Raw genomic sequence first — 127,407 nt, 5'->3', positions numbered from 1 at the left:
TGGAAACAGACTGTGTCCCAGTAATCTTCAGCAAATGGCTGGACCAGGAAGGAAGGGCCTTGAAAGGACATAGCAGAGGGGGACATCAAATTTGAAAGTATTTATTTGTGGCCTTCACATTCCCTGAAAAATTCCTTTGCCCAGGATTTGTCTCCTGGGAAGCTGAGAGGCCTCAGAGAAAAGGAAAACTATTCTTATCTCATTTGCTTCTCCTGTGTTGTGCTCATGTGTGGAATATGTTTGGAGATTGTTTACCCAGAGGTGATTGCCTGATTGGATTCTGGTGTGAGTTGTTTTGACTCATTGGCCAGTTGGGAAACAAACTGTGTTGGGAAAGAGTAATGAGTTTTCATTTTTATCTTTTTAGCATTGAGTAAGTATCTTTTCTGTATTCTTTAGTATAGTGTAGTATAGTATTTTTTAATATAATATAATATAATATAATATTATATAATAAAGTAATAAATTAGCCTTCTGAGAACATGGAGTCAGATGCATCATTCCTGCCTTCATCGGGGCTCCCTGCAAATACAATATTTATTTAATCCATCTCATGCAGCACATGATCTGCAAGAGAGCTGAAGAACCTTCCCTGGAGGGTCTATGTACCCCAAGCCTATACAAACTGGGCAATTTTAACATCTCTAAACCTACAAGCTGACTCTTTGCTATAAAAATATGGGATGGAGAGTTTAGGACAGACAAAAAAGAACACAAGGAAGGACTGGGAAAAGCGTAAAGGTGGTGATGTGGAAAGTCAGATGGTCTGAAAACCTTGGGAAGAAGTTTAGGGATGGCGGCCAGCAAGGCTGGCATGGTGAAATAGAACGGATGAGGAAAAGAAACTTTCACCAAATAAGCAGACAAGCTACTTCCATTGGAAATAGAATTTGACTGGACTGTTTGGGGGTGAGAGCTGTAAAGAAAGGAGCAACATGGGTCTGACTGGGCAAGGGATGACAAGCCTGAGGAGGAAGGATTCCTCTAAAAATTGTCGGCAAAGAATTGGCCCTGGAGGACCTTCCTGTACTAGTGTAGACTACTGAAAGGGACTGGCCTGAGATGCCTCAAATCCCCTAAAACTACAGAGCCATCTGATGCTCACAGTCACCACTGTCTTGGATGCAATTCTAGTCCAGACTTTAGGAACTAAGCCTACATGTAGGTCGGATAACGGGTTTCCAGTGCCTTCCTTGCTTTGCAACAGGCATTTTTCTCTAACATTTGGGAGATGGAAGACCACCTTTGCCTGATGCTCTTGTTTCATGACATTAGTTTCCAAATCTAGCATAAACCTCTGCTAAGCCAGTACTTGCTGTTACCAGTGTATGTTAAACACTCTTCAGTAGGAATCTTTTCCTTATTCCCTTGCTTCTCTTCCATATGGGCAGCATACCTCAGCCTTTTCCTCATTGTCATAACTCTTCAATGGTCTCTTTTACCCTTAAGGAGGTGATCTCATGTTTTTCACCAAGGCTCACTGTTAGGCTGGGCTGACAGAGGGGAAGCTACCACAGCTCCAGGCTCCCTGGCCCAGCTGGCAGTGAGAATGAGAATGTCTCCCCAGTATTTATACCAATAAATACCAAGCATACATACATCTCTACACAGGTGAACACATGGTTCTGGCTGGGGTTCACAGTGGGAAATCAGGGTTCTAGACCAGTTCCAGTTCCTAGTTACATCTTGGACCTCTGAGTCCCTTAGAGCTGCAGTCCAGTTGCCATTATGTCCACACACACACCTCTCACACAGCTTCCTCTCCAAAAAATGTCTGTGACTCCCCTGCTTCCTCTTGTTGCCACCTCTCACTGTTCTGGTCATTAGAGACACACACTTGGAGCCCAGGTCACCTCACTTACCTGCCAGGTAGTCTGGCTTCACGTTCACTAGTGATCACACACTTGCACACCCTTCCTGTCCCCAGCTGCCAGCACAGGGAACACATGGCCCCTCTAGCCTGTGGCCCTTCTCCAGTGTCTGCTGCTTAAGTTCACCTAGTCTGCTCTCTCCAGCTGCTGCTGCCTGTGGTCTGACTCCAGTTCCTAGCCCGTAGATGTCCAGACACAAAACACATGCACATAGAATAGACAGTTCTTCCCTCAGGTAAATACTTAGAAATGGAATTTAGTAAGACAGGGCTTAGTAAGACTGAGCTAAGCCAGAACAAAGCATAGGCAGACAAGCATACTCACTAGCATCGTGCTTACCTGTGAATGGCCCATTTTATAACTGTATTCCTCCACTTTTCTGCATCTATTCTTCCCTGAGTGCAGTAGTTCAGGGTCTTACTTGGGAAGACTGATCATATCTGCCTTTATCTTGGTGCTTTTTTGTTTCCCCTTGTCTTATCTTTAATCTTAGAAGAAAACAGACTGAAAGAATTAGACATTTTGAACTGAAAAATGAAAGGTCTGTCAATTTAGCTACTCTTCAAAAGGCAGTAACATATTAAGCAATTCCCAAGAGACACACTAGAGGTCCTGAGTTACATCTTCCAGTTGCTTCCTTCCTTTGGAAAGTCTGCAATCATCTTTTGTTTCCTGAGACAGGAAAGCTCATCTGAATAAAATTTCTTCATCCTGGAATGAGTAATAAATTCTAACATAAGTGATTAAAGAAGAAGGTGTAGCCCAACTGCATTGAAATGTTTTTTTCCTTGTCTCAGACTTCTTACACAGAACAATCTTAGAATTACTTCCCACAGCTCCACAATCTGTTTAATTTCCCATCAAGTCTCTGAAACAGTTTCTCCCTCCAGGATTTAAGGTCTGATTACTACTGGGAAAAAAAGGCTTTTAACAGGTTTGGCATGACAGACAATAATCAAACTAAAAATCCTTACTGTCTTCATGCAAAAGGCATGCATTTTGGGACATTGATCAAAGCAGCAGTGTCCTATGGAACTGTCTCAGCAGGCTCCATGGAAGTGTCTAAAAGTGTCCCATCCTAGCAGTAAGGTGAAAGGGCAAAATGTCAATAAAATAAAATGAAGAACAAGTAAAATCAAAATAAACCTTCCATAAAAAGAAGAAAAGCCTGTGAGGAGTAAAAGCTAAAAGTATGCATCAAAGAATAATCAGTATTGAAACATAAAAGGATATGGAATTATATTAAATTTGTTCAAATTTATTGCTAACTGATCTATTGACTTTGAAAACAGCATAAAAATTCAAAGAAAAATTTAAAAGTTATGGAAGGTAATTAAAAAGGTCCATATCACCTGTAATTCCTTGACAAGTCATTGAAACTGTAATATCTCCAGCACAGGGTTCAACCTCATGGCAGCACAGGTATGGAATAATTTCTCCTGAGAAAACCCAAGAACTGGCCAAACGCCTATTTCTTAGATGCAAAGTGTTCCTGACACTAGAAATCATACAAAACTTTTATACATCATATAAAATGCATTTTTATTCCTGATCAGGAAGAAGCTATAACTACTCAGGCAATTTCTGTCAACTCCCTTAAAAAGACGGATTTAAAAAGTGACACAGGGAACATTCACTGCCAGATTTTTGAGATTTCCACTGCTCTGAATCCTGGAGGATTCAGGAACTAGGCCTCAGGCTCTAAGCACAATATTGCCAGGCTTATAGAAAGAACATGCCTTTTATACAAATGTCTAGAGGCCTAGGGAAGATATAAATCTCTCTAGAGCATCTGGAAAATATGGGAGAGGGGATAACAACAAAATATGAAGAAAAAGAAAAAACCACAGAAGTATCTCAGAGTTTTTGAAGGTGCAATATCAGGATTACTGTAGGTGATTGGCAGTAATTATGTGTATTTCATTAAAAGTGCTAGGGAGAAAAGAAGCAGTTGCAATAATAATTTTGAATCATATATTCAGAAAAGAATGGAGAGTGGGATAAGTTCTATATATAGAACTGTATATAACAGAATAGAATATATTACATATACAGAATAGGATATCCACTGACCCTACGTTCCTGTCTGGCCTCCAACACCCAGATCCTCTCAATCATGGAATGACAGCTCAGCATTCAGCCAGCAATATACTGGTCTGTGAGAAATTACACATTTGTGTCAGCAGCTAAGAACACCGACTTGTGGAAAAGCTAAAACAGACCTTGGAGCCACATGAAGATTTAGCTGTGCTTTTACTGGCTCACCAAAGAAAGCATCCCAGCTGGACAGTCCCTTCTCTCTTCCCTGCCCAAACCTGACAGACAAATCAGGGCAAGGGGAGGGGCATGGGTCTCTTAACTCTTGTCTAACAGTGAGCAGGAGCACACTGTCCTGGGAGAGCTGGAGGGCCATGCTGGCTGTTGTGCTTGCTCTTTTACCTGGTGAGAGACAACAGATCCATCTGCAGCAGGGCTCTCATCCAGGCCATGCAGGGCTACTGTAAGGTAGAGGACCCCTTTGATCATCATCTGTACCCCCTCTCCTCACTCTCTCTTGTTATCTCCTATTAATGCAGGTGTTGGGATTGGAGCCTACATTGCTCAGTGGCCTGAAAAAATCATTCTGAGACCTGGAGGCTCTCTGACCATCGCCTGCTATCAGAATTACAGTAACCTTGCCTATATGTTCTGGTACCAGCAGCCTCCAAGAAATGGTTTGAAGTTAATAGTCAGCAGTACTTCCTGGAGGTATAACTCTTATGAGGATGGTTACTCTGAGGCCAAGTTTGAAGTAACCAGACAGAATACTAATTACTCTCTGATGACAATCAAAAATGTGACAGCCCAGGATGGAGCCACGTATTTCTGTGCTGCGAGCGGTCACACAGTGTAGCGACAGGGTTGAACACCAAGATAAAATCCCCACCTTCTCTGAGTGAGAGATGGAGTCTTTGAAAAATGTGAGACAGTTAGGAGAGGGGAAGAGGAAGAGCAGAAATAAGACTTCATAGAGGTTGGGGCAATAGACCCAGGATATTTTGAATGGGAGTGAGATAGAGCAGTGCAGCAGTCTCTGTCTTTGAAGGCAAAGACAGAAATACAAACCCATAGATCAGCATAGAGAACTGAGGCACAGCTCGTATGGTTAGATAAGGCAGCAGATATTTCTGCTGATTGGTACTCCAGAAGCACAGTCATGTCCCAGGGCACTAGTTCTCCACAGATACTCCCACAGCACCGGTAAAATAATACAGAGCTGCCAGAGAATTCAAAGTTCTTCCCCATAGTCATGATCTACACAGAACTGAGGTGCCCAATGAGAAACTGATTGGTGTGTGAGAAGAGCTGAGCCCCTGATTATGGACTTAGGAGGATTGGGCCAGTAACAGTGGAGGAAAACATACCCAGGGGACCAGGCATACCTGCCCATTGTGGAAGGAACTGTCCCTTGGCATCTTTATGAGCAACAGTGTGCACTGCATCATTTTATTCACCTGCTCCACACACTACTTAATTGCAGGATCCCTTTCTTCCCTGCTACAGGAATGCATACAGTTCTGAGCTGGACCCAGGCATCCCTTCAGGGCAGAACTTCATAGGCAGAGAAAAGAAACCACAAAGAGCTGCTGTTACTTGTGAGAAACAGCTGAAGGCAGAAATTTCCTCCCATTGTGCCTCTGTCTCCATTGCTTGCAGAGCTGAACTTTTGATGAACTATTTGTTCTTCCATGATAGACCTGGAATGCTGAGGGTAGGGTATTATTAGGGTTCCCTCACCTGCCATTGCCTGTCCATGCTCCTGCTTTTATTGCACAACGTAGGACTTACCTTTTCTCCAAAGGAAGGCAAACAGCCCATAAAAGAGCAAAAGGTATTTTTTAAAAAGTGTGGCTATACCCTGTGTATTTTGGATTCTGTTTTTATGCTGTGGCCCTGACAGTCTGCATACCTACCGCTGAGCATGAACCAATTGATTGTTTCATGTGCTCATGTGGAGGGCATGGCATATGAAGCACTTGGCTATCACAGGTAGCGAATGTGCTGCTCCATGATGTGGACAAAGCTGGATATGGGTATGCTGAAGTGACACATGCTGTGTGATCACAGCAAGAAAAGGAGTGGGAGGTGGTAAGAATAGCTGGTGAGAGCAAGGGGCAGGAATCAGCTGGGAGCAGGTCCTGTAAAAGATCCTCACGCTCCATATCTCCAGCATTGCTGGAAGACTCCTGCAGTGCCAAGATGGATCACTCAGTTTCATGGCAGCATCCAAGTCTCCTGAGAAACCACACTACATAAACCTACCTGTGCTCTGAAAGAAAGTAAAGTGTTGTGGGCTAGGGAAATCCAGACAAGTGACACCCTTGGAGCCAATATTCTCCTGACTTCAAGAACTGCTCAGCAGCAAACGTAACACACAACTTCTTGCTCTCAAGGAGTGCTCCTCTGCTCCTCAGAACACTCTCAGGTCCATGATCTCCTCCCTGTTCATGTCAGGCTACAGACAAACAGCAGGGAAGCACTGGAAAGTGTTGTTTCTCACATACCAGAGACATACTGAGTTCCTTTTTTCTTCAGCCTCTGATCTTTTTGAAGACATCATCTTTGTAAAACATGTTCACACTGATGCTGTCTGGAATTATTGAATTATTACTGCTGATCCAAATTCCCTGTGAAAGTTTCATAAAACTAGTTCATAGTGGAATTATGAAGAAATATAAACACTTTGATGGAGGCTTTGGGGTGATTTTTTGTTTTGGTTTGGGTTTTTTTGTTGGGTTTTTGGTTTTGTTTTTTTGGTTTTTTTTTTGTTGTTGTTGTTTGTTTTTTGGTTTTTTTTTTTTCAGCTCTGGTAATACAACAGAGGAAGGATCCTTTTTACTTCTCACCTCCACAGCACGTTTAGTTTTGAGTGGCAAAGGCAATTTTTAGGCCTTGTGATAACAAACTTATCAGTCACCTTGAACATACAGCAATTTAATGAAATGGCTCTTGAGTGCTCACAGCTGTGCAATTTCCAAGTGGCAATAGCAAACCACAGAGCTCTCTAGGTTTATTGCCATTGTGAATTCTTTGATTACAGTTCCCTCTTCCAGCTCTAAGGGACATTTTTCTCCCATGCAGTACTTCTTTAGCCAGCCTGAATTGCACCTGCACAAAAAGCCACTATTCTAAGTTTCTCATGAAACAGCTACTCTCCTTGTCTAATTGCTTGTCCTCAGATTTGTTCAGATCATTAACCAGATTTCTCCTTCAAATGTCTTATTTTTCAGTGCACAGATAGGCCCTTAAAAAGAAAAATGGAGAAAAAGAGAAAAAAGAGAGAAAGATAGAACCCCAGAAGTATCCCAATTGTGTGCAAGATGCAATATCAGGATTACTGAAGGTCATTGAAATTAAATGTATTTTATAAAAGTACTAGGGAGAAAAGAAGCAGTTGCAATAATAATTTTGAATCTTATATGTTCAGAAAATAATGGAGAATGGCATAGGTTCTATATATAGAGTTGTATAGAATAGAACAGAATATATTCTATATATAGAATAGGATATCTAGGATGTATCTGGCAGGCTAGAAACAAACAGAGGGTTCATGAGGTTTATGTTTAACTGTGGTTTTTGTTGTGAGAAAAAATGGCTGGTGGAGATGTCTTGATTTCTGTAAAAGTGAATTACAGATCCCAGGAAGATTACCCAGCAGGGAATGTGCATGCCTGTCTGGAAAAGTGAAGAAAACTAAGATATGATTAAACACAATTTTTGTGCCTTTGCTATCTTGATCTATCATCCTGCTTCTGACTAACAAGATCCGAGTTGTGAAATACTGTGCTCCAGATATTAAGAACAACTCTTCAGAATGAAACAGAACAGGTGTACTTCTGCTGGAAATCCTTCTGCAAAGATGGTCCAAGTTATAGCCACTGATATAAATGGGTCCAGAAAATCATTTACGAATCCACTGATCCTTGGTTTCTGTCTGGCCTCCAACACCCAGACCCTCTCAATCATGGAATGACAGCTCAGCATTCAGCCAGCAATATACTGGTCTGTGAGAAATTACACATTTGTGTCAGCAGCTAAGAACACCGACTTGTGGAAGAGCAAAAGCAGACCTTGGAGCCACATGAAGATTTAGCTGTGCTTTTACTGGCTCACCAAAGAAAGCATCCCAGCTGGACAGTCCCTTCTCTCTTCCCTGCCCAAACCTGACAGACAAATCAGGGCAAGGGGAGGGGCATGGGTCTCTTAACTCTTGTCTAACAGTGAGCAGGAGCACACTGTCCTGGGAGAGCTGGAGGGCCATGCTGGCTGTTGTGTTTGCTCTTTTACCTGGTGAGAGACAACAGATCCATCTGCAGCAGGGCTCTCATCCAGGCCATGCAGGGCTACTGTAAGGTAGAGGACCCCTTTGATCATCATCTGTACCCCCTCTCCTCACTCTCTCTTGTTATCTCCTATTAATGCAGGTGTTGGGATTGGAGCCTACATTGCTCAGTGGCCTGAAAAAATCATTCTGAGACCTGGAGGCTCTCTGACCATCGCCTGCTATCAGAATTACAGTAACCTTGCCTATATGTTCTGGTACCAGCAGCCTCCAAGAAATGGTTTGAAGTTAATAGTCAGCAGTAGTACATGGAGTCATAATTCTTATGAGGATGGTTACTCTGAGGCCAAGTTTGAAGTAACCAGACAGAATACTGATTACTCTCTGATGACAATCAAGAATGTGACAGCCCAGGATGCAGCCACGTATTTCTGTGCTGCGAATGATCGCACAGTGTAGCGACAGGGTTGAACACCAAGATAAAATCCCCACCTTGTCTGAGTGAGAGATGGAGTCTTTGAAAAATGCGAGACAGTGAGGAGAGGGGAAGAGGAAGAGCAGAAATAAGACTTCATAGAGGTTGGGGCAATAGACCCAGGATGTTTTGAATTGGAGAGCAACAGAGCAGGGCAGCAGCCTCTGTCTTCGAAGCTGAATTATTAATCAGATCCCTCCTTCCACCGTCATATCTTTTCAGTGCACAGATATGGCCTGAAGAAGGGCTGTTTCCTAACTTTATCGGGTTTTGGTCAAAAGCATTGGATATTTATGAAAAGCATCCTAGTGTCTCTAAAACAAGTCTGTAAAGCTCAGGGAGTCTCTGTAGACTGGCCTGCTTCTTTGCAGCTGCTTCTTCTGTAAACTCCAAAGAATGGAGGACAGGTATGACTAATGCAATCTCTAGTTTCCTGTAAAATTCTCCCACCAAAATAATATAATTGTTAGAATATATATAATTAAAAGTTTATTCCTTACATATTGTTGTTTTTTCTTGTCTGAAGTCTTAGGCAGCATAGCCTCCAAAGCTCAAAAACCCTCCTATGAAAGACTTGGAAATAAAAATCAAGGATCTCCCTCCCCTTTGTTTTGTCACTCACATTAATTTGAATTCATGTCCTTCAAGTACTTTCCTTTTGACAGGTTACAAAGAAACGTTAAGGTGCAACAAGACTGGTCTCTGCTGGCATGTCTTGGAAATTGCCTTTTGAACATGACCTGAGGAGCTGCTAGCACCACATATTCCTTCAAAACTAATAGAGAGGTGACTTCCTTCTTTTTAAATGAAAGACACCTCATGAAAGAGAGTCTGCAAGTGACAGTAAGTACACTAATGGAGCTCTAGATTGGAGATGCAGACAGAATAGTCTTAAATGAATTTTAGTCCAATGGATTAAGTCCCTGGATAAATAGTGTTAAGGTCACAGATATACTAAGACCAAGGCAGGAAAATAATATTCCACTATTGGTTGTATGATTTAGGCAGCGACAGCCAAAAAAAAAATCCTAAATGTATTTTTTGGAAGAATTCAATATATACAAACAAAAGTTCTGTATAAACAGACCTAATTGGTGCTTGATTAATTGATTAAGTACTCTGTTCACTGTTGTAGAAGAGAGAACAACCCAGAAGCATGCCGAGATGACCAGCCCGATACCTCACGTTCTGTAGTCCTCTCTCGTGGTCCTACATGTTACATCTTAGTCTATGTTTTTCATTCCTTTCTCTAGAAAACTAACACCTCTTCCTAGCTAAACAGGCTGTATCAGAAATTGTGGCTTCTTCTCTGATATCTGAAAATAATAGAAAAAATATTTTGTGATTTTCCTGGTACAATGACTTTGTTTTGAGGGATTTTCTCCTGTGCTTTACAGTCTCTTTTTCATATCCAGACAGACTCAAAGGAAGCCATTAAAGAGCAATATGAAAAACAGGTTTACTACAGATACTTGGTCAGGTTGCTAACTGTGTGTTGAAACTTTGTGAGACAAGACTGTGTCACTTACGTATAAGGGAGGGAGATAAATATTACCTCTCCCCATCAGTTCCCGTCCCTTCAGACAGTCTGCAAAATGAAAGCTTGCGTTTATTCCTAGATGAAGCCTTTTCATAGGCAGAGGCACAAGCCCTGGGAGGATTCTTTCAAGCAACACCAAGCTACAGAGACAAACATCAGCCCAGAGTAAGCAAATGACTCTCATAGCAAACCAAAAATTGCAAACTGTGAGCTGGAGGTTTGCTTGTCATCCTGGGGACAGAAGAGAGATCATGTAGAAAGGAAAGCAGCATAAACATGGCCATGATCATTGCCAAGTGAAAAATTACTGCATTTACAGCCAACCAATAAAAGAATAAAAAAGTGTTTCCATTTTATGTATAAGAAAAAAATCTTGAGATTATAAATTGAGCAATAATGGATACGCTGAGAGGTGATTGGACTATCACATAGAAACATCAATGGCAAAGGAAGGATGTGGTCTGTGGTTGTGTCATGGTTTAGCCCCAGCCAGCATCAAGCCCCACAGCTGCTTGCTCACTCCCAACCAGCAGGACTGGAGAGAGAATTGGAAAAGCACAAGTGAAACACTCGTGGCTTGAGATAAAGACAGTTTGAGAGGTAAAGCAAAAACCGTGCACATGAGCAAATGACAACAAGGAATTCATTCTCCTTTTGCCATGGACGAGCAGGTGTTCAGCCATTCCCAGGAAGGCAGTGCCCCCTCACACATAACGGTGCTTGGGAAGACAAACACCATCTCTCCAAACACCCTTCTCTTCCTTCTTCTTCCCCCTACTTGCCTCTTTCACATACTGAACGTGACACCATGGGATATGGAATATTCCTTGGATTGCTTGGGATCAGCTCTCCCTGCTGTCCCTCCTCCCAGGTTCCCATGCACCACCAGCCTCCTTGCCAGCATGGGGGTATGAGAAGCAGAAAAGTCCTTGAATGTCATGTAAGCACTGCTCAGCAATAACAAAAACATTTCTCTCTTGCCAACAGTATTTGCAGGACAAGCCCAAAGCACAACCCCACTGTAGCTACTGTGAGGGAAATTAACTGTACAGCAGTCCAAACCAGAATAAGTAATCATGGCAATCATTCCTAGTTAACAAAAACAGGGGGTGGAGTCATGGGTGGGATTGTTTTTGTAGGAGACTATATCATTGTGGGGACAGGGGGATCCACGATGATACATTCCCCAGGAAGCCTTTACAAAAACCCAAGGGTGCATGAGCCTTGTGGCAGAGCGTGTGAAGGCAGCTGCACAGAATCCTGCAGCAGAGCAGGCATGTTCTGCCTTGGTTTCTCTTAACAGACCTTCTGTGCTGGGACTTACTTTCATCATCTGAGAACTGAGCCTGCCCTCCGTGGCAAGCCAGCTAGGAAATTCTGAGATATCGACATTCATTTTCACCAAACCAAACTGTGACTAGAGATGCACCTAAAGCCTATCAACCATGCAAAGCTGGAATTATTATTTTTTTCCAGATTAACCAATGTTTGCAATAGATGACAAAATGGTTCTTTCTTAAAGTGATACAAGTATTACGGAAAGAATTCTGACATATAGCAGGTATCTCCCAGAGGCACTGCATAAAATGTGTTGGGCTTTTTTCTCTGAAATAATCCTCCAAGATCTGCTGACTGCCTCATGCCTATGAGAGCAAAGGTTGCCTGTAATCCCCATCCCCACTGTCTCACTGCAGTTCTTCCTAATGGCTATGAAGCGTTTGTGTGGGACCAGTCAATAGATTCTTCTGGGCTCTCCTTGTGTGGATTTTTTTAACCTATCAGAAAAGTGAAGGGGATCCTGAAAGACTATCCAAGACAGCTGGCCTGCCATGGAAGGGGAAACAAAGGGATTTGTTTTAGTTCCCTGCCAAAGCTGAACCACGTGCATTTGACTATGAAAACCACAAAGCACATATAATTTGATTATTAACTTCACAAGTTACAGAAAAGAAGGCGTCACAATGCTTGGAATATAAGACTGACAGTGAGGAAGTTCTAGGTGTAGAAATGTTCTGTTCCTAGATAGTGACAACCTTTGGGTGTATCTGCTTGTTTTTGAGATATGCCAAATGAGAATGGCAGATAAAATCAGTGATGTAACATGGAGATTGGAGAAAGGTTGCAAAAACAACTTGGGGTGAAATGTAGACAAAGTATCAAACAAATCTGGGAAATGCTTTTATGAATTCTACACACTATACAACTGATTCCAAGCTGGTTTTCTGCCATATCCCAGAGACTGATGCTTGGAATTTCAAATGCCAAAAATTATCTCTTGGGCTTCGCTTATTGTAAGGCAGCTGCACTGCATCTCTTCTCTTAGCTTATGATACATCACTTTGTCGCTGTGTACACCTCTGGGCTCTCTTTCGGCAGTGGCACAAAACTTACAGTAATAGGTAAGAACTTTTTGTTTCCTCTTTTAATTCACTTCCAATGCCATGTCTTCTCTTTAGAAAATTTCATTATTATGCTCCCTATCATTATTAAACTGGTGTGTTTTAGTAACCCTGTCTACTTCAGGGAATAGTATAAGTTGGGTCCTCTAGGTAGGGACTCCTTTTCATTTTGGAGAACAGAATAATGTGTTTTCGGTAAAGAAAAAGTTAAAAGCTGTCCCTAGAAAGAATGAGGATAAGGAATGGGACAAATAAGGTGTGCATGACATTAAAAAAAGTTGTCCTAATGAATCAACATGTACAAAAAATTCCCCAAAAGTATAGCTACTCTCTAAAATGCTGGTTCTGCTGGGGCTAGAGATGATTAAGGACAAGTGAGGGAAAAGCTGTCTATCTCTCTGAATAGAACTGACTTACAGTTACACTTTGAAGGGGTCTAGGAAATTAAATCAAGCTGATACAAGCTTAAATTACCTTGGATCTTCCCAGGGTGAATTAAACAATGTGTTGTCTCAGAAAACCAGGAAAAACACATGTGCTAGCATTTTTGGTTGATAAAACAGAAGGCAAAAATAAATGCTTAACTTTATAATAAGCAATCCTAAAATCTCACTGCAGATTTTTAAGTCTTTGTTGTTATGGAAAGCAGCTCTCCACTGCACAGCTAGTTTCTTTCCACTGTACAGGCTTGCCAGGATGGTCATAAAAACATCATTAAGGACAACTGCCTTACTATTTCAGAATACATGATAAACAGCCACTGAAAACCACAGAAGAATATATGATTCATTTCAAGGGGAAGGAGCTCTCAGAGAATGTTTCTTTCAGAGCCACATTTATGGATTTGGATTGTCCAAATCTGGGGAAAAGACGGCTGATGCTCAGATGCTGAGAAATTATGGAAGAATTGATTCCTCAGATATTTGTGCCACGTTGTGCCACTACAGAATAAATTGATAACAAACAGTGAAATTCAATCTCCATAGGAAAAAATGATCAGCACATTTTTTGAAATTCAAAGTTTATCTGAGATGCCTGAGCTGGTAAAAATGAATATGCTGACCCCTCATTGACCATAGCATTTATGCAGCAAATGTGAATAATCATCACCAGGGGAGGACAAAGAATAAAAGCAGAGACTTCCTTTCAAGGAAAGCCTTCCAGAGAAAGGGAAAGGGAAATGGAAAGGGAAAGGGGGCATGTTTAGGAACTTCTATGAATGGCAGAGTGGACCAAGACACTGTACTATATATTAGAAATTATTTTGTATGTTATAAAAAGGCATTTATCTTATAAATTAACAATAGCCAAACGTTGAACAAATTTTAAAGGAAATGTGGTTATTTATCTGAGAAAAAGAAATTACTTAGTCTGCATAGGGAAAATATTTTCTAATATTCTAATATGACCCCTAGATAAATAGATAAATGTTCTCTAAAGACATGGTGGAACCTCCAACAAATGATTCACCTACGTCTAAAGCAAAAGGGCTCTGGACAGGGTATATCTGATGTTGACCTCAGCTGTTTAGACACACAGATTTTGGTGGTGTTCCCTTACAGACCTGTTTTTTTTAGAAGACCTGAGTACTTTGTGTTTCTTCTTTTGCTGGTACCACATGAGGGAGGGTTAGTCCACAGGCTTGGTTCAGAGGTCTGGGAGTAGAGAAGAGGTTTTTCTGCAGCTGCAAAATGGTGTGAATAATGAGCAATTGTTCTTTGGCAGTGGGACAAAACTTACGGTCATAGGTAAGTAAGAAGGCAGATCTCTTTGATCTATGTGATACTGGTTAGGGGACAAGAACACTCTTAATTAAAAGTTTATAATTGATAATTTTTCATGCAGTCATGAGAACAGGAGAAATGCTTTATAGCTTCCTTATTAAAATGAGATGTGCTGCAATGAAACTGTAGAATTTGAAAGCAAAGATTTTGAGATCTCTGTGTCTGCAGCGTTTATCTTTCATATCGGGGAAATTCATGAAGGGAGAAGGGGATAAACAATTTTGTTTCTTCTTAATCTCCCAGGAAATATTATAGAGATTGGGAATGAAAACGACCAGTATAGAAGACTAAATTGATCAGACTGATAGACTAGACTGACTGACAGGGCAGCTGATCAGACACTTCTTCCAGTTTTGACTTTTAGCAGTCTCCTTTTCCCATTTCTAACCTGCTCATTCTCTTACTCTTCCTAGTAGTATTATTATTCTTTCTGTCTCCCTTTTTACCTGTCTTTTTTTTTTTTTTTTTAATGGGGCAATGTTATTTTGTAGGTTTTATACTTTTCTTTTGTGCCCTCCTATCTGTTTCCATCTCTTCACTCATTAGCCTTTAGGACTATGACCTGAAGAATTTGTCAGAGATACTTCTAGGATAGGAAAAAAAGTCATAACACCAAGTGTTGGCAGGGAGAAGTAGGAGCGATCAAGCTCTCTTCATACCCACGAAAAGGAAAGCAGAGCAGTGCTAAACCCTCTAGGGAGTTACCTCTATTTAATATCCAGGTCATCTAAAGTCTGTACAAGCTCATACAGAAGCAGCCTGAGAATCTTTGCAGAGCAAGCTCTGGTGGTCACAATTAAGGCATCATTTGAATGCAAACACCAGGGCTTAGGGGACAAGATCTCTGCAGGATATTAATTTCTGCTCATTCTGCTACCTCTCTCCCTCTGCAAAGGACAGAGTGCTCAGGAAGAACGTCCACAATTCATTGTGCCTTCATACAAAAAAACCAACCCAGAGTAATAATTTTCTCTTTGGCTCCATTGTTTTGCCTACATTCCTTTTTCCTGCAGCACTCACAGACCTCATGGGTTTCTCATGCTAGATGGGTCAAAAAGGCATTTTGATTTAGTATATGGAAACCCCTCCTGTCTTTTAGGGTCACTGCATGGCTTCTGAGTAACTTCTCATGTCTGCCTTGAACATCCTTCTGACTGAACTCTGTTCTCAGTTATCATACAAGTAGGTATTAAACACTTTAGGACAGGGAAACACATTTGATTTGCAAGTCTATGGAATCTTGCAATATTCTCGTAAGGTGTGTAGCCTAGGATCAGAGCTTCTCATACCTACAATAACCAAAAAATTAAATGACATAAAATCATGTTTAATGTTCTTAAAAATGGATTGGTTAAGACTCAAGGCAAGACCCGTCCCTGGCAGATTCATGTTACCTGCCTCAATTGTTTTTCACTTCAGACAGTGAGAAGGATCAACTCCTTCCTTGATTCCTTCCTTCCTTCCTTCTAGCTCATCTCATAGATAGGGGGCCAAGTAGGGTATCCAATGCCAGTACAATTCTGAACACTGCAATGACCACCATGTCTTAACTCCCTCTCCAGGAATGCAACCCAGTTGGCTAAACATGTTTGTGCCTTAAAACAGACTTTCATAACTTTTAAGACAATACTACAAATACAGGCCTTACTTACAGCAAAACTGGGGACTTTTCTGCCCATCTGTTTGCTCAGTTTCTTTGCAGATTTGTATTCTTCTGGCAAGAGGCCATAAAAGAATTTCATGCGCTTGTGCATTTCTGTGGCCAGACCCTTGAAAATTGTGTGTGATGAGTGAAAAGAAATCCTTCCACTGTCCTGGTGTGTCATATCCAGTAGACATAAATTATCCAATAGACAGCAGTTAAAAGGCCAGGTATTTCAGGAGGAACATGGCACAAACTCAGGATAATTTCCAGGGGATTCTGATTGAACAGAGGGGTGGAGGCTCTGGACCATGTTGCTTTGTGTTTCAGGCAAGAATGATGAAATCATACCTCCAGCCGTGGCCATCTTTTCCCCATCAAAGCAGGAGATCCAGCAGAAGAGCAAGGCCACGCTGGTGTGCCTGGCCTCTGGTTTCTACCCTGACCACCTGACTCTGGTCTGGAGGGTGAATGGTGTGAAAAGGACCGAAGGGGTGGGGACAGACGAGTACTCCACAAAGAATGGGAGCACCTACTCGCTGACCAGCCGACTGAGGATGCCAGCCTGGGAGTGGTTCAACCCTCTGAATCGCTTTGAGTGTGTTGCCAATTTTTTTCAGAATGGAACAACAGCATCAATAAACAAATTTATCCATGGTGATGCTGGTGAGTAAAAAAACATCTCTTACCATGCTGTATCAGATAGAAATCACAAATCAAAAGAGCAAGTGTTGTGATATGAGCCACATCTATAGATAGCTTCCATACAAGGTGTTCTTCTGGCACAATTACAGACCTAAAGATCTAGGTATTAGCATATGTCTCTTCCCATTCCTGGGCCTTTGTCCCTGGGTTACCATTCTACATCTAGAGTTTCTTCAGGCTTTCCACTGAGAAATCTCTGTAGTAGAGTAAATTGCACAGTATCATAAAACACCTACTTTCAGTAGGAAGAATGAGGCACTGTTTGATAAACTGAGACTTCTAAAATCTGTATTCTGTTTGCTCTGAAGAGAAACGTGACTTTCAGCTCCTTTTTGTGTCTTTCAGGTTGTGCACTCACAGAAGGTACGTGTGGCTTCTCACGTAAAGGGAATTTTGCCTCTTCTCTCAGGCTGTTATCAGTGTGTATTTTAATGCCAGTTTTACTGACATTATGTACAACGTGTGGGAGATATCTGCTGTATGAATAGCTTCTACTTTCTCCTGTAAGTGATTTGCATGTGATATTAAAAAAACAAAAACAAAAGAAAAGGAACAAGAGTTTTTTGGAGGGCTGTTTATGCATATTATATGTAACTCAGCTTTGGGGTTTCACTCTCCCCTATGATTCGATTTTGAAAATTGTTGGAGTCATGGTGCCTTCCTGTAGATTGTAATTTACTCTTTGTCATCACCTCCAGTCCTTGAAACTGGCTTCCATTGAATATTTTGCTCAGCCAGGAAAGTAATGATCCATACTTACCCAAGTGATTCTGACATCAAGATTCAGGATGTAATATTCTGACTATTTCTCAGTATCAAACTCAGAACAATTCCCATGACGAGTCACATTCTGCTCCTCATGTCTGTCATGTATGGAGGATATCCATACTACAAACTACATTTCTTTCCACTTTATGTACAAATTTGCACACTCCTGTTTTTCAAGAACTTCCTGAATGCTTCAGGAATCTTAAGGATGAACTAAGACAGATCTTGTATCTCAATTCTATGGCAACCCCTTAAGAGTGAAAATCTTCAAGAATAAAACCTCTAGAAGGCATGTTATTCTGGTCTTTTTAAATCTTCCTGATACATCACCAGCACTCATAATGCCACTGACAATAATGAGACAAAATAAAACATTGGTATCTTTTGATTCAGCCTCCTTTGCGTTCCTGACTGGGATGTCAGATGAGCAGCCCAGTTCCTCAGTAGGTGTGGAACTCAGTACTATCCCAGCATAAAGCCAATCTCTGTCTTTCCTAGACTTGCTTTCTCTTTTGGTTCTTTGAGTCACTGTGGTCTGTCCCTTCCCAGGTTCTCTGGTGCCAACAGAGCCACTCATTTGCCTCTACTTCCTTTATGTTGCTTAGCTAAAGATTTCAAGGGTTCTCATTTGATGAAAGCTCCATTAGAGCCAGCATCATGTAATGATGATGATGAAAATGGAATACACAAATACAAATGGTGTTTGACTTGCAGAGTCGTACTTGCGGTATGGAAATTCCCTGAAGCTCACTTACCTCATCCTCTGTGGCAAAGCCTTGGTCTATGCAGTTTTGGTGAGTGGTCTGGTGTGGACAGCCAAGGTAAGTCAGAGTGGCCCAGGAAGGCTGGGCTTTTACTCACTAGTCAAGCATCAGTGGATGCAGACTAAACCTGTTCTCAGAGGTGTGGCTGTTCTGCAGGTGCTCTGCCAGGCTTTGTGCAGTTCAGCCTGAAAAATCACAAATGATGAGTTTTCTCTTTCTGTTTTTCCAGAACTCAAATAAAATCAATGCTGTCTAGCAGAGGAATTCCTTCTCACAATCCTCTTTAAATTCATGAAAAAGATGAGAATTAAGGACAAGTTGCCCGGAAAGTAAATGAGGGAAAGATCAGATATATCATGCAGTTGTGTAACCATTGTAAACGGGGCTTACAGCTCCAGTGAAAATAACAGGCAGTTTTTGAAGTGATGCAGGGCATAAAATGTGGTCAAATATTTACAAAGATTTATAAAGAATAGTGGGATCAGTCTGAAGAAATGGGATAAATTAAACAAACTACCAGGAAATGTTTTTTATTAGTAAGTTTTTCCTACGGCAGAAACATCCATGCAGTGAGAGCAGCAGAAGTCTCTGCACTTGACCCTTTAAAAGCAGAAGAGGGAGATGTATTTGAAACGTGACCTGGTAGAGTTGAGGGCAAGGAGGCCAATCATCTCAGTTATCCTTTTTTTGGTCCTTTTGCCAGGATATACTGGAGGGGGTAGATTTGTCCATTTCTGGATCATAATCCTAGAATCACAGAATGGCTTATGCTAGAAAGAACATTTAGAGATTATGTACTTCCCTCCGCACTCTGAAATGGGCAGGGATATCCTTCATTGGACCAGGTTGCTCAAAGCCCCATGCAACCAGGCCTCAAACACTTCCAGGGGTGGGACGTCCACAGCTTCTCTGGGAAACCTGTTCCACTGTCTCGGCACCCTCAGCAGAACAAATGTCTTCCTTTAATCTGAGCTACCCTGTATCAGTTTAAATCCAGGGCTCTTCATCCTGTCACTGCAGGCCTTGGTAAAACATCTCTGTTTTTATAGAAGTCCCCCACTGCCCTATCTGAGCAGGCCCCAGGCCGGCCTGTCCAGAGGCTTTTCTGCTCCAGTCTCTAGAGGGGTTGTTCTCTCAGCCTGTCTCCATACCCTGAGCCCCTGTGACTGGCTTTTGTGGGCCTCCTCGGGACCTGCTCTGTCATGGCCATGAGTTTCCTGTGCTGGGGCCTCCAGAGCTGGACACAGAACTGCAGGTGGGATTGGTGGGGGCTCACATGGGCCCGCTCTCTGAGTCTGCCCAGGTCCCTGTGGTTGGCATCCCTTCCCTCAAACACACCAAGGGCCACACAGCTCCGTGTCAGCTGTGAACTTGTTGAGGGTGCCCTTGCTCCCTGTGTCAATGAGACACCGATGAAAGTTGAAAAAATGCTTTTAGCTCCAGTACAGACCTCTGAGGGATACGGTTTGTGACTGACTGACACTTGAACACTCAGCCATGGATGGTAACTCTTTGGGCAAGGTCATGCAGCCAATTTCTCTATTTGTTTCCGTTGGTTGGTGTATGTTGTTGTCTTCTCTGCTGTTTTACAGTTCTTCTAATTTTATCCCATTTTGTTTTCAATTAGACCGGTGTCAAGTTATCTAGAGAATAAATGAAGAACCCTTGTCATCACGTCAGCAGGAACATGACAAGTTTGCTACCTTTCCATAGCAAAATATCTAAGCTTCTACGAACTTCTGAATATAATTTCTTGTAATTGTCTGTTGCCATCCTGTTCTTCACTATTTTGTAATCACTACTGAGCTTTCCCTGTACTTCCATATCATAATGTATCATATTTTCTTGTAACATATCTTTAAAAGTAGCACCTTCTTAATGCTCAGAGGCTGGGAACTCATCTCCTTGATTTAGGAATAAAGGTTTTGCTTCTTTTCCCTTGAAAAGCCTGAGTCGTTGCTTTTAAATTTGGTCTTCTGTAGTAATAGTGTCCTACCACACAACTTACAATGATGAATAGTGCCATAAGCAACTCTCATTAAAGATCATTCACTGACAATCCCTGTAGAAATAACTTATCTGTTAGGGGAACAGCAGAGACTCATCCACTACTCACACTGTGTACCAACAAGTGGAGCAGGGCTGTGGGCTTTGGAGGCTTGCCCTCACCAGGGGCTGCTTTGGAGCCAGAAGAGCTGCATAATTCAAAGGTGGTAGAGAAGAAAACAGCACTCCAGCCAGATGAGAAGTGACATTCTCTTGGGAGAGGCATGGGAGCTGCTTTTTCTCTCTCTTAGTTCTTTTGTGAGATTAGCTTGGTGAAGACACCAGACTCACTGTGGCAGTGAAGAAAAATTTGGTGAAGAGATGAAAATTCACCTGACACTTAATGTGTTTGTTTCAAAAGGATCTGATGACAGACCTGAGAGGAATCTGTCATAACTCTTTTCATGTCATTAAAGAAAAAAGCTGCATCTTAGTGCCAGAGGGCAGATGGGTATAATGCTGTAAAATGCAGTTGTTTTTCCTGCTCTGTGTTTGACACTCCTTTAATCTCCTCAAAACACTTCAGAAGAGGAGAAAATATCCTACTGAACCAAGGGATTTATTTGGTGTTCTGTTTATATGGAGAACAGAAATAACTTAAGTAGTCTCATGGCTGCTTGAAACAAAACAGAGAACTGTTTCCTGAAAAAAACTTTTCACAAAAATGCTTCAAGGGGTCTTACATTCACAAGATGTGAACTACCTGGTCTAGGGAAAGGTGTCCCCTTTGGAGAAGAAAGGAAAGGAACAGTTCTCAGCAAGTGGGAATCGCGAGAAGGTTGTACAAAGGGGCACGTTTCAGGGGATACAACAAAGATAAGCAAACAGAGACATCTTTTGATTCTGATGATGGGTTCTTTTCCCAGGAAACCCCGTTGTTCATGCCCTATGAAGTTAGATTAGATTGGAGCACAGCAGAATGGAGTATCAGAAAATAATTCCAGCTCAGCCTGAAACACATTAAGATGAATATAATTTATTAGGACATTTGGTAAAAATGGCTGCATTTATCAGGGCTGTCAGAAGAATCCCCAGATCAATCTTGTCCTCACACACACAGACTTTCAGAATGGTCATGGCAGAACTTGCTCAAAGTGAACACAGGACAAACTTGGGCATAGGCATTTTTGGAGCAGACAAGCTATGGTGTGAAGCAGGAACTAACTAAGAGGTTCTATGTAAGGAAAGAATTTGTCAAATGACAGAGACTTCCCTTTAGACTCTGGAATAAGAAGAATGTTCCCACACTGAATTCATATCTGTCATTCTCTGGAAATGGAGACCAAGGTCAGCAATCCAATCCTGTTCTTTTCCAAGCTTGCTACAAGCCTTGAAATTCTCATTCCCACACACTTCTGCTATTATACAGGTGATTGTGCAGAGAGAGCACTTTAAAAGAGAGACACATACATATCTGGGCTCATATAATGTCTCCTTTTTCTTTTCTTTCATTTGAATTGAAGTATGTTTAAAGGAAAGCTTTTGTCCATCAAGCTCTTTTTCAAGATTGTTTTCTACGGAGGATATTTGTGATGGGGTTGATGCTTAGGTCCAAGGAGAGAAGCAGAATTCTGCTCTGCACCCATTTGTTATCAGTCCTTCTAGCCACACAGGAGACCACTTTGGAGAAAGTGATGTCTTCAGGGTGATATTTATGTAAGTCCACTTCTCTACAATTACACTGTGTCTCTTACAATTTTCAAGAGAACCAGCTAGTGAGAATGAAGAGGAGAATTTTAGGCAAAAAGAGGGACAGAATGCCAGGTGCACTGGGCAATAGATGTAGCATGATAAACTTGTGTAGACTGTTTGATGAAAGGAGTAAAAAAGGAAAATAGGAGGTGTAAGAAAATAAAAACTAGGAAAATCACACCAAATATGAAAATAAATAAACATTAAACTCAGAGACAGGGCAAATGAGTACAATTGAGAGATAGCCAAAAGAATTGAACCTGTAGTAGACGAGAAGCAAAGGGAACCAGAATGTGTTTCTGTAAAACTGTGTTTGTTGGGACCTTTTCTGTGCTCCATAAACTATAAACCCAAGGGCTTACTAAATGTGGAGAGACTTTCTGGAGATCTTTCATCCACTTTGCACCTCATTATTTTCTCACACCTCGAGTAAAACCATTGGTAGTTCAGTGAAAGTTCACACAGGACTAAATGAAGAACACAGTCATACATTTCATGTATAAATGTTTCCTGCACAGATGTAGGAAAATGCAGGCTAAAGTAGAGGAGCAATACTTTAAGTTTGGATGCAGAAGAACTGGGATACCTGAAAATAATAAAAAAAAAATTTTGTGGTTTTCCTAGTAGAAAGACTTTGTTCTGAAGCATTTTGTTCTGTGCTTTGTAGTCTATTTTTCATATCAAGAAAGATTCAAGTGAAGCTGTTCAAGAGCAATATGAAAAACAGGTTTAGGTTATGTTGCTAACTATGTGTTGAAACTTTGTGAGACAAGACCATGTCACTTACATATAAAGGAGGGAGATAAATGTAGCCTGTTAATTGTCCCCGTCGGTTCCTGTCCCTTCTGACAGTCTGCAAAATGAAAGCTTGCTTTTACTCCTAGATGAAGCCTTTTCATAGGCAGAGGCACAAGCCCTGGGAGAATGCTCTCAAGCAATGCCAAGCTACAGAGACAAACACCAGCCCATAGTAAGCAAATGAGTCTCATTGCAAACCAAAAATTGCAAACTGTGAGCTGGAGGTTTGCTTGTCATCCTGGGGACAGAAGAGAGAAAGAGTAGAAAAGAAAGCAGCATGAACATGGCCGTGACACTACCAAGTGAAAAATTACTGCATTTAAAGTCAATCGATAAATGTGTTACCTTTTTGAGTATAAGAAAAAAATCTTGAGATTATAAATTGAGCAATAATGGATACGCTGAGAGGTGATTGGACTATCACATAGAAACATCAATGGCAAAGGAAGGATGTGGTCTGTGGTTGTGTCATGGTTTAGCCCCAGCCAGCATCAAGCCCCACAGCTGCTTGCTCACTCCCAACCAGCAGGACTGGAGAGAGAATCGGAGAAGCACAAATGAAACACTCGTGGCTTGAGATAAAGACAGTTTAAGAGGTAAAGCAAAAACTGTGCACACGAGCAAATGACAACAAGGAATTCATTCTCCTTTTGCCATGGACGAGCAGGTGTTCAGCCATTCCCAGGAAGGCAGCGCCCCCTCACACATAACGGTGCTTGGGAAGACAAACACCATCTCTCCAAACACCCTTCTCTTCCTTCTTCTTCCCCCTACTTGCCTCTTTCACATACTGAACGTGACACCATGGGATATGGAATATTCCTTGGATTGCTTGGGATCAGCTCTCCCTGCTGTCCCTCCTCCCAGGTTCCCATGCACCACCAGCCTCCTTGCCAGCATGGGGGTATGAGAAGCAGAAAAGTCCTTGAATGTCATGTAAGCACTGCTCAGCAATAACAAAAACATTTCTCTCTTGCCAACAGTATTTGCAGAACAAGCCCAAACTCTACTCCACAGTAACCTCTTTCAAGGAAATTAACTTGAACCACTGTCCAACAGTACCATGGTCCAAACCAGCACAGGTAATCATGGCAATCATTCCTAGTTAACAAAATGAAGGGGTGGAGTCATGGGTGGGATTGTTTTTGTACCAGGTTATAGCATCGTGGCACAGTGGGGGGGGGACCACGATGATACATTCCCCAGGAAGCCTTTACAAAAACCCAAGGGTGCATGAGCCTTGTGGCAGAGCGTGTGAAGGCAGCTGCACAGAATCCTGCAGCAGAGCAGGCATGTTCTGCCTTGGTTTCTCTTAACAGACCTTCTGTGCTGGGACTTACTTTCATCATCTGAGAACTGAGCCTGCCCTCCGTGGCAAGCCAGCTAGGAAATTCTGAGATATCGACATTCATTTTCACCAAACCAAACTGTGACTAGAGATGCACCTAAAGCCTATCAACCATGCAAAGCTGGAATTATTATTTTTTTCCAGATTAACCAATGTTTGCAATAGATGACAAAATGGTTCTTTCTTAAAGTGATACAAGTATTACGGAAAGAATTCTGACATATAGCAGGTATCTCCCAGAGGCACTGCATAAAATGTGTTGGGCTTTTTTCTCTGAAATAATCCTCCAAGATCTGCTGACTGCCTCATGCCTATGAGAGCAAAGGTTGCCTGTAATCCCCATCCCCACTGTCTCACTGCAGTTCTTCCTAATGGCTATGAAGGGTTTGTGTGGGACCAGTCAACAGATTCTTCTGGGCCCTCCTTGTGTGGATTATTTTAACCTATCAGAAAACTGAAGGGATCCAAGACAGCTGGCCTGCCATGGAAGGGGAAACAAAGGGATTTATTTTAGTTCCCTGCCAAAGGTGAACCAGCTCAAATAAAGAATGGGTGATGTTTGGGATTCCAAGAACAGTAACAGTTTCCAAAGCTTGTGCTTATAGAAAGGCAGGTGCAGTGCATCCCTTCTCTTAGCTTATGATACATCACTTTGTCGCTGTGAGCAGTGCTGATATGCGTTTTGGCAGCGGCACAAAACTTACAGTAATAGGTAAGAACTTTTTGTTTCCTCTTTTAAATCACGTCAAATGCCATGTCTTCTCTTTAGAGAACATCATCATAAACCTCCCTAACATTATTAAACTGGTGTGTTTTAGTAACCCTGTCTACTTCAGGGAATAGTATAAGTTGGGTCTTCTAGGTAGGGACTCCTTTTCATTTTGGAGAATGGAATGAATGTGTTTTTAGTAAAGAAAATACTGTCCCTAAAAAGAATGAGGATAAGGAATGAGAGAAATAATGTATGCATGACACAAAAACATTGTCCTAATGAATCAACACATACAAAAATTTTCCACCAAAAGTATGGCTACTCTCTATAATGCTGGTTCTGCTGGGGCTAGAGATAATTAAGGACAAGTGAGTGAAAAGCTGTCCATCTGTCTGGAAAGAACTGACTTACAGTTACACTTTGAAGGGGTCTAGGAAACAAAGTCAAGACGATACAAGCCTCAATTACCTTGGATCTTCCCAGGGTGAATTAAAGAATGTGTTGTCTTAGATAACCATGGAAAACAAGTGTGCTAGCATTTTTAATTTATAAAAAAGAAGGCACTAGTATATACTGTACTATATAATAAGCAATACTAAATCTCTCTGCAGCTTGTAAAGTCCTTATTGTTATAGAAAATAGCTCTCCACAGCACAGCCAGTTTCTTTCCACTATACAGGCTTGCCCGGATGGGGATACAAAGATCATAGAGGACAATGATCTTGCAGTTTCAGAATAGATGTTAAACAGCCACTGAAAACCACAGAAAACTAATATATGGTTCATTTCAAAGAGGAAGAGATCTTAGGGAATGTTGACATATGGGAAATATTTTCTAATATTTTAATATGACACCTAGATAAATAGAGAAATATCATCCAAAGAAATGGTGGAACCTCCAACAACTGATTGAGCCTGAAGCAGAAGGGCTCTGGACAGGGTATTTCTGATCTTGATATCAGCTGTTTAGGCACAGATTTGGTGGTTTTCCTTACGGACCTGTTTTCTAGGAGATCTGAGATAAATGTACTCCGTATTTCTTCTTTTGCTGGTTCCACATGAGGGGAGGGTTAGTCCACAGGCTTGCCTTAGAGATCTGAGAGTAGAGGAGAGGTTTTTCTGCAGCTGCAAAATGGTGTGAATAATAATAGACTGTTCTTTGGCAGTGGGACAAAACTTACGGTCATAGGTAAGTCCGATCTCTGTGATCTATGTGATACTGCTTTAGGGGACGAGAACATTCTTAATTAAAAGCTTACTAATGATAATTTTTCATGCAGCCATGAGAACAAGATTAATGCTTTATTAGTTGCTTATTAAAATGAGATGTGCCATTATGGAAACATAGGATTTACAGGCACCAATGCTGAGGTCCTTGTGTCTGCAGCCTTTGTCTTTCATTTCTGGGAACTTCATGCAGGGAGAAGGGAATAAATAATTTAATTTTCACCCATCTTTCAAGGAAATATTATAGAGGTTAGGAATGAAAAATGTTCCTGCAGGTCCTCAGGTTTTTTCAGTTTATCTGTATAATGATCCAAAGCAGCATTTTGGAGGTAGAATCTGGATTCTCTTGTGGGCTGAACCATGGAGGGAAGGAGTAATCTTGCTGGCACTTTACTTGCCTCTCCACAGATGGTTTGCAGGCTGTCTATAGTTGCTCTGGGATGCTGGGTTCTGCAAACAATCCTTCTCACAACTTCTACAACTCAGCAAGGACAGTATTATTTTCTCTCAGCATACTTTTTTTCCTCTATTCTTTTTCTTTTTCCCAATTTTCTTTCTCTATTATCTCCCATTCCAGAAAGGATTTAACATCACCTATATTGGGGCATGTTGGAATCACAGGGCAAATTAATTTTTCCATCTGCTGCTTCCCCATCTGATAGCAAACTGTAGAAATCCTCCCTGGTGCCTGCTCCTTTAAACAGTACCATTTTAAGGAGCTATGTGTCTGGCAGGAAGAGAATAATGACACTGGGGGTTACAGCCTGACTTTGTACAGCTGTGCAAACCAGCAGCTTCACTTTGGAGTCGGCACTGTGCTCAGAGTCATAGGTAAGGAGCTGTTGTTAACCCAAGTGCTCAGTGTGGAGGACACTTGAAAATTGCCCTTGTGTTCATGGTATGTAGCATTTACACAGATGATTTTAAAATGAGAGAAGGAGTGACAGATAAGAAGAAATTATAAAATTGACCTTGCGGTGATGGGAATGGAAGAACTGTGATAGTTTTTGTCTGGGGTGGGTGAAATCTGTGTGACAGGGAATGAGTTTTATGCATGGAAGTTATCAAATGTTCGGTCAGTGTCGCCTATGAGCAGAAAGGAAGACCAGAACACAAGGGGCTGCTGATCAGACTTTTTTTTTCTAGTTCTTGCTCTAATGCCTTTATTCCATTTCAAGCATGCAAACTTTCTCATTTTCTTTGTATTTCCAGTAGTTTCAATACTTCTTTCTTTCTTTCTTTCTTTCTTTCTTTCTTTCTTTCTTTCTTTCTTTCTTTCTTTCTTTCTTTCTTTCTTTCTTTCTTCTTTCTTTCTTTCTTTCTTTCTTTCTTTCTTTCTTTCTTTCTTTCTTTCTTTCTTTCTTTCTTTCTTTCTTTCTTTCTTCTCTTTCTTTCTTTCTTTCTTTCTTTCTTTCTTTCTTTCTTTCTTTCTTTCTTTCTTTCTTTCTTTCTTTCTTTCTTTCTTTCTTTCTTTCTTTCTTTCTTTCTTTCTTTCTTTCTTTCTTTCTTTCTTTCTTTCTTTCTTTCTTTCTTTCTTTCTTTCTTTCTTTCTTTCTCTCTTTTCCACCTACCTTCAATTTTTAGTTGTTCCTTTCTTTCTTTCTTTAGCCTATTAAATTTCTCCTTTTTCTTTTTCCGTCCTATCTGTTTCCATCTCTTCACTCATTAGCCTTTAGGACTATGACCTGAAGAATTTGTCAGAGATACTTCTAGGATAGGAAAAAAAGTCATAACACCAAGTGTTGGCAGGGAGAAGTAGGAGCGATCAAGCTCTCTTCATACCCACGAAAAGGAAAGCAGAGCAGTGCTAAACCCTCTAGGGAGTTACCTCTATTTAATATCCAGGTCATCTAAAGTCTGTACAAGCTCATACAGAAGCAGCCTGAGAATCTTTGCAGAGCAAGCTCTGGTGGTCACAATTAAGGCATCATTTGAATGCAAACACCAGGGCTTAGGGGACAAGATCTCTGCAGGATATTAATTTCTGCTCATTCTGCTACCTCTCTCCCTCTGCAAAGGACAGAGTGCTCAGGAAGAACGTCCACAATTCATTGTGCCTTCATACAAAAAAACCAACCCAGAGTAATAATTTTCTCTTTGGCTCCATTGTTTTGCCTACATTCCTTTTTCCTGCAGCACTCACAGACCTCATGGGTTTCTCATGCTAGATGGGTCAAAAAGGCATTTTGATTTAGTATATGGAAACCCCTCCTGTCTTTTAGGGTCACTGCATGGCTTCTGAGTAACTTCTCATGTCTGCCTTGAACATCCTTCTGACTGAACTCTGTTCTCAGTTATCATACAAGTAGGTATTAAACACTTTAGGACAGGGAAACACATTTGATTTGCAAGTCTATGGAATCTTGCAATATTCTCGTAAGTTGTGTAGCCTAGGATCAGAGCTTCTCATACCTACAATAACCAAAAAATTAAATGACATAAAATCATGTTTAATGTTCTTAAAAATGGATTGGTTAAGACTCAAGGCAAGACCCGTCCCTGGCAGATTCATGTTACCTGCCTCAATTGTTTTTCACTTCAGACAGTAAGAAGGATCAACTCCTGCCTTGATTCCTTCCTTCCTTCCTTCCAGCTCATCTCATAGATAGGGGGCCAAGTAGGGTATCCAATGCCAGTACAATTCTGAACACTGCAATGACCACCATGTCTTAACTCCCTCTCCAGGAATGCAACCCAGTTGGCTAAACATGTTTGTGTCTTATAAGAGACTCCCTTAACTTTAAATACAATATTACAAATACAGACCTTACTTACAGCAAAACTGGGGACTTTTCTGCCCATCTGTTTGCTCAGTTTCTTTGCAGATTTGTATTCTTCTGGCAAGAGGCCATAAAAGAATTTCATGCGCTTGTGCATTTCTGTGGCCAGACCCTTGAAAATTGTGTGTGATGAGTGAAAAGAAATCCTTCCACTGTCCTGGTGTGTCATATCCAGTAGACATAAATTGTCCAATAGACAGCAGTTAAAGGGCCAGGTATTTCAGGAGGAACATGGCACAAACTCAGGATCATTTCCAGGGGATTCTGATTGAACAGAGGGGTGGAGGCTCTGGACCATGTTGCTTTGTGTTTCAGGCAAGAATGATGAAATCATACCTCCAGCCGTGGCCATCTTTTCCCCATCAAAGCAGGAGATCCAGCAGAAGAGCAAGGCCACGCTGGTGTGCCTGGCCTCTGGTTTCTACCCTGACCACCTGACTCTGGTCTGGAGGGTGAATGGTGTGAAAAGGACCGAAGGGGTGGGGACAGACGAGTACTCCACAAAGAATGGGAGCACCTACTCGCTGACCAGCCGACTGAGGATGCCAGCCTGGGAGTGGTTCAACCCTCTGAATCGCTTTGAGTGTGTTGCCAATTTTTTTCAGAATGGAACAACAGCATCAATAAACAAATTTATCCATGGTGATGCTGGTGAGTAAAAAAACATCTCTTACCATGCTGTATCAGATAGAAATCACAAATCAAAAGAGCAAGTGTTGTGATATGAGCCACATCTATAGATAGCTTCCATACAAGGTGTTCTTCTGGCACAATTACAGACCTAAAGATCTAGGTATTAGCATATGTCTCTTCCCATTCCTGGGCCTTTGTCCCTGGGTTACCATTCTACATCTAGAGTTTCTTCAGGCTTTCCACTGAGAAATCTCTGTAGTAGAGTAAATTGCACAGTATCATAAAACACCTACTTTCAGTAGGAAGAATGAGGCACTGTTTGATAAACTGAGACTTCTAAAATCTGTATTCTGTTTGCTCTGAAGAGAAACGTGACTTTCAGCTCCTTTTTGTGTCTTTCAGGTTGTGCACTCACAGAAGGTACGTGTGGCTTCTCACGTAAAGGGAATTTTGCCTCTTCTCTCAGGCTGTTATCAGTGTGTATTTTAATGCCAGTTTTACTGACATTATGTACAACGTGTGGGAGATATCTGCTGTATGAATAGCTTCTACTTTCTCCTGTAAGTGATTTGCATGTGATATTAAAAAAACAAAAACAAAAGAAAAGGAACAAGAGTTTTTTGGAGGGCTGTTTATGCATATTATATGTAACTCAGCTTTGGGGTTTCACTCTCCCCTATGATTCGATTTTGAAAATTGTTGGAGTCATGGTGCCTTCCTGTAGATTGTAATTTACTCTTTGTCATCACCTCCAGTCCTTGAAACTGGCTTCCATTGAATATTTTGCTCAGCCAGGAAAGTAATGATCCATACTTACCCAAGTGATTCTGACATCAAGATTCAGGATGTAATATTCTGACTATTTCTCAGTATCAAACTCAGAACAATTCCCATGACGAGTCACATTCTGCTCCTCATGTCTGTCATGTATGGAGGATATCCATACTACAAACTACATTTCTTTCCACTTTATGTACAAATTTGCACACTCCTGTTTTTCAAGAACTTCCTGAATGCTTCAGGAATCTTAAGGATGAACTAAGACAGATCTTGTATCTCAATTCTATGGCAACCCCTTAAGAGTGAAAATCTTCAAGAATAAAACCTCTAGAAGGCATGTTATTCTGGTCTTTTTAAATCTTCCTGATACATCACCAGCACTCATAATGCCACTGACAATAATGAGACAAAATAAAACATTGGTATCTTTTGATTCAGCCTCCTTTGCGTTCCTGACTGGGATGTCAGATGAGCAGCCCAGTTCCTCAGTAGGTGTGGAACTCAGTACTATCCCAGCATAAAGCCAATCTCTGTCTTTCCTAGACTTGCTTTCTCTTTTGGTTCTTTGAGTCACTGTGGTCTGTCCCTTCCCAGGTTCTCTGGTGCCAACAGAGCCACTCATTTGCCTCTACTTCCTTTATGTTGCTTAGCTAAAGATTTCAAGGGTTCTCATTTGATGAAAGCTCCATTAGAGCCAGCATCATGTAATGATGATGATGAAAATGGAATACACAAATACAAATGGTGTTTGACTTGCAGAGTCGTACTTGCGGTATGGAAATTCCCTGAAGCTCACTTACCTCATCCTCTGTGGCAAAGCCTTGGTCTATGCAGTTTTGGTGAGTGGTCTGGTGTGGACAGCCAAGGTAAGTCAGAGTGGCCCAGGAAGGCTGGGCTTTTACTCACTAGTCAAGCATCAGTGGATGCAGACTAAACCTGTTCTCAGAGGTGTGGCTGTTCTGCAGGTGCTCTGCCAGGCTTTGTGCAGTTCAGCCTGAAAAATCACAAATGATGAGTTTTCTCTTTCTGTTTTTCCAGAACTCAAATAAAATCAATGCTGTCTAGCAGAGGAATTCCTTCTCACAATCCTCTTTAAATTCATGAAAAAGATGAGAATTAAGGACAAGTTGCCCGGAAAGTAAATGAGGGAAAGATCAGATATATCATGCAGTTGTGTAACCATTGTAAACGGGGCTTACAGCTCCAGTGAAAATAACAGGCAGTTTTTGAAGTGATGCAGGGCATAAAATGTGGTCAAATATTTACAAAGATTTATAAAGAATAGTGGGATCAGTCTGAAGAAATGGGATAAATTAAACAAACTACCAGGAAATGTTTTTTATTAGTAAGTTTTTCCTACGGCAGAAACATCCATGCAGTGAGAGCAGCAGAAGTCTCTGCACTTGACCCTTTAAAAGCAGAAGAGGGAGATGTATTTGAAACGTGACCTGGTAGAGTTGAGGGCAAGGAGGCCAATCATCTCAGTTATCCTTTTTTTGGTCCTTTTGCCAGGATATACTGGAGGGGGTAGATTTGTCCATTTCTGGATCATAATCCTAGAATCACAGAATGGCTTATGCTAGAAAGAACATTTAGAGATTATGTACTTCCCTCCGCACTCTGAAATGGGCAGGGATATCCTTCATTGGACCAGGTTGCTCAAAGCCCCATGCAACCAGGCCTCAAACACTTCCAGGGGTGGGACGTCCACAGCTTCTCTGGGAAACCTGTTCCACTGTCTCGGCACCCTCAGCAGAACAAATGTCTTCCTTTAATCTGAGCTACCCTGTATCAGTTTAAATCCAGGGCTCTTCATCCTGTCACTGCAGGCCTTGGTAAAACATCTCTGTTTTTATAGAAGTCCCCCACTGCCCTATCTGAGCAGGCCCCAGGCCGGCCTGTCCAGAGGCTTTTCTGCTCCAGTCTCTAGAGGGGTTGTTCTCTCAGCCTGTCTCCATACCCTGAGCCCCTGTGACTGGCTTTTGTGGGCCTCCTCGGGACCTGCTCTGTCATGGCCATGAGTTTCCTGTGCTGGGGCCTCCAGAGCTGGACACAGAACTGCAGGTGGGATTGGTGGGGGCTCACATGGGCCCGCTCTCTGAGTCTGCCCAGGTCCCTGTGGTTGGCATCCCTTCCCTCAAACACACCAAGGGCCACACAGCTCCGTGTCAGCTGTGAACTTGTTGAGGGTGCCCTTGCTCCCTGTGTCAATGAGACACCGATGAAAGTTGAAAAAATGCTTTTAGCTCCAGTACAGACCTCTGAGGGATACGGTTTGTGACTGACTGACACTTGAACACTCAGCCATGGATGGTAACTCTTTGGGCAAGGTCATGCAGCCAATTTCTCTATTTGTTTCCGTTGGTTGGTGTATGTTGTTGTCTTCTCTGCTGTTTTACAGTTCTTCTAATTTTATCCCATTTTGTTTTCAATTAGACCGGTGTCAAGTTATCTAGAGAATAAATGAAGAACCCTTGTCATCACGTCAGCAGGAACATGACAAGTTTGCTACCTTTCCATAGCAAAATATCTAAGCTTCTACGAACTTCTGAATATAATTTCTTGTAATTGTCTGTTGCCATCCTGTTCTTCACTATTTTGTAATCACTACTGAGCTTTCCCTGTACTTCCATATCATAATGTATCATATTTTCTTGTAACATATCTTTAAAAGTAGCACCTTCTTAATGCTCAGAGGCTGGGAACTCATCTCCTTGATTTAGGAATAAAGGTTTTGCTTCTTTTCCCTTGAAAAGCCTGAGTCGTTGCTTTTAAATTTGGTCTTCTGTAGTAATAGTGTCCTACCACACAACTTACAATGATGAATAGTGCCATAAGCAACTCTCATTAAAGATCATTCACTGACAATCCCTGTAGAAATAACTTATCTGTTAGGGGAACAGCAGAGACTCATCCACTACTCACACTGTGTACCAACAAGTGGAGCAGGGCTGTGGGCTTTGGAGGCTTGCCCTCACCAGGGGCTGCTTTGGAGCCAGAAGAGCTGCATAATTCAAAGGTGGTAGAGAAGAAAACAGCACTCCAGCCAGATGAGAAGTGACATTCTCTTGGGAGAGGCATGGGAGCTGCTTTTTCTCTCTCTTAGTTCTTTTGTGAGATTAGCTTGGTGAAGACACCAGACTCACTGTGGCAGTGAAGAAAAATTTGGTGAAGAGATGAAAATTCACCTGACACTTAATGTGTTTGTTTCAAAAGGATCTGATGACAGACCTGAGAGGAATCTGTCATAACTCTTTTCATGTCATTAAAGAAAAAAGCTGCATCTTAGTGCCAGAGGGCAGATGGGTATAATGCTGTAAAATGCAGTTGTTTTTCCTGCTCTGTGTTTGACACTCCTTTAATCTCCTCAAAACACTTCAGAAGAGGAGAAAATATCCTACTGAACCAAGGGATTTATTTGGTGTTCTGTTTATATGGAGAACAGAAATAACTTAAGTAGTCTCATGGCTGCTTGAAACAAAACAGAGAACTGTTTCCTGAAAAAAACTTTTCACAAAAATGCTTCAAGGGGTCTTACATTCACAAGATGTGAACTACCTGGTCTAGGGAAAGGTGTCCCCTTTGGAGAAGAAAGGAAAGGAACAGTTCTCAGCAAGTGGGAATCGCGAGAAGGTTGTACAAAGGGGCACGTTTCAGGGGATACAACAAAGATAAGCAAACAGAGACATCTTTTGATTCTGATGATGGGTTCTTTTCCCAGGAAACCCCGTTGTTCATGCCCTATGAAGTTAGATTAGATTGGAGCACAGCAGAATGGAGTATCAGAAAATAATTCCAGCTCAGCCTGAAACACATTAAGATGAATATAATTTATTAGGACATTTGGTAAAAATGGCTGCATTTATCAGGGCTGTCAGAAGAATCCCCAGATCAATCTTGTCCTCACACACACAGACTTTCAGAATGGTCATGGCAGAACTTGCTCAAAGTGAACACAGGACAAACTTGGGCATAGGCATTTTTGGAGCAGACAAGCTATGGTGTGAAGCAGGAACTAACTAAGAGGTTCTATGTAAGGAAAGAATTTGTCAAATGACAGAGACTTCCCTTTAGACTCTGGAATAAGAAGAATGTTCCCACACTGAATTCATATCTGTCATTCTCTGGAAATGGAGACCAAGGTCAGCAATCCAATCCTGTTCTTTTCCAAGCTTGCTACAAGCCTTGAAATTCTCATTCCCACACACTTCTGCTATTATACAGGTGATTGTGCAGAGAGAGCACTTTAAAAGAGAGACACATACATATCTGGGCTCATATAATGTCTCCTTTTTCTTTTCTTTCATTTGAATTGAAGTATGTTTAAAGGAAAGCTTTTGTCCATCAAGCTCTTTTTCAAGATTGTTTTCTACGGAGGATATTTGTGATGGGGTTGATGCTTAGGTCCAAGGAGAGAAGCAGAATTCTGCTCTGCACCCATTTGTTATCAGTCCTTCTAGCCACACAGGAGACCACTTTGGAGAAAGTGATGTCTTCAGGGTGATATTTATGTAAGTCCACTTCTCTACAATTACACTGTGTCTCTTACAATTTTCAAGAGAACCAGCTAGTGAGAATGAAGAGGAGAATTTTAGGCAAAAAGAGGGACAGAATGCCAGGTGCACTGGGCAATAGATGTAGCATGATAAACTTGCGTAGACTGTTTAAAGAAAGGAGTAAAAAGAAAATTAGGAATAGTAAGAAAATAAATACTAAGAAAATCAAACCAAATATGAAAATAAATAAACATTAAACTCAGAGACTGGGCAAATGAGTACAATTGAGAGATAGCCAAAAGAATCGAACCTGTAGTAGACGAGAAGCAAAGGGAACCAGAATGTGTTTCTGTAAAACTGTGTTTGTTGGGACCTTTTCTGTGCTCCATAAACTATAAACCCAAGGGCTTACTAAATGTGGAGAGACTTTCTGGAGATCTTTCATCCGTTTTGCACCTCATTATTTTCTCACACCTCGAGTAAAACCATTGGTAGTTCAGTGGAAGCTCACACAGGACTGTATGTATGAATTATGCAGTCTAAGGTAGAGGAGCACTTGTGAAGCTTTCAAAGCTGAAGACCTCAGAATGTACTAATCAGTCAGAAGAAGTGGGAGGCTTAGAGCAGAGGTCCTAAAGGGAGTTTCTGTCTAACAGAGAGTCAACAGCAGAGGAAACTGTCTCTCAAGGCCTCAGAAGAAAATTGTACCTCAGAATGAGAGCAGGTGATGTGCCAAAATGTGCTGGAAAATATCTCTTTAAGAGAACAGCAGTTAAATTTTACCAAAACAGGATGCGGTTTGACATTTACTCAGAAAACCATTTTGATAACATATCAGCCTCTCTTAGCACAACAGCACCCCAACTTCTCAGGACAATACACAGGATGTGGCTTTCTATTCACCATTTTACAGCTGGGCAGAAAAAGTGACACATAAACGGTCTCATGAAAGCTGTTGGGTTTTTTGCCTCCGGTTATCACACAATCTTCTTGTTGCTCAAGTTGGCAGATGGGTCCTGCATATGCAGCTGCTCTTTCTGTTGTGCAACATACAAAAACAAAAAAAAAGATTTGTGGTTTTGGAGGAGTTGCTGACCTGCTTCTACAAAATAAAAAACCTCTAATGCTTTTTCTACACATCTCAAATCAGCAAATCAATATAACAAAGATCATACACTTGTAGCAAAATTGATGGGAAGGGACTTCTGGAAGTGTCTCAATACAAATTCCTGTCCAAAACAGGGCTAACTCAATGTTGCTCAGAGCTTTGTCCAGGTAATTTCTGAATATCTTCAAGGACAGAGATTTGACAAATTGTCCAATAAACATTTTCCAGTGTGGAAGCACCATCAACAGAAAGTACTTTTTAATAAGCCTAATCAGAGTTTATCTTGCTGCAGCTTGTTCCCACTTGGTTCCACTGTGGCCCTCTAAGACTACAACTCTGGTTAGGCATTTGGAGTCATGCAATTACTAATCTTTTAGTCTTCTTCTCTCCATGATGAACAAAATCAATTCCTTCAACCTCTCTTATTTTCTGCCCCAGTCTCTTGATCGTCTTAGTGACTGACCCTCTGCTGCACTCTACAGTTTTTGATATCTCTGCTGCAGTGAGGCTAGGACATGGCAGGAATGTGTGTAGACTAGAGAGCTGGTATTTCAGATGTAGTCTCAAGGGTGCTGCAATATGTTAACTGCACCCTTGCTAATGCAACCAAAAATGCAACTAGCTCTCATTGCTGAAAGGACTTGCTGCCTATTCATGTTTAATTACTGTTCTGCAAGGTGGTTCTCCTAGCCAGTCAGCTGATATTTAAAGGATTCACATAAAAGTTCTTTTGCCTTTTCTCCAGGGATGTGCCTGTAGTCCAATAATTCCCATTCCAATGAAGAAACTCTGCACAATAATCACAAGTTGAAAATTTCCTTTGAAGATCAGTATGGTTATCCTGCATGCATGGTAATAGTCCTTTGCCCTACAACATTTAAATATAATCTAACATAGTTCAGACTGGGATAAAAATAATATCACACTGTGCATGCTGTGACTAATTATGGAATCTTCCCATTCTACATCCTTTATTTAAAACTTTCCAAAACTGGAAACACATTATTATTATAATTATTACTATTATTCTTTATTTCAGAACTAGCAAATTTTGCAGGTGCCTTTTATACATCACAAGAACCTTGCTTAGTGCTTTTTTTTTTTTGTTTTAGAACAATTTAAGACAATTTGTTACATTATCACCATGAAAGGCTTACACCAATGAGTATCTCAGGCTATGACTAATCCCACTGCATCAATTACACTGTCTGGGAGAATGGTGGTGATGGAAGAACACTGGTAAGTCTTTTTGTGTGGCATGAAAGAGTCTTCATGGCAAACCAGAAATATCCTGTCAGGGAGAGGTTATGCAGTATATAAATTTACATTCACATCCTGTTTTTTCATCCCTCTCTATTTTTTTGTCTTCAAAATATGGATGCTCTGTGAAGCAGTGTTCCTATCAGGACCTTGCTCACACTCAGAAAGATCTATAAGGCCTTGAGAAACATCACAAAGTTGCCTTGGATAAAAAACACCCTCAGAACTCAGCCACAGAGAGAAGGAATCAACCAGATTAATACTGAATATTGCTGCTTATTCAGTTGTGAGACAGAGATATAAAGAGATAGATGGGACACACACAGTGGTATGGGATTCACTATGCAGCCAGAAGTAAGCTCCATAGTCAGAACAATTTCTGAATAAATGAAAATCTACATGTTATGTTTTCTTGAATGTGAATTCATTCCAAGTTGGAATACCTTGACTACCTGCCTTCCCACTTTATACCTTCCATATACATACAGCTTTTCAGGATTTTGTCCATGTACTCGCAAGCCATAGTAATGACTCCTCTTTTGTAATTTTAATCCAGTCTGTTGTATATTAGTTCTGTATAGATTCTATTCCTTCATCATCTTTTGTTCAGACTCCTTTTCATCACCATTGGAAATAGTAATTCTACAGTTTTCTTGTGATTAGGGTAACGTTTCCAAGCACAGTGAAAAACACTGTGGTTCAGAAAGGAATGAGAGTGCACATAGAAGTCACTATCTCTAAAGTATTTCAGACTTGTGTATGTCAGGCAACTGTTTTGTGTCAGGTATGAAAATGTCTTAATGGACAATAACTTGTGGTTGTATCAACTAGAATTTACATTTCCTTTATTTTACATCTGTATTTGCTTAACCATCTTTATTGTTCTGATAAGGTGGAGGATAAATGGCTGATCGGGAAAGAGGAGTTCAGCAATTAGCCTGCACTTCAAATACCTATTTTGCCTATGTCTTATTTCTGCCTACTCTTGTTCCATCTTCTCAGTAACATCTGGTTTGTGAGTAGATGATTGCCTTACACTCCTTTTCCTGTGCTGAGAGCGGCTCCCTTCGGACAGAAGGTGCTGAAAGGGGAGAGGTTTATGTAAAGAAAGCAAGTGACTTTGAAGTGTTGTGTCCAAACTACTGGCACAGAAATAGAGGGCTGAGTGGTTCAACTTCACAGACAAAATATCCAAATAGAATTCAGCAAGGTTTGGCCGGTTAGCTTGGAATCCAGCCTTAATGTCACCCTCTTCCTTTAGAGTTGTACCATAGGAATAATAAACCAATTGCATCGCCTTCCCTGGCTGCTGCAGATACCAGTACATAGAATCGTGATTATCATTTTGACTGCATTTCAGAGTAACTTTCTCATCTTCTCTCACCACAAGACTTGGGGTTTGGGTGATTTCGGCTCCTGTAAAACAGAACAAAATGAAAACACAGTAAAACAAGCAAGCCATATTCTCCCAGCATCAGAACAGATATTATGGCTCTACTGATTCCTTACTTGTTCCAAAGAAGTACATTGCCACACACAGAGCCGTCCACATCCTCACTTCTGCCTCGGGAGTCAGTGACCCTACCCCATATGACTTATATAGATCTGTTTCACCTGCTTCCCCTAAACCAACAGCGGATATCTCTGTAACAGCTACATCCACGCTGAAAAACAAGCTCCTTCCTGCAAGATTTCAAGCAAACATTTTATTTGAAGTGCATGTGTTGAAAACACACAGAAAATTTCAAACTGACTCATCTGGAAGCTTTTCATACTCTACCAATGACAGCTGTGGTTTTATTTATCCTTGTGTGGTTTTTTTACCTTTTGATATTTTGTTTCCAGAATAAACCAGAAAATGTTTAGTACAACCAAATAATGTGGTTTCATTTTGTACTGGTAACTGATGGATCTTTTCTTTCAGGATAAATACACTATCTATGCTTAGACCTTAATTTTTTTTTTCTTCTTTCTCCACCTGTTAGAACAAGCATGCATGATATTATTTTGAGAAGAGCTTTATATGGGACCCTATTGCAGCCTTAGCACAAAGCAAAAATGAAGGAAAACTGGATTATTCCTGAAGTAAATATCTAGCAATTTCTTGGCCAGCAGTACCTGTACTAATTATATTATATATATATATATATATATATATATATATATATATATATATATATATATATCTTGCAGGATCCAAAATGATACTGCTGATTCTGACACAAACTTTTAACCTGTATTAAGAAGATTGATTGCTGCCCCACCATGGTATTTTGGAAGCACAATGGGAGCCATCACACTCATAATTTGCCATTTACAGCTTTGAAGTGTATATATTATAGCCCCAGAGGCCAGTGCTCATATCAAGCAAGACAAGATCTGTGCTACTGAAAATATTCTTTCTTATTTAAGGGAAAGGACACCATCTGGTGGAGTGAGGGGGTGTTTACAGTGATCCTTAGAGGATTATTTTTCACAGAGCTTTATTTTTGCATTTGCAGATATTCGTGGAAAAAGGACTGGAACTAATGTACCAGAGATATATATGTCTATTGTTAAACTGGAGACTGTGAAATGCTGTGTTGAAAATGTTGACTCAGAAGTACACAGGTTCATTATCTGGACAAGAAAAATATCAGAGGTGATATTGAGTGGGATTTCAAAAACATAATGCAGATGAGGAGGGGAACTAGTGTCTGTAGTAGCTGATGAAGTTCCTAACTGGATATGCTGTAAAAACTGTCCTAAGATCCAGGTAAATGGGCTGGGAAGAGAAACCTCTTTTCACTCAGAACACAGTTTTCCTCTGGGTTTTACATGGTACAGCAGCCAGAGGAGGTCTACAGCAATGTTACAGGTAAAACCTTTCAGAACAATATCTAGATTCAAATCCCATGTTGCTGTTTTGAGACAAGATCTGAATCCTGACAAACCAGCTCTCTAGTGCACTGTGCTGTAAGGTATCACAAAGGGATTAATTACTAATTTTTTGCTACTGTATAAAACCCACAAAATTATAACTTAGATTTCAGATTCTATGTTTGATCAATAAATATCTAAGTATTTATTCAATAAATATTTAAGTATTATTTAATTATGTATTCACTTAGTACAAAGTGAAAGAATTTCAAGAGGAAAATATTACTCACAACATCCTGCTGCACACTAGTGGTTAAGTCTAAGTGGGCAGTTGGAGGGAGAGACCTCATCACTCAATCCTGGCAGTGAGTTTGTTGGGTTGTAAAAGTTGTAAAAATAAAGGCATCAAAATATCTTACTGAACATAACATGGCTGATAAACCTATTCACCTAATCATCAGCTCAGTGCTGTGACAGGCTTACTTTCTTCTAAATGGGAATAAACACACCTAACATGGGCTTCACTCTCAACAAATGTCATGATTAACCTTTTAGCCATGTTTTTTAATTTTTGTGTGACACTGAAATTACAAGATGTGGGAAAAGTTATTACTAGCAATGTTAGTAGAATGATCCAGTAAATAGTAATACATCTTTCAGGAAAAAAAAATATTTGTTCAAATGCCCTGACTATTATTCTGTCAGGAATAAAGACACAAGATGACATGTAGAAAAAGTAGAAAACACACTCTTTTTTTTTTCCTCAATTTGTCAAATTTATTTAAAATTTAGTTACATTTGTCACCTTCCAGTCATGAGTATAAGGAACATTTCACGAGAGAAAACTCACTCCTGTCTGTAAGCCAGCTGTTTCAGACTTGTGTTGTGTTGAAAAAGATATGATAATGGTATTTAGAATAATTTGCATGTTCTGTAATATCTTCTGTGGTCAGTTCAATTTCACACAGCACTTTTGGTGAGGATGAGTTACATAGAGAAGGATTTCAGTGTGGGTTTCAGCGTGAATTTCATAATGTCCAGAGATATAAAAATATTTATCTCATAAATCAGGGATCTCTTAGCTCTCTTCATTGTCAGAAATTTGAATTCTGCTATTATTCAGGGCTGAATTACAGGTTTTTTTTCAGGAGAACCCTAACTTCTTGATAGTGTCTCTGTTTCAGAACCCTGTGTGTTGCTCAGTGAGGCTCATGGAAGTTTCAGCACAGCACAAGATTGCTGTCATTCAGTTAAGCCACTGGCAATGGAGGTTTGGTGCTATGGCCCTCCTACTCAGGCCTAGAATTTCAATCCACTATTTTTAGGAGGGCTTCTTTGGTTTTTTTCATTTGAACCAGTTGTAAATTCTTACTGTAAATACAATGGAATTAAGGAATGGACTGTTTATCTCAGGAACATCCATTGGTGAGGGTGGAAGGGAAAGAAACTGGACTACTGACAGAAACTGTCTGTTCAGCTACTCACAGTCAGAGTAAAGGAAATTATTTTGTTGTTGTTGCAGGATCTGCTCGTGCTTGGTCATACTGAATGCTCCTGGCACTGTAATGCACCCCAGTGTTTTGGGATCTCTGTTTTTCTGATAAGGTGTTTTTATACTCAGGCTAAACTTCCACTTGTTTGGCTGCCTGCACTAAAACGCTGTCTCAACTCCCTGAACCGGTTGTTGGAAGCAGTAAATGCAAGATTGTCTCTGTGCTCCTCCTGGTGGAGAACCAGAGAATCCACCTGAAAAAGAAGGAATGTCGTAAGGAGTAAAACAAGCAAAACAAACAAACAAACAAAACCAGAGAAAGGAGAAAGTCTTCTTATGCACAGCAGATCCTTTCTGTTCATGTATTTAGTGAATGTCATGATAAAAAGAAGAAGCAATGGCTACCCAGGTATCTTTCTTTCCTTAAACATCACTGATCTCAGATAATTTTCCTTCCTCCAGACAGATAAAGCGACAGATCAGTTGAATCACATACCATTGCAGACTTTCTATCATCCACTGCCATTTGTCTTAGGCTTATCCCTAATTTGCTCCAGAATTTGCATACAACACTCTTACAGATTATTCCCATTCTCCCCTCTTCCCATCTTCTTGCTTTTCCTCCTCCTCTTCCTCAATTAAAACTCATCATTTCTAAACAGGTTTTCTGTGCCTGTGCCTTTTTGCATCAAGGCCTGCCAAACCTCACTGCTGTGATCAGACTGTACTTTTGTTAGTCTCCAGATAACAAAGCAACCTTTTAAAATTTCCATTACTAGACCTTCAAATGACTACTTTTGGTCATCTTGTAAGTGTTTAAGAACACAAGAAACTCTCAGGCTTCCCCCACCCACTCATCTGGCCTACACAACCTCATCGTGCAAATTCTACCTTCTGTTCTTTCAATCACACAGAGTGAGAGGAATTATACTGAAAGCCTTCCTCTGTTTGGCAATCAACACCAGGATAAAGCACATTCTCACGTTCATCCAGGTCTAGTCTTTCATATCACACTACTTAGCAGCCATGAATATCCTGTCCTGCAGGACTGATGGCTCCTTGGGCGGCTGATCACAACTCATATTAGTCTGCCTCCTATTTTAGCTGCTGGTATCAAGCATGTTGCAGCCATACTGATCTTTTGCTTCTCACTAATAAACCAGCTTGTGAGTGCTTTAGAAAGGAGAGTCAGTGGGAGAAGAGCCAGCATTAGGAGTCAAGTAGTAAAAGAGAAAGTTTGGCATAAAGCTAAGTCCTCTTGTCTCTTAACAATGCAACTACTTAGGTGAGAGGGAAGATAGAACTGGAAATAGCAGACAGCAGACCAACAGGTGTATTACCTCAGCCAGAAGAGAGATAGGTGGAGGCTGAAATAAAGAGAATATAAAGCCAAGGATAGGATGTTTCCTTGCAATGCTGTGCACCGAGATGCAGCAATTACAGCTTTACAGCTGCTTGTCCTTCACCTAAGCAATGCCTAACATTCAAGGTATTGATTTTGTGTATATTTGCTGTCAATGCAGTCAATAAAATACTTTGCAGAGGAAGCAAAAGCTATAGGCCTCTAAATTCTCATGTAAGTAAAGAAGCATGCTTTACAGCACAGCTGCAAATAAAGCCTAAAGGATGCTGGCTGCCACACATTCTTGAGTAGAAGATATTGCTCATTAACTATTCAACAGTTTACTGAAAAACCAAGGAAAGAAGACAAGTCAGCAAAACCTTAAAACCAGCCTGAAACTGTATTTTATCATATGGTGATGAAAGTATTTAATTGCAGAATTTTCTTTCTGGCACATCTGTATAAAATCTCACATATAACCACCAAATAAAAATAATTTCTTTTTTGCCAATCTTATCCATATGATAAAAAAATAAAACCAAAACATTTGACTTTGCAAACATCAAAATAACATATAGCCAGGCAGTGAATAAAGTGAGAGTCTCATACTGCAGGACCAAGAAACACAGCTTGTATTTTATGATGCTAGCAGGACTGTATGGGAGAAGGAAGAAATCCTTCTGGCCGATGATACCACAACACAGAGGTATAACCCTACAGTATTTAAGGTAGCAATAATTCATGATATATGTTTGGTAACAGGATGTGATTGAGAAAGAGTACTACTATTTCTATATCTGTCACAACTATCCTTTTCTTCACTGTTCAGATTATTCCAAAAATATTATTACATACTGGCTAAAATTACCTAAAAGCTGATTCTGTGAACAGTAAAACATGGAGGGGAAGGGGGGCTGAATCTGAGTGACATTGATAACTTTTTTTGTAGTTTCAGGAGCATGATCTATCAGGCCACTTTCACTGTGCAACAATGTACACAAACCCTGTTATATTTCACAACTCATTACATCCTGAGAAAATAACTCATGCAGTTAAGTTATACTTGCTTGAACACACTTCTCTGGGAAATAAGATGGGAATCATAAATAACAGTTAAGTCCCTAAGCACCTTTATTTGTGGTGACATTTGATGTTGTGTTGGTAATCAAAGTACCAAGAAAAAAAAGAAAAAATTTCATAACAGACTCTGCTTGGATTTGTCCTTATCTCAACCCTCCATGCCCCACTTTGGCAAAAAAGAATTGTCATGGGTTTAAACTCAGCTGGAGATGAAACAGCACATGGCCACTCTCCCCCTCCTTTTCCCCCCACACCTCCCCTGGTGTAATGGGGAGGAGAATCAAAGTAAAACTTGTATTTTGAGATAAGAGCAGTTTAAAAATTGAAAATAAAGTAAAATATAATAATAATGAGCATTAATAACAATTAAACAAATGAGTGATGCACTCACCATTGCAACGCAATTGCTCACCACCCTCTGACCAACCCCAGACAGGCTGTGGTGCCATTAACTCCCCCCAGGTTAAATACTGGTCATCACATTCCATGGTGTGGAATATCCCTCAGCTCAGTTTGAGTCCACTGTCCCAGCTATGCTCCCTCCCAGCTTCTTTTGTGTACTTCCTCACTGGCAGAGCATGAGACATGGAAAAAGAAAGAAGTCTTTGACTCGGGATAAAGCAAAAAACCAAAACATTAGTGTGTTAGCAGCATCATTCTCTTCCCAAATCCAAAATGCAGCACTGCAACAGCTAGGAACGAAATTAATTCTACCCCAGCTGAAGCAAGGAGAATAAAGTACAAATAAACTTTACTATTCCATTTGAAAACTTAAGTATCTAGACTTTTTCATAGAGAAAGACAAAGGATTTTCAATAAGCATTGATAAACTTCTATAACGAAGATATATGTGAGCTTCTCCATTTTACACTATTGACTTTAGCAAATATACTTGAATCCACAGAAAAACCCTTATTACATTTTCTTTACAAGCTTTTGAAGCAGTTTAGTGAAGCTGAAAAAGAGTTTGGGGAGCAATGTGATTATAGGAATGAACTTATGCTGATGTACATGCAAAATGTGGTCAAACAATTTTCTCTCAAACTGTGATATAAAGTTGGCATCAAACATATGATAATAAATAAGTATATGCAGACAAATGGGAATATAAAAGACTAGAAATCAATTAATCTCTTATTTCTGCAGTTACATATGATGATTTAAGAAGAACTAGGCCTAATTTCTAATAGCAATGGGGCTAAAGGATATTTTCCTATACATATTATTCACTATAGCTAAACTTGTATTAGGATACTCTAAAAGAAAGCAGAAAACAAAGTTTATTTATGTTAAAAAACTGGTATAATTTTCAGGAAAATCCACTAACGCCAGAGGTTTATGCCCAAAAAGGAGACAGGGGAGTCCTTCAGCTTTGTTTGAATTAAGGGGGGAGTCTGCTGGGGGGCACACCCACAGGGTTTTCTCTCTCAAGGTTTTATAGGGTGCAGCCTCCCTTGATCCTAAACTCCAGGCCACACATTTCCCTCTTCCTTTCCCCATTGCTGAGGCATTGGGAAGGTGAAGCCTTCCCGAACCGCCTACCACACATTGCCCCCTTGAACCTGCTGTTTTACCCCAAAGCTCAGGAGTTCAGGCTTGTGCATCCCTTGTCTGCTTCAGGGGCCAAGGTGCCAGGGCTCTGCAGCAAACCTGCGGTCTAGGTCAGTAGAGACATTAACTCCTGTTGCAAAGATGTTAACATCCACACTTCACCCATCAAACTCTTTGTAAAAACATCAGTTTTTCTCTCATAACACAGCCCAAGAAGATGTTATTTATAGCCTTGTTTATTCTACTTGAAAATTGTCAACATTTTTCTGTCCCTAAAACAAGTTCGTATGTTTCATTTACCCTTTAGTTTTTCTTGACCTGTGGGAAAATGTCAAGCATCTCTAGAAAAGACTGCAGATGGAACAACATTAGGAAATACTCAATGTTGTCAGGTGCTGTCACATTAAATGTCGGGCCATGGTCCATTGGGATAATTCAAATTTACAGGATAAAATATCTGTGGTCTAAATTTCATGTCATAAGCTCATAAAGAAATGCAGCCAGTCTGACAAACAGGAGCTCCACCCCCTTTTACCTAGACTAGTCTATCACAAGAATTAATTTATTCAGCATTCAAATCATACGGCTTCAAATCTTAGAACCCATAATTGTTAATTCATGCCTTTACAAGGAAAAAAAATCAATTAGTCATCTATCCAATGGTGAGAATATTCATCCTTTCTCTTCCATCATGCTTTGGGCATCTCCTGGGAAACACCGGCAACCACGGAAGTCCCAGCAATCCAGCTTCTATTGTGCCTGCTCTAAATGCACTCTGAGTAAGCTGATGGTTTTATATCTTCCATCCTGAAGGTTTGGTCTAAATTATTTCCATAAATTAGCAGATTGTGCAGAGAGTGGCAGACGCAGACGATGGCTGCAGGTGCCAGGGACCTGCAGGTGACAGTGGCTGCATAATGGCCCTTTGCCCCTTTCTGGGCACCTGTCCTGCCTGCTGGCGCTCTCTCTTTGACCCAGTGTCTGCCCCCAGCATTCGTCAGGCCTCAGCACGAGCTGTGCCAGCCAGCTCCTGAGCAGGATCTTAGGGAACAGGCACAATGCCTCAACAAGATTTAAGAACAACCTGTTCCTATTCATTAATAAAATCTCAGTGCAGGGTGAGTCAAAAGAAATTGTCCTTCCCACACATAATTAAACTGATTGTGAGCTGATCCTATTTCCCCTTCCCCTAGGGCATGAACACACTTGAGGGCTCACCTTTCCATGGATTTCTCACTGATGAGCATTCCTTAGACTGAAGTAGATGAACCACATTCCATGCATCCTGAAAATGCAGATTTTAAGAACAGTCCCAAGGAGAAGGCAGTTTTATATTTTCCAGTGAATCTTATTTTTATATGTAAAATAGCAATGAGACAACGTACAAAACTTATCAGAGATATTGAAAATAAATCAGTAAAAAGCCTTTTGATTGACTCAGAATTTTCTTTGAAACTTGGGAGTATTTGTACTTGTGAACTGAAACAAAACCTCTGAAAAGACTTTACTAATGAAAAGTTCCTTTTTCATTCAGCTTCCAGGATTAACAAAAGGTAAACAGTCCATATTTATCAGGAAGCAGCCGGGGCACCTCCCTTGAGAGAGGGTGGGAAGTGCCAGCTGAAATCAGCCCAGCTCTGCTCAGCCCATAAAAAGCTCCGTGCAAGAGCTGTGTTTTCATGTGTGTAATATGTGATGTGAAGTAATTCATGCTTGGGTGGAAACCACGGACAACCCAGAGACAGATTACCACACCGAAATTGGGACACTCCTGGTGGCAGCAGGAAAGAATGCCTCGTTAACAAGTAAAAAGACCTGGCTAGTGTGGAGATGAGATGCCTCTGGAACAACACGGGAACACCCAAGGACGATCAGCACTTGAGAAGTGTCATCAATCAAGATAACAGAAGTCATCAAGAACATACATCTGAATACCCAACTTCTCCTGACATGATCAGCACCTGACACCATCCAAGAAACAGCGATTGTCCAACCCTGCACAGTGAAAGAAACCTCATACACATGCAGGGTGACAAAAGAAATCGAGGCACCTCTGCCTCAGGCACAAAAAATTCTATAAAACAGCCTTGCTGGAGACGGCATTCGTGAACACAGGGAAGTCTGATGCTATAGAGGTCGGATCTTGGTTCACCCAGCGCCGATCCCGGGCTTGACGCTGTCTCTGACTCTGGCTTTCTCTTTGATCATTTATAACAATGTGTTTTCAGCATGAGGCTCCAGGCACCAGTAACACACCTGTGGTGTCACTGCTGATGGAACTCCGTGTGCTCGCTGGCCGCTGCCAGTTCTGCCGAGCAGCCGTGACAGACGCGTTCGGGCAGGATGCTCGCCCTGTCCCAGCGGCACACAGCACCGGCTCTGCAAGAGCTTCAGAGGAACTGTGCCACTCACTACGGCTTTCCAAAACACTGGACTGATCATCCCTGGAGCTGAAAAACTAAATAGGGAGGCTACCAAAAGGTCTGAGAGCACTCACCTGAAAGAAGGAGGAGAGAAAGAGAAGACACACCTTTTGGTCCTGACAGCTCCAGTCAGGAGCTTACCATGTGTCTCTACATTCAGCAGATGTAAAGAGAAGCAACCATGTCATCATTTTCCTGTCCTGCAACTGCACCGATGTCAGCAAGAGATATCAGGCACTTGGAAGCCAGTTATTCTATCTGTTGCCTGGATTTTATTTTTCCCAACAAAACCTCCCTTTTCCCAGTCTACATTAATTCATTAGTCTGGATTTGTTATTTGGTTGTGCCGTGGACTCTCCCTTTATTCCCAGTTCTCCCTCTTTAATTATTTTTTCAATTTCCTGAAAAATCTGAAGTTAATACTTTTTCCTATGATGCTTTGCTCAACATTCCACTTCCACAGAATCATTTTACCAAAGAATTACTGAAAAACTGGTTATGAAACTGGTCCCATTTTCCTGGAGTATTCCTTTATGAGTTATGTTCCATCCTTGAAAGAAGAGATAAATGCACCTTAAACATGATTTTTTTACACTAATTTCTGTTCTTTACATTTATTCACATTAATTTCTGTTTTTTACAATTCTTCACATTAATTTATTTTCTTTGAGGGTAGGATGCTGAACCCTGAACCAACTGCATGAACCTCTTTGCATGTGGCAACTTCCTCTCCTCTTAAATGATTGGCTCAAAACACTTGTTGATTTAGTCTTGCTCAGGCAGAAGCTCAGTCCAGGAAAATGAAGAATTTCCACAGTTCATTAAAAAGCACTTCATTATGAAGGGAATGACAGAAAGTCAGTAGGTAGAAATACCAGACTGCCTGATTAGACTATCACAGACTCATTGTAAGGCAGATTGACACAGGCTGTGTTTTAGGATAAATGTTAATGAAAAAGAAAAATGGACTTGTAGAAAGCAAAAGACAGGTAATTTGGGAGTAAGGTCTGTCCCTAGGACACTGAGGTACAAGCAAGACATTAGGCTAGTTTTATTTATGGAGAAAAAAGCAAAGCCACATTACTGTGGACAAAACAGCTTTACTTTCTTTACAGGCCACAGTTTAGGAACTAATCCTCAAATACAGTCTTGTATTTATCTGAAGTCACAGCATTTTCTTGAAGCTACTTTTTTCTCTGAGCCGGAGAATTCTTAGCCAAGGATGCAAACTTGCAGTTACAGACAGAAAACTTTCAACCACATTCTTGTTCATCTTGTTGCATGTGAAACCAGAAAGCACCTCACTGCAAGCAGCCTTCATTACCTGCTTTAGGAGAGGTGTCCTCTTCCTCACCTGCATTTTGTGCCCAGACAAGCTATTTGCTATGTCCTCTCTGAGCAAACACATAATCAGCTGTAACGAAACAACTGTACCACACATTTTGCGTGCCCACAATTTATTTATTTATTTATTCATTTATTTATTTGGATGACCTGTCCAATCTTGCTGGAAAGCACAGCAAGCAAGATCCCCATTTTTTAAAATTTCTTTTTCCCCTGCAACTTTTTATTGTTCACTTGGCTGTACTTTGTCAAAACTGTTAACTTTTGTTTTATGCAGCAAGCGAGCTGCAGTACAGATGAGATGTAACTACATATGGGTCCTCACGAGCCTGACTCTAATTGATAGACCTTGCAGAAGTAGTTCAATGACACTTTCCATAAAACCTACAGTTTTCTTTGGCATGACATTTCCCTGCTCTTGCCTGTACATGGACTGATTTATTGTCTCAGTAATGCTAATGGGATCTGAGAAAAATGTCTGTATTTTGGCAATGTAACATAGCCACTTGTGTCAGTGGCAAAAACCTTAAGCTGGCCTTTCCTGAATGACACTCTGCCTTTAAAATGCTCCCAAGCATTTATGCATCAATCCAGGGTCACTAAGTAGGAGAGAAAGCCTTTAAATGAGCAGACGACTGCCAACATGAGAACAGGCAATTTGTAAATATGGTCCATAAAAGATCTCTGGAGCTTTTTTCCAATGACAAATGCAAGGCAGGACCTGCAGACCAGTGGTGCATTTCACTCATTTTACCAACAACACCTCTCAACATAACTTAGACAAGGGATGTGGGCTGACATTTGAGTTTAAATACAGCTTTTGGGGCAAGGGACAGAAACGGCATTGTTGGAGAGTGCAGGTGAGCTTGTCTAGAACAATTAAAGCTTATTGGTGCACTCAGGACCCTGACTGTCTTGGCTGAAGGAGTACAGCTTCAACAAGCATCACAGTGGAAAATCATAGACTTTGAAAAAAATATTTACTTAAACCAGACTGTGTCAGTAGGATAATGATGACTTTAAACAGCGAGCACCCGTTGCTTCAAGGTACTTTCTGCAGCAGAGAAAGCCCATCAGGATAGTAGTTAATGATTAGTGATCAGTCACAGTCACTTAGAATTCACGAGTATCCCTGAAACGCTAGAGATTAGGTAGGTAGTTTCAAATTACTTTCCCTACGGAGTTCAGTACCCTGGACTGTGCAGTGCTAGTGGTGACCCAAAAAAGGAAAGGGTTAGTACTGTCCCAGTTCTTGGGGGGGTTTTTTGTGATTTTTTTTTTTTTTTTTTTTTTTTTTTTTAATTTCACGGGATTTCTAACATTTGAATACTCGATGCTTTTACACGCCGGGCTCGGGGAAGCGCGAGGGACGAGGCGGTGCGGGGGGTGCAATGCCAGCTGTGGCCGCCGGGCGGCACTGTTCAGCCGCGGAACCGGCCCAGCCTCCGGCCCGAGCAAGGGCGCCCCGAAATGGCCTCCCCGGGTGTCCGTACGCCCTCAGCCGCCGGAGCGCCGGGCTCGCCTGGACGGGCCTGACAAGTGCCAGGCCCTCCACACAGTGTCTTCACTCTGCGTTCGGACTTCAGCGCGAGGAAGAATTTTTTACTTGTTCGCTATTCTCCTGAGTCTAGTTCAAAATTACACTCTCTATTCATCCCATGGTTTTCTTAAATTCTTTTTTGTACCTCTTTCACAAATCTTAGTCCGCTCTCTTCACAGCCTGGACTCTAATACATCCAGACTGGGGGATGAGAGGCTGGAGAGCCCTGTGGAAAGGGATATGGGGGTTTGGGTTGATGCAAGTGGAGCATAAGTCAGCAGTGCCCTGGCAGCCAAAAGGGCTCACTGGGTCCAGGGGTGCATCAGGCACAGCCAGCCAAGGGAGGGGATTGTCCTGTTCTGCTCTGCTTTGATGTGACCTCACCTCGAGTTCTATGTGCAGTTTTGGGCACCACAATGTAACAGGAACATCAGATTATTAGAGTGTGTCCAGAGAAAGGCAACCAAGATGATAAAAGGTTTCCAGAGACAGAGGTCACTTGGTTTGTTCAGCCTAAAGAAGGCTGAGGAGTGACCTACAGCTTCCTCATGGGGTAAATTGAGTGGGAGGTGCTGATCGTCTCTCTCTGGTGACCAAAGATAGGACACAAGGAAATGTAGAATCATTAAGGTTGAAAAAGTCCTTTAAGACCATAAACCAAACACTGCCAAGTCTGTGCCTAAGACATGTCCCTAACTGCCACATTTGCACATCTTTTAAATGCCTCCAGGGATGGTGACTCATCCACTTTCCTGGACAGCCTGTTCTAGTGTTTGATAAACCTTTTGGTGAACAAATCTTCCTTATTTTCCAATCTAAACCTGCCCTGGCACAACTTGAGATTGTTTCCTCTTGTCCTGTTGCTTGCTACATAGAAAAATAGACTCACCCCCACCTGGTTACACCTCCTTTCAGGCACATGTGGAGTGTGTTAAGGTACCCCTGAGCCTCCTTTTCTCCAGGCCAAACACCCCCAGCTGCTTCAGCAGCTCCTCACAGGACTTGTGCTGCAGACCCTTCAGCAGCTCTGTTGCCCTTCTCTGGACACGCTCCAGCACCTCAAGGTTTCTCTTGTAGTGAGAGGCCCAGCACTGAATACAGGATTCGAGGTGTGGCATCACCAGTGACAAGGAGATAGGGGATGATCACTGCTCTGGCCCTGCTGGCCACAGTATTGATCATACACGTGCCATTGGCCTTCTTGGCCACCTGGGCACACTGCTAGTTCCTGTTCAGCCACACCCTCAGGTCCTTTTACACTGGGCCACATTCCTTTCACTCTGTTCCAAGCCTGTAACTCTGCATGTTGTGACCCAAGTGCAGGACTCTGCACTCAAGCTTAGTGAACCTCACGCAATTGGCCTCAGCCCATGGATCCTGCCTGTCCAGATCCCTCTGCAGAGCCTCCCTGCCCTCCTGCAGGTCAACACTCCCACCCAGCCTATCTCCTGCAAACTGACTGAGGATGCCTTTGACCCCTTTGTTCAGATCATCAGTAAAGATATTAAACAGGACTGGCCCCAGTACTGAGTTCTGAGGAACCCCACTGGTGACCAACTGCCAATTGGACACAACTCCTTTCACCACCACTTCCTGGGCCCAGCCATCCAGCCAGTTTTTAACCCAGTGAAAAGTACACCTGTCCAAGTGATAAGCAGCCAGTTTATGCAAAAAAAAATGTTGTGGGAAATGGCGTCAAAGGCTTTATTGAAGTCCAGGTAGAAGAAAACATCCACAGCCTTTCCCTCATCCACTAAGCACCCTGTCATGGGAGGAGATCAGGTTGATCAAGCAGGACCTGCCTTTCCTAAATCCATGCTGGCTGGGCTTGAATCCCTGGTTGCCTTGCATATGCTGTGTGATGGCACTCAGGATGAGCTGTTCCTTGACCTTCCCTGACACTGAGCTCAGCCTGACAGGTCTGTAGCTCCCTGGATCTTCCCTTCCATCTGGATCCAAAGCCCTGTGTGTCATGCAGCAGGTCACTGAGCATTTCCATTGGATTATGGGGGTGCATTCTGCTCCCTGTCTTCCATCTCAGAGAGCTCGGTACCTGAAGAACGACTGGTCTTGCTAATAAGGACTGAGGCAAGGAAGGTCTATTATGTAGCTTTTCCTCATCCCCTTGCAGCATCCAGTAAAGGATGGATATTCTCCTAAGCCCTCCATTTGTTGCTGATGTATTTATAAAGACATCTTTATTGTCTTTTTATTCCACTGAAATTATATGAAGCTGTGTTAAGGGAAGTTTACATTGGACATTAGGAAGAATTCCTTCACTGAGAGCACTGCTGGTCACTGGAACATGCTCCCCAGGGAAGCGGTTTCAGCCCCAAGCTTGTTGGAGTTCAAGGAGCATTTAAGTCATATGGTTTAGATTTAGGCAGTCCTGTGAGGAACAAGGGGTTGTACTCAGTGATCCTTATGGGTCCCTTCCAACTCAAGATATCCTGTGATTCTATAATTCTTTGATTCTATAATTCTATGATGCAGGGTGAAAAGCAAGACAGCTGATGTGATTGTAATATATTACTCCCAACATGATGAAGATAAGCAGTTGTTCATTGCTTTTGTTACCTTCAAGGTGCTTACTCACCTTCTGCAGCTGTGCTGCCTAATGCATAGGGGGTTTACTCTTTGCATGTTACCCTGTGGCTAAACCTGTGTGACTTCACACCTGCACACCCTCAGTGTTTTCCAGATTTACTCAACAAGGGCATTTCAGCAATTTCTAGAGGCATTTTCAGGTTTAGCTTTATTTTCTTGCATAGTTTCTTGGCGATTTTCTTTCTTTTTTGCAGCTTTATTTTTGGTGGGAAGAGAACAGTTTCATACACAGACTGCAACAGCAAGGGGTACTGAAAACACATCCCTGTTATGGGATACTCAGTTTCAAAGGCCTCATACTCTGGGGATTGGCGTATGGCCACTTAAAACAAACATCAGCTCTCTTGACTGTCCCTCCCCAACCTGCCCACCCTTTGCCTTCCCACCCATCTTCTAGCTGTAGCATTTATTCAATTCCATAAAGTCTCCTCCATGTACACCACAATTGTGCATTTAATTTTTCATGAATTAGTTTTCAGACAGATCAGGTCCCTGATCCAGATCACTGCGCAAATCTTTGCTGATAGTACTAGGAAGGTGATGAGGAAAGGGCAGAGAAAAAAAAGAGTGTAAGCTTATCTGTCTCTGTAGAGGTTCATATTCTTGTGGAGTTGAAATATCTGTGGGACTACAGCCTTAGAAGTAAATTCCCATTTTGCACTACAGTGCTTTTAAGCTGTTTTCTAGAAATATGTTGCCACCTTGGGGTTCCTGAATATGCCAGTCTGTGCATGGGAGATTGAATGAGAAAGTAATTTTTCTGTTGAGATGTTTCCATGTCTTACAAATAATTAAGCATTGCTTGGGGAAGAAACTGGCTCAGACTGAGACTCAGGAGCTGCCAGGATACAGACCAGTTCTGTTCATGAAACACTTTTTCTGCCAGGAGATTTATCCAGCCATTCACTCCCTTCTCTGAAAAACTCCTGAAATAATTACATTAAGTGGAGCTTCATGCTAAACAAAATTGTTTTAACACTTCCCACATTCTTTTTCTCTCTGAAAGAAAATAAATAATTTTATTCTCAACTAAATTTGTAGTTCTCCTTTCCTACTCATTTTTCAGCCAAGAGCTAAATGAGAAAGGCAGTCATTTATGTAACCCCTCGATGCAAGTTTGGGCAGGCTCACAGACCTTTACTGATGGGTCTGGACATAGGGTGGCACCAGTCACCCTCTTTGGCAGCCAAAAAGAAAACTCCTTTGGGTACCTTACATTCTTTCACAGAAGCTCAGCTCCATTCCCTTCAGTTTCCTGAGGGTGTGAAGCCTTCCCCTCTCTGCCTTTCAATGTCAGTAACTTAATGTCCTTATTTTTCTACTGGGCTTCCAAGAATAAGTTGTATGTTATGTGATCTTTTTAGCAGGGTGATTTTGCTTAAATCCCAGGGCACTTAGGAAGTGCAACTTCCCTTTCCATCTACGTAACTGTTGGTACATTTTTTCCACTAGAGCATAAGCATGCAACTGAAAGCAGAGCTTTATGAAATTTTCTGCAACTTTCTAGAGTCATTCTTCAGATGAGCAACAGTCACCCAAATCCAGCACAGATCTCCTTCAAGCATGGAATATTTCCAAACACTCTCATGGAAGCAACAGAACAATAGGATAATTGCAGTTTACTTGAGCCTTTCTTCCTTCCAAGTCAAACAGACATTACTGAAAAAAATACAGTGATTCTTTGTCTGCGCTGTTCCAAACGGAGTTTGTAGTTTCTAGTTTTCACAGGAGAAATTAGAAATTTCTTGCTTGGTCAAAAACTGTGGTTGCAGCACACATCCAAAGGAAGTGAGTGAGGCTTGGATCAACATGGATCAGCAGATAGACAGGGCTGGTCTCAGGTACATTATAGAATATAGAGGAGATTGTAAAACATACAAGTTCACAACTTCAATCCCTTTGCAAAAGATATATCTATACATTCATATTTTCTAAATAATTCATAGGACTTTAATAACAACATATACAAAATAAATAACCATCTCTCTAACTGCACATTTCTGTTCCTCAGCCATGGCTGAAGAGCCCATGAATTTTACTTTTTCTCCCTTTGGCAGCTTCAGAAACCCTGTAGTGTCTCATGTTCCAGTAAGCAAAAAATTAATTTGCAAGGTCTGGGTATTCAGGTGAAACCTAGTAGCAGTATTGAACTTACACAGCTGGATTGCAGGTCTGCACAGAATTGACTAAATAGTGTCCGGTCCCAGCAAGGAACAAGGCTTAGTGTAAAACCAGTCATGGATTCCCAGGCAGACACTTCTCTTTTTAAGGTTCCCCACATCCTAGTCCACAGCAAAAATGGCTGGTTTTCCCTCTGGCTGTTAGCATGATGACCGCTGGCACTCAGTCTGTGTGATGAGTGTGTTAGAACACTCAGGTTGCATAGGTAGGATGCTGGAAAATGGATAGATAAACAGACATTCAGACTGTAGCTCTGGTGAACTGGCACAAGTCTAGCTGTTTCTTCCCCTTTGAGACTGTCATGAAAATTTGCAACTGGCCCGTGCCAACTGAGGAGAGAGGTTAGGATGCAAAGCATAGAATTACAATGGGCAAATGTTAATTCACGTGCACAAGGTGTCCCAGCCAAATTGGGGCAACCCGAATGTGGTTTTACACACAATTCTTATACCCTTAAAATATTCAGGTAATACATGATTGACTAATCACTTACACCCACACTACTGATTATTAATAACAGTAAATCTCTGCAAAGCACCTGCATTTTTGCAGAATTCTTTCTGCTTATCTGTTGATCCAGACATCCCTGGATTCAGTCTTGCCATAATTACTTGCTTTGATGCCAGAAGATGCTGGCAAGATGTGGTCTAAGATGCTGCTATTATCTTGGTTGTCAAAGTCCATATTTCCAGGACTAGGTTACCCTTTAGTTTCTTTTACTTAAGTAGGAACAATACTAACTTCAGTAAAATTTCGCAGCTTTGTGACAATACAGTGTACAATATGAAATAATATTATGTTAACAAAATTAATACACTGTTACACTATAAAGATTGCTTGATATAATAGTCAAGGAAGATAATTTTCATAACAACTGATACACATAATGAAAATAATAATTAAAAATACAGGTGGGTGAATAGTCAGCTAATGTAGATTGTGGTTTTTCTCCTCTCTGGAATTTATTGCCATTAAAGCTCATAAGCAAAGCCCTAAGCAGAAGTGAATGACAAAGAAGGAACAAAGCAGAGAGTAAGCCTGGTCTGTAAGCAGAAGAACACTGCTTGTTTCAAGGGAGAACTGAGACTCAGAAGCCTTCTTGGTGGTAAAAAAAAATCTCATTATTTGTTATAAAGATTAAAAAAATAATTAAAAAGCATACTGTATACTGATGGTTGCCAAGAGCCAGTGTGGAAACTGTAAAAGTGCAGGGTCTGGCCTTCACATTCCATCTTGAGCTGCCCCTCAGTCCTTTGCACTTCTGTGCTTCCCCAAATTATCTTCAGTTATCTCTTATGGATTTTCTGTAGGCTTCTCCTCTTTCTGTGCCAGGCTTTCTTAGGGAGAAAATACCTTTGTACTTCACCAAACACAGCAACAAACAAAACAACAAGGCTTTGGATATAGGGTATCCAGAAGGATATTACAAGGTTTTAGTTTACTGAGCTGTATGATTATTTTCCAGAAATCTGTGAAGGAAAATGTGCTATTTCAGACAGTTGCAGTGATAAAATTGCTCTTGAAAAAATCTTCTTGAAGATTTTATCCACTAAATAGTTCTGCTTCAAAACTGCTTGTCAAACATGTTCTCTCATGTATAAATAGTACCCTTTTTATTCTTTAATCTGCCTGCTATTCTATTTGCTGTTCCCAGCTCCTCCCTTTCTTCTTCACATCCCTTTCTTTCCTTGTGTGTCTTTTATAGTTGCACCGTGTGTATCTTGCTTTCCCTACCTCTGTCTCCCACCTCTCTTATTCTTACCCTCCTTCTTCTCTCCTTTTTCTTTGAAACTCTATTCCCCTTGTCTTAGCCTCACCCCTCCCTTTTATCCTCCTCAGCTATTCTCTCATGGGTGGTTTTCTTCTCTTTGGTTTGTGTGGTCTGCCCTGCACATTCCAATTCTTTTCTCTTCAAGACCTAACACGTTTCACACAGTGAGGAGAGTATTTGATAAATGAATTATGCTTTGCTGCTCTGACCATTGTTTTAATAACTGCAACTTTAAATACTATGAGATCTGTTTGTGTGTCTGGACATTTGAAACTCACTATTGTGTGGAATCATGTCTATAAAATGAATGTCTGTCTGTGTAATTTGGAGTACATGATTGCCTTTGTCAGTGTCTCCAAACTTTCTTGATCACGTATCCCTCTTGGTAAAAGGCTTTAGCATACACCCCCATTATACATATATTTACTTATTTATAAATTACATACTACTGAAGTTCTGTTGCTTTCCTCTTGCACACCAATGTGTTGCCTTGCATACCCCTTTGGGGTGCATGCAGCCCTCTTTGGAGATCACAGCTCTCTATCATGCCAGCCACACTGTTGCATGAGATATGCTGGTTTTGTCACAATTAAGATTCTCCTGAGAATCTGATCCATGCGTGGTAGTTGGGATTGAGAGCTTTTTCTTCTCTCTTTCTGTCATGTCGGCTGTGATTGTTTATATATTGAGAGGGCTGAGGTTTTCTGGTAGGGTGCATTAGTTTGCCTAGCAAAGAGAAGATTTCAGAAACTGGAAATTTTTTTAAACATACACATTCTCCAGCATTGCAAAATGCTGCAACAGTGGAGAAAAAACATTTAAATGCTGATGTAAAAATAAATCCTTCGTAAAAGACTGACTGTCAGCTATCCTTTCACCAGGTGAAGTTTTAAAGAGGGTTGGGATGTTGCATGTGCACGTGTGCACAGGAACTTTTCTCAGACTTCCCCATTCAGTGTAGCAGTTTGCTCATGCTTGGCTTTCATTCCACAAGAAGGAGGAGGAGGAGGTTTTGGGGGGAATATTCTGTTACCATAAAGGGGAGGAAGTGTTTCTGCAGCTATTGAACAAAGCAGCTAGTTAACCTCTTTCCCGACCCCGGTGCAATGGTACAGTCCCACTGCTCCTTTCTAGGGGCCAGATGCTACTCATAGTAGTAAAACGAGGAAGAAAGGAAAACATATGTGCAAAAATTTGCTACCCATCTAGTAAGGACCAGATTCCAGGAGGAGCTGAATACCTGCAATTTCTCCTGAAGTAAATTTCTTTTAGAATCAGATGGGGGGAGGGAGAGGGAGGGAAGTTGGAAGGAAAGAGGTCTGTTGTAATTGGTGTCTAGAAACCCCCACAGAGAGGATTAAGAAAGAAACTATGCTGTCTGGGAAGAAGTAGGTATTTGTGTTCCTCTGCATATATACAGAACTGCTAGAAAAGGCTGTGCTCTGTGGAAACCAGCCCTAGCTTTTTGAACACTGAGATGTGTCACTGTCTGCTGATGGTACTTCTTTTAAGCAGAACTTTATTGAATGTGCTTTCTCCTTTTGTATGTGTACCAGTGTCTTATGTCGAAGGGAATCGCGGTCACCTTCTATTGTGTGTGTTGTGAAGCTCATACTTCAAACCAAAAGGAGTTACTCTGGGAACAGAAGCCCAAAATTCTGCTCTGTGTTATCACAGAAGCATTTATGAATTGTAAGGCACTGGGTTTTTCATATCTTTTCTGTCCAGTCCTAATCCATGCTGTGTTTAGCTCACTGCACCCTCCCTCATTTTCTGCCACTCGGCTGTATAACTCACTGAATGGTAGGAACGAGCAGAGGGTAATGTTGTGTGCCTCATCCACTGGCATTTCTCTGTGTGCAGCCCAGTGACATTTCCAGAATGAGTAGGTAGACTCTTGTTCTCATACCAGCAAGAAACAGGAGACATCCAGAAAGATTCTTCAAGAAAGATGCTTTCAGTCCTTTCTTTCCACATTGGAAGGTGAGGTCCTCTTTTGGAAGAACTGAGAAACCCTGTTTGATTCACCCACATGATTGAAGTTTGTCAGTACCTAGAATCAAGGAAGCACCTTGCCTCTGTGACATTTCACAGAATCACAGCGTGGGTCAGGTTGGAAGGGATCACAGGAGGGATCATCTGCTCCAACCTTCCTGCTCAAACAGGATGATCCCAGAGCACATGGCACAGGATTATGTCCAGATGGTTCTGGAATATCTCCAGTGAGGGAGTCTCCATAACCTGTCTGGGATATCCATCCCAGTGCTCAGTCACCTGCACAGTGAAGAAATTCTTCCTCATACTCAGGTGGAACTTCCTGTGCATCAGTTTCTGCCCACTGCCCTGTGTCCTAGTGCATGGCACCACAGAGAAGAGCCTGGATCCACCCTCAACACCCTCCCTGCAGACACTTAGAGACATTGATGAGCCCCCTCTCAGACATCTCGTCTAAAGGCTAAACAGGCCCAGCTCTCTCCAGCCTGTTAATGAATCTTTGTAGCCCTCCACTGGACCCGCTCCTGGAACTCTGTGTCTCTCTTGGACTGAGGAGCCCAGAACTGGACACAGCAGTCCAGAGGAGCCTCTTCAAGGCTCCGTAGAGAAGAAGCATTGGAGGTGGAGAACAAGTAAGCACAGATGCACGAACTTGAGCCTGGGTTATCCAGACCAACAGGAGATGGCACACAGTAACAAGGATTTCAACAATGTCAAGAGAGACTGACCAAGGATCAGACTTGTGCAGCCACACTGTCCTTCCTGACCTGAGCCTGGCAGGGGTAGGGGCTGGGCCAGGGGCTCGGCCAGAGGATGGGGCACAGCTGAGGCCGCGCTCGGGATCCGCGGAGAGCAGGCGGTGAGGGAACACTCTTTTGGAAAATCCCCATCTGGAAGAGGCTGGCTGGGGCAAGCGGGAGGGGTTCGGCAGCACAGCCTGGGATCGCGGAGGGAAGCCGGTGCCGCCCAGTGACCCGCCCAGCGGAGCGGCTCCGAGGGGAGGCTGCCGGCGGCCGGGGGAGCCAGCGGAGCGTGCGGAACACAGGATGGCGATGGCCGCGGAAGTGACAGGAGTGGCTGCAGCCGCCTCAGAGTGCGGGATCTCGCAGCGCCCCCACCCCCATTTGCCGTCGCTGGGCTTCTGCGAAGGAAAGCAGGTCGGGGGGGCGGAGAGAGAATGGAGGAGGGGCACGGCGAGGAAGGGAGGGAGGGAAGGGGGAGAGAAAGCGAGAGAGCGAGAGGAGCCTGGAGAAAGGGATAAGGCAGATCCTGGGAAGCGAGAGAAAGAGAGACTCCTGCAGGAGGGGGACCTGAGCGGGGAGAGGACATTGCCGGTGAAGGGCCTGGAGGGGAGCGCAAAGATCGGGACTGCTCACAAGCATTCGACTTGTTGAAAGACGTCGAGCGAGGCCAGAGGCTGTGCCCGGGGCCGGGGGACAAAGCGGCGTTGGGCGCGGAGCGAGAGGGAGCTGGCGCTGGCCCGCCGGGATGGTGCAACTCGAGCGGTGAAAATGGTCTTTGTCCAACTTTTCTGATGCCGGGAGGCCGGGCGGCACGGCTCTAGCGGGAAGGGCTCCTGCGAACACTGCTCGAGTAATGCTGGGAAGTGGCGGGGGTGTTGCTGGAGTCCTGCACAAGGTACCGTGGCGGGCGGGCGAGGACGGGCATTGTGAGTCCGGCCGGAGCGCTCGGAGCGAGCGGGACGTGGTGGCGGGTACCCGCGGGTCTCTGCCGTCCGGGGGAGGGGGCACAGAACAAACGGGGACTACTTCGAAAGGGGTTAAAACTCCTCAGGCGATGTTCTTTTGCCTCCTTTCCCGGTGTGTGCTGTTCAAAGGCGGCGTTACCGGGACCCTCCCCCGAGTGCACGCCTGCTGTCAGGTGCCGGCCGTGGGCACGGAGAGGACAGATGTGGGGAATCGGGTCACGGCCTCTCCGCTAACGGAGGCTGCCATCAGCCCCAGTGCCCTTCCACACGGCCGTGCTGCCTTTGGTCTGCTCCACGAGCCGTGTTTCCCCTCTCTCCAGCCCTGGAGAACCGTAAGGAAATGCTGCCTTTGAAGTCTCTGAAGTGGGGCTTGATGGATGCTGGTGTGGGTTCGCGATCCTCGTGGAACGACTCAGGGGAGGCTGTGTGGCCTTGTCTGTTGGTAGGGTTGCTCAGCGCTCTTGTGGGGGACAGATGGCTGTATTAGTGCTTGTGGCAGAGAAAAGCCATGTTAGGCTATTTTTCAAGGAGATGATGCAAGTTACTACTACTCAAGCTAAATAAATCTGTGAATGTGGGAGGGGCTGTTGTGATGGGTAATTTTTATTTTGCCTTTTGTGGGATCCACTAAGATGATTTCACTTACTCTGGAGTTTCTCTTGCTATTACCACACTCATTCGGTTGGGAAGGAGTGTGAGTATCACCTGCCTTTCCTACAACTTCCAGAAATCGGAGAGTGAAGATGGGGAAGCAAATCTCCTCCCAAGGGGCATCCTTCACTAGCAGAGATACCAAGTCATGCAGATTCATGATGAAGGAGAGTGAGGGGGCAAATGGAAACAACAAAGTCAAAGGAGAATTAGCTGCCACCAGACACGTCTGTTAGAGAGACAAATCTGTAGCCTCAGCTGCAATGAAGGAGGAGGCTTCCTTTTTAATTGTTTTATAGGTTCTAATCCAAAACATGGAACTGGGTGTGGGTGCACCTCATGTTTAGTCACAGCTGATCCACCTGCCCTAAGCCATTAATACAATATTTATTGGCTACTTTTAGATATTTCTTCATTCCCAGTTTGAAATAATTCCAATGCTGGTGTTCCATTGGGAGAAGGAAAGGAAAAGATAATCTGCAATTTAATATCCTTCTCACCCCATCTCATTGCAGAAAAAAAATACTGTTTTTCTTTAGAAGTTCATTCCCTAAATTCAACACCTTGCACTACTTCAGTTTACTTTGCTAATGTATTGGCAAGCTTCAGGTAACTGCACATAATTGCATCCTTTCCTTTTCTGCCTTTTTACATGTATGCTCTCTGAGCCAAGTTACACAGGTGCAGTTTTTAATTCCTTGACTTGTGTGCCCCTTTACCCACTAAACATTTTTTCTTGTTTTCTGAGTTCTCTCCTATTTGACATTCTTGCACTGAGCTGCTCAGAATTGTTTGCATGGCCATGTGTTTTGATTTTTGGAAAAAGCATCACTTTGGGGCACTGGATATTGTATGAGGTAGGATTGTATCTCTTTCTAATTTAATCACTGAAACCCCACAGAAAGTCATGTTTTCTTGCATTGTTCTGAAGTTCTCAGCTCTTCCAAGCTGTTATCAGTGGCATGAGCACGTTAGGACTTTTTGGAGGGGGTTGGGGAGGAGATGTCTAATTCTTTTTTCTTTTGCCCAGGGCTGCTACTGTCTTTGCCTCCCGTATTTTTCTTGGAGGCTGACCAATGGCACAGTGTAAATCCTTTTTGGGGGGAAGGCAGCTGATGGCTCCAAGGAGACAGCTGCTTATTCTCCAGCGTGCTCCCATAGGCTGCCAGCAGATGTGTCTGACGAGGGAGCTGATCCCTTAGCCCATTGAGAATTGTCTTCCTTATGCCTGTAGGGATTCACTGTGTGGATCCCTCTTTGTGCCCAGGTGCAGATGGCTTCCCCTTCTCCCCTCTGATATTGCATGTGCCATATGCAGAGAATCATGTAAGAGATTAGTGTATTTCTCCCCCCTCTTATCTCTTGTGCCTCCAATTAAGACAGTTTTGGTTTTTGGCCAACTTTCCTTCCCTGGATTGTCAGAAGATTTATGCATACTTTTCCTCTGGTTCAGGAATGCTCCTGTCTTCAGATCTGCTTTCCCTAAAACCTTAGTTTCCTTGTATTTCATTATCCATCAGCAGTGCCTGTGCAGAGGGTTAACCTGAAGTCCCTACAGATTAGTGCAGAGTGCTTTTGGAGCACACCTAAGGTTGCGCAATATATTTTTATTTTTCATTTCTGTGGCCATATTGCATGTATTTACTGCACACATAAACAACAGAAGGTGGAAGAAGTACAAATTGGTGGTCAAGCTAGAGCTTTATAATGTCATTTAGCCAGCAAACAAGAGGGCAGTGTCTTCTAAAAAGGGTGCTGTCATTAAAAAGTATTTATTAAGAATATTCCAGATTGTCTGGTTTTAGTCATAAACATGTGATGATTTTTTTTCAAAAATCTCAATGACTTATTTCTGTGAAAAGTTGATTAAAGATTTAGGGGGAAACTGATGAGTCCCTGTAATACTGTCATTATTTAGTCTTGTTTGCTGTTGGTTTTTTTCTTAAAATTGATTTAGTATTATATTACAGTTATATCTTGCTGTTGATTTTGATTTTGTTAGCAAGTTTTGTATCATCTTAGAGAAATACAAGTAAGGTATTTCTTCCAGCTGCCGACTGCACACATTCAGCAGTTTTCCAGCTCATTATGACCTTATACTTTAGCTTCTACCTGATAAATCTTGGGTTGGATATCACTCTTCCCTCATGTTTGCTCTTTGGCAACCATGAAGTGTCATGGGCTTCAGGGATGTTCACAAATGTAACACCGGTGTATTTTTTAAATAATTCCGTAGATGTTGTACAACAGCAAACTATCACTTTTTCTCCAGTGCTGCTGTGTAAACAGACCCCCAAAAGGATAAAAGCTCCTTAATTGGTCATGTCAGCCACAGCAGTCAAACATGTGAGCAGCAATTCTGAGTAAGAAAAAGCCATTTCATTTTGGCACTCTTCTCACACTTGATTTATACAAGGAGTTTTAAACTTAACAAATAACTACACCAGTACTTCCTTCTCAGAGGCACTCTGTTGTGCTTTCAAGAAATACTCCTCTGCCACCAGAAATAGAATTTTATCGGAAGGGTACTGTTAATATATGTTGTGTTTTAAAAAATGCAATTAAAATGCATGTACTTTTTGGAGATCTTATCACCTTATTTTATACTGAAGGTGCTGTCTTGCCTCTTAAAAAGTCATCACGGAGCAAGCTGATGCTTCTGTCACAGAGGTCCTACTTGAAGATTGTTCTTGAGACCGCTTCTGACAAAAGCTCTTCTAGTCACTGGTTTCAGTTTTCCGTGCCTCCAGAGGCCCCTGTGCATTCTGCTGCTCAGGCCTGCTTGTCAAGAATATTTTTGTTCAAACGTTTCACATGCACACCCCCACGCCCGCGTGCACGCGCGTGTGCGCATGCCCGTGTGTGCACAGAGCTGCGGGCAAAGAGCAGGAAAAAAGGCTGTCCTGGCAGCAGAGAAGATGCTGGGTACTGTAAGAGCACAGCCTCTCCAGCCTGAAAACTGCAGTCTTACACGTGAAAGCTGAATCCTTAAGCTCTTGATTCACCTTAGGATGGAAATTCTCGCCAGCCCAGACCTGCACATTGAAACATACATGACTTCATTTTCAGACAGGCTTTTTTTTTTTCCCCCTGTCTCCTTAAGCTTGCCAAGTAAATGATTCCTCTGCTGATTCTGCAGTTTCCAAGTACAGTTTTTTGCTCTGTGCCATGTCTCTGGAAAATATCCAACGTGTCTAAATCATGTAATTAAACTCTAGAAGCTAAAGACTGAGAACTACTGGCTCTTTGTAAGATATTTCTGTTTTAGCATACTGATGTTTCTCCAAGTTACTGTAAAGCTTTCAAAGCTCCCTAAATGACCTGATCTCTCTCCCACTTACTGCAAAACACTCACATGATATGAATCTGTTTGGCCCAGCTGACCACTTCAGAGGCAGTGTGTAGGATACAGACGCCTGTGTGGAAGCCTTTAGCATCAGGCTTAACACAGGCTCTCTCAGATCCTGGGGATGTCTGCAAATGGAAGCATGGTTCCTTGGCAGAACTCTCTTATCTTCTTAACTATTCTCTAAGAAGAGAGTGGGATGTCACAAGAGGGACAACATTACAGATCCTTCTGGGCTGGTTTTGAATAATTTCAATTTGGAAATTCAAACTGGGCTGTTTATAAGACTGTTTGAATTTCCAAGTGTTAGGTTTCACTCACAGCTAGGATCAATTTCATTCCAGTACGCAGAATCTGGAATGCTTTCTGCACCAGGAAGATGTTTGAAATTACTCCTTCTTGGGTTTGAGCCGGGAAGAAGCTGCTGGAAGCACAGCTGGATTGGGATGCACGCCTGTAGTTGTCTCCCAGATGGTCCCTTCCCTTCCTAATGTCAGTAGGCTTTCAGATGGTGCCAGCAGCAAGGGGGATGCAAATATGTACTGACATTTTCACTTTTCAGTGAGTTTGCTAATCCCATTTGGTGCATGTGTTGTCCATAAAGGGGCTACCATATCAGCAGTTAGCACTGCCATCACTATGGTGTCAGGAATGGAATAGTGCTGTTGAGGAGTGTTTGTTTCATTGCTAGTGCAGAGAGGATCTTAGTGGTCTTCTCCTCTTCCAGTATCTAACCACGTCAGAAGTACATAAAGATGTTCTCATGTGATGTGAGAACAAATTCTGGTGACTTGAGTGTAAATCATCAGTCTGTTAAAATCTAGGGGATAGGTAGAGGCTTTGACAGAGGGAATTTTCTTACTTTGCACGTGCCTTGTTCTGCTGGGACATGTATGTGGAGTCAGATGCTGAAGAGTAATTAGTCTTCATTTTGAGCCTTGCTGTAGCTACCTTTTTGCTTGGGGCCCCAGGCTGAGCACCAGAAAGACATTTGGTGAAATAACGTAATGGGAATTATGCATGACTTGTGCTCCTTGTTTCAGTCAGAAGTTCTCTTAACTCAGACTGCAAGAATGGTGTTGACGGCTGTGTGTTTCTCATGGATGATTTTACCACTCTTGAGTTAGAAGTGGCTCTGGATGGTCTCAGAGAACTGCAGGTTCTTGGAAGAGCTAAGGACATCTTCGGGCAGAAGATGGAGGGCCATGAAGGGAGGGCCAGAAAAGGCCAGGAAGAGGGGTGAAGCACCTCTTCTGAAGACAAACTGAGAGAGCTGAGATTGTTCAGACTGGGGAAGATTCTGGAGTGACATTATTGTGGCCTTCCAGTACCTAAAGGGGATGTAAGAGAGCACCTAAATGTTCCAGTACCTAAATGTAAGAGAGCTGGAGAGGGACTTTTGGCAAGGACCTGTAAGCAATACAATATCTGAGAAAGACTTCAGACTTGAAGGGTTAGTGTAGAGGAGGAAATTCTTTACTGAGAGAGTAGTGAGGCTCTGGAACAGGTTGCCTGGCGAAGCTGTGGATGCCCCATTCCTGGAGGTGTTCAAGGCCAGGCTGGATGGGGCTTGGAGCGACCTGGTCTAGTGGAAGGTGTCCCTGCCCATGGCAGGGGGTCAGAATTAAATGGTCTTTAAGGTCGCCTCCAACCCAAACCATTCTGTGATTCTGTGAAATCAAAGTCATGGAAGCCTTATTGCTAATGACATACAAAAATATTACTAGGGAAGCCTAAAGAAATGCACCAACAAAAGTCCTGCAGTTGATATGGGACTGTAAGCCAGATGTTGACTCTAAATAAAGGTGCCCATCCCCCTTATTTCATTTCTATTATTATAGTTTTGCCATCAGCTGGGGAGGTACTACCTTCCTGACAGAAAACATATCTTGGATCTGCTCTGTTAAGACCAAGACTGGTTGATATCCAAGGAAAGGAAGTGGTGTATTGTACTCGCTCCATTTTAAATGTAATCCTTTGGTTTTGAGGTTGGATGTGGATGTAACAAGAGCAGTGAGCCCCAGCATCCACACTGAAATATAAATAAGCCTTTGAGACACTGAGGAGGCAGGATGAACTCTGAGAATTATGTGTTGTTGCTTTCATCTCTGGCACAAAAAAAATACAAACATGCATTAGAAAGAGATGCTATGAGCCTGAAATATCCTTCTACCGTAACCTGCTTGGCCTTCCCTTTTCCTCTTAAGACTATATCTGTTCTGCTGAAGTATTAGTGGCACATAATGTCCCCATTTCCTGAGGGTGGAAACATCAAACTGGAAATGCAGGATGGAGGAGGAGGGAAGGACCTGAGAACAAAATTGGCTGTTCTTCAGGCTCTGCCAGTGGCAAGTTCAAATTTTTGGTGGAGCTCTCTAACCCACTTTTGCTACACATGGGCTCTTTCTGATGCTTCACTGAACTCAGGTAATTGTTTCAAGCAGTCATTGCCATTCAGATCATCTCTTCTTTGGAGCATTCATCTGATTTCTTTTCTTCAAGCTACTGTTTCTGCTTCAATTCCCTCTCAGTTTTCTTGTAGATGAGAGCCAATTTTGGGCAACCTGATTCCCAAAATCAAAGTGAAAATCTGACTTTAGCCTTCAATCAACATGAATCATTAGTGTTGTTCTCTAAATAATCATCTAGATGGTGACAAAAGTTGAAAGAAACTTAGTGTGAAAGACCAAGTGAGATGTTTCTGAAGTCCAACAGAACTTCCATAATGTCTGTTCTTGTTGCTCAGTTCAGTCATTTTAACAGTGAGACCAAGGCACTAAGATGAAAGACAACTGAGTCTGAATGAATATTATGGATTTCAAGACTGGAACTGAAGACAGCAAAACTGGAGAAACCATATATTTTCTTGCCTTGGTTCTAGGTCTCATGGTTCTTTTCTCTGTGTTCTCAAGAGCTTGCTGCCAAGGCAGCTCCCTAATTGCCTGTCTGCACAGTGAGGTAACACCTCCTGCAAACAATGGCTGTGTAGTCGTAAGTGTTGGTGTGGTGCACTTCTCAGAGTATGACCAGTGCAGTGCAGGGTTGTTTTGTGATGTTTTAATACCTAACATGAATGTGAGACTCAAACTAGTGGTAGAACAGACAGAATTCCCATCTTGGCAAACAGTGGTCATAAAAAAATGACGGCTGTGTAGTAGAGCTCTTCTCTGGGCCATTTTCTCCCTCCCTCATAGCTTCCTAGTTTTGTGCATATATTTCCACATCAAACGCTCTAATTTACGTGCTGGAGCTAAAGCTTGTATATTGTACAGCCTGTTGGTGCAGTCAGCAAAATGTAAGGGAATCAGCTTGACTGAATATAATTTTTTATTCTCACTCCATTTGGGGAATATGTTATGTTACAGCCCTCTGTTGGGGCAACCTTATGAACTCAAAAACTGGTATTTGTAATTCTTTGGGGTTATAACTAGATGGAAGGTAGCTGGTAATCATTTGCATGGAGTGAAAGTAGGAAAGTAGGTTTGGACAGCAAGGTCAAAGCAGTGAAAAAGTCAGTAAAGTAATCATGCTTCAGTGCTTTTCTGCCTTGTTGTTTTACAAAGAAGCATTCTTGCTTCTCTTAACAGGAATAAAAACAGTGATGATAAATAATACTAGTAATTAACTAGTTTTAAAAGTAGCCTCTATCTGCAAATGCATGAAGCCGACAATTTGTGAACCAAGCTCTATGACAGCCCAAGGCTGTGAAACTGATTAAAATGGAAAAAAGTAGTTTTAATTAACCCTTCAATTATGAAGCACATTCTCTGAAAACCCAAGCTGCCTCATTGAAGCTAGACAGGAGGTTAATAAAAAGAGCTGCGCTTAAATTAAGATGCTTTAATATTATTAGTCCTTTCTGTAATCTGTTTTGAAATGACAGTTTCTCCCATGGAATGAAAGGCAATTTCAAAATGATGGGAATTCCCATAGAAGAGGAACATTATCTTTTAACCGGCTGTCAGAGCTGCCACTATATCCCAACAGGCAACATAACCTTGGATTCTGTGAATACAAATGACATGCATTTTCTGCTTATGCTAAATATTTCTTACTGTAAAACCCTCATGAAGTCAAAAGCAAAATTAGAGATGAGGACAGTAAGCATATTTTTGCAAAATTTGAAGTTCTTTACTGCAGCTGAAGAAAATATTAATCCTTACTAAAGGATTTTGCAAAGTGGTCCACAATGAACAGTTTAAGAAAAGTATTTTCAGCTTGTTCTTTTTTTCCCCTCCATTGTATCTTTTGAGTGTTTGTGCATGGCTCTCGCTTCATATATTTCTAGACATGCCATGTAAGGCTAAAGAGCATTAGTATAAAACATCTCTTTTCTTAGACTTACTAATATCTTAGTGTTGCAAGCCGCTCTCACTTTTGCTCCTGCTCAACCCTTCAGGCCCTTGATTTCTTTTCCAGTGTCCTGAAAATGCCTTTAAGGCTGTTGTGCAGCTCTGTGTTTGGGTTGTCTTTGTAGATTTGCAGTTGCATTTGCACACTTGGTCAGCAAATGTCAAGGTTATTTTTCTGATTTGTGGCATTGCTTGTCTGGCCATTGCCAACACCATGCTTGGCTTCTTTACCACTTTCCACCCATCAGCAAACAGAGCTTGGTATACAATAATTTTAATTTCACTTGAAAAAAAAAGCATGATCAGCGTTGCTGAGTAGATGAGAACATGATTTTAGGGACATTCTCTTTACTTCACTGTCGTGGTTTAACCCCAGCTGGCAGCTGAGCAGCACACAGCTGCTCGCTTAGCCCCTACCCTCCCACCCCTCCCATCCCAGTGGCATGGGAAGGAGAATTGGGAAAAGGTAAAAGACATGGGTTGAGATAACAACAATTCAAGCAGTCTAATAATTGTAGTAAAATAATAATAATAATGGTGATGATGTTGATGATGATGATGGAAAGGAAAGAGGGAGAGAGGCATAACCCCCAAAAACTACAAGTGACTCATGGTACAGTCACTCACCACCCACCGATGGATGCCCAGCACATCCCTGACCCATCATCAACAGATCCTGGCCACATCCCCTCTGTTTATGTAGTGAGCATGACATTCCAGAGTGTGGAATATCTCCTCAGCCTGTTGGGGTCAGCTGTTCCTGGCCATGCTCCCTCCCAGTTTCTTGTCCATCTCCTCACTGGCAGAGCATGGGAAATTGAAAAGTTCTTGATTTAGAGTAAGCTTTACTTAGCAACAACTAAAACATCTGTGTTATTAAGAGTATTCTCATTCCAAAACACAGCTCTGTGCCAGCTCCTAAGAAGAAATTTAACTCTATCCCAGCCAAAACCGGGACTGCAAAACATTCTTTGTTTAATAACCATTTATGAAAATGTGATATTTCCCTTCCCCTTTTAAATGCAGAAATAGGATGCATCTTTTTTCTTGTTTTCAGACGTCTTCTATTACAAAATTTCAGTGAATTTTGAGGTGTTTCTTTAAAATTAAGTTGTATCACAAAAGGAAATTTTCAAAGAACTTTTAGTACCACAGATTACTTTCACCTAGAAGTTAATAATGTGGTGATCTTCAGGGATACTTGAGTCTAGTATTCTAAACTTAAAATTCTGTACTTAGAATTTTGGAAATACAACATTTTACATAGTGCTTAACAAAGGTTTGCAGCTGTGCCCTAGAGTTTGTGAATTGCATATTTTTTTCTTTGCTGAAGCCTTATGACTTCCTTTTGTACAGATGAAGGTATAATTGTTGAAGATAAATTATACTTGAAGTTGATAACATCATGTGTATTTCTACATAGATAAAAGTGCAGGGATCTGTGCACAGTTGTACTGAGAGAGGTATCCTGAGGAATTAGAGTAAAATCAGTAACAGGACAGTGAAGCCATACCCAGTGGGTACAGTTGTCATCTTCTCTTTCCATCAAAGAAGATAAATGTGATGGATAGCTGTTAATTCATTTCCCCCTGTTTGCACAGTCTCCTTTATTTACAGTATGAAAATTCAAAGGGAGTAATTTCTGTATCACTTCAATTCCTGTTATATTTTAGAAGAGTTTCCTGTTATATTTAGAGAAGAGGCAAGTAATGGATAACATAAATAACAATTAATTTCTTCACATTTTTCATTCTATAATGCTGTTAATATTCTGGAGCTGGGATTTTGCTTCCCGGTGTTAATGTTAGAAACTTGACTATAGTTGCCAATGTTTCTTTGAAAACTACACAAATCACTATAAAAATTGTCAGTGAAGTCAAATCTTGTGAGGTGGGAAGAAATTGTTTTCAGGAACTTAATTGTGTTTAATATGTGTGTAATTCAAGTACATAATAGATGGAAGAAAGAATCCGTATCTTTAATCAGAATATTTTTTTAATTGCTGTAGTTTCAAGACATCAGTGTCCATCTTTGTTAGGCATAGCAAAACATGATGTGGAGGCATTGAGAAAGGCTCCAGAAACATTGGGCAGCTGTGAATGAATTTTACTTAGGAAGAAAGACTAGATTTACAAGCCAAGCTGTATAGCTGCTCTAGCCAAGTGTGTCATGGCAGAGAAGAGAGATTTAAGGGAAAGCACTGTAGTTATCTAAAGAGATGCTAACCTGGCCTCCTGTGTGGGTTGGGAGATCACAGAGAGGCTCAGAATCTCCCCGGATACCTTCAGGCCGCACCTGGGGAGTCATCGGGAGGGAGCTGTTCTGCTGTCCATGGCTCCCTTTTTAATTAGTGCAGGTCTTAGTTAGCCTGATGAACATGATTCAGCTCCGTCCACTGACTGTAGAGGTCACTTGAGTCATTATGCTTTCAAGTTGGGCACCCTATTAGAGCCTCAAGGGTTTAATAAAAATTCATGAAAATAAGCATCTCTTTCTTCCCTTTAAGAGCTATGGAAGTTCTTAATTTGGATACCACTAGGAAATGTATAATCAGAGCATGGAAGATCAGCTTCACAACGCCTGGTGTTTCCATGGTAAACAAGGAAATAAATGCCTTTCTTTGGAGAACATTCAGAATCAGCTTTTGGAGTCTCATTGTATACTTAAGGGATCCCAAGAGGAACAGACACAACTCTATCTAGATAATCTTTAGGAAGCAAATGATCAAGCCAGCTATGAAGTATGCTCTTGAGGAAGTATTCCTTTAAACTTAGTTATACATTTCATCTAGAGCGTTTCTCTCAAAATTAAATGAAGCAACTGAACAGACTGTAAAAAATCCACAAGGGTTTTTTCCATAAATCCTACTCTTGTCTCAGATATTTTCAGAGTAGTTTGGCGTCATTAAAAATAATCTCAATTAGTAACAGAGGATAAAAGGATATACAGCAGCTATTGAAATGATCTATTTATTTAGTCAATCATTTTTCTGTGGTACTTTATGTGTCCCAGTAATAGAATTTTTGAAGAAAACACATTAACTTCATGATATTAAAACCCTGAGCGATAAATTATGGGTTGCTCCCCCCCCCCCCCCGCCTTTCACTTCCTGTTTGGGGCGTAGAAAGATTTCTATGAATAGCAGTTATTGTAATTATTGTCTAAGAAAGAAGGTAGGCAATATTATGTCATGCTCAGACTGCTGGACAGGCACTGAGTGACAGCTTTTCATAACAGCATTGTGGATGTTATCCCAGTGAGCGCTGCTGCAAGGGCATCCCAGTGGCAAAGGAGCAATTATAGTAGGACAGAACCGGGGGCAACAAAGGACGGGGGGAGGCCTTTTGCTTGATGTGTAACACTATCATGATTCCCTATTTATCATGAATGAGAGGTATTAATTCCACTTTTTGTACTCTGCCTAAATGTGATGAATCAGTGTGCCGCACAAATTAATTGGAATAGTAGTTTATTGACTCTCCCAGATGTTGTGCTCATTTATCTTTTTAATGGTTCTTGCTGAGAGATAATATTAAGCTGATATGAGTCACAGTGCAAAATGTGCAGGAGGAGGAAAGACTGTGTTTGCAAAGGTACAGCCTTTTCTCTACACTGGAGAGTTCTTGAGGTGTATTTATTTTGCATCTAGGTCCTTTGTGTGAGGAATAAGTATGATAAATACAGGGAAAATTTGTGGAATCAAGTGTAGCAGAGGGAAATTAGACCCATATAATGATTTCTACTATGAAATAGGCCTAGAGGAGTCAGTTAACAATGAATGAGGAAGAAGCATTGTTCCAGTGGGAGGAAACAAGATGATTTGGAAAAGTTCTTGGAACAGATAAGAAGAATTGAAAACATAAAAAATTTGGCACTGTTACGACTTCAGCTTCTATTAGTAGAACAATATCAAATACGTAAAAATACTGTGTTGCACGAGGATAGACATCTTTCCAAATCTGTTAGAAGTTCAAAACGGGGCTTGGATGAATTCCTAAGGAGATACTAAAGTGAATCAATTGGGGGATATTCTCTGGTAATCTTTGTCTTACATTTGTGGATACCGGAGGAAGAGGAGGAAAGTGGGTCACATAGAGGTCAGGCTTGCAAGCCATCTGCACACAGCACCTCTTCCTGGCACTGGAGACACGGAGAAAACTTGGCTTAGGTGGACATTCATCTGCTTTTGCACATTCTTATGTGTTGAAGTGTAGAACTCAAAGAAACAGCTATATTCAGGCCCTCATCTTTTCTCCAGAAGGCTTGTGCAGTACCTGAACAATCCTAGATTTTTTTCTTAATCCGAAATGCATGCTTGAATTCCTCCTGTGGAAGCCAGACAGATGCATGGTTCTGATGAGTGGTTAATGCTATTTGATGTCAGGTTCTGCGGGTGGTGTCTGTCAGAGGGAAATAGGGTCACTGTACTTTACTTTCTGATATGTGACTACATATTGTCTGTGTAGTAAGTTAGAATGTGCTTCAGTGAAGGTCTGTCCAATGTTTTATGGTTGGAGTGAAGAGGTTGAGAAAAGGAGGGGTTTTGTTCAAAGCTTAGGTCCAGAAGAACCTGTGGCCAGCACAGAATTTGCACAGTTTATCTAGCTGTCACTGTTTTTTATCAGTCTCAGAATGCTGTGCAAACCCCAGAAGAATAAAAAAGCAGTCCATTCTAAGGAGATCCCTCTTAGGTTTGTCAGGTGCATGACCACCTCCATCAAGACTCCAGACATATATCATTGGGGTGCTCTCAAATAAGTGACTGCACAAACCTTGGAGCAAACCTGCTTCCTTTCTAAAAAAACCCACATGCACTGATGGAAGGGAATTCTCGATTAATGCTGACCTGTTTGGCAGCACTGGTGCCCTATGGCCCTTCAGGTGTCATCACTGACAATGCTTGAACTTTGAGGGAATCCTTTATTTACATAAAGAAGCTGCTGCAAAGCTACTGGCTGCATGAAATGCTTTGCCACAGCTTGGGTGCAGCATGGACAGACAGAGAGTTCTCTGTGACAGAACTCTCACAAGCATAGAACTGTACCACTGTCAGCTGTTTTAGCACATGTGGGAGCACTATCACTACTGAGCATCATTTGCCTGGAGATAGTTCTGAAGTGTTCCCACATCAAGATTTGAGTTCAGAAAAAGTGAGAAATTACAGCACCGGCCCTATCTGGTGAGAATAAAGAGGACTTAAACAGTGCCAGTCAGGCCAGGCATGCTGTTTCACATTCAAGGCTTTCCAGCTGAAATGGCTTGTGTTTTCAGTCTTGGGTAGAAGAAGCTTTGAGGTGCTTGGCAAGAGCTGACTCTCTTCTGTTGAGATAGAAAGCAAAAGCGATCAAAGGAGATTGTGACTACATATAAGGAAGAAAAAAATCCCCAGTAAAAAAAAGAAATTAGATTTCCCATTTCAATGCTGCTACGGAAGCCCCAAAAAGTTGAGGAATCTCCATCCTTGGTGATGTTCAAAACTCACCTTGACAAGCTTCCCGAGGAACTCTACTCCCTTGCTGGTTGTTCAGCTAAGAAACCAGGATTCTTGGAAATAGTGGTGGTGATTGTATTTATCTCTTTAACTGGGAACTCAAACATAAATTTTGGTAATCGAGGTACCACAGTGATGGTGCCAAAGTAAACAGTCATGATAGCTTTGGTGAGTAATGTCAGGAGACAACAAAGAAACTTCCGTCTCCCATCTCTTGGAGCTTAGATTTACCGTAAAAATAATATGAGTGGTCTTTTCTGACTGCTTGGGATCTTCACAGTTTCATAGGGTTGAATCATTGAAAGACATTTTAATCCTCAGGAACTGTCACTTCTCAGTTTAAAATTTTCAGGACTTCCAAGGAGATAGAAATCATTCTACTAGCTAAGGAAATATATGCCTAAAAATAGGTTATTGTAAGAGGTTTGACAGCTCGTACATGAGTGGCAAGTTCATGTACTTGGAGGAGAGAGAGGAAGAGAAAGGGTATTTAAGGAAGTTCTTCAAAGGATCCTGTCCACAGAGGGTGTATTGCTTTGCAGTTGGATTTGGAGGAGTGTGGGGAATAGTGGATTCCATAGCAAAGAGAAGTAATCTTGCTGAAAGCAGTTTTGGAGCAGGTAACTAGTTGAGGCGGCCATGGAAAGGTGCTTGTGTGGACAAGAGGAGAGGGTGGTTGGAAAGTTGGGATGGTTTGAGGTTTCTGTTTACGTAGTTTGGTGTAGGGTAGAAGTAGTAGGAGAACTAAAGAATGAAAGATGAGCGTCTTTGGGTGTAGTCAGATTCTGTACACATCAAGTGCTTGGGGGAAGGGCAGGGCAGTGGTTAGCAATTTAGGGGCTTGGTACTCTTTAATTCACAGAGGCTAGTGCCTCCCTCCTACTCTCCCTTAAATGCTCCCATAATGTTCTCTCTATCCTTCATTGTGGAGTAAGCATTTTTCATTGAAGTGTGGAAGAGGCAAAAAAAAATTTAAAAACCCAAAACCTAAAAAAAAAAAAAAAAAAAAAAAAAAAAAAAAAAAAAAAAAAAAAGTTACCTTTTCTATCTGCTAAATCACAACCAGCTTTTTGATTTAGCCACAGTTTATTTTGAGAAAAATAATTGCCAGCCTAATCCAGACAAAGGCTGCATGATTCCTCTTGAAGAGCAGTGTAACTTTGGTGGGATACAGAGGAAACCAGGATAAGACAAACATGTTGTAAGAGAGATGTGCAGGTGAGGAGGGCAGCAGAAGAACAATTGATTTCCTTGGAGCCAGAAATTGTTTTGTGTCTGGTTTTGTGTGCAAGGGATATTTTAGTTATATCTGTTTTGTGGTAATTTCAATGCTTTGGTGTGAGATCCAGCAGCCAAAGTGTATTTGGGTTCTGTTTTCTGCTCTGTGACTCCGACATTATGTGACATGAGAATATCTGAATTGCGAGCTGTTTTCAAGCCTTCTGCAGATAAATGAGGTCCCTTGACTGAAATGAAAGTATTCTTCAGTTTGTTTCACCTCTGTTCCTGCATTTGCTTGCCTTCATTATGAATCCTTATAAGTCCCCATCTCTTAGGATTTCACTGGTTCAATAAAAAACTTACAGATATTATAATATTATAGCTTTCCAGTGCAAATGGTGAGTATTTATGTCTCCATGTAGAGGTGTCTTGCAGGCTTGATTTTGGTGTGCCCAGTCTTAGTTTTGGTGGCTCAGGCAGCGTCTTTACTCCTTTTCCAGGAGATTGCTGTTGTGTGCTTGGGTAGTTGTTTCTGTAAAGAAGGACTTTCTGACTTTTCACCCTGAAATTTTCTCCTCTTTGCAGTTGCATCCAGTGGTGTTTTTATTCTGTGATGTGTTGTGTTGTATACATGCTTCGTAAAGTAATAAGCAGTGCCTGTATCCATCCTCACATTTAATCTTAATTTTTTCTCAGTAATAGTTAATGATTTTATTTTTCTCTTTCCTCAGAAGGCATGGACCAAATCTTTTGCCTCTTGCTGAGATTCCTTTAGTTTCCCTACATTTTAGTGATGCCCAGAGTGCCTTTGGTTCATCTGTCTTGGGTGCTCTAGGTTCTCACTGGGAGCAGCAGAAGAGAGAGCTGTTCCATCCTGCCCAAATTTCTCTCCCTCTCCAGTAAAGCAAATCTAATTGCGCTCTGCTTTTTCTCATATTCCCCAGGCTGCTTTTTCCTCTGCTATGCCCAACTTGCTCAAATCCCCCACTGCAAGGTTTTCAGATAATTGCACTGAGGCTGCCCCTTTTAATTACAACTCTTCCCCCTTCTTCCCCTCTTTCAGCCAAGTTATTGAGCCATTTCTGTATATTGCCTGAGACATTTTTCTTTCTCCTTAGCTACGCTTCACTGTCTCACTGAAGACATTGGAGCATTTTCAGTGCTCTGCTCAAAGAGCACCTGAAGAAAAAAAACATACTGGCTTTTTGCATGCAACCTACATATTACTGTGATATTTCTCTGTTGGGCTGAGAATTGGACAGATGGAGCTAGAATTACCTTGCTTAGCAAAATTGTTATGCTGTATTGATCTAATGCAGTGCTGGATTAGGCTACATGCTGCTCCCTTACTGTAAGATAAGCTTTTATGTCAGGTTCTTAATGGTGGTGGTAGAGTTTTATTTTGATTTTTTCCCACTTAAGATAATAAACTTGGACTTGTGTGCTTTTTCTGACTGTAATGCAGGCTCCCTGTTTGACCTGAAATATCACAGTGTTTGCTTCCTCATGTACAACATATCAATGGGAAAAATACTGTCCAACTTAGTAGTGTTGTGCAGTCATATGCTTAAAGGGACAAATGCCTGCATGTGAAATGCAGCACAAGTGTGTCAGCTGTGCAGATTTGTGTTGGCAAAAACTCTCCTGTCATGGCTACTGCCCTGCAGAGTCCTTAAAAGGCAAAGTGTAAACTACAAGAGACAGAATTCGAAAAGCATACAGGGGAAATGGAATAGACGCCTTCCAAGAAACATTGCCAAAGATGCAGAAAGGATCAGGACTTCAGTAATAGTACAGCCTATACTGTGGTAGAGATTAATGTTGATTTGGGAAACACACCGTCCCTGATGCCATGAAAGTGTCAAAATCTGTGTGTTCTGGCAGTGCAAAAAACACCTGTGACTGACTGAAGTCTTGAGGGATGAGTATATGGAAAATACTGGGTCTGTGCTACTCCTTTTTAACCCATATCTTGGAAGTAGTAAATGATGGAATGGGTGTATAAAAACTGTCAGTTTTGTGTTAGAGTGACCTGATTTCTGTTTCTACCTTCTGTTTTCTCCTAAACAGCATTTCTCTGCAAAGACCTCTGTGCTTTAATTTGGAAAGGTATTAAAACACTCCAAGAAATCTCAGACTATTTCAAGAGAGTGGTGTGTGCTTGTTGAAGATGGTGGTATTTACAGAGAATCTTCATGGATTCTAATGCTGGCATCAGTGCAAGAAGAGTGTCGGGAATGGGTTGGCTCTGGATGGTCTTCTTCTTTCATCTAGTCACCTCATTAGAAGGTAAGAACAGATGTTTCACATCATCTTTAAAGTGTTTTCTGTAGAGGTTAAAAAAAAAAAGTGTGCTCTCCAGTATGCTTATATCCTAGTTCAGATGAGCATTGAGCACATGTCTTTCTGTTTGATGGTTGATCACTATCTCTTGGGATTTAAAAAGTTATTAGTATTGTTTCTGGTGGGAGAGGCAAACCCTCTTATGAAGGATCATTAGTGAGCATTACTACTAACTATCTCAGAAGTGACTGCCTCAAAGAATAGATTTTTTTTAATCCAGGAATAAGCTCCTTGTTTATGCTTTGTGTGTATTTGATTCTTGTGTTTCTCTTCTTGCACCATGTTTGCTTTGTGAAACAATCTCTGGACGTTTATACCGTTCAAGAAGACAGCACCCACTGGGCTGAAATCAAGAGTTTTTGTCTCACCTCTGAAAAACTTGCCTCAAATAATAGATAGGAGAGGATGTTTTGCATTAACAAGAAGAGGCAGTTCACATTCAGCTAGCAGAGAGGAGGGAGAAAGCACTGGAGGCAGAGTAGGGAAAAGGTAGGCAGGGGAAAAGAGGTGCCAAGAAAATGGTAGAAGAAAGAATAGATGGTAGAAGGGAGGGCGATGAGAGCAGGAGATAAGATGGGAGCTGTGGAAGAGAGTTAGAGAAGGGCAGAGGTACTGTAAACAGTCCCCTTGTTTGTTCCAAGAATATCCTTGCAGCTACATGTGCTCAGTGAACTGTACTGCTTTGTGATGAATGTTCATCTCTTGCATTTCTGAAAGCCACTGAAAGAGGAGCGGAGGGAGAGATGGAATCAAAGGGAAGCAAGGAAAGACCTAGAGGAAAGGAAAGGAGAATTGTGTGAGATCTAACAAAAAGAGGAACGCTTGTTAAAGCATCCCTTCTCTTAATAGGAGAGGAATACAGTGTGTGTGGGAAGTTCAGAGGCTAAATAATTTATGTAAGATTATAATACAAATTCTTAAATCTCCGAAATTCTGTGAATTGCTGATTTTAAAATTGTATTAAAAATTACTGTGTAATTCCTTGTGTAACTGGTATAGAAATGAGATAGAAATTCTCTCTGCAAATATGAAGTAACTGAGTGATGCCTGTACAAACGAGCATTTTTTGAATTCAGTGCTCAGTCCTGAAAGTTTGTAAAGATAAAAAGAGTTTCAAAAGCACTGTGTGATACAGCTTCACAGATCGCATAGTTGACCTGCCTGGATTAAAATAGGACAGTAAAATTCTGTCTGTGGAGAGGAAACAGTAAAGGTGTCCATGAGCTGAACTTCAGCTCTCAATTCAGGGTCAAGGGAGTCAGCATCTTCATTGTGACTGTACTGCATGGTCCTAAGTTTGCACTTTAAAGCTGATTTGCATCTCAGAGGTAAGTATTTTTGTTGTGGTCAAAAGTCAAATAAAAATTATATGGTAGGGGAGGAAAGTCTGATGATAACTACGTGGAAAACTTTGCTTTAGTGCAGAGTTGTCCATAAGAAAGAAAAAAGGCCCATGGCTTGTTTGTTGACTCATTATATACAGCAGAAACTTGAAATTCAGGTTTCAGATTTAAGTTGAAAAATATAGGGAATATCCAGTGTGGTCTTCAGTTTTTGTAGAGCTTCTTAGAAGTTTTAGATGGTGTTTAAAACACATTTCACCTCCAACTAAAGAGAGTTGACTGAGTGGGAAAATGAATCAATCAATTCTTCCTAGTGTTTCTCGAGCATTTGAGTTAAAGTCTGAATGTAAATCACATTCTGTCTCAAACTAAATGTTGTTCAAACTTTGAAATTTTCTACACCTTAATGTTAATCATTAAGGAAAGAGGGAGAAGCTATAGAGAGGGGAAGTAGTCAAAAGATTCAGACTATCTTCATATGCATTATGAAGAGAGCAAATACTTAGGCAGAACGCCTCTCAGATAGAAAGAAGACAGCATGCTTTTACAGGACCTAATGGGACTTTAAACACCCTCATGACTCAAAAGTGAAGAAGTTCTTGTAAGCAATTGAAATGATTTTGTTGGTATTGGTTTTAATGCATAAAAAGGAGGCATTAGGCTGAATTTATTTAATATAGCTCTAGTATTTGGACACACTGATTTCACCAGGAATGAGCATGTCTGTGCTAAGTTTTCTAGACATGATTTTTACACCAAAAAAAATCCTGAATGGAAACTTGAGGGAAGACTGGTTTGAAAACAGAAAACATTTATATATGGGGGACGGGGGGGAGTTAGCTTTATAAAAGGAAACACAATTGCACAGAAGTTTTCATTAAGATCACATTTCTCAGTGTTTATAGCTCTGCAAGAGTTTTTTGAGGATTTGATTTTGAGAGCATTACTTTTGAACTACATATTGGGTGAAATAATGGATTTTTCCTTTTTCTCAAAGCTACGTAAAGAAATACAGTAATTTTATTTCTTTAAAAATCTACACATGTATGTAATTACAGTTTATCACTGAAAATCTAAGTTAACATTTTAGGTTAACCTTTCTTATTTTAAAAGTTTGTCAAGCATAGAATTTAAGAATGCATGATGGGCTGCAGTCAAGACAGGTGAGAGCAAGTGATAACTTGTTAATGAAATAGCTCTTGCTAGGGCACTGAGATCAATTTTATGTGGAATATTGGTTTTGCTTTGATGGAGTTCTAAATGTCTACAGCTGTAAACACAAGCAGAGTTCATTTTGTAGAACTCATTAAATATGTTCCAGAGGAATGATGTGTTCTGTCTGTAAGTGATTGCATTTATTTTACAACAAGCTCGCAAGCCTGCAGAATCCCTGGACAGTCTTTCTAAGTGTCTTCCAGAAATTCAAGACATAGAGACAATAATTCTTCTGCTTTGGTAAAACCTCTTTGCATTAAGAGTATCTCTTTGGCAAAAGGGAATACGGAAGAAAAAAGGTAGTGAGGTCAGACATTTCATTTTTCCCCTGTTTTTTCTACTAGCTGGTTGTTGTCTTGGGCTGTTGAAAATAATATATTGATTGCTCAAATTGGCTTGCCTTTGAAGTGGAGGAGAATATGCCTTCCTCAGAGGGAATCTTCAGAGCAGAGTGAAAAATACCACTCTCTTTTGGTTTATTATATGCAGTTTAGTATATACAGAAAAAGGTTTAAATTAATGTCATTTTACTTCAGGGGGGGAAAAAAAGTGAAATTAACTTTTTAGTTTGATTGCTTGTGATTCACATGAGTTAAAAATCCTAGCAAGCATTTTCTTCACAGTTCTTTCCTGGTGCTCTCCTGCATGCCAAAAACTTTGCCTACATGCTTGGAAAGCCCAGGGTAGAGGAATATCCTGTTGTAGGCATGCAGAACGTGAATAAGACCTGGCTGGATGTGCAGCCTGTTTGTAAAGGGGGAGCAGACAGGGGTTTATCCTTCTGGTCAGTCTCAGCAGCTCCGTTTGATTCATTTCCTTCCATAATAGATTCCTGTGTAGTTCCTGTGCTAGGGACATCCCTGTTCCCAGGTTTGCACCATGCCCTGTGTTAAACCTGTTCCCAATCTGCTGCTTGGAGGCCAGTAGGACAGGAGAGACTATTCATGCTGCAACCAACACTGTTTATATTCAAAGCTAATTAAAGCTGCAAAGAACAGGAATTGCATTCTTGTAATGCAGGGTCTCTGGGAATTTCAGTGTATGCCTTGGTATAACTTTGGAAAAAATAAGCTCACTTCTTAATGTCTGGGAAGAAAAGCAAGCAGGAGAATGTAGATAAGCATTAAAAGTCACACTGTGCTGCATTGAAAGTAGCTGGTTTGATGGCAGTGGCAGTTAGACCCAAGTTCTAGACTTAATAGTGAGTGTTTGGAGAATAAACTTCTTAAGCTGTGGAAGAGTAGATATTATATTGTATCTCTAGGAAAGTTGTAGATAGTAATTTAACTGGATTTCATATGCAAAGTTGGACCTTTTTTAATTTTAATTTCTTGATGTCTGCATTTTCTGACATCAGTAGTAGTGCAACATGCTAATCGCAGCAGTTTCCTTAGAGCTTTAACAAAAGAAAGGGGCTGGGGAAGAGAAAAATACACAATCATTCATAAAGCTTAAAAACTGTGTTACCTTGCAAAAAGCTGTGTACTTCCATATCCTACAGCATTTGGCTGTCATTTCTCTCTTTCACAGATGGTACATAACTCCTGGTTGGAGTGTGAGAATTCCTCCTTGCAGATGACAACTTTGATATTCTGATAATGTCAGCATTTTGCTCTGACAGAGCAAGCAGTTAAATTACATTATACTTCATGGAACTTACTAAACACATATCCCATTGATTCCAAATAGCTTTTCTAAAATTAATTGCATTTGAGAAGTAACATTACAGAAGTAACACAGGATCATTCATTGAAGGATTGACATTATAGCTTTATACGAGAAAAAATTTGAACTCATTTCTCTCATATAGGTTGGCTTTTTATATATATTCTCTTATATTAGGAGGCATATTCTATAATTCTGTAGCTTGTTTTTTTGTATTAAGTCATTGCAAATCTTTAAGACATTTTCTTTTAAAAAACAACATCAACGTTTGTGTTGGATAGTTATGAACAACTAGGATTTTTTAGGCTATTTTTGGTTGGTTTTTTACTTGTTTCATCAACTCATTTTGTAGAAAGGAGTACTTACTATGGTTGCATATGCCATTAGCTACTGATATATTATTTACTTCACCACAATTGCTGTTTAGTTTTGGAAGACATTCTGTTGTATTTAGGGCTTCCCAAAGGTTTCACCCTGTTTTGTCTCCAAATGATTGACCCAATGAATAAATATATTTGTTTATATGAGTGATAAAAACTTCTTGATAAAAGGGTTCTCTCCCCATGCTTAAAGGAGCACATAGGAACAGTGAAAGGCAGGGGACCCTCAATAACCTAACAGAGAAATAAGTGCCCTGACCCAGCTTCTCCCAGAGCTATCACAGGAGTGTGATCAGTAAATGGGGTGGGAATGAGCCCATTAAGTTAAATCAGTGGAAGTGCTTTCTGGAGCACCTTTCAGACTGAAGCAGATTATTGCCAGCAAGGGGCAGGGTATTTATTATGGGATGTAGGGAAGATAATCTGCAAAATTTATTGTGGGTTGTTTAGGGGAGTAACTGTAGGTGTGGAAAGGGAGGATTAAGTGTGAGAAAGTAGAGAGATAAGGGGCCAGTCACATACACCAACTGCAGGTCAGTATGGCTGTCAGGCATCTGATCACTACAGTCTGTCCTATCTTCTTACTAAATTCCATTTTTCACCAGTTACCTGGGTGAAGGGGCTTTGTTTTTGTGTGTCTGTGTGTGTCTGTGTGTCTGTGTGTGTCTGTGTGTGTGTCTGTGTGTGTGTCTGTGTGTGTGTGTGTGTACATTTATATACCAGCAACTGGAGCTGAACCACAGCTCAGAGTGGCCCATGAGTCAGCGCTACCAGCAGCTGAAGATCATGGAATGGATGAAAAGCAAGTGCTAGGAACTCAAGGTGGACCACGGGTCACAGGATCTGTGATGCAAGCAGCCAGCAACTGGAGTGAGTGAGCTTGAATTAGTGAGTTTGTGATCTCTATAGCAAGCCAGACTAGCTTGCTGGTGGAGTTAGTGGGTTGGGAAGGCAGGGAAAGAGCAGAGTCTGGAGGAAGAGTGAGACACCAGTTTAAATGTGTGTGTCTCTATGAGTGAGACGAGCAGAGGGTTTTATCTATTGAGGGAAGAACTATGAGGAGGTCCATGTCGGGTATTCTGGTCACCATGAATTCCAGGGGTTCTTTGAGAGTACTGTCTATGTGTTGTGTATCTCAGTGTACCCAGAGACAATATGATCCCAGGGCAGCTCCTGGGTAGGCAGAGTGTCAAAGACCACTTCATGGAGAGATCCACAGAATAGCAGCTCTGTGGAGAGCAAGGAGAGCAAGCACCCAGGGCTAGCTGCTGGGTAGGCTGCACCCTTAAAGCCATTTAGCAGGGGATCCATAGCATGCCTCTGTGTGTGTGTGAAGGGGTGTACAGACAGTGAGTGAGCTTGTTTGGCTGCTCACACCAGGAGTGAGCTTCAGCTGAGCTTCAGGTAGCAGCAGATGGAGAGACCACAGATCCAGAGGTCAGGAGGCTAAATCTTTAAGGACAGTTATTGCAGAGATCCACATTGTATACAAATGCATATATATTTCCCACTAGCAGACCTGAATCCTGACCAACCAGAAAGGGGAGCAGGATGAGGCCATTGGTGGTGCTGTTTCTGTTTGCATGACTGGTGTGTGTTTCTGCCTGTGTTGATCTTTGTGGCTGGCCATTCATAGATGTGCAGTGCCTGCATGTGTTTGTGTGTGTGCCTGTTGGGAATACCCACCTAACCCTGCTATTGGTTGTGCCTGGGGCCACGGAGCTGCAGCAGCCTGGCTTGTGTGAGGTTACTGGATTTGACAGCTCCTAACACTATTTTTGCATAAGCCCAGGGAATGCTTTCTCTTCCCAGCCTTCTTAGAGAGCATTCACACACTTCCTACTTTTTCAAGGAATGATCATGGAAGGCAGAATAAGCTCAGAAAGGTTTCAGTTCTTTTCAAATCTGTTAAGCAAGCAAGTTTTGCTGCTTGAGGCATTCACTCCATAGCAAAGCAAACTCTCTGACTGTTACCTTTTACCATAGTGCCCTTTGCCTTCTATCAGTGTACATTTGGATATACTCAGAATTCAATTGGACAAGGTTTGGAGCAGCCTACTGTAATTTAGCCTGGCCTTGAGCGGGGGGAGGTGGTGGTTAAGATGACCTCTGTACCTCCCTTCTAGCTTGTTTCATTCTGTGATTCTACAGTTTTAGTAGCAGATTCTCATCACACAGGTAAAGGGATTCTTTTACTCTCTTCTCAGGATCGACTCACTTGTCCGTGGCTGTAGTTTGCAAGGCTTTGGTTGTATAATTCCCTCTTGCACCGCTGCACTGTTAAGACACCAGGGACAAATATTCTTCAATCCAGAAAGCTGTTAGGCCATCTCTGCCTCCATGAAGGTTGTCTAAGGGTCAGTCATCCTTGGGTGAATTACCATCCTCTTGCATCAAGGGATCATTTTGTCTGTAACACAAGTGCTTAATAGTCTTGCTTGAAAGTACAGGCAGACCAAAATGTAAAAATTATTAACGTGCCTATTCTGAACAGCCTGATCTGTAATAGCTTCCAGCCTCTGTCCAGTTTTTCTGGATGTTGACATTATAGCATAATGTAGCCCAAGAGATTGGTTTGTGATGTAAATACAGAATAGTACGAGCTGAAGTATTTGGGATTTTTATTTCACCTTTCTGGCTGGCAAGAGCTGAGAATACTCAAATGAGAGTTTAGATTTTGCAGAGTGTAATGAACCCATTTGACTCTTCTATAAAAAGTGATGGTTTTTTGGTTGTTTTTTTTTTTAGTTTAGAGAAGAGAAATATAGGAGAATCTCTCATTAGTTGTTTTTATCTTCCTTGAAGTAAAATAACAGTTGTAATATGCAATTGGAATATCATTATTCAAAACTGAGATTAAATCAGGAGTAGAAAAAGAATTGTAGAATTATCATAATTTCACGTGTTTCAAAGCCTCTAGGTTGCTCAGATACCTTGCCTATTCCTCATTTTTAATGCAGAATAGAATATTGCTCCAATGATACCCTGAGATACCTGAATCAGTGTTGCCCCTAGCAGCATCGTGGGCTGGATTGAGACTGAGTCTAACCTGATGTTGCAAGACCCTTGATTTTGAGCAATATTGAAAGGGTATAAGTCATTTTTCTTCCAAGGTGATAAATTCAACTGAACAGATAATTTCTGTTGGCGCTGAAGAGGAGCAGAATACTGGTGTGGCCCAGCCCAGTGAGGATGTGAAGTGCTATTTAGTCATCAGTGCTAATAAAGTGTCAGAGTGAAGGCTTATACCTGTACACATGTAGTCATTCATACTGTTAAATTATGAGCACAGCCATGGGTTTGTTTGGCCCATGCCAAATAATCTTATCACAAACAGGGGTTTGGATGGACTGAGGACCTTTCCTGGGAGGTGGTTTGGATGCAGCTGTGTACTTCTGTGGGGTTGGAATTTTTAGCCATGGGAACATGAACCATACTGTGCCTGTTGTCCTCAGAGCTAGAGAGCTGTTTAACAGCTTGTTAGATTTATGAGTGTGCATGCAGCTAGTGTGACTGGGGATGTGATTCCAGGCACACAGCCAGTAGGAAAGGGAGGAAGAACAAAAATAGTGAGGGACTTTTGGCCGTAGGTTGCGAAATGAGATTTATGCACACAAAATTCTTGTGTACTTTTCTTATTTTTCTAGTGGTTTCTTACTTAAAGTACTCACTGTGAAAGGGACAGTTCTGTCTGCTTCAGGCTGCCTATTTCTGTTTGCTTGTAAAATACTCACGTGCTTGGTAAATAACTGCCTTGCTCACTGGTGAGAAGTTGTCTGGGGAATCTGCTTGACATGGCAGAGCAAGAGCTACTGAGCAAATCTTCTCCATTTCCTTTCTTCTCCATTTCTTTCTCACTTTCTGTATGGCTTTCCATGCCCTGATTAACTTTTCTCTATTTTACTTCTAGAGTTTCCAAGGGGTAGAAGTATTGTACTTTGGTAAATGGGAGACTCAGATCTGATTAGAAAAAAGTTCTTTCTGTGTTGAAAAATGGCCTTGTGTATTATTTCAGCATATGTCTGGGATCCCAGTGGCAAAGTAATGACAAGACACTGTGCAATCCCTGTGCCAGACTGTGCAATTGAGAAGGTAATGGGCATGGGGGAATGCCAAGTTCCTCTGCTGCTAGGGCAGCCTAGGGCAGGCTGTGCCTCAGGGAGGCATAGGCCTTTTGCAGATGTTCTGCTGCTCAGAGGGGCTGTTGGAGCTGAGCTATCCTTGAGAATGGAGCTGCTCAGCATTTCCTGAGGTCCGTTACATAATTTTAGTGGGGTTATGCTTCAGCTGTAACCAGTAGTTCTTTCCAGTTTTGGCAAGCCAGGCCTCGTATTTTGCACTGCTTTTGAATCAAGGAGCTGCATCCTGAGGGAGGTCTAAAAAGTATAAAATGTCTGTAGGAATATAGGGAATATAGTTCAGGGACATTGGTGAAGGCTGAGGTCTGTATAAACTTGCTCATTTGATAATGTCTGCATTAGGATGAGTCTTTCCTTTCCAGTGATTAATGGGGAGTGAATCCCCAGGTGTATTGATAGGGATAGTGACATAAGCAATTCATAACTGGAAATAGAAAACATTGAGGATCTCTCTCCTACATAAAACATGGAGCAATCATATTACTAAACCTTTGCAAGGTTTAATAATGGATCATGAACCTTATTTGTAAGCTGGCGTTAGGTTTTGGGTTGGATTTTTTAATCTGTTTTTTGCAGGGTTTTTTTTAAGTGATAAGATAGAAATATGAAAATCAAAATAAGCAAATAAAGCTCCCCAGAATTTATGAAAAGCCAATTGATTTATACAGTATATATCAACACATGTAAATAACCTATTCACCTGAGTCATTTTCTTATTCTGTGTCCTAAATATACAGAGTGAAGAGTACATGCTTGCATACGACAGTGGTCTCAGACCCTGACATTCTCTTTTGGAGAATACTTTGTTTATAGTTTGGACTGTCAGAATCTCTTTTGTGTTTCTTTGTACTCAAGCAGAGAATAATTGCCCAAGAGCAGTCAAGGCTGATACCTGATCTGTCTGCAGTGGTAGATTCAATAACAATGGAAATGCAGATTAGTTGTGGGAATAAACTAGGCCTGTGAAGTTCTGCATGTACCCTACTCTTGAGCAGTGTAATAATGCAACAGATTATTTAATACTGTATTTCCTTATAATGTAATTATAATTCCTAATACTGTAATTATTTAATAATGTAATTCCCAACTCCAGAACAAAATCAATCCATTACAGGATCATCTGGGTCATAAACTCCCAAAGAAATTTGGTACCAGAGCTGGGAACAAACATGCTTTGGCCTTGTGTCCACACTTACATGTGCAGATACAATGGGCAGCCATAGTTCTAATGAGAGTGGCATGCATTCATGTAGCTCATATTATGTCCCACCTTTTCCTTTCCAAAAAGAGTGGGGCCTCATCTGAACTGCTCATTATGATAACTCTGCACCATGCTGTCAGTGTGCTTATACTTTGCTTGGGAAAGTCTGGTGAGAATATTGCCAAGCCACTTGAGAATCATGACTTAGCATGATTATGTGTCCAGTGCTTCTGCCTTTGTCTTGGCCTTTCTTAATTTATTAGTATGGACATAACCTGTCATATTTAGTCTCAAAACATGAATGTTTATTTTTGGTGTATGGAAGTCCTCTACAAGAAAATCTTGAGAGGAACAGATAAGATTTTAGTCTGACTTGGAATAGCACAGAATACTTTTTTTTATTTAATTTTTTTAAATACAAACAGAAATACTTCTGGATACAACTCAAGAGACCTCAGAGATTGGCTGGACTGCACATCCTTCTGATGGGGTAAGCATTTCCCTTGTCCCTCCTCTCGACTACGTGTCTGCTGGGAAGCCATGCATGCATCTGATGAAGAAAGGGAAACTGAGAGACTTGGTTTATAGGTTTTGTAAATATGAAGAATTTGAACACAGTGTGTTTTGCAAAGCCAGATTGTTAAGAGAGAAGGGTGCTGAGTAGGATGCTATTGCCACATCCTTATCCTATTCCTTCACCTCTGCTCCAGAAATACTACAGAGTTCTACAGCCACCCCTCCATATAGAATAGAGTAGAGTAGAGTAGAGTAGAATAGAATAGAATAGAATAGAATAGAATAGAATAGAATAGAATAGAATATAATAGAATAGAATCTTTCCGTTGGAAGATACCTACAACAATCACCTAGTCCAGCTGCCTAACTACTTAAGGGCTGTTGAATTATAAATGTTATAAAGGGCACTGTCAAATGTCTCTTAAACACTGACATGCTTGGGGTATTGACCACATCTCTAGGAAGCCTGTTCTAGTGTCTGACCACCCTCTAGGTAAAGAAATGTTTCCTGATGTCAGTTTTGAGGTTCCCCTGAGGCAGATTTGAACCATTCCCATGCATCCTATCATGGATCAAGGAGAAGGGATCAGCACTTCCGTCTCCAGTTCCCCTCCTCAGGGAGCTGCAGAGCAAGGCAGTCACCTCTCAGCCTCTCTTTTCTCCTAACTGGACAAACCCAGAGCCCTCAGCCACTCCTCCCAGGACACACCTTCCAGCCCGTTCTCCAGCTTTGTTTCCCCCCTCTGCACACATTCAGAGACTTTCCCACCCCTCTGGAGTGGCGGTGCCCAGAGCAGCCCCAGCACTGCGGGTGAGGCCGCAGCAGCGCTGAGCACAGCGGGTGATGGATGATCCCCCTGTGCCCGGCTGTGCTCTGTGTTTGATGCCCCCAGGACACGGTTCCTGCCCTCTGGGCTATGCCCTGCTGACCCTCACTGAGCTGCTGCTGCCCCCAGCACCCCCAGGGCCCTCCCTGCCAGACACTCCTGTCACAGTTTGTACTTGTGCCTGCACTTACTCCATCTCAGCTGCAGGATCTGGCACTTGTTCTTGTTAAGTTTTGTGCCATGAATGATTGCCCAATGCTCCCATGGTATACAAACATTTCAGTTGTTCTCCTGAGCTCTCCATGCTCCCAGGAGCAGCATACATGATCCCAGCTGGCAGTGCCATCCTAAGTCTAGGCCATGCCAGTCTTTGGTTTATCTTCAGCTCTCCTGGTGGTATACCCTTCCTTCATCAATTATAGATTAAATCTCCCAATCAGTTCCTCCAGTTTATTAACAAAGATGCATTTCTTTCATCAGAACGCTGGATCCTGTCATGTCCCAACTCACCCTGTGTCTCAGAGATTCTTCAGTGGTTACGAACCCAAGCATTTTGGCAGAGGCACCAATCCTGAAGCCAGTATTGGTGTCTCAGCATAATTTGTTTCTTTCAAATGTGCCTTACTGCTACTGAAAAGATTGAGAAAAACACTACCCATGCTCGCTCGTGATTTTTTTAACATTTCATCCAGGGCCCTGAAAACTCTTGATCAACTTTTCACTTTTTGTTGGGACATCATTTTTACCCATGTGAAAAAGCAGGTGTGGATAGTAGTCTGAAGGCTGTACTGAGCTCTTCCATCATCTGGTGACATTGCTAAACTGGGGCCCAGGGAGACAGCACTTGTCTGAAAAGATGTTCCGATCAGTAAAAGGGTGCTTCCGTTTCACACAGGAGGGAGTCACTAATGACCATAACTTGCTGTTGTTTCTTCTTGGCAAATGGTCTTAGTACAGATCTTATTGTGAGAAGTTGGTTGGTCAGACTTTCATGAGAATGCTTGAGCAGGTTCCTTCTCTTCTATCTCAGCTATGCACGTCCTCTGTCATACCCAGGGCCCTGTACCTATTCTGTAAAGCTTGTTGAGAGGGTAAGGAGGGTTTTGTCATACGGCTTTGTACAGGAGCCTGCTTCTACCCCTCCTTATCCCTCCCTTGTGCCTTCCTGCAGGCACAGACTCGATCTGGACCTGCCCCTGTAGTGGCTGTGGTGATAAGAAATGTCAGAGCACAGCTCTTGCTGTGGTAGAGCTACGTAGAAGGGACTTACGCTTTAATGTGTTCTCCAGAGAACAGTGTCTTTTGCTCTGTTTCATTTGTTTGTATCATTTGTTTTGTCTCTGGAGACAAGAGATGGGAAGATAGGAAGGAAGAAAGTGTGACTCTCGCATTTTAAGATTCTCAATGTCGTGTGGCCAAGTTTGCATGATTTATGTTTTCTGTCACAACAATTCTTACTTCAGAGCTTTGACTGCTCTTCTTTACAGGGTCATACTCTGTCTAGAAGGCTCTGCTGCACATAGCATAAATAAGTTCAAATCTCGTCATAGACATGGCAAGGAGAGGGGGAAGACAAAGACCTGTCCTGTATTTTTGGTGCAGTTGAATACTGAATCTATTTTTTTATTCCTGTTTCTTTTTTCTCCTCTATATCCATTGTAGTGGGATGAGGTAAGTGTCCTGGATGACAAGAAGCGCCTGATCCGCACCTTTCAAGTGTGCAACGTGGCTGAACCAGGTCAGAATAACTGGCTGCGCACTCACTTCATAGAGCGGCGCGGGGCCCACCGCGTCCACGTCCGGCTCCGCTTCTCCGTGAGGGACTGCGCCAGCATGCGCACCGTGGCCTCCTCCTGCAAGGAGACTTTCACACTCTACTACCACCAGTCGGATGCTGACATTGCCTCTCAGGACATGCCGGAGTGGCGTGAGGGCCCCTGGACCAAAGTGGATACTATTGCAGCTGATGAAAGCTTTTCCCAGGTGGACAGCACTGGGAAGGTGGTCAAGATGAATGTTAAAGTACGTAGCTTTGGGCCACTCACCAAGCATGGCTTCTACCTGGCCTTCCAGGATTCGGGAGCCTGCATGTCCTTGGTGGCAGTCCAAGTCTTTTTCTACAAGTGCCCAGCTGTGGTGAAAGGGTTTGCCTCCTTTCCTGAAACGTTTGCTGGCGGGGAGAGGACCTCACTGGTGGAATCCCCGGGGACGTGTGTACCCAACGCTGAAGAGACGAGCACGACGGGGTCCTCAAGTGTTCGGCTGCACTGCAATGGAGAAGGGGAGTGGATGGTGGCCATTGGACGATGTACCTGCAAGGCTGGCTACCAGCCTGTGGATGATGAACGAGCCTGCCAAGGTGAGAGAACTTTTTTCCTCTTCCCCTTAGGCAGCCATTTTTTCATTGGTTCTCTGTGTCAGCAATATTTGGCCCTAGCCAAAATTTCAGAGAGCTGGGAGAGAGAATAATTTTTCACAGAGATCGCCTTGTTTCACACATTTAACTCCTCAGACTGGAGTTGGAGTGACCTTTTTTCCTGGTTTAGGAATGGTGTTCTTTAGTTTGGTATTGCCACTAAAACCATGCTGCCACTCACTCCCTCTCCAGTTGGAAACACAAAAGACAAAGATCATCAGTTACGATAAGAACAGTTTACTGGAAACAGCAATGAGATAATAAAATGAACATAACAACAACAATATTAACAACAAAAGGTGTATGACAGATGATTTACATGGGAAGTGACAATAAACAAATACTGATCGCATTGGTTCTTTCCAACACAGAAAGGTTTTCTCCCAACAGAAAGCAATACCCTTTTCCTTGAAGTGTGAGTGCCTTCCCTCCACCCCTGTCAATGATAAGGGTGGTGTAGAGTAACATCTGTTCCTGGTTACACCCCCACAGCCATGCCCACTCCCAGCTAATGCAAGAGATTGTCCTTGTCCTGGCCAAAACCAGGACACCACTGCTTGCTGCTAAGAATATGGTTGGAAGCTCCACTCAGGCCTTAGTTACTGCTGCCACCAGAGACAGCCTCTGAGGGTACTCACACAGATCTAGCAGGAGCTGTCACTAGCCAGATCTAGTATAATTCCACTTCTTTACCAAGAGGCAGCAGCATTAGAAGGAAGATGCCACATGGAGGAGAGCTGAGTCCAGAGCTAATACACTCTGTCCTAGTTATTTCGGGCCTTTTTGCTAGTGTATAGTAATACAATAAAAAAAAAGGGAAAGAGCAGCAGCCTGGTCATGGGAGAGGGAAAATGTGGGTCTGTGAGCTTGTCCTGACTAGAAAAAGCAGTCACAATGGTATCATCATTACCAATAATGTACTCTCTGTATTTCTGTGATATGCTTGTTGGAGGAAGTAGAGTACATTACGTGTCACTCAGAAGTGATATTGGGCTAAAATCTGGCCAAGCCTGAGCACCCAGTCTAATGTCATGACTGTGTTCCTGTCTTAAGGTTAGGACAGTCCATTAGAGCAAACTGCTTATGTTGGTTGTGTAATTTGTGTGTGATGTTCTTCTGGTGCTTCCTTTGTTTTAACATGCATCTACTCAAAATCTCTCAGCAGTTTAAAATGTTGCTGCGCTACACTTAGTACTCTAAAAGATAAATGTCACGTGGAACACAGTTTTGGCTGCAGACAAAATTTAAAAGTTGGATTTATTCAAACAATAGTTCAACTTGGACCCGGAATGTACAAATACTCTGGTTAACACCAGAGTGCAAATGCAATGACTAATTAATGTTGTCAATATTACCTTAAATTCCTACTTCATGAAGTGATTTGGGTCATGCAAAATAGCTTTAATAAATACAGGTCATTGTACTGGAAACTTAAAAAGCAATTAAAATTGGTAAGTGCTTTTCACTTGTTTAAACTTTGAGAATAATTAAAATATGTATGCCTTTTTATCCTGCTCATTCTGAGAGAAATGTAACTACATTCATTTAGTGCTGCTTCAGAGACAGTAAGCTCTGACAGAGCAGCTCTGTATGGCACTAAATTTGTTGTGTGCATCAGTAGCATGACAAGTTTACAGTCTAAATAAACTGCCAGTCAATAATTTAGTTTCAAATAGTAGTCTTAAGCAGTCAAAAAAAAAAAGAATGAAAGAAATTTGGCTTGCCAAATAAAAACAAGGATTTTTTTAAAAAATATCTCTTCCGTTTTCCATAGTATTCAGTGAAAGCTGATACTTCCTTGCAGCCTCATTGTCACAGAAGCTGGAGACAGGTGAAAATGGTTAATATTATAAGGAATAACTGAAATAATGACAGTCTATCAAGCTACAAAAGTCAGTTCCTATAATTTACTTCCCGAGATTCCATGAGCAGCCTAGAGCAGCCAATGACAATCAAATATGAATCATAATGTCGAAGGGTATTCTTTCCTCCTCATGTTTCTTGTAAACTCCTCTGGCTTGATCATCATTCCCAGTCTCTTCTCCTGCTAACAACATGTTGCTGTCCTGTCTGAATGAAGCCACATTCAGCTCATATTCCCTTGCTTGGTGTTCCTCTGTGTGGAGTCCTCTCCAGCCCTTCTCCTCTGTTCTTGTGTTCTCCTTCCCTAAGAACAGATGTCCACCCTGATACAGAGCAGCCGCAGTGTTCTAGAGGAAACGCAGAATTAAAGCAATAGCTCAAGGGCAGGTTTCTACTGATGATAATGCAGAGAGGTGTTCTTAATAAGTCTGAAGAATCAACCAAGGATAAGAAGGAGAAGCAAGTTTCCTTCTTACACTTCGGTAGAAAGAGTGTGTGGGCATTGCCTTCCCCCTCACCATATGCAAGCCTGTGGAGTCCTTCCTGGACCAGCTGTTATCTATTTAGAGCAACAAATCTGCCAAGAGCCATTCTAAGCAGATAGATAGAAAGCCCTTCTTTTCCCCCTGCCCCCTATCATGATTTAAGGTTCTTTCTTTCCGTATTTTTATAAGACTGCCTGCTCTGTGTTACTATATGGCAGATTTCTCCAGCTAAATAGAAGAGTGAAACAGCAACCTTTAGCAAGCCCTTTGGGTGATGTGGGTGCAATCTGTGTGGGATTCACTTTTCACTTAATCTAATTAGACTTGTCATGCTGAACAGTCAAAAAAGAGAATGGCAGTTTACAGAGGAAAAAAGAAGCTTGGGACCTTAGTTCCTTTTCTTTCTGTAGATGTATGCACACAGGGTGCCTTGACATGCAAAATCATATAGGATTTAGATTACCAGGTGCTTTTGAAATGTTGAAATAATATTTAGAAAATAGTATTTAGAATTTATGACGGGGGCATTTTAAAAAATATTTTTAAATGACAATATAGAAAAAAATAGAAGAGGAATGACTGCCTGATATAGTACTAAGCTAACTTACAAATAAAGAAGGACAGAGCTCTGGATAGAGCTGAGCTGATTAGCCATGTGTGTGGCACCTCTGTACAAACATACTTAACCAGAGGCAGAAAATACCAGCCAGAAAGAGGAGGAGGTAACAAGTTTGGAGTGGAAAGCTTTAAGCTGAACTTGGGAGAGGGAGGAGGATAGGTGTTGGTTTAACGTTTGTTTTTGTTTTCTCATTACCCAAATCTATGTTAATCAGCAATAAATTAAATTTCCCCAAGCCAAGTCTGTCTTGCCTGTGACAGTAATTGGTAAACAAGCTCCCTGTCTTTATAACTTCTTTACCTCTGCCCACAAGTTTTCTTATCCAATTTTCTCCCTATGCCTTGCTGAGGAGAAAGAGTTAGAGGGTGGGCATTTGGGTGTTTACCAAGGTTAGCCATCCACATGGCTGCTTCTCCTCTCTTCTTTCTCTGGATGTTTGTTTCTAATAGTACTTAGCAAGCAAAAGGTCTGCCTGTCTTCTGTAGTTCATGTAAGGATTCCATAAAATTGCCCATGTCCTTTGATATATGCGGTCCCTTCTGATTGCAGAAGGAATCACATCTGTATTACTGATAACTACAGGAGCAAGCAACTGTGCATGGAGCTGTTGGAGGTCTCATTTGGGAAGAATATTGCATGATTATTTTTGTGTTACTAAAAAATGCCCTTTCTCATCATCTTGGATAAACCTTTTTCAGTGTGTGAGGCTAAAAGAATGTTAAGATTTATGTTAAAATAAAATATTAGATAGTCTGCTAAAAATATGCACATACTGGTAGCAAAGGAAAAAAAGAGCACAATAAGGTCTTCTTAAATTTTAATCACTTAAAGGATCCTTCCTTTAAAAGCACAGGATAATTTACGTTGCAGGGACTTGTGAAAGTCATCTGCTCCAACCCCATGCTCAAAGCAGGACCAAATTGGGTTAGGTCACTCAAGGCCTGTTCTACTCTAGTTTTAGGTATTACTGAAGATGAAGATTACACAATGTCCCTGGGCAACTGTTCCAATATTTTACAACACCCATGGTGAAATTCCTTTTTCCTATGCAGAAGAAGGTTTTAGTAAGATGTAGTAAGAGGTTATTACAGCTTCTGTCTGTTATCTCATGTTCTGCCACCTTGTGCCTACACCTTCATCATATCCTCCCATTACGTGGCTGATGACAGCCGTAAGCTCCCACCCCACAGCCTGCTCTGCTTCAAACCCAGTGTCTTAGCCTCTCCTGGGTAAGAGCTTTAATTTCAAGGTAAACTCACAGCTGACAACAATGTTTGGTGCCTTGATCTAGACTACCCTTTTCAATTTTTTTTTCTTCCATACTGCTCCCTTCATCAGCTCCTTCAGCCTCCTTCTGCTACTTGCACATACATTTTGGTGCTTTCAAGTAGTTTGCTTCTTTTCCTGTATCAAGTGCTTGCTGTCTACTCATATTCTGTCCTACCCTGCCCAAATCTTTCCTCTCGTGTTTTTGCCTTTTTTTTTCCTCACACAACCCATTCCCTGGCAGTTCTCCCACATATAATTAGGCAGTAATTGCTTCAGCTCCACCTCTTTTACCTAAAAAATCCCTTACTCAACTGATCTCCTATCAACAGTTAAGCAGGAAAGAGTTCTTCATTTATTTTATCTCAGTTGATTTGATGCTCTTCTTCAAGACTCAAAAGACACACTTTTCTCTCCTTATGTTTCTTTCATTTTCCAGTCTCTCTTCCCCACCCAAACAGTTGTAGTAAGTGTGAGACTCCAGATCAACCCAGGGCCCTGTTGCATCACTGTGCCTGGCTTCTATTGCAGGCTGATCCCACCTTATTCAGAGCAAGATGCACAGTAGCAGTCGCTGTGGAATAGCCTGGCCCAGTAGGAATTTACAACCACCATAAGCAAGCCATAGGTATATTTATGGGAAGGGGAGGGGGGAAGAAGTGTTTTGTCTAAAAGACACTACAGTTTTTATTTCCTAGTGTGCATTCTGCATGCTAATTATGCTATATTTCTAGCATTTTGAGAAATGTATTGTCTAAATGTCTGCATCATGATTCTACAATGTTATTGGTTGCTAACTCCTTTCCACCATCGTGCCCTTTAAGTGCCAATCTCCATCCCTTTACCTAGAGTCATTCTCATTTGAGGCCCTCTGTAGCTCTCTACATCCAGTTTTCCCTAGGTCTCAAAATCATCTGTGTCCACTCATCCTTCTCAGGTTGACTCCAGTTCCAGCTTTGACACTGTTCATTTTCAATACTCTCACATCTAGTATTTATTCTTGCTGCCCCACAGTTCACCTGGGAGCAGAACTCCTATACAAGATACAGGTCACTTGCCTCAGTCAAGAAGAGAGCAATTTTATGCTCTTCTAAATGTCTTCTTATGTCTCAGTTCAGCTCCAAGTCATATCTGCATACAAAAAGTCAGTGTCACCTGCATCACATTCCCTAAAGTCACTGCTGCATGTGCCTAAAGCTCTGGTGAAGTTCCAAGCTGCCTTTCTTTGGTCCTTCTCCTCTTGCTGCATTTTGCTTAGTTCTCTAAATATTTCCTCTCTGGCCTTACTGTCCAAATGAGCTTTTAAATGCCTCTTTCTCTGCCTCTTTGGTTCTTGGTCTGTCCTCTCTTCATCTTCATTTTCATTTTCTTTACACCTCTCCCTACTGCCCCTCCATGATCCCAGCACTTTTCTCTGCTGGTTTTGCTATTTGTTATTGTTAGAAGTCACCAGAAGCTGTTCCTCTGGCCTCCCGGGTGGAACTTGTCTCCAGTGAGCAGTCAGGCAAACACAGGCAACACAGGGGCAAGTGTTGTAGGGGGAGCTGAGGAAAACTGGGTCAGTGTCTGAGATGAGCTGTGCCCAGCTGAACTGTTGTGGCATTCTGACACTGCGCCAAGATATGAAAAATGACTGAGACAAGCTGAGGGAAAAGCGCTTGCGCACTCCAAACTCTGCCTTCTACTTTCATAGTAGGCTTGTCTTGATGGGAAGTGGCAGCTTGCTCTGCCCCCTGAGGTGCTAGCTCTGCAACCCTCTGTCCCTGCATCCGATATTGTGTATCAATCAGAGCTAGATCTGCGTTTTCTTGGAAAGTCCTGGTGCTGGGGGATGGTAAGTTGCACTATCCTCAGTGACAAGGACTGTGGCTTAGCTGGTGTTCCTGTTTTGTGTGAAGTTGTTCTGCAGGAACACCGTGGAGGTGTTTCAAGAGAAGCCCCTCTTGTTCAGACTTTCTCTGCAATGGTCCTGAGGTGGTATTGTTCACTAAAGGAAATCCTGCTGCAGTCTGATCATTTGTTACGACTGTCTCCAGTGAGCACAGTCATCTGCAGAGGCTGTAGGATCACGGCAAGTGGACCTGATGCCATGATCTGCTGTAAGAGGGGAATGCAAGGCAAGATCATTCAGAAACAAATGAGAGATGGATTCTGTCTGTGTGTACGAAGACAGCCCTAGGCTCACTGTAAGTGCTTGAATAAGAGGAAGTGGCTTTTGCCTATTTAGATTGCCAGGGAATTTTTTTCTCTTTCCTCCTGACTTGACTTTCGATATACTATTTATAGTGACTGGACTGAGGCAATGCCAGGAAAAGCTCCATGTCCTGGGAACAATTATTATTGCTATCTGTGGGCTAAAGTCCTGAGTGCTATGGGCAGCCTATCTTAGACAATTCTGGAAAGGGATAATGGTTCCTGTGAATGTAAGCAGCTCTCTGACTGGATGCAGAGGCAGGGTTCAGCTGGAAGTAGAAAGTTTGTGATAGCTGCAGTGCCTGCCTTTGGAAGCATTCTTTAGCTTCTTGTAGCTTGAGGCCAGTTAGTGTCTGCTTTATTCAGTTCGGCCATTTTGGCCAAAATTACAGATGTAAAATATAAGCAACAGAAAACTTAGGCCATAGTATTATTTTTCCAACTATATTTTATTAAGAAAGTGAGAGAGATGTGAATCATTTTTAATCACTGTAAATCTGCTTTGCTTGCAGTATGCTATGTGATTTCATTTTGCTGTTTTTCTTCTGGAAATAGAAATACCCAGGGGCAGAATGAGAGTTTCAAAGCATGATTGTTTCTCTATATCTGCCATCCCTCCTGCAAATAACAACGTGAGATTATAGGTTTATGTAGTAATTATTTTTTTCACTAGACAATAAAAAATAATCACTGTGGAGAGATCTTCCCTCCTAAGTTGCTCAGTATTCCACTCCATAGTTCTTCAGGTGCAATTTCTGTAATGTGAGTGGAACTGGGCAAGCAAATCCCTCCCTTATTCCTTTTCTTCACACTTTTCTGTCTTGTTTAAAGTCTTTTTTTAGGCCCTTCCCTCAGAGGGAACCTGACAATCCTATTCTCATTTCACTTCTGAACATCTGAAATGAGATGTAGTCTAGTGTCAAGAACTTTCCATTCATTGTTCCTTGTCCACCCACCCGCAATCATGTATGTGATGAATGATCTGGCAGTGAGGCAACCAAGGCCACAGGGCTCTATCCATACATTTTTATTGGCTTATGTTTAAGGGAAAACAAAGAATAGCTGAACTTGGAAGAGATCTCTGGAGTACACCTTAAGCCCCTCCCTGCACAAGCAGGGTCATCTCTAGCAAGTAGGTCCAGACTATTTTTTAATTTCTCTAAGGAAGGAGACTCTAAAACCCCTCTAGGTAACCTGCTTCAGTGCTTGGTCACCCTCATGGTAAAAAACTGCTTCATTGTGTTCAGAGGGAACCTGCTGTGTTGTAGTTTGTGCTCTTCACCTCTGGGCCTGTCACTGAGAAACACTGAAAAGAGCTGTCTTCTTCACTTCCTCCCTTCAACTGTTTGTGTTCATTCATGAGATTGCTGGAAGCCTTCTCCTCCCCAGGCTGAGCAGTCTCATGTCTATCAGCCTCTTCTCCTGTGGGAAATACTCCATCCCCTTCATCATCTTTATGACCCTCTGCTGGATTCTCGTTAACGTCTCTAGTGTACTGGGGAGCCCAAAACTCAGCATGGTTTAGTGTTGAGCCTAAAACTCAACACAGTTTAGCGTGAGTCTCCAAGTGTACCCTCACCAAAGCTGAGTAGAAGCTAAAGATCATCATCCTTGCTGCAGAATTCCCTGAAGTGTCCAGGACCTAGAGTTCCTAAAGGCTGGTCTTGCTAGTTAAGACTGATGTGAAGACTTTGTCCTGTGTTACCCACATTTTCTCTAGTCTTCCTTGAGCCACTTCTCTTCTTAGAGAAACTCTTTTCACTTTTGACATCCCGTGCCAGATGTGATTCCAGGTAGACTTTGGCTTTCCTAGCCATGTGTCTACGTGTTTGGACAGTGCCTTTATGTTCCTCTCAGGCTACCTGTCCGTGCTTCTGCCTCCATATACTTCCTTTCTGTTCTAGGAGCTCTGTTCAAACATGCAGGCCTGTTGGCATTTTTTGCCTGTATTTGTGCTTGTTGGGATGGAGTGCTTTTGCACCTGGAAGAGGTAATCCTTGCACATGAACTAGTTTCTTTGAGTCACTCTTCACTCCAGGGTGTTATCCCACAGGACTCCTCCAGATCACCCAAGTGGTCACATCTGCTTGTCCTGGAGTTCAGTGTTGTGAGCTTGCTCTTTGCTCTGGTCACTGCACTCTGGATCTTTAACTCCACCACGGTCGCTGTAGCTAAGGCAGCCTTCAACCCTCCCAACACCAGTGAGCCCTTCCTTGTTTGTGAGCATCAGGTCCAGGGAGACACATCCCCTCATTGCCTCCATTGCTTGGGTCAGGAAGTAGTTCCCAATCCTTTCCAGTAACTTCTGGAGCCCTTATGCCCTGCTGTGTTCCTCCTCCAGTACAGTAGGCTGGTTGTAGTCCCCCTTGAAGATCCAATGAATGGGAGGCTAATTCCTGCTGTCAGCTCTGGGATCCATCCAGTTTTTCACGGGTAAACATCGAATGCCGTCTGGTGTAGCCAAGACATCAGTCTGCTCTGGTGTAGCACAGAGGACATGTGAGCATATTACTGAAATTTGTTTATTGGTTTATTACTGGAACAGCTGCAGTGAAGTTTTGTTTCTTCAGTTCATTCCGCTCTAGTGGAGTACTTATTAATGAGCCTATGTGGCTGCTTTACTGTGCTAAAGTAAATAAAGGACAAGGGAATATTTGGCCTGGAGATGTTGGAAGGAAGAGATGTAAATGGCAACTGTATCAAAATCATTTCATAAACAGGCCTGGTTCCTTCTTAAATGTGGTTAGGCTTTTTGCTTTTGTGTTTTGTTTTGTTTTGTTTTTGGGGGGTTTTTTTTGTTGGTGTTTTTTTGTCTTCTGCTTGTATTTGAAGTTTTTCTCAGAAGCGTGCTACTTTAGTTGGTGGAAATATTCTTGTTTAAACCTGTAATTTACTGTAAAGTCACCTGTTCTCATGCTGTCATTACTCTTGAACCTAAATAAACAATTCTTCATTGAGTGACTCTCACAGTTCTGGGATTGCACTCAAAAATAGATGCAGCCTCAGTGAGTAAGAGATCTCTTAGGTAGCAAGGAATCAGCTCAGTGTCACAAGACAAAAGGCATTGGACCCTGGGCAGTGCTTGGGGAGACAGCAATAACCTACTTTTGCATATGGTTCAGACATATAATGCCAAGCACAGTGCATGGACAGTAAAATTAGATTTTGTGAGGCAGTTAAGAACAGGTGTAAGTATTTGATCACTAGTGTTTGTTACACATAGCTGTTCCAGTGTTGTCCCTATAGCGGTGTACTGCATCAGTGATACAAGCAGATAATATTGTTAGCCATTAGCTGGCATCATGTCCCTGTCCAGAGGCTTGTGTTCTTGCTCTGTGGGTGGGTTGGTTGGTTGGTTGGTTGGTTGGTTTTTACAAGCAGCTTTTGAATGTTTATGGTCACTTGGAGTGACTGCCCATAACATGGATGAAATCTTGCATGGCCTTTTAAGCAAGAGAGGTGCTTTTAAGCCAATAGAGGTAACTTACACAGACCGCTTTTCTTTACTGAGGTGGTAAAGAAACCATTTTGTTCCATTGCATAAAACCTGCAGCGCTGCACTTGTGCTTACTGCCTTTGGCTAATTCATCAAGAGTGAATTAGCCATCTCTGGAGACCTCACCCCTCCATCCCCAGGCTCAACAGCAAGTTGCCAGTAGATGTTAAAAGAACTCTGTAAAAATAGATGTTTATCTATTTTAACACAACATGTTTATTTTTAGATTAATTTTATTTATTAAACACCAGACAAATTCCTCATTCACAGCTTTGCTAGCTTTCCATATGATTTGCAATTGGGCTAAAGGTGAATTTACCTGAAATCTTTTTGCACTGTCCTTGTAGGGTAAATATGGCTTTGTACTTCTGTGGTGAAGTCTGTACCCTCTACAGATTTCCCTTTAGCATCACATACATGGCAGACATTACCATTACCTGTTCATTTTCATTATTTTGACTAGCAGCCAGGTGTCCTACTTGATATCAGGCTGTAATACTGAATGAAAGAAAATAACCATTCTAGAGGGTCTGCCTTGACAAGTGGAATGAATGTATCGTTAGTTCTAAGCTTCAGCAAAAGCTCAAGAAGGAGTTTGATGCAAGAAAAAACAGATAAGATAAAATTACTTTTTAAGAAACTAAAGCCATTCACATTAATTTCAGCATTCTCAAACTTGAAATAAAGAAAGATCCCTGAAATTTTAGTTGAATGACTTTGCAGTGTGTTGGATGAGAATTTCCCATCCATACTACTTGTAGTTTCAGTACAAATGCATTTGCCAACAAGTGTGAATATTATATTCTACGTCTGTGTCTGTTAAGAGAGCCTAAAATTGAGTGGAAGGTGTATAGTTTATGAAGTGGATAAAATCTTACATACTCTTTCTTGTCCATACATACGGATGTATCGCTCCGTATGGGAATAATTTGATTTTCTGCTGGATAAAGGCCTGAAGACAAAGACAGTTGCACTTTTCTTAATCATCATCTATCACATGAAAAATTACAGTCTCTTCTTCCCCTTTCCTTTCCAAATGGCAATGTATCACACGCTGAGTGTTGTCATTTTTTTGAGTGCTGGAAAGAAACAGTGTTCCCCTATCTAACAGCTATCATTCAGAGTTATTGAAGTCCTCTTTGTGGTCTGGCCTGTTCCAGGACTGATCACTCTTATCTGTGTACATGTGGAGGTTGCTCTGTGCATCCTAGAAGAGTTGTGATAGAGAGGATGAAGTAATACAAGAGGCATAAACCTGATGGGACTCCACAGATGTTTTTGGCTGTTATTTCTGGACTGTGCCTGTAGCCTCAAGGGGGACTGAACACATATGATTCTGATTTCATATAACAGCTCTGTACAATATTCTTCTCTTACTTGCTTTGCCTTTTTTAGGTAATTTTTGCTATCCTCAATCCATTGGAATATTCTGCTTGTTAGAATAGTTCTGCTTTTATCTGGGGTCTATCTGAAAGTTTCCCATTCCTTGTAAATGCTCTTTATTGTGAAATTAACAAACCAAATGTCAGCTGCAAATGGACTTTCACCTGAGCTTGTTAGTCCATAAAATCTAAAAGAGCTGTATCTATTTATATAGAAAATCAGCTTTAGAAAACATACATAACAGCAGTAAAAGCTGTATCCTAGCACTTCTATATAAGGTCCAAGCACCTCCTATTAGGCATCTTTGCCAAACCTAAAATGTGCCATACTGCCATATTATTAATAAATTATTTTTTCATTTTTCATTTTCTTTCCCTGTAGGATGGGTTTCCATCCTTGTTTCAACTTGTTGCATATACATGTTCCTATGCATTTGCAGATTAAATTTGACTAATTAACATACTTTTATCCATTACTGGGAAGTTTTCAGACCTACAGGAAAAAAAATAGGACTGCTAGTCTTAGTGTCTGCTCTTAGTTTTAATCAGCAATGGTAGTGTATATTACTTTAAGCAGTGAAACTGTTGTAGGCAGCATAAAAAATCCAATTTTGTGGCTGTGTTGGGTGTGGGGAAGGAGGTGTGGGTAACTGTTTGATATTTCAAGACAAATCGCTTGGCTGGGCTCCTTGACTTCTCCAATTTAAAAGCGCTTTGAGTGAATAGTGAGAAGACAATTATTTGAGGTGGCCAAAGCTGTCTCAGGACTGGTTCTCTTTCATCTGCCAGTGAATCAATTTAAGCAATTACATACAGAATAAAATAAACTGTTTTGAAATGGCAACTTGGACAAAATATGCTCCATAAAGAACCAAAACCAGCAGCAGCTCTATGCAAGAACTTCTCCCAGCAGCAGAAGTTAAATGTAAATTAGATTACAGTGTTTCTGAAACCTGAATTAATGATTTTCCTGCTTTTGCCTCCCTTATTTTCCTCCTCTTAGCTTGTGCCCCTGGTTTCTTTAAAGTATCTGTGGGAGATGACCCCTGCCATCTGTGCCCTGCCCACAGCCACGCTCCACTGCCGGGTTCCCGGGAATGTGTGTGTCAGAACCGGTACTACCGATCTGCTTCGGACAATTCTGATGCTCCCTGCACTGGTAAGTGTTTGGATGAAGTGTTTGAAAGCAAGAAAGGAAGTTAATGAGAGAGAAATGTGCCCAAATTATTTGGGGGAAGGGGTTGCAATTCCACTCTTCTCAAGACCTTTGAGATAACCCAAAACTTCCCTTTGCTCCTGCACCTGACTACAGAGTGATGGTGTGAGAATGATGATTCTTGGGTTTCATTACAGCCTTCAGAGAAAAATGTTCTGTAAATAATGTTTCCCTTACCCCTCCCTGTTACTGAGCTGAGCCTCTCTGTCCCTCCCCTTCCCATCTTGCTTTGTGTCTGTGCTCAGGTTTAGCAGTGCAATTCTGCTGCCTACTTCTACCTTTCTGAACTTTTCACTTCTTAGCTGCAGTGTCTTGTCCCATTCTCATCTCCATGCCTTCTTCTCACCCTCTGCATTTTCCTCCTTCTCCTCACTGTCTCTGTGCCATCGAGGGAAGGGAAGTGTTGGATGCACAGGATGGGCACTCTTTGAGCTGTCAGAGTTTACCTCTGATGGCATTGAGGAATCTGGCTGGCACCAGGAGTAATTGCAGGCAAAACTGGTGTCCAGTTCCTGGAGCAAATGCAACAGGTTAACTAAAGTCTGAGAAAGTTCAGAGATAATTAGGTGCCAAAGGAGAGAATTACAGGTCTCAGTAGAGATAAATCTATACTAAGCTTGTGTGAAGTTTAAAATTTCAAGGGATTGGCACTTCCCTAAACAATGACTGTTCTTTTCGGGAAATTAAAATGTCACACCCTTGAAACAAAGACTCTTCTTTGTAATTTGGTTTGTCTAAAATGTGCTAATACAGTTGTTCCTTTGTTAATATGTGTGCTTGATGTAGCAAAGAGTATGTTTTTCTTAGCCTTGCTCTAAGAAAGAACTGATGAAGAGTAAGAATGAGAAGAAGAAGCAACTTGTTCTTCTATTCTTTTCTCTTTGCTTTGCCTCCTGCCTTCCTTTCCCTCACTTCTCTCCCATTCTTTCCTGGGATTTTGATCCTTCATTCTGCCTTCTAGGCATCCCCTCTGCTCCTCGTGACCTCAGCTACGAAATCGTGGGCTCCAACGTGCTGCTGACCTGGCGCCTCCCCAAGGACCTGGGCGGCCGCAAGGACGTTTTCTTCAACGTGATCTGCAAGGTGTGCCCGGCGGGCTCGGCGGGGCCGTGCGTGCGCTGCGGGGACAGCGTGCACTTCGAGCCGCGCCAGGTGGGGCTGACCGAGAGCCGCGTGCAGGTCTCCAACCTCCTGGCCCGTGTGCACTACACCTTCGAGATCCAGGCCGTCAACCTCGTCACTGAGCTCAGCTCAGAAGCACCCCACTTTGCCACCATCAATGTCAGCACCAGCCAGTCAGGTGAGGAGACCCCTGCATCCGAGTCCCGAAGCTTCTACTTCTCTCTGTCTCATTTGATTTGCTTTTATCTTTTGAATCATGGAGTTTTGTCTTTTTACTTGTGTCATGTGCCTTTTTTTATCCTGCCCTGCTAGTTGCATAGTTTCACTTTTGCCTTTCTCATTCCTGTCTTACGTAAATGGGCTTTCCACTCTTGCTTCTTGGCAGAAAAACTCCAGTTTAGCAGCTGGTGTGATTTTTGGGGAAGAAGCTGCCCTGGAGAAGATTCCAATGGGAGATGTAGCACTGTGGGTCAGACGAAGCACATTGTTTCATTGTGCAAGAGAGGGGATGCTACCAGGGCTTGATGAGGATTTTGTGAGCGCCATTTTTCCAGAGAAGCTATTAATTTTCTCTATCCCCTACGCTTCTCCATTTCATCATCCTATTTTCCTCTTAATAAGAAACAATTTTTTTTTCTCTTTACATGATAGAAATATTAAAATGTGTTGTGCAGTTATATTCAAAAATGTCGTGATCCTAAATGGTGGAGATGACTAAACTAACATACTAATGGGTTGTGTGGGCAGTCAGAGGAGTTCTGTTTCCTGTAAATATAATTTACAAGGACTGGAGCTGGAGAGAGACACATACATCCAGGCATAGAGTTCTGCTAAATGTCAGCATTAAGAGACTGGGCATATGTTGTTCTTCACAAGCATGTATAAGCTAATATGGAGAGGAATTATACACAGCTTGTTTAAGAGGATATAATAAGGAGTAATGTGATGAAGAGGAGAAGGAGGGGGAACATTTTGAACTGAGTGACAGAAAATGTCTGCAAACATTTAGAGTTGTGTAAATGTTAAACTGAAACAAATCCCGTATGAGATTCCAGAGTGTAGTGTGGAAACCCCTGCAAAACAAGGTTTTGGCAAAGCTCCAGAGAAGTGCTGTGAAACCAGATGTAGCATCATGGGCTTAGTTAAATCACGTCTTTTCATTTCTGTTTCTATTATATGGAAAGAAAGGGAATATATATATACCCCAAACTAATTTCCTGCTGTTAATAATGCCAGAGGGTTGATCTGTTTGTTCCCTTTGAAGTGTTACCTGACAGACATCAAGTAGCAAAGCACCTCTAGGATCTCTGGTCCCCTTAAGAGGCTGGCTGCAAGTGGGTGATCAGTTTTTGTTTACAGTAAAATGTGGCTGGGTAATTTGTATGGTAATTCCAGGCAGTTCCTTTGGCTTCTCCTGGAGAAAGGTGGGTGTTCTATTAACGTCCTACAGAATTCTCTTTCTTCATGTTTCTCATCTCAGCCTTCTTTATCTATATCAGAGATAACTTAATTGAGCAGCTGCTTCCTCCTCCTTCCCGGAATCACCCAGTCTACCCTCTTCTTCTGTTTCTGTTTGATTTTTCTGACCACTCCTCTTCCAAGTGTCTCACAGTGTCTTACAGTGTCTGGGTGTCTTGAGTATGTTGGGTACTCCTCTCTAAGATGCCTCTCTTGTGCAGTAAAGCTGTTTCAGGGGACAACAACTTCCTTAAACATCAGTGTGTACTGAGTGGCTTCTTTTTGTGTTGGGTCACAGTTTTTTCTTTCCTTGCTTTTCCTTGAGATCATTAGGAGTGAGCTTGAGATGAGCTGCCCTCGATTTGTACTGACAGCTCATACTAACAAGGCCCTGCTTCCTCCATCACGTGGCCTGTCTCATCCATACCCCCTCCTTTTGATCCCTTCAGCAGCTTTTCACTTTATCATTGCTTGTTGATGTTGTGTTATTGTAACAATTATTATTATTTCTGTTATTATTATTATACAAGCAGAGATAGAACTTTGAGGATTTTACATGCTGAGAGAAAAAGGGTACAGGAAAACATGAAGGGTATCAAAAAAAAATCAAGAAGCAAAAAGAAAAAGGTACAGTGTCAGGATAAAGGGCCATAGCAAAATTTTTTCTCTCCACTGAATCAAAGATGACCCAAAAAAAGACCCTCCAGTCCTGGCAGTTTCTGAAGATTTTGGTTACTCATACATCAGTCTGAGTTCTCTCTCTTCTTGAAAATTGCTGGTCCAAAAAATACTCCTGCCCCTTTTTTAGAGGTATCTTAGGCAATGTTCTGTGTGGAAGCAGTCGTACTTTTTCTTCTTCTCATGATACCTATTCACTCTTCAACTTTGTCTCCAAAACACTGTTCCTCTAAGAGTTTGCTCACGGTCTTCTGGCCCTTCTTCAGAGCATGATAGGATCCCTTGGTTACAGAATGACGTTTTTTCTGTGCAGACTGATTATGATGTTCCTACTCTTCAGTGACCATGTGCCTGAAATCAGAATTAGAAGGGCTGTCAGTGAAAAACCTCCTTTACTGTAAGACTTAACCTGAAACATGAGAGCTGTTTGGATACCAGTAATGAAACCTGTTTGGATAGTAATAGTGTGAAATGCAAATATGATATGCTAATCACCGGAAGAACTGTGAAGAGATGAGACAAGAGAAGGGAATTGCTTTCAGCTCAGGTTTGAAGTGCTGAGGGTGAATACCTAAATAAATGTCAGGAAGTATAGAGAGATGTTGGAAGGCTTTTCCAGATAGCAGGAACCACATGATGAAAGGCAATTATGTAATTCTAATGAAGTTATACTTTATCACAGGTGTGAAACTGACACACAAAAATGCAAAGAACTTAAACTCCTACCATATTATCGCAAAAAATAAAACAGACTAATCTTTTATTCAGTATTTTAACATTTTCAAGTGTACTTATCAGGGTAAACAAATATCTCTTCTCATGTCTAAGGATAGAAGTCAGGTTTTCATTTAAAGGACTGTGAAAAAACTTATTCTATGCACAGCTGTAACTACCTGTAACTACCACTTTTTCCCTGCCAATTTCACTGAAGCATGTAGTAATGTCTCTTGCCAGAGAAATGCTACTGAACTTATTCGTTCAGGCAGTTCTTACATTCCTAGAAAGAAGAGGAAAAAAGAAAGGCAGCAGAGATTTAAATGTTGGAACAAATCAATGCAGACTTTTAAAAGCAAGTGTATTGCGGTTTTTAGCTGAGTCCACACATTCTGAGAGCTAGGTCCACGCATTCTGAGAAAGGTTATTTGACCAGGTTGCCTTGTACCTGTGAAAATATATGTAGCAGCCTTCTGCATCAGTGGAAATCAGAGCAGTGGGACCTGGCTATACCAAAAATCTGTATCGCGCTGCAGAAATGAGTGCTAGACAGTCTGAAGGCTTGTGTAAGAGGATGAATGGGGACAAGGACACTTTTGGGTAGTGTCAGGAAGTTTAGGAGGACGTGACAGAAGATTTTCACATGAGATGGTGTGAGAAGGGGAAAGGAATTAAATGCCAAGTATGATTATGAGATTGTGAAGAGAAATGATGAATTGCTTGAAGATGTTTGCTTTTCCAAAGAGAGCCAAAAGAGTACAGTAGACTTAGTTGGCAAAATCAGGGACAAAGGCAAGGCATTTTCTAGTTCAAAATGAGAGAAATAAGAAGAGAGCTGACAAAAGCTACATGCTGTTGTGTTTTGCCAAGATAAAGCCAGCAGGTACAGCAAGTGGAGTGTGAGTGTTCATTGTCCTCTGAATGAAATGCGTTGTTTTTCAAAGTCCTTAGCTGTTTGTTTATTTATGATCTAATTGCCAACCTGGAGCACTCTCCAATGTTCCCAAAGAATTCAGCCTTTTGTTTTCTGTTCAGATAGGAACAGCAAAAATAGTTTTTTAAGTTTTAATTTTTCCCTTAGTGACATTAATGACATTTTTCAATTTACCCATCTTTAATAGATTTGCCAAGCTATGACTGGGAATTAATAATGGTTTCTATGGTCACTCCACAAAAAGGAACTATTCCAGTTTCTCTCTTTACTATGCTCAGTCTCTGCAGCTTGAGCAGAGAACGAAAGGGCTTGTTTTCAAAATTCAGGTTTCACTTACTGTTCAAATGAAGTCAGAAATCTTTCGAGCAAGTGGAAATATAAAATACAAAGTAAAACATGGCACCTTGTGTCATAAAGGCTATTTTCCTTTTTATTAAGCATGAATGGAATGCATATACAAAAACTAATAATAAGAGAGGGAAGGGAAGTTAAAATAACTGACTAATTTGCCCTTTTAAAGCACTCTTCATCCATAGGGAGCAAAAGTACAAGGTTATGACAGAAGACAATCCAAGATACTTTTAAAGGATTTTGGGTATTTAGAGAAAGGACCAGAACTGAATTGAAATGTGTGGAAAAATGTAGGGCATTTTCAAAATAAGGATAAGATAATAAACACATCAAGAAGGGAATTTCCATGCTGCATTCAGACTGATCTTCCTAGAAGATGATGTTTGGGAAACTGGACAAAGCTATAAACAAAGCTAGGGTCTTCATGTCATCTGCTTGGAATATGAGAAGAATAGGATACCTGAAGAGGTAACAAAAGTGAAATATCTATAAGAGACTGTAGAGACATGTTAGTGAACATTAGAGGCCTAGCTGAGGTTGATCAAACCATATGACTTCAGAAGATTGTGGGGCAAGATGGAAGGGGAAGAAAACACATAAATAACACAGATGTAACACACAGGTCTTGGCAGGATTTAGTTTGAATGCTGGTGGAGTGATGACCCATGAGCCAGGTGTCTGATCTCTTGTACTCCACGGGTATCCAGTCAGTACTGCTAAATGAGGGACTCCTTAGAATCAGAAAACGGTTAAGTGTGGAAGATACCTCTGGAGAACATACTCTCCAACCTGTCTGTTCATCAGGGTCGCCTCAAGCAAATTGCCCCTGACCACAACCAGAACACCTTTGAATATTGCCAAGGTTGGAGACTCCACAACCCCTTTGGATGAAGGTGGCGCTTAGCTGCCTGCATGTCCCTGTGTCCTCTGTCCTTCCCTTACTGAGGAGAGGAGTGACATCTGTTTTCCACTAGGCCTCAGGCACCTCTCACAGTCACAAAGATGATTCTAAGATTATCAAGAGTGCTCTCGAAATAATATCAGCCCAAAGGATGCATCCCATCAGGGTCCATGGAATGCAGTAGTTTGCCTAAATATTCAGTCACCTGATCTGGCATGAGGAAGATCTTCCCAGCTGCAGACTTCCCCAAGGTCTGCACAACCTGGTGTTCCTAAAGGCAAGACTTGCTGGTAAAGACTGATCACCAGGACCCTGCACCACCCAGCAGCTGGCCCACATTTGCCCTCTTTCTTCAACCAGCTCTGCACTTAAAGAGAAACCCTTCTTGCTTTTGACATAGAGAGCCAGATGTGATTCCAGGTGGGCTCTGGCTTTCCTAGCCATGTGTCTACATGTTTGGACAGTGCCTCTATGTTCCTCTCAGGCTACCTGTCTGTGCTTCCACCCTCCGTGTACTTCCTTTCTGTGTCTGAGTTTAGGTAGGAGCTCCTTGTTCAAACATGCAGGCCTGTTGGCATTTTTTGCCTGAATTTGTGCTTGTTGGGATGGGGTGCTTTTGCACATGGAAGAGGTGATCCTTGCACATGAACTAGTTTTTTTGAACCACTCTTCCCTCTAGGGCATTATCCCATGGGACTCCTCCAGGCAGAACCACAAGGGGTCACATTGGCTCTAAGTATCTTCATGGAATGTAATATGGGCTGAATGTCACATGCCAGAAATGCTCATGGTCTGCTGAGAATGGCACTTGGCTGTTCTCTGCAGAAGTGGGGATTGTCATGTGTTGTTAGATGAGTCTGCACTTCCTTCACATTCCTAACTTACCTGTCTGTTGATTGAGATAGATTTTTAGTCTTGCAGGCACGTGTCTGCTGCCAGGAAAAAATTTGTCCTGCAACTGACGGCCCACAAAATATAGAAACTGGGAGTTGTACTTAACTGGTGTTTGGATTTCTTTGCAGCTTAGCTGGGTTTATGTGGGCAAGAATTTTCCATACATTTGCTATTATTTAAATTGCATACAATGGGAACTGCTTTTTCAATCTTAATTAAAGATCTGATCTCATAGCATATTTTTGCTCTCAATAGAATAGAATAGAATAGAATAGAATAAATAGAATAGTTGGAAATGAACCTATAGTGGTCATCTAGTCCAACTGTCCAGATTGGATTGAATCAGGCGCTGTGATTTCAGCTGCCATTAGACAGGGACCTAACATATCTATGTCTAGAAACCTCATGTAAAAAGAAAAGAATAAAACTGACAAATCAATATAGACCGAGACACATTTGTGTATACAAAAGAAAGTTTTGAAAGCAAAGTACTGTTATAAACATTTTTAAAAGTTGTCATGGAAACAAGGGAAAATACTCACCTAGCACTTCTGTGGAATTTTGAATGTCTATAGACATAAAATCTTGAACTTTATATTTCCTAATGTATTAACACTCAGAGAATAACCTCTGACAGGAAATACGTACTTACTCCACCAACAATTATGTTTGCCTTGCACATCACCTTAGCATTGATATTCAAACCATGTTAGTAGGAAACTTTCAAAAGAGAAATCTTGCTATCTCTTTTCATTCAAGTGATGGAAGAGCTCCCTGGTCAGTGTTTCATAATTTTTAGGTCCTTGAAAGACAGGCACACATGTATCAAAATCTAAACTATGTCTCAGAGAGGCAGATTAAAGACAATCTGCCTTTCAGTGATTCATAGCTGGTTTTATTTCTGAGAGGTTTAATGGCTTTTGCTCTAAATAGTGTCTGCTTATTAGGTGCAAATCACTAAAATTACTATTTTTAATACAACAGACTGCAGTTTCCTGTTTGCCTCCCCTCTGCCACCATCTGATTACCCTAAGAGATGGACATATCTGGATAATAGGAACTTTCTAGAATGCTGTGGCAAATGGTCAAGAGATACACTTGAGTGATGTTTTTGTTATTTCTTTGTTGACTAACTCTTCCAGGTAGGGGGAAAATTTGGGATTGGGGAGAAATGAGAAGCAAGAGAAGAATAACTTTTAGAGCTGGGCAGGAAAGGAATTGTGGGGAGATTTAACTCTGATCATTCTGTAAAATCTTAGAAGGAAGTAGACTGTTCCCTGGCATTGTAGCTCTGCATTTAGGTTTGCACCTCTCCTGAGTGTTTGCTTTGTGTCTCAGTGGAAGAAAGTTAAACTTCAGGAACATTAAATGTAGCAGAATCTGTCTTGGTCAAATGTTAGCTGACCAGTTACCTCCTGATATTTCAATACAATATTATTCATTTGCATTTTAAATGCTACATATGGTCTTGGTTAATTGTCTCTCTCTTCCATTCTTGTCACAACATTCTCATTGGCAGGTGAGGTTGTTGTGTAATCTTGTTTGAAGGACGAGCAATGGTAAAAAGTAAAAGGAGTAACAAGGAGTGAAAGTATTTTATTGCTTAGACTCTTACTTTGTTTCATTTACATTTTTAAATTAGTTCCCACTTGCCTGAGCTGTTTGAAGCCCATCTCAAATATGCTTTTCAGAATAATTTTATCTTGTTATTAAAAACAATCCTTTTATCTTTTTCACGATTAATGAGGGAAGAAAATTATATTCTGCAGGTTTTGATCATTTGCCAAATGTCTCTGCTTCATTCTTCACATCAAGGAAGTTTATGTCTATTTTCTAAAACCAGTGGGGTTTGGTGGCAACTTTTCATTGGCATGCTTTTTCTGGAGAATTTAAATGTTGCTGAAAATGTTGCATCCATTAGGAAAATGAGGATACCCTAGCTGCTTACCTGTAGGTTTCTTGGCAGCGTGACATTTTCTTTGCAGAGAGAAAGCAAAACTTGAGAAGAGCTTTGTGGAAAAAGAGCTGGATCCTCTGAAATTGTCCTGAAATTTTTGCTTGGAAATCTCTTCCCAGGATGAAACTCATACACTCTTAGCTTTTGTATGAACCTAGAGGGTGTGCATGTGTGTGCAGATGGGTTCATGGATGATTTTGGTAGAAGTGGATTTCCATTCTTTAGATTTTCCATTTATGTATATGAAACATGTACATGTACATGTTTCATATACAAGGCCTCCATTACTCTGGTAGCCTATACTTGATTTTTTTCCCCCAGGAAAAGAATTACAGTCTGGGGGAGGAGCAGAAGAGAAGTAATGTGCTCTGCATTTGTTTTGACCACTGTTGTATTCTTTGTCCAGGCGTGATCTTGAGGCAGTGGCATGGAGCACCTTCTCATCTTGCACATATAAATTGCACATTTGAAGATCAGAATTATATTCCAGCTAATATATAGATAATTTCTTAACTCCTATGCTGCGTGATCAGTTGGATGTGAATTTCTTCACTTCCTTTCAGTCTGAGTTGTCAATGACTGTATCCCCCAGTGGAGTAATATTGTGCCTGGATTTCTTCTGGTTATTTTACAAAGTATTTCATAATGCAAATTAAGGAAAATTAAGGGAAGAGCTGGCCTAACTTAATAACTCATCCTAAGGACTGTTCAAATACAGCTCATTTTTAAGCTTATCCCTTTGGAATCTCTCCTTTTTGTCTTTTATTCCAGTCCCCTCTGCTGTGCCTATGATGCATCAGGTGAGTCGTACTACCAACAGCATCACACTGTCGTGGCCTCAGCCAGACCAGCCCAATGGAGTCATCCTGGATTACCAGCTACGCTACTTTGACAAGGTGAGCAAAAAGGGACACTGAGCACTTTCTGTCTGGGTGATGCACCCCTGCATCAGAATCAACAAGGTGGGAAAAAAAAAGTATCAGTTATGAGGAAGGAACAAACTTTAGCAATACCAGAAGTTTGTGATATACATGTCTTCTGGCATCAGTCCATCTGCATTTCCCAACTTGGAAACATCTAGGGACAAACAGATTTTAAGAAAAAAGAAGATGCTTGTTTAAGCTTAAAAGCTGCAGCTAACATTAAGTTTAGTATCAGCTGACACTGATAACAGTGGAAGGAGCTGAAGTTTCTAAATATATTTACTGGAATTGAATTCACTGCAAATCTGTCATTCATTTATGAAGAGAAGTCCTGTGTCCTCATTTATGCCTGGACAGACATCTCTAAGAAATTTTATGAGAAGAAATGCCCTCTTTCATTCACTAAGTGGCAAATACCTCTTTGTGTGCTGGAATTACAGGGTGGCAAATACAAATTTATCCTCCATTCTCATGTCTTGTCACTCCTAATCCATCTGACTTGAGGGGAAGAGATATGTGGGGCTGTTCAGAGAAACTCCCCTTCCGTATTACTGGTCTTTCACAGAAATACTTCTGCAGGATTTTGCAGGGCTACTATTTTTTAGTGGCAAAAAGAACTGCTATTTGTGATGATGTGTATAGCAGCTTCCTGGATACAGCTTTACATGTGTTCTTGCTCTGAATTCTCCTGGGGGAGTACACGAGTTTGGAGTTTATAGAAAGTGAACCATAGGACAAAGTTTTGTCTTTCATTTTTGTTTAGATTGAGAGTCTTTAGCAGAGCTTTGTGGGAAGCCCAGGCCTGGGGGAATGAAAAGCAGCAGTGAGGAATGAGTAGTGTGAGAGGAAGTAAGGTCTGGAATAGCAGCTGTTGTTGGGAGGCTCTGTAAAGGTTCAAAGAATATTGGGTTGACATGGAAACTGTCATGCCTTGATGAGGAGAGTGAGCAGTGTAGGCAGAAGTTTCACATTCCTTTTTGGTCATTGACATTCGCAGGCAGAAGATGAGGATAATTCCTTGACCTTAACTAGTGAGACCAACATGGCCACGATATCAAGTCTGAGCCCAGGGAAGATCTATGCCTTCCAAGTGCGCGCTAGGACAGCAGTCGGCTACGGCCCTTACAGTGGGAAGATGTATTTCCAGACTTCAACAGGAGGTAAGTGTTGCCTTTTTGTGCCATTTCAGGTCTGCACATGATCACCTTGCACTTGCCTGTGTCCATGGAGTGTATTGGCTTATCCCCTGGAGGACTGCTACCAGACACTCCTACTCAACTTGTATTTCTGTTTATAACAATTTGGATATGTAGATTTGTTCACTCCGAGGAGCTTCATGTTGTCAGAGGGTATTGTTTATGTTACTGCCATACTCCCCAGCCCTGCTCTTTGTTGCCTCTGTGCTTCTGACCAGCAGGTGCAGTGTGCCAGTAAAAATCTCTTCAGGGAGATGTGGCAGTACATAGCACTATATACTGCTGTAGTTTGGCCCTCAGCTGTCATGGGGACATCTTACAGCTGAAAACTCTGAGAATGTCTAAAAGACAGGTGGGACAGAGGACACAAAGGTAGATTGGACACAGGTATATGTGCAGGAGCTTGCCTTCCAGCAGGATCACCATCCTTTTGGTATGGATCAAAGGTATTGGCAAGCTACTTTAACAGGGGACAGTGGGATACAGCCCAGGTGTAGAGCTAACCTGTTCTTTAGTGGCTTGTCAGCTGTCAGTGGACCAGGGAAGAGAAAGGAAGTGGATTTAGAGGGAACACTGGCTTTTCAGATGTAGGAAAGAAAGTGCTGGAGAAGCACAGTGACTGGGGAGTAAAGGGCTGGTAGGGCTGGAATTGTGGGAAAGATCTCGGTGAGCAGAAGGGAAGCTGCACAGTTCCTGTCCTCTGCATCCGTGTGTGTGTGTCTTCCTTGGCAGGGGAGCGCTCGGAGATGGTGCAGGACCGACTGCCGCTGATCGTGGGCTCAGCGCTCGGGGGTCTGGCCTTCTTGGTAATTGCTGCCATTGCCATCCTTGCCATCATCTTCAAGAGGTGAATTCCTTGACCTGCTCATGTGCACTTCAGACAGTGGAACTTCCTTATCCCTGCAACATAACCCTGTCCCAAGGGAAACAGCCTGATCTGCATTTAACCAGACGCCCTTGAGATGCCATTCTCTAATTAAGGAAAGATCCTGACCCATTACTCCTATCTGACGAGCCTCTCCTTTGGTAAACCACTCATGTACTTAGCTGATACTTGGCTAGTTAGCAATATGAACACAAGGAAAGCATTTCAAAGCTGTTACTCAGAAGGTACTTAAATGCATCACTATGAAGGAGGGACTGTAAATTGCAATTTAGGCAAGCAAGTGGAGAATGAAACAATGTAGTGGAGAAGGACTGGTGGAATAAGTATGCATATCCAGTTATTTAGAAGGTGATAAATACCCTTTCACCAAGGACCAAAACACAAGGCCTCATTTGCTGAAGAATAAAATCTATTCAACCCCATGGAACACTAGCTCATAAAATACAGGTTAAAGAAAGCAAATACCACTTTACATTTTGAAAAGAATAAAGGGCATATAAAAGATTGTTGAGATAATCTGTTACAGAAAAAAAAAAAGAAAAAGGACAGAAATTTTAAAGAGAAAAAGGTGAGGGTTGCTATTTTTATAGAGGTACAAAAGTAAACAATGGGGGTTTTGTTATTTGAAGAAAAGAAACAGTCATTACCCGCTCCTTGAATTTACTGAGGTTTGAACTTAATCCCCTAGATTGTCAGTAATGGATTTCTGTGTCTTTGCTCTACTGTGCCTCTGCACAAGAGGGACTTTTTAGCTTTTTCTGCTGACCTAAAAAAAAAAATGTATAAACTACTTAACTTTAGAAAGTGAAGTCTAGTTTTAATGATTTCTTTTTTGTTCTATTCTCTTTTCTACATTTGTTTTCTCCTCTTTTGTATATTCTCTTTTAATATTTTTCTTTCTGGAAAGAAAAGAATTATCACATATTGTTATATTTTAAATGTTGCCTCCTTTTGTTACTTTGAACTGTTAAAAATACAATTTCTTGTTCCAGCTGGAAATGTGATATTATGTGCACAACTCAATAAAGCATATATTTTTCTAAAATAATAAACCAAACCCAGAATCAGTTAATATTACCAAAACTGTGTTGGGGAAAGACAATAATGGCATTTGTAAATATACATATGAGGAAACGTCATAAAAAATACATTCATTTATACTTAAAGAATTATGTACAGTTAATAGACAGCTTTTCAGAAGAAGTGGAGATACTAAATTTCTATTTTAAATTTGTCCTTGATAAGAAAAGTTTGAAGATGCAGAAAATTAAGAACGCCAGATGAAATGAGTAGTTCCTTAAAAGGTTGAACATATCTAGAGTCAAATGATAAGACTTTAACTTGTTTTTGTAAATTGTTGGTACACATTTTTCAGGCAATATGCACTGTGAAACGTCTATTTTGGCTAATTGTTTTGTTGGCTTTTTATACGGAAAACAATTAATTTGTTAGATAATCTATAAAAAACATTATTGTAGACCTGACTTTCAGGTTCAACAACAGAATTAGAGCTCTTAGGTATAGGCTCCCAGCAAAGCTGATTTCTTTGCACAAGAAAAAAAATTTTGACGTTAAAACTGTCTGTGGATTTGAAAGCAGAATTTAAAGAGATAAGTCTGACAAGTAAGAATAATACAGTTAGCTGTTAGAATGTCAGAATTACTTATGTTCATAAAGAAAAGTAACATAATGTTTCATGATACTTTGCCTTCAAATGTTAATTGAATCAGCAGCTAAAAGGTCTCATGCTGAAACAGCAAAACATGAGTTGACACAAATCCATGCAGACAGCAGGGATACTGCAGGATACTGTAGGGTTTGATTTACAGTCTGGTCTAATTAATAGGATGATTGGAAACTAGCATGAAACATACTTTTTTTTTTTTAAATGAACACTGCTTGGAACAAAGGAAGTAGCTTGAAAATGGCAAATAGATTTAGTGCAAACAAAGAATAGAATGAAACTTCTAAAATAATTAGATTTTGTGGGAAATAAATGATTGAATCATACACATTCAGAAGGAGAATGAAATCTGATAAATGCCTGTGCTGAGAAGGATCTGTGCTTACTGGAAATTAGATGCATATATGCAATAAACCTACAATAATAAAGACCATACCTGTTTTGACCTGTACATGCAAAAGTCACATCAAGGAACAGATTTCCATCTGTTTGGGTCTGTGTGGTTTGTTTGGGTACCATACTTATGAATAGAATGGCCAAAGTAAATGCTGTTAAACAAAGCCAGGAGGAAAAATAATTGGGGGAGATCTGTACATAGAGTAAATGACTCTTAGAATGTTTTTGAAGAACTTAAAAGGCATCACAGAAGAAGGCATACATTATAATTGAGAAGAATAATTTGTTGTAATTAAATTAAATTAAAATTCAAATTTAGCCTGAATAGCAATAAAACTTCCAAGGCAGTAAAGTTAAACTGTAATATGCTTTTTCAGGATAGTGTTGAAAGCCCTATCATTTGTCTTTTCTAATGTGGGGGTGCCAACAGTGGTGTAAAAGCCACCATATAGAAAGGAAGCATGCACTGGTTACCAGGAGATGGGCAGGATCATAATATCCGTCTTCTACCCCTAATTTGAAGGATTCTCTGAGCTTTGCACTGAGAAGCCTACCCCAGCATCTGATGAGAGACTCTTGTGTGTATTTTGACTTTCCTTTCCTTTGTGTCCTGCAGTAAAAGGCGAGAGACCCCATACACAGACCGCCTGCAGCAATATATCGGTGCACGAGGTAAGTGTGTTTGAGCAACAGATGGCAAGGGCCTGTCTCTTTCTAGGACTCATTAATACCTGTGTGTCTCAGGGTTTGATCCTGGTTATCTTTTGGGCTGTTTCCCCCACTGCAGGACTTGGAGTGAAGTACTACATTGATCCTTCAACCTATGAAGATCCCAATGAAGCCATTCGAGAATTTGCCAAGGAGATTGATGTGTCCCTCATCAAGATTGAGGAGGTCATTGGATCAGGTAGTGTGAGAATCTGCAGAGTGTTTGAAGTGCCTTCTTGTTCACCTTGAGTCCTGGCACAGTACTGGCCTGAAGTGGACCCATGGATCCATGGTACATCAAGTGTCTCAGGATATCTAAACCTTCATTTTTACCAAAATTCATTTTAACCTACTAACTCTTAGATGCTGGCTCGAAGCCAAATTGAAAACACCCTTTGAAGACTCAAAACTGCTCATTTGAACACCAAAGATGTAGTGGTCTCCAACCTTCACCAAAAATTTTGACTTAATCTAAAGAGCCCCATAACCTCATTTGTATGCATTGCCCAAAGTCATCCACAGTAGAATGCTTTAGTACATCTGACTAAAATCCATTGCTGTGTTTCCTTACTTGAGGTGTGTTTCTTCCCTCCCTGACAGGAGAGTTTGGAGAGGTGTGCTTTGGGCGCCTGAAACACCCAGGGAAGCGTGAATACATGGTAGCTATTAAGACCTTGAAGTCAGGTTACACAGAGGAGCAGCGGCGGGAGTTCCTGAGCGAGGCCAGCATCATGGGGCAGTTTGAGCATCCCAATGTCATCCACCTGGAGGGGGTGGTCACCAAGAGCCGACCAGTCATGATTGTCACAGAGTTCATGGAGAATGGATCGCTGGATTCCTTCCTCAGGGTACCACAGAGTCTCCCACAACCACTAACCTCTTCATCTTGCTGTGTGCCAGTCTCAGACCTGATAATTTTGCCTGTCCTTCTTCTTCACTCCTGTCTCCCTAAGTCCTCAGTTGCCCTCTTCAGGTGCAGTAGAAATTATAGCAAATAGCCACAGTAAGTGGTTTCAGAACAACATGGTGAAAATACTCCAAGGGCTCAACAACCATATAAAATTTCAGTATTTCAGACTTCTTCAATAATTAATGTAAACAGTGCCAAATCTTTGTACACACCCTTTCAGTTGCTTATATACATGTTCCAAATTTTTCCTTTGTAAAAACATTTTTCAGACTTTATTTCACAGAATATTTTCTAGTTTTAACATTGTGATGAAGTAATGAAACTTGCAGTTATTTTTGGATTTCAAGTTTTCTAGTAATGAAACACAAATATGGACAATCTGTGTAGTATAGCTGCTTCAGTTCTCCTTTTTATTGATTCGTGTGTTCATTCAGCCAGAAATGCTTTGGCAGGTGCAATTTGAATAGCACATTGAGTAGAGCTGCATAGAGACCATTGTAAAGATCTTAGTACAAGCAGATTTGTCTGTACACGTTCATTTAGCCATCTTGGTGAGGTTAGGTGTAGGATGCTAAAGGGGGATGTGGCCCAAAGAGGAGGTTTGTCTTCAGGAGAAGTTCATTCACCAATGTCTGATTTTATTTGAGGTTCATTGCTTTAAGCCCACCCTCCTTTGTTATGTGTTGTCCTTGAACCTGCAGATTTGGGCTGAAATTAAGATTGTGTGTTCTCTAATTTCATACATCCACATTGTTACCTTGCTCTTTGTTACTCTCTCCTGTTGGCTTGATGTTCTGTGGCCATGAGAGCCTGTGTTTGCCTCGTGCCTTGCAGCAGAAGGAAGGGCAGTTCAGTGTGCTGCAGCTGGTGGGAATGCTGCGGGGGATTGCAGCCGGCATGCGCTACCTGTCAGACATGAACTACGTGCATCGGGACCTGGCAGCACGAAACATCCTGGTCAACAGTAACCTGGTGTGCAAGGTGTCAGACTTTGGGTTGTCCCGCTTCCTGGAGGATGATGCTTCCAATCCCACCTACACGGGGGGTCTGGTGAGTCACTGCTGTGGTGGGAGTTGTGTAGTGCTCACAGAATTTTTCCTGTGTTCCTCCTTGGTTTGGTGTACCCTCTTAATTCCGTCTTAAGACCATAGAGAAGCATGGAGTAGAGCCTTCTGTCTTGTGGGCTATTTGTTCTAAAGCAGTAAAAAATGAAAAATAACTGAATACCTGAGCCACTCTGCCATGTGAAGTCTCGGTGCTGTTCTTTGTGGCCTGATGGCCTGATGGTCAAACCTCACAGCCTGATGTAGCTATTATCTTCCCCCTTTCATTAGCTTTTTGTAGGAAGGATAAAGGACCGAAGGAGAGATTACAATCCCGTACTGCCACTCTTTGAAGAAAGTTGGGCTTTTTCCTACAGAAAAGATAAATGACCTAAGTGTATTTATGGGCTTACAACCAACCATCAAATGAGCTTATTGCCTATGAAGTTGTGACACCTGTCACACATACTACAAAAAGTGTGGAAGTATAGCAGGTGGATTGAAAAAGAAGGGGATGAAGAATTCAGTCACTGAAAAGTGGAACAATTTTTAGATCTGTGCATTTTGAAGAACCAGCACCTGAATGGTATTTAATCTTACAGGTCATACCTGCAGTTAGAGAGGTCAAGATGGAAAGGGAAATGAGTTAATGCTAGCTACTCAGTGTATCTGTCCCTAAGTGCTGCAGTTTGACATTATTTAAACGGTTTTAGATTTCCAAATGATTGTGACTCAGGAGGATTCTGCTATATGCCACTTTCAAATGCTGTCAAGTAAAGCTGTGAAAGTATAAAATCATGGGATTTGTAGCATCATGGAGACATGATTCTCTCTTTTCATTTACACTTGTCAGCAAAACAAGGTGGAAACCTTGAACATAGTATGAATTAAAACCAGCAATGTTTCCAAGACCAAATCAATGGAACTGTCACTCCGTGCTCCAGGCTGTGTTGTGCTGCTAACATCTGATTGTTTCAGTGATGGTGTTTTCACAAGCAGTCCTTATCTCAATACATTCTGGTTGCTTTCTGTCTGCTTGCCAGGGCTGCAAAATCCCCATCCGCTGGACTGCCCCTGAAGCCATCCAGTACCGCAAGTTCACCTCCTCCAGTGATGTCTGGAGCTATGGCATTGTCATGTGGGAGGTGATGTCCTACGGTGAGAGGCCTTACTGGGATATGTCCAATCAGGATGTAAGTTTTGGAAGTGGTGAGGATTTACTTCTGCCTGCCTGTCCTGTATCAGTTCAAGCAGAAGAAAGGCACACACACCGAATGATTGAAGCTCTTTTGTTTTTTATTTTCCCAGTTGTGATAAAGCTTTGTTCTTCTTTTCCTGCAGGTAATTAATGCCATTGACCAGGACTATCGCTTGCCACCACCCCCAGACTGTCCAACTGTTTTGCACCTGCTGATGCTTGACTGCTGGCAGAAGGAGAGGGTCCAGAGACCCAAATTTGAGCAAATAGTCAGTGCCCTGGATAAAATGATTCGCAAGCCATCGGCCCTCAAAGCCGTTGGCACTGGGACCAGCAGGTGAGATGGGGATTTAATGCAAAATAACAGGACTTGTCTCTCAGTAGGCATCATGAGGAAAGGAAAGCCAGAAATCAGGCTATATCATTTTTTCCTAACCCGGTCATTTGAGATTGGGAACAAACAGGAAGTGGAAAAAAAGAGGGGAAGCAGGTTGGAAGAACTGTATATCCTGATTCAGTTAACGGGGAGCTCTGAGTGCTGAATATGACAGGAGAAAAATCTCGATGAGTTGCACAGAGATTGAGTGACTGAGGGATCATAGGGAATGAAGGGAGGGACACATCTGGGTGCAGCAGCACGAGATATTCTGTGATCACACCATATTATGTGAGCACAAGAGATGATGAAGAAAAAGAAGACAGCCTGTGGAGGGAAGGAAGTCTCTACGTGGGAATAATTAGAACTGCAGCTTACATCCCATATTTTCCCAACGCATTTTGCGGTCTGATGGAACAAGAGGCAGGAGGTCAGCAAAGAAGAAGTCTCTGGAGGGATAAATGGTGCCAAGGTTAGTTGGCTGCTGGGCTGATGACGAAATTACATCCTGCTGGCCTAGAGGGGTTTTCTCTGTGGTTATAAATCTTGTTATCAGTGGAATGCACTCCACATCTGGGGAAGGGGAAAAGTATCTAGTGATGCCCAGTTTACTAAAAGCAGCACCTAAAGAGTGTTAAAGCTCTGGGACAAGTTCAGATGATGAGGAAAAGAGGAAATACCATATGTAAACAGTAATCTCTTCAGCCTTTTAGTGCAAGTCTTTTATCTGATGGGTGTTGGAGCTGAAATAATGCACTCATTGTGTCATAGGTCACTATTTGACCAAAAGAGAACATTTAGGAGAGAGAGACCTAGTCACAAAAGTGAAAAGGTATATAAGGTCTCTTTCAGAAACCTCCTCACTGCAGTTCATTGCCCAGCTAATAGGTCTAGACCAAGAAAATGTGGAAGGATCTTGGGCAACAAGAAGAGAATGTGTCTGAGAAAATACAGGCAATGGGAAGGGAGAATCAATTTCTTGGGTTGGTTGATTGTTTTCAGGCAGAAAAAGGGACACTGGAAGTCTAAAAACAGCACATCAAGGTGGGACTTCAGGAACCAGGGCATGAAGAACAAATATTGTTCTTCATTCTGTCCTCTTCGGAGGCTGCATTCTCTCCCTCTCATCATTCTTATTTTACTAGTGTGCTCAGCTGATGCTGATAACTTGGGTTTTAGAACCTGCCTCTTTTGCAGACCATCTCAGCCTCTCCTGAGCAACTGTCCTCCAGATTTCCCTTCCCTTAGCAATGCCCATGAATGGTTGGATGCTATCAAGATGGGTCGCTACAAGGAGAATTTTGACCAGGCTGGTCTGGCTACATTTGATGTCATATCACGCATGACTCTCGAGTAAGTAACAGAGCAGGGAACAGCAGATACCAGACACTAAGTTTTCCATGCAGAAAGTGAAAGCAGTCTGAAAAATTTGCTATATGGAAAATACATACACATGGAAAAGGAGAGGGAAGCCAAAGCAAAGTAGCTACTGTTGCTTGCATATTACTAGGGTCTCTGGACGGCACCCATGCTGTGATACACTTGTAACCTGTATCTGTAAGTAGCAATTCTGATCCAATGTGCATCAGAAAATGTATTGTCAGTGTTGCAGAGAGCCTGTTTATATCAGAGTGTTCATGACAGCTAGCACTGATAATAACAACTACTTTTAAGCAGATGTGTAGAACCAGCCACACCATATACTGCCTTGAAGTGTTATGTAAAAAACAGGATCCAGGAAAACAAACATTCTTGGAATCACAGAATGGTTTGGATTGGAAGGGACTTTTAAAGATCCTCTAGTCCAACACCCCTGCCATAAGCAGGGACACATTTAACTAGATGGTGTTACTTGCAGCACTGTCAAACCTGACCTTGAATGTTTACAGGGATGAGACATCCACAACTTCTCCTGGCAACCTGTTTCTGTGTCCCACCACCCTTCCTTATTTCCAGTCTAAACCTGCTCTCTTTCAACGGTTTCAAACCTCGACCCCTTGTCCTGTCACTACAGCACCTAGTAAGAAGTCATTGTCCATCTTTCTTGTAAGACCCCTTTATATATTGATTGAGAAAGTTCTTTCTGGAGCCTTCTCTTCTGACTGAACAACTCCAGCTCTCTTTTTTTCTGTATGAGATCAGCCCTCTGATTCTTTTTTGTGGCCCAGTTTCACTGCTTCCTTTTGTACCTACCAAGTTCTGCCAACACCCCCTCCACCCACACACATTTTTCAAGCAAAAGCAGAAACCTCGTCAGCTGTTTCTCAGACACAGATAGACACACGCACATATCCATCCACATTTATTTGCATCTACAGCAAAATAGACTGAGACTGTTCAGAACAAGCAGTTCATTTTAACATCTTCTGTGTCCTCTGTTCCTTTGCAGAGATATCCAGCGTATTGGAATCACCCTCGTTGGTCACCAGAAGAAGATTCTAAACAGCATCCAGCTCATGCGAGTCCATTTGAATCAACTTGAACCAGTTGAAGTGTGATGTTTACATCATCCTCATTCCACTAGTCTCAAATTCTGGAAAGGTCCTGGGGGAATTCAGAGCAATTTTCAATGTAAGGAAAAGATGTCAGTATGCTACTTGAAGACTTAATGCACCCAGAGAGTGCACACCATGTGTCCTGTTCCATGAACAAAAACCAAGCCTTGCTGTGATTTGAAAGCAGAACTGAATGACTGGTGACAATTACATGTGGCTGATGTCATACATTGGGAATGGGTTTGGGGAGGGAAGGTTGAAATAACAGAGGGTGGAGATGAAATAATGGCTTGGACAGATCACAAGCACCTGTTGCCTATTGTCTGCCAACAAAAGGTATCTGACAACTTTACAAAGTCATCCGCAGGCTTTATTTATGGCTGAGAGCCCAGCAAAGCTGCAAAGACATAATAAAGGCAACAAAAAATTAGCTTTTTTTTTTGAAGAATGCCACTGTGGTGTGAAAAATTATTCCTCAGATGGAGATGAGCATCAGGCTATCACTTGGTGTGCCAGCTCAGTTTGGAACTGAAGTTCCAGCTAATGCACAGCATGTGGTAAGCAAAAACAGATGTCACCTGGTACTCAGGTTCAGAGTAAAGAATCGAAATTCAGTGCTATTTCGTGTGCAGTTCTTGGGTATGCTCCGTGATGGGAATTGCTAATCTTTTGTGCTGACGTGAGGAACAGTCCCATCTCTATTTATGGGACTGCAAGAGAATAAACAATGATACCTAGAATCCATCCTGCAAGACCTGCAAGTGAAGGGGGAAACAAACAGGTTCTGGTTCTCACAAGCCCATTCTTGTGAGGAAAGGCATAACCTGTGATATATGGAAATCCTGAGTACCCAGATCTTGGGTTTTGCTTTCTTCTGAACCCCATACAATGAAAAACAGAATGACAAAAGTCTGAAACTCTTTGCTGCTGAAAAATACTTCCTCTTTTTCTCACCCTAGCCATTAGGGACAGTTTGATTTTTTTTTTTTTTTTTTTAAGAAAATGCAGACATGCAGTAGTCAACTTCAAAAAGACAGTTGGAATGAGTGAGGTGAAACTCTTTCCAAGGTTTTGTCAAGAGTGATCAGGGAATAGTACCAGTTCCATAAGTCATTTCAGTCCTTAAAAAAGGGGTAACAGTGTTCTTGGATTCAACAATGTTGATCCCAAGGCACATGAGAGTGACCAGAATGGCAGAGTTTATGTATCCCTTCAGGCAGACTATTACCTGTTTATGGGAAACTCTGCTTCAAGGAGCAGAGCTTTGGGGTTGTATCTGTCTATCTATCCCCATGAAGTTGAACCTCAGAGGAAAACTCATAAACTACACACTTGTCTACCTCATCAACACATAGGAAGGGAAATGACCAAGGTAAACAAGACCCCAGTTATGATACCCTCTGTGTGTCTAGAGAGGAAACAACCCCAGCTGTTGTGATCTGTGCTCATCTGAGGACTAGACATGAACCTCATGTATTTCTCTAGCTGTCAAGTATATCACAACTTCTTCACATACTACTCCTGTATGGATTTAAAGATTCCCCCAGTCAACCTAACAACTGAAGACCAAGAAGTCATATTTAAGAGTGATTGAAAAGTCCAATAATATAATGGGATGTGCTCCAGAATAGTTGCACTGGAATAGCCAGTGCAGTTCAGACTTCTTGCTGCAGCATTAGAGTAACGTTATTTTAATTTTTTAGCTGAAGAGAGAGAGAACAGCAGCACATTTTCAAAATATAAAAAGTCAATACAAAAACAATAAAAGGAAACATGAATAAAACGTTCATGACAGTACAAAGAGAGTGTGAAGATTAAAAAAAAAACCCAAATCACATCCATCTAGAGTCCAACCCAGAAAATCTCAGTCTGTGCTTTTTAAGGGGTTTCTGGAAACTTGTAATACTCACACAT

The 127,407-nt window shown here is 41.6% G+C and overlaps 2 protein-coding genes and 1 gene segment (V, D, J or C); all 3 read left to right on the top strand.

Moving 5' to 3' along the window:
• LOC131571978 (T-cell receptor beta-2 chain C region-like) overlaps window positions 1-20,216 on the top strand; it is a 43,975-nt gene extending 23,759 nt beyond the window's left edge. The window contains 6 exon segments of the C gene segment in view: window positions 5,244-5,259; window positions 14,316-14,355; window positions 16,364-16,699; window positions 17,084-17,101; window positions 18,221-18,327; window positions 19,898-20,216. Of these exon segments, the coding sequence occupies window positions 5,244-5,259; window positions 14,316-14,355; window positions 16,364-16,699; window positions 17,084-17,101; window positions 18,221-18,327; window positions 19,898-19,924 (544 nt within the window).
• A 4,607-nt stretch (window positions 20,217-24,823) lies between these two features.
• LOC131571980 (T cell receptor beta chain MC.7.G5-like) lies at window positions 24,824-33,041 on the top strand. The gene is made up of 5 exons (XM_058824802.1): window positions 24,824-24,866; window positions 29,189-29,524; window positions 29,909-29,926; window positions 31,046-31,152; window positions 32,723-33,041. Exons 1-5 carry the CDS (start codon window positions 24,830-24,832, stop codon window positions 32,747-32,749), a joined length of 525 nt encoding a protein of 174 aa, XP_058680785.1. The 5' UTR covers window positions 24,824-24,829; the 3' UTR covers window positions 32,750-33,041.
• A 27,358-nt stretch (window positions 33,042-60,399) lies between these two features.
• On the top strand, window positions 60,400-125,888 carry LOC131572523 (ephrin type-B receptor 5). Of its 4 annotated transcripts, none has more exons than XM_058825744.1 (17): window positions 60,400-60,492; window positions 78,175-78,393; window positions 88,816-88,880; window positions 91,396-92,092; window positions 104,457-104,612; window positions 105,631-105,969; window positions 114,450-114,574; window positions 115,599-115,761; window positions 116,530-116,644; window positions 119,380-119,435; window positions 119,551-119,670; window positions 120,072-120,319; window positions 121,216-121,431; window positions 122,468-122,617; window positions 122,766-122,959; window positions 124,178-124,351; window positions 125,388-125,888. In XM_058825744.1, the coding sequence occupies exons 2-17, from the start codon at window positions 78,300-78,302 to the stop codon at window positions 125,494-125,496; spliced, it is 3,021 nt and encodes a 1,006-aa protein (XP_058681727.1). In that variant the 5' UTR covers window positions 60,400-60,492; window positions 78,175-78,299; the 3' UTR covers window positions 125,497-125,888. The 4 variants fall into 4 exon arrangements, with proteins under 4 accessions (XP_058681727.1, XP_058681728.1, XP_058681726.1 ...); XM_058825745.1 differs by lacking the exon at window positions 60,400-60,492 and adding an exon at window positions 60,823-60,973 and having other exon boundaries at window positions 124,196-124,351; XM_058825743.1 differs by lacking the exon at window positions 60,400-60,492 and adding an exon at window positions 60,823-60,973.
• Window positions 125,889-127,407: the final 1,519 nt, after the last annotated feature.

Source organism: Ammospiza caudacuta, chromosome 2 (genome assembly GCF_027887145.1).
Source record: "Ammospiza caudacuta isolate bAmmCau1 chromosome 2, bAmmCau1.pri, whole genome shotgun sequence".
NCBI lineage: Eukaryota > Metazoa > Chordata > Aves > Passeriformes > Passerellidae > Ammospiza > Ammospiza caudacuta.
The sequence above is the reverse complement of the archived record's forward strand: the minus strand, read 5'-3'. Positions and strand labels throughout refer to the sequence as shown.

Excerpts from the sequence above, each read along its gene's own strand:
- LOC131571980 (XM_058824802.1), top strand. The coding sequence starts at position 24,830 with ATGCGTTTTGGCAGCGGCACAAAACTTACAGTAATAG. Across the intron at positions 24,867-29,188 it reads CACAAAACTTACAGTAATAG|GCAAGAATGATGAAATCATA; the intron begins GTAAGAACTTTT and ends TTTGTGTTTCAG. Across the intron at positions 31,153-32,722 it reads GTCTGGTGTGGACAGCCAAG|ACCGGTGTCAAGTTATCTAG; the intron begins GTAAGTCAGAGT and ends GTTTTCAATTAG.
- LOC131572523 (XM_058825744.1), top strand. The coding sequence starts at position 78,300 with ATGGATTCTAATGCTGGCATCAGTGCAAGAAGAGTGTCGGGAATGGGT. Across the intron at positions 115,762-116,529 it reads TTTCCAGACTTCAACAGGAG|GGGAGCGCTCGGAGATGGTG; the intron begins GTAAGTGTTGCC and ends CTTCCTTGGCAG. Across the intron at positions 122,618-122,765 it reads GGGATATGTCCAATCAGGAT|GTAATTAATGCCATTGACCA; the intron begins GTAAGTTTTGGA and ends CTTTTCCTGCAG.